The following is a 144,179-nucleotide window of genomic DNA, read 5'->3' as shown; positions in this document are numbered from 1 at the left end:
TCTTCCAATCCATGAACATGGTATATTTCTCCATCTATTAGTGTCCTCTTTGATTTCTTTCATCAGTGTTTTATAGTTTTCTATATATAGGTCTTTAGTTTCTTTAGGTAGATATATTCCTAAGTATTTTATTCTTTTCGTTGCAATGGTGAATGGAATTGTTTCCTTAATTTCTTTTTCTACTTTCTCATTATTCGTGTATAGGAATGCAAGGGATTTCTGTGTGTTGATTTTATATCCTGCAACTTTACTATATTCATTGATTAGCTCTAGTAATTTTCTGGTGGAGTCTTTAGGGTTTTCCATGTAGAGGATCATGTCATCTGCAAACAGTGAGAGTTTTACTTCTTCTTTTCCAATTTGGATTCCTTTTATTTCTTTTTCTGCTCTGATTGCTGTGGCCAAAACTTCCAGAACTATGTTGAATAGTAGCGGTGAAAGTGGACACCCTTGTCTTGTTCCTGACTTTAGGGGAAATGCTTTCAATTTTTCACCATTGAGGATAATGTTTGCTGTGGGTTTGTCATAGATAGCTTTTATTATGTTGAGGTATGTTCCTTCTATTCCTGCTTTCTGGAGAGTTTTTATCATAAATGGATGTTGAATTTTGTCAAAGGCCTTCTCTGCATCTATTGAGATAATCATATGGTTTTTATTTTTCAATTTGTTAATGTGGTGAATTACATTGATTGATTTGCGGATATTGAAGAATCCTTGCATCCCTGGGATAAAGCCCACTTGGTCATGGTGTATGATCTTTTTAATGTGTTGTTGGATTCTGATTGCTAGAATTTTGTTGAGGATTTTTGCATCTATGTTCATCAGAGATATTGGCCTGTAGTTTTCTTTTTTTGTGACATCTTTGTCAGGTTTTGGTATTAGGGTGATGGTGGCCTCATAGAATGAGTTTGGAAGTTTACCTTCCTCTGCAATTTTCTGGAAGAGTTTGAGGAGGATAGGTGTTAGCTCTTCTCGAAATTTTTGGTAGAATTCAGCTGTGAAGCCATCTGGACCTGGGCTTTTGTTTGCTGGAAGATTTCTGATTACAGTATCAATTTCCGTGCTTGTGATGGGTCTGTTAAGATTTTCTATTTCTTCCTGGTTCAGTTTTGGAAAATTGTACTTTTCTAAGAATTTGTCCATTTCTTCCACGTTGTCCATTTTATTGGCATACAACTGCTGATAGTAGTCTCTTATGATCCTTTGTATTTCTGTGTTGTCTGTTGTGATCTCTCCATTTTCATTTCTAATTTTATTGATTTGATTTTTCTCTCTTTGCTTCTTGCTGAGTCTGGCTAATGGTTTGTCTATTTTATTTATCCTTTCAAAGAACCAGCTTTTGGCTTTGTTGATTTTTGCTATGGTCTCTTTTGTTTCTTTTGCATTTATTTCTGCCCTAATTTTTAAGATTTCTTTCCTTCTACTAACTCTGGGGTTCTCCAACTCTTCCTTTTCTAGTTGCTTTAGTTGTAGAGTTAGGTTATTTATTTGACTTTTTTCTTGTTTCTTGAGGTATGCCTGTATTGCTATGAACTTTCCTCTTAGCACTGCTTTTATAGTGTCCCACAGGTTTTGGGTTGTTGTGTTTTCATTTTCATTAGTTTCTATGCATATTTTGATTTCTTTTTTGATTTCTTCTGTGATTTGTTGGTTATTCAGAAGTGTGTTGTTCAACCTCCATATGTTGGAATTTTTAATAGTTTTTCTCCTGTAATTGAGATCTAATCTTAATGCATTATGGTCAGAAAAGATGCTTGGAATGATTTCGATTTTCTTGAATTTGTCAAGTTTAGATTTATGGCCCAGGATGTGATCTATCCTGGAGAAGGTTCCATGAGCACTTGAAAAAAAGGTGAAATTCATTGTTTTGGGGTGAAATGTCCTATAGATATCAATTAGGTCTAACTGATCTAATGTATCATTTAAAGTTTGCGTTTCTTTGTTAATTTTCTGTTTAGTTGATCTGTCCATAGGTGTGAGTGGGGTATTAAAGTCTCCCACTATTATTGTGTTATTGTTGATTTCCCCTTTCATACTTGTTAGCATTTGTCTTACATATTGTGGTGCTCCTATATTGGGTGCATATACATTTATAATTGTTATATCTTCTTCTTGGATTGTTCCTTTGATCATTATGTAGTGGCCTTCTTTGTCTCTTTTCACAGCCTTTGTTTTAAAGTCTATTTTATCGGATATGAGTATTGCCACTCCTGCTTTCTTTTGGTCTCTATTCACGTGGTATATCTTTTTCCAGCCCTTCACTTTCAGTCTGTATGTGCCCCTTGTTTTGAGGTGGGTCTCTTGTAAGCAGCATATAGAGGGGTCTTGTTTTTGTATCCATTCGGCCAGTCTTTGTCTTTTGGTTGGGGCGTTCAACCCATTTACGTTTAAGGTAATTATTGATAAGTATGATCCCGTTGCCATTTACTTTATTGTTTTGGGTTCGGGTTTATACACCCTTTTCGTGTTTCCTGTCTAGAGGATATCCTTTAGAATTTGTTGGAGAGCTGGTTTGGTGGTGCTGAATTCTCTCAGCTTTTGCTTGTCTGTAAAGCTTTTGATTTCTCCTTCGTATTTGAATGAGATCCTTGCTGGGTACAGTAATCTGGGCTGTAGGTTATTGTCTTTCATCACTTTAAGTATGTCTTGCCATTCCCTCCTGGCCTGAAGAGTTTCTATTGACAGATCAGCTGTTATCCTTATGGGAATCCCCTTGTGTGTTATTTGTTGTTTTTCCCTTGCTGCTTTTAATATTTGTTCTTTGTGTTTGATCTTTGTTAATTTGATTAATATGTGTCTTGGGGTGTTTCGCCTTGGGTTTATCCTATTTGGAACTCTCTGTGTTTCTTGGACTTGGGTGATTATTTCCTTCCCCATTTTAGGGAAGTTTTCAACTATTATCTCCTCAAGGATTTTCTCATGGTCTTTCTTTCTGTCTTCTTCTTCTGGGACTCCTATAATTCGAATGTTGGAGCGTTTCATATTGTCCTGGAGGTCTCTGAGATTGTCCTCGTTTCTTTTAATTCATTTTTCTTGTTTCCTCTCTGATTCATTTATTTCTACCATTCTATCTTCTATTTCACTAATCCTATCTTCTGCCTCCGTTATTCTACTATTTGTTGCCTCCAGAGAGTTTCTGATCTCATTTATTGTGTTATTCATTATATTTTGACTCTTTTTTATTTCTTCTAGGTCCTTGTTAAACCTTTCTTGCATCTTCTCAATCCTTGTCTCTAGGCTATTTATCTGTGTTTCCATTTTGATTTCAAGATTTTGGATCATTTTCACTATCAATATTCGGAATTCCTTCTCCGGTAGATTCCCTACTTCTTCCTCTTTTGTTTGGTTTGGTGGGCAACTTTCCTGTTCCTTTACCTGCTGAGTATTCCTCTGTCTCTTCATCTTGGTTATATTGCTGCGTTTGGGGTGGCCTTTTTATATTCTGATAATTTGTGGAGTTCTCTTTATTATGGAGCTTCCTCACTTAGAGTGGGGTTCTATCAGTGGCTTGTCAAGGTTTCCTGGTTAGGGAGGCTTGTGTTGGAGTTTTGGTGGGTGGAGCTGGGTTTCTTCTCTCTGGAGTGCAGTGGAGTGACCCGTAATGGGTTATGAGACATCAAAGGTTTTGGGATAATTTTGAGCTGCCTGTATATTGAGGCTCAGGGGAGTGTTCCTGTGTTGCTGGAGAATTTGGGTGGTATGTCTTGTTTTGGAACTTGTTGGCCCTTGGGTGGAGCTTGGTTTCGGTGTAGGTATGAAGGCATTTGATGAGCTCCTATTGCTTAATGTTCCCTGAATTCAAGAGTTCTCTAATGTTTTCAGGCTTTGGGTTTAAGCTTCCTGCTTCTGGTTTTCAGTTTTATTTTTACAGTAGCCTCTAGACTTCTCCATCTATACAGCACCGATGGTAAAACATCTAGGTTAAAGATGAAAAGTTTCTCCACATTGAAGGACACTCAGAGAGGTTCACTGAGTTACAAGGAGAAGAGAAGATGGAGGGGGTAGTTAGAGGTAACTGGAATGAGATGCGGTGAGATCAAGAGAGGAGAGAGCAAGCTAGCCAGTAGTCACTTCCTTATGTGCGCTCTATAGTCTGGACCGCTCAGAGGTATTTACAGAGTTATACGGGGAAGAGGAAAGGGAGGAAGTAGACAGAGGTGACCATGAGGATAAGAGAGAGGAATGAGTAGGAGAGAGACAAATCCTGCCAGTAACCAGTTCCTTAGGTGTTCTCTACCGTCTGGAACACACAGAGATTCACAGAGTTGGATTGAGAAGAGATGGGGGAGAAAAGAGACAGAGGCCACCTGGTGGAGAAAAAGGAGAGTCCAGAGGAGGAGAGAGTGGTCAAGCCAGTAATCTCGCTCTCAGGTAAACTTGGGTAGTGAAGTTTGGGTTTTTAAATGTACAAAATTGACAACAAAAACCTAAGAGCAAAGATTAAAAATCTGGAGTAGAGGTTGGATTTTCAAAGATACAATATTAAAGAAAAGCAGAAGGAAAAAGGAAGAAAGGAAAAAAAAGAATTATTAAAAAACAAACAAACAAAACAAACAAACAAAAAAACAACAAAACACCAACAACCATCCAAAGAGTATATATGGTGTTTGCCTTAAAAAAAAAAAAAAAGTCTTTTTTTTTTTTTAATAGTAATACTAGGTTATAGAAATAAAAATTAGAGGAGAAATAGAAGACTTAACAATTAAAAAAAAGCTCGGGAAAAAAAAAGGAAAAAAAAAGCAAAAAGCAAAAAAAAAGAATGATTTTTAAAATATTAAAAAATTAAAAATATATCTGGCTCTTCTCTGATGTTATGGGCCGTGTGGGCTCACTTCCAAGGTGGTTCCCTCTGTTTAACTTCTTCTGTTTGCTGGTTTTTAGGCTCACTAGTTCAGTCGCGCTGTGGGGAGGGGGGATGCTGCAAACAAATAGCACTGTCGTGTGTACACAGTATCTCTGCCCCGCTTGACCTGTCCTTTCTCGCGGCGCACAAACCGCTCCGGCTCTACGATGCTCAGCCGGGAACCGTCTGGGGCCGGCCCTAGGCTGCGTGCACTTCCCCGGTCCAAGCCGCTCAGGTTCGGCCCTCAGGCAGCCCTCAGAGGCACAAATGCGGCTGGGACTGCGCTTTGTGCCCTTCCCAGGTCCGAGTAGCTCAGGAGTTTGGCGAGCGCGATCGCCGCGGCTTGTCACCTTTTCCGCCGCTGCCGCTCAGCTCTCTGGGTGGACCGCTGGCGCACCCCGTGAGGCAGACTGTGACTGTCCAGCACCCCCAGAAGTCTTAGCAAAGGAGCCTGCTTGCAGTTAGGTAAGTAAAGTCTCTCCGGGTCTGCAATTGCCCCTTTCCAGTCCTTACGGCTCTGGCTGCCTGTCCCCGGCGGGGAATGGTCTGCAGCCGGCTTTTTCCGCTCCGTCCTTTGTTCTGTGCTCAGTCCTGGCGGTGTCTTATGTTCGAGCTTTTCGCGTGGTAGCTATCCCACAGTCTGGTTTGCTAGCCCAGGTTAGATCGTTCTGGTTGCTGGTGGGGCGTTCCTGCCCGATTCTTGCAAAGCTCTGCAGCCCGCGCCTCCCGCGCGTCCCTGCCCTGCCCCCACTTCCCAATGGCGGATGCAGGCATCTGTGCTGCTTTTCCGCTGGGGGAGTTACTGGTGGGCTTGTAATCTGTTGGTTTTAATTATTTATCTATTTTTCCTTCCTATTATGTTGCCCTCTGTGTTTCCAAGGCTCGCCACAGACTCGGCAGGGAGAGTGTTTCCTGGTGTTTGGAAACCTCTCTTCTTAAAATTCCCTTCCCGGGACGGGCTTCCCTTCTCGGGACGGAGCTCCCTCCCCACCTCCTTTGTCTCCTTTTTCGTCTTTTATATTTTTTCCTACCTGTTTTTGAAGACAATGGTCTGCTTTTCTGGTTGCCTGATGTCCTCTGCCAGCCTACAGAAGTTGTTTTGTGGAGTTTGCTCGGCGTTGAAATGTTCTTTTGAGGAATTTGTGAGGGAGAACGTGATCTTCCCGTCCTATTCCTCCGCCATCTTTTCCCCTTTTCGTGATTTATTTTAAAATGTGATTGCTCTGGTTCTCATCAGAAATGCTTTAGGAGTGAAATTCTATGTAGAGAATTGTCATGTCATCATTACCACATACCTGCCCGACAATAGGAGGGGAGAGCCATTTAGATGAAGGTAGAAACATGCCTGAATCATCCATCACACTCTCCTGTACCTCCTGCTCCACCCCCTCACCCCCCATCCTACTCTGCCACACCCCACCCTAAATTCCCTTCTCTGCCTGTACCCTCCATTTCAAGCCTTAGCCGAGACCTTGTGTTCTCCTGGGAGCTGTCCTTGACCTAGCTCAGTGGCCTGTCACTGGACTTTCCATGATCTGGAACCCCCATGGCCCCCTGAGCTCCGTAAAGATACCCTCACGTCTCTCATTCTCTGCCCCCTAGACCTTCAGCCTGGTTCTTAGAAGATGTCCAAAAACTTATTGAATGGATAAAAGTCACATATCCCCCATAAACATACTGTAACATACCCATATTTTTAGGAAGTACCTTGCTCTTACCTCAAAAGCAGGCACATAAGCAAACAAAAACCATCCCAGAAATGAACTCAAGAAGGAATGGGCTTAACCGTGATGTGGCCAGTATAAAGATGCTGCTTCATGTTCACATCGGTAGATAACTTCAACACTGACACACAAATTAGAAAGAACAAGAAAGACACGTCCGCAAATGAGGCTGCGACATGTGCTCAGGGAACCTAAACGGGCTTTCTGGCAACAAGGACTCAGTTCCTGGCCACAGATGGACTTCAGCACACATGCTGGTGCCTGCGTGCTGAGGGAGGCTCTGGTTCACTGCGAGGGGCACGCAGGATCTCCATTATCAGGCCAGCACTCCACTCCTCACCACAGCCCTCTGGGGTGAGAGGCTTTGCTGTATGTGGTAACTAATAAGCCCCAGCAGCGACACTCGACAGCAGATCATGCTCCTTGTCCACACCGCATGCTGTGGGCTGGGTGCTCTTCTGCGTGGCTCTCCCCCAAACACTCCTGGGGATCTGAGCTCCTTGGTGCAACTCTGCCAACCCCAACCTTCCCTCCCTGCCTCGGAGGTCATACGCCTGCACTTGCCTTTGAGGGCAGGAACTTGCTGGTTGCTTCTTCCTCAGCTCATAGGCCTCTGGTGGTATCTGCAGTTTGGCCTGCTGAGTCTTCTCTGGGCAGCATCCAAGGCAGTCTCCCTGGATTTCTCCCTCACATGGCTCACGTCTGCTCCCTGGCACACACACATATCCTGCATTCTGAAAAATGTGAGTGATGCAGACAAAATGAAACACTTAGCAGGTGTTGCAGCGAATGCTGGAAAATAGCATTCAACAGAAGTATGTAATTATTACAATGCTATTATTCTTATATTACTGTTATCATTGATAAAATGATATGGTTAATTAGTTGCTTTATAGGAGCATCGGTCATAATCCAGTTAAAAGTTCGGTGGTATGGGCTAAGTGAGCATATGTTCTAGGGTGCTGGGTGATGAATTTAAGGTGGTGGAAGTAGTTCATCCTTCTCTCCTCGCTACTCAGAGTGACTGGAGAGCCCGCCAGTTGTTTCAGTATGGCCAGCCAGTTGCCGGTATGTCTCAGAGTATGCAGGCTTCTCATAGCATTCAAACTAGGTACTCGACACCTATGAGAAAGTTTTGTATTTTCCAGGCAAATGTCAGAAGAAAAAACCCTGTTCCATCTGGCTGGACACATTCATCTATTTTAACAGAAGATCCAGTCCATAGAAACTGCCCCTTAAGAGAACATCAAGGCAAAGAGTCTGTAAGAATCTTTATATCTGGGTTTCTGTATTGTACTCACACTGTTGAGGACATAAGTCATCCTATCCTTGGTATCAAAAGTGAGAAAAACTTGTCATCTCATCTAACTTTATTCCAACTATGTCTTCCTTTCAAGGGGAAAATCATAACACTGTCAATGGGAGGATAGCATTCATGTCTATAAAGAAAGTCACCAAAGAGGAGACAATATTCCTTGTGTGGCATAACCAAGAAATAACAAGAAACACCAAGAAAACCACCAATTAATACTTCACCTTTTTTAGGCCTATTCTGGGAGAATTTGGTTTCCAACATGTTAGACTGCGTACAGGCTGCAATCTCTCCCTGCTCAAATTTGTAGAAATTAGAAAAGTAACATAAAAATATATTAGTAAATATTTAGCAATATTTGAAAACAAGAACTCTCATTTGACAGAAAAAAAAAAAAACTGAAGAAATTAGAAAAAAAGGAAAGCAAATTGAAAACTATAATGCATGATTTTCCGAACTTTGGTCCCCAAACCAGCAACATCAGCAAACATTAACTTTTTTGAAATGCATTCCTGAGGCAACCCAGAAATGATAAACTAGTAACACAGCTTGGGAACCATGGGAATTAATAAATTTGAATTTAACAGATAGAAAATACCTTTTCTTTTCAATGGCTTGGAATACTTACAGATATTGACCATGAACTTGGCAATAAAGCAATTGCTGAAGAATTAGATTTCATTTAGATTTAGAATTTACTAGAGCCACAGTTTTATTTTACTGGCACAGCTAGCAAGAAGGAAAATGAGACACACAGGTTGAAAAGCCTGCACAATTTAGGTGGTGATGAACACACCTTAACACAATTCATAGTGTAAGTGAAGTTCCATTTTCTACAACTATAGTCTATGAATTACAATCAACAATACCATACTTCAGATATTTTGAAAAGAACACTGCATTCAGTAGATAAATGAAAAATTTGTACTTGGCATTGAATGAAATCTCAAGAACTTTGTATTGAATAACTCAGGAAGAATCTGCTCTTTGCTCAAAACCTCATAATTTCTTGATTTTTCATAACAAAAACATCAGACAATGCATAAATATAAATGTAAATAAGACATTTCTCCACCTGTTTGACTCTGTTTCCGGTGTTCCTGAGATCACTAGAAAATAAGTATTCAACATGCACGGCTCTCTCGTTTTCTAATCAAAGAGAATAACAACTAGCCTGGTAAAGTAAAGTGAGAATTCAAACTACTCTATAGATACAATCATTTCCCACCAAAGCTTAGCAGTCTTTCATATAATCTCTTTTGTTTTAAATCAAAACTAACTAATTTTTTTTGGTTTATATTTTTCTTTCTTCTGAAGTCTCCACACATTCAGGAGGAAAAAAAAAATAACCGAGTCTATATGGCTTGTCACTGACTCAAATGCAGTAACATTCAAAAACCATACTTTAAAAATCCATGATGCGGAAAATACACAAGCTCAAAAAAACAAAAAATCTCCTAGCATAAAGGAAATCAAAACAAAAGTTAACATAAAAATGTCTATTGGCAGAGAAATGTACAAATAAATTGTGGCATAGCCATGGTTAAAAATGAATGAATAAAAGCTGCATATATGAATTTTAAAACTAATATTGACCAAATAAAGCAAATGACAGAATGATTTATATAAAGTTTGAAAACACTATTACATGTTTCAGGATACATGCATATGTAATAAGCATATAACAACATGAAATTAAGTGATACGTATACCCCAAAACAATTAGAACTACTAAATAAATTCAACAAGATTGTAGGATACAAGATTAGACATCTGTTGCATTTCTATACAATAACAATGAAATATCAGAAAGTAAAAAAAAGAAACCTTTAAAAATTACATTAAAATATTAAAATACTTAGGAATGAACTTAACCAAAGAAGCTAGAGACCTATACTGTGAAAACTACAGAACACTGATGAAGGAAACTGAAGATGATTTGAAGAAATGAAAAGATATCCAGCAATCTTCAAATTTAATGCAATCCCTATCAAAATACCCATGACATTTTTCACAGAACAAGGACAAACAATTTTAAAATGTATATAGAACCACAAAAGACCCAGAATTACCAAAGCAATCTTAAGACAAAAAGAACAAAGCTGGGGGAATAACCCCGCAGACTTCAGACTCTGCTGCTGCTGCTGTTGCTGCTGCTGCTGCTGCTGCGTCGCGTCAGTCGTGTCCGACTCTGTGCGACCCCATAGACAGCAGCCCACCAGGCTCTGTTGTTCCTGGGATTCTCCAGGCAAGAACACTGGAGTGGGTTGCCATTTCCTTCTCCAATGCATGGAAGTGTAAAGCTATAGTAATCAAAATATACACTCATACTACTATATAGAGGTCTTCCCTGGTGGCTTAGCTGGTAAAGAATCTGCCTGCGATGTGGGAAACCCAGGTTCAATCCCTGGGTAAGATCCTCTGGAGAGGGGAATGACTGTCCACTCCATTATTCTTGCCTGGAGAATTTCATGGACAGAGTAGCCTGGGGTGCTTCAGTGCATGGGGTCACAAAGAGTCAGATATGCAAAGAGTCTGACTGAGGGACTAACATTCTCACTATGTATAAAATAGATAACCAACAAGAACTTACTGTATAGCACAAGAAACTTACACTCAATGTTTTATAAAACCTATAAAGGAAAAGAATCTGAGAAAATAGATATATATGTATGTATAATGAATCACTTTGCTGTACATATGAAACACAAAATCAAATATACTTCAATAAAAATTTTTTTAATGAAAAAAATTTAAGTTGCACAGACTTCTATGATGATACAAAAAAATAATTTAAACAAAATAGCACAGTATTAGCACAAAAATAGACACACAGATCAACAGAACAGAGAGCCCCAAAATAAACCCACATACATACAGTTAATTAGTCTACAACAAAGGAGGCTGGACTATACGGTAGAGAAAAGACACTTTCTTCAACAAGTGGTTCTGGGAAAACTGGACAGGTACATGTAAGACAATGAGATCAGAGGACTCCCTCACACCATATTAAAAAAAGAAACTCAAATGCTTCGAAGACCTAAACCTAAGACCTGAAAACATAAAACTCCTAGAAGAGAACATAGGTGGAACACTCTGACATAAATTAGAGCAATATTTTCTTGGATCACTCCCCTAAGGCAAAAGAAATAAGCAAAAATAAATAGTGCCTCACTAAACTTTTACAAACCTAAAAGTACCTAAAAAAAAAACCTTCAAAGTACCTAATTAAAATTTTACAAAATTAATTACAAACATTTGTCCAGCAAAGGAAAGCATCAACAAAATGAACACAACCTAATGAATGGGAGAAAATATTTGCAAATGATGCAACTAACAAGGGGTTAATATCCAAAATACATAAACAGCTAGTACAATTCAACATTTAAAAAGGCAAATAACTCAATTAAAAAGTTGGCAGAAGGCCTGAATAGACATTCTCCAAAGAAGATACAGGTGACTAATAGGTGTACAGAAAGGTACTTGGCATCACTAACCATTAGAGAAATGCAAATCAAAACCACAGGATACCACCTCACACCTGTCAGAATGGCCAGCATCAAAAAAATATGCCAGCAACAAAAGTTGGAGAAGATGTGGAGAAAAAGGAACCCTCTAATACTGTTGGTAGAAAGGAAAATTAGTACAGCCACTGTGGAAAACAGTATGGAGGTTCCTTAAAAAACTAAAAACAGAACTATCATATGATCAAACAATCCCATTCCTGAGTATATATCCAGAAAAAAAGTGGAAACACTTATTCAAAAAAATACATACACACCAATGTTCATAGCATTATTTACAATAGCCAAAACAAGGAAACAACCCAAGTGTCCATCAACAGACAACTGGGTTAAAAAGATCTGGGTGTGGGAATATTACTCAGCCATAAAAAAGGAATTAAATACTCCCATTTGCAGCAACATGGATGGACCTAAAGAATATGCTTAATGAAGTAAATCAGACAGAGAAAGACAAACAGTATACATCATCTATATAAAAAGCAGCGACATTACTTTGCCAACAAAGGTCCGTCTAGTCAGGGCTATGGTTTTTCCAGTGGTCATGTATGGATGTGAGAGTTGGACTATAAAGAAAGGTGAGCGCTGAAGAACTGATGCTTTTGAACTGTGGTGTTGGAGAAGACTCTTGAGAGTCCCTTGGACTGCAAAGAGATCCAACCAGTCCATCCTAAAGAAAATCAACCCTGAATATTCATTGGAAGGACTGATGCTGAAGCTGAAACTCCAAAACTTTGGCCACATGATGGGAAATACTGACTCATTGGAAAGGACCCTGATGCTGGGAAAGATTGAAGGCAGCAGGAGAAGGGGACGACCGAGGATGAGATCACTGGATGGCATCACCGACTCAATGGACTTGAGTTTGAGTAAACTCCGGGAGTTGGTGATGGGCAGAGAAGCCTGACATGCTGCAGTCCATGGGGTCACAGAGTCAGCCATGACTGAACTGACATGTAGAATCCAAAAAATAATACAAATGAATGCATACACAAAACAGAATCAGACGCAAAGATATAGAAAACAAACCTGTGGTTGCCAAAGGGAGTCAGGAAGAGGGGAGGGTCAAATTAGGGGTATGAGATTAACAGATACAGTCTACTATATATAAAATAGATAAGCAACAAGGATTTACTGTATGGCACCAGGAATGCCCATTATGTTATAGTAACCTATAACGGAAGATGATCTGCAAAAATACTCGTTCACTATGCTGCACACCTAACACTAACACATAGTGTAAATTAACTATACTTCAAAAAAGTTAGATGATAAACCTTACCTTGAGTGCAGTGGCTACCTCAGGAGAGGGACAGAAATGGGATCAGGGAGAGGTATACAAAATGCCTTGACTGTATCAACTGTTGTGCTCTTATTAAAAAAATAATGATAAAATGTTAATATTTTATATTGAGTGGGGTACACAAGTTTTTTCAATTATTTTCCATGACTTTCTGTATATTTGAAATATTCATGATTGTAAGAACTGAGAGACGACAAAATTCCCACATAGCAAAATCTGTGGGATACAAAGAAATCCAAAAGAAAACTTACAGCCTCTAAAAGGAATTTTTAAAAAATGAATTAAAATTTAAAGACAGTAAGTTGACAAAATGCAACAAAAATAAATGCAAACAAAGTAAGAAGACTGATAAATGATAAAACCAGATGATTTAAATATAAAACAAAATACAAGAAAGTGCTGATAGAACTGCCCAGTGTAATTTTAAAAACCATTGAAAAAGAATAGTATTCTAGACCAGTAGCCATCAAGTTTTTTGTCTCAGTACTCCTTTACACTTTTAAAAACATTTTTGTTATTTCTATTAATATTCAATGTAGTAAAATTTAAACCAAGTAAACTCAGTTCAGTTCAGTCACTCAGTCGTGTCTGACTCTTTGAAATCTCATGAACTGCAGCACACCAGGCCTCCCTGTCCATCACCAACTCCCAGAGTGGGTGATGCCACTTCCTTGAGTGGGTAATGCCATCCAGCCATCTCATCCTGTCGTCCCCTTCTCCTCCTGCCCTCAATCTTTCCCAGCATCAGGGTCTTTTCAAGTAAGTCAGCTCTTCACATCAGGTGGTCAAAGTATTGGAGTTTCAGCTTCAACGTCAGTCCTTCCAATGAACACCCAGGACTGATCTCCTTTAGGATGGACTGGCTGGATCTCCTTGCAGTCCAAGGGCCTCTCAAGAGTCTTCTCCAACACCACAGTTCAAAAGCATCAATTCTTCAGCACTCAGCTTTCTTTATGGTCCAACTCTCACATCCATACATGACTACTGGAAAAACCATAGCCTTGACTAGATGGATGTCTCTGCTTTTTAATACACTGCCTAGGTTGGTCATAACTTTCCTTCCAAGGAGTAAGCATCTTTTAATTTCATGGCTGCAATCACCATCTGCAGTGATTTTGGAGCCCCAAAAAAATAAAGTCAGCCACTGTTTCCACTGTTTCCCCATCTATTTACCATGAAGTGATGGGACCAGATGCCATGATCTTAGTTTTCTGAATGTTGAGTTTTAAGCCAGTTTTTTCACTCTCCTCTTTCACCTTCATCAAGAGGCTCTTTAGTTCCTCTTCACTTTCTGCCATAAGGGTGGTGTCATCTGCATATCTGAGGTTATTGATATTTCTCCCAGCAATCTTGATTCCAGCTTGTGCTTCTTCCAGCCCAGCGTTTCTCATGATGTACTCTGCATAGAAGTTAAATAAGCAGGGTGACAATATACAGCCTTGACGTACTCCTTTTCCTATTTGCAACCAGTCTGTTGTTCCATGTCCAGTTCTAACTGTTGCTTCCTGACCTGCATACAGGTTTCTCAAGAGGCAGGTCAGGTAGTCTGGTATTCCCATCTCTTTCAAAATTTTTCAGTTTTGATTCACAGAGTCAAAGGCTTTGGCATAGTCAATAAAGCAGAAATAGATGTTTTTCTGAAAATCTCTTGCTTTTTCCATGATCCAGCGGATGTTGGCAATTTGATCTCTGGTTCCTCTGCTTTTTCTAAAACCAGCTTGAACATCTGGAAGTTCATGGTTCACATATTGCTGAAGCCTGGCTTGGAGAATTTTGAACATTACTTTTCTTGCGTGTGAGATGAGTGCAATTGTGTGGTAGTTTGAGCATTTCTTTGGCATTGCCTTTCTTTGGGATTGGAATGAAAACTGACTTTTTCCAGTCCAGTGGCCACTGCTGAGTTTTCAAGTAAATAACAAACGTTTATTTTAAAATAACAAGGAACATGTTCTCAAGAAATGTAACTTCATTCCCTAAAACAAATAAATCAAAAAGATGTACTGAGAGGACCAGCATTGCTTTACATGAAGACACCTGTTTCTATTAATACATTGAATCTGTTGTGACAAGTCATTTCGTTTGAAGTATATGAAGAAAATATGGCCTCACGCAGAAATGTCATTGGAAAACTGGAAAGTAGCCATTACAGATGTGGCAATTTCTTAAAGATTAATTGTAATACAGAGTCTGAAAGTCTATCAATGAAGTTTTTGCACTCTGTTACATTAAAATCCATTCCTTTGTCTTGTTTTTTCAATGAATCCTTACCCAAGCCTGATTTTGTAACATTGTATGTTGGTCATTTGTAAATTTCTGGTTCACCTAGTTATGCAGACCTTCCAAATGTTGACACATTTCATTATATATACACCAAAAAAACACATTAATACCACTGCTGATCTCATCAGAAAAGGCATTCTTCAGTGAATCCAATATTGTCTTTATGGGAGCGAATAGTGGTGAAAATACAGGAACTACTAACACAGTTTGGAGTCAGTTTTGATCCTTGCTGAAGCACCAGTAGTTTTACCTACTTGTTTTAACACCATCAGAGAAAAAGGCAAATAACATCTTGGTATTATCAAAGTAGTTTTGACCTTTCAGAGTTCTGGAAAGTGCCTCAGGGAAGCCCAGGGCCCTGCAAATCACACGTTTGAGAATCACTGTGGTTGAAAATCCCTTGGAAAGTACAATGAAGAGAAAAATGAGAAGGTATATAATAACATCAGGAAAAAGTAGGGTTAAAAAACTATACAATATTTTTTCAATTATAAATTTAAATTATGCACATAATTACACACACACACATATATGTGAATATATTTATCAGTCTGCCAATAAAAGAAGTAGGCCAGAAAGTTTAAGTTGGAGGATGGAATCCTTGTTTCTCCAGTCAGTAGCTGAGAGACCTTGTTTAATTGTCCAAACCACCACCGCTACCGCCAGCACCCGTTATTATGCTCCGAGCCTGTATCTCTGAACCGACCGAGATAGCAAGTCCACCACAGTAATGCAAAAACAAGAAGGGAGTTTATCTCTAGTGCGCTAGGGCTCAAGTCTCATCCCACACAAGGGAATCCGACAAGAGCCCCAAACAAAGGAGTATGGTGGCTTATATACAGGCAGTTCTTTGTCTCAGTTACAGGAATAGCTGGCATTACATGATTGGCCAGGCAGGATGAGCGCATATCCTGTCTCTTTTTGGGAAACATGACTCAGGTCCTAGAGACCATCGTTTGGTCCCTAACATTCCCCCCTGTCCTTAGATCATATAGAGGAATCTTCCTCTTGGTCCTCAGACACAGTTTGATATTGTTGTCGAAGCACAAACAGCTGTACTGTATTTATGTGTTCCTTTACAAAGGCTATAAGTCTATTGATAATACATGGGCCAAAGGTAAGCATCAGAAGTATTAGCAGGGGTCCCAGCAAGGTGGAGATTAGGGTGGTCAACCAAGGGGATTGTTGAAACCAAGACTCAAACCATCCTTGTTGAGCCTCACGTTCTCGTTTACGTTGGGCTAGTCCCTCTCTTACTTTGGCCACAGATTTTTTTAACTATTTTTGTGTGATCAGCATAAAAACAACACTCTTTTTTAGGGCAGCACAGAGTCTTCTCTGTATCTCCCCACAGATCTTTTAGTTATGCCTGGGCGCACCTGGACATGCCCAGAATGCATGATTTGAGAGCTTGCCCCTCTTCCAGGGTACATTTACCACCAGCTTAAAGTCAAAGTATAAGTCTGGCCACCAAGTATTTGGTGGATGTATTGCGGTGGTGGAGTTAAGCATCTCACGTGTTAGTCTATTTTGCAGCTTCCAGGTGATTTTGACGGGTTGATGCGCGTTCACGCTGGCAGCTCCGGAGCAGAGTAACTGGGTCATCCACAAGACGGCCCAGCCGAGCTGTCCTGGTCCTGTTGGTGCCTTTGAAGCTTTAGCCTCAGGGGGTTGGATGGGTGCAGAGATGCTTTCCATTTTTTTTAGCGTCTTTCTGCTCTGCTGAAGCAGCTGGGCGTACGTGGTTGCAATGCACCCAAGGCCCGATACTGTCGACCTTTAGGGCAGTTGGGGTGGTAAGAAGAACAACATAAGGACCCTTTTATTTGGGTTCTAGTGCCTTGGTTTGGTGCCTTTTGACCCATACCCAATCTCCTGGGCCAATGTCATGTGAGGGAATAGTTCCCTTATTTTGACCCACATGTATTTCCTGGAGCAGTTTTTAGACACGAGAGTGCACCTTGCTTAAGGCCATCAAGGCCTCTTGGAATTGTCCCAACGTGGGAGGCGGTAGTTTCTTTTCTTTAAATATTGGACATACAGGGGGAGGTCTCCCATACAGAATTTTAAATGGGGTCAGATTAAGTTGATAAGGAGTATTACGCGCACAGAAGAGGGCGAAGAGAAGGAGGGTCACTCAGTCTCCGCCAGTCTCTATAGCCAATTTAGTTAAAGTTTTTTTAGTCTGATTTATTTTTTTTACTTGCCCTGAGCTCTGTGGACTGTATTTACAATGTAACTTTCACTTAGTCCCCAGGGCTAGGGCAAGGCTCTGAACTATTTGACTCACAAAAGCAGGTCCATTATCAGAGCCGATGGTCACTGGCAGGCCAAACCTGGGAACTATTTTTTTATTTTTTATTTTTTTTTTTGCCACTATCATCGTGGTTTTTCTCTTTGTAGGAAAAGCTTCCACCCACCCTGAGAAGGTATCCACCAACACTAACAAGTACCGGTAACCATATTTGCCTGGCCTTACCTCGGTGAAATCTATTTCCCAGTGTTGCCCTGGTCCTTTTCCCCGATACCTCAGTGCGGCATGTTGTCCTTTTTCTGGCCTCATCTGTTGACACACCTTATAAGCATGCACTATGTTCTTTACAGTTGTCTGGTGCCGGGGAAATCGCAGGCGCACAGTTTGAAAGAGCATCAGAGTCTTTTTTTTTTTTTTCAGATGAGTAGACAAGTGTAAGTGCTCACATAGTTGCTGTCCCAACTGAGCAGGGAGTATCAAGTAGCCGTCTGAGTCTCGGTACCATCCATCTTTATCTTTTTGAAGGTTGGTGTGTTTTTGGATCCAAGCAAAGTCTGTGGATGAATACTCAGGGGTTGGGGGCAGAGTTCCCATACCTGGAGGTGGAAGTCCGATCGCCAACACAGGGGTGATGAAATCTTCATCAGCTACTTTTTGAGCTGCCAGGTCTGCAGCACGATTCCCTCGTGCCGTGGGGCTGTCACCCTTCTGATGTCCAGGTATGTGTACTATTGACACAGCCTGAGGCATCTGTACAGCCTCTAAAAGTCTACGGATTTCAGGCAAGTTTTTAATTTCTTTTCCTTCAGCTGTCAAAAACCCCCGTTCCCGATATATTGGGCCCTGGATGTGTACCGTGCCAAAAGCATAGCGACTGTCAGTGAAAATATTTTTTTTTCTTTGGCTCTCTCTAATGCTTGAATCAGGGCAATTAACTCTGCCTTTTGTGCTGAGGTATCCAGGGGAAGGGCCTCTGCCCATATCATCTGTCCAGAGTCATCTACTACTGCGGCTCCCGCCCGTCTCTGTCCATAAGTCAGTTTATTAGCATCGTGGACTAAGAGCGTGGTGGCCGCGATGATACGGAGGCAAGGTGGCCATCCGGCTGCCACTGGGTCCAGTCTCTTGGAAAGGTAAGCTACAGGTCGCTTCCATGGTCCCCATCTCTGTGTTAGTACCCCTTTTTCTATCCTCCGCTTTTCATCTACAAATAATTGGAAAGGCTTAGTTGGATCAGGGAGGGCAAGGGCAGGAGCTTCTAGCAAGGCTTGCCTGAGCTCTTGGAAGGCCTCTTTCATTGACTCAGTCCATTTTCAGTCCTTGTTTTCTTTGGTCCCTTTATATAGGGGCCTGGCCTTTTCTGCAAACCCCAAGATTCATAACTGGCAATATCCCACAGTTTCCAGAAATTTTTTCACTTGTCTAGGGTTAGCCAGCTCAGGGATCTGGAGGATGGTTTTTGTTTTTTTTTATAGCCTGTGTTAGCCACCTCTGGCCCTGTTTTATCTTATAACCGAGGTATGTAACCTCTTGCTTGGCAATCTGGGCCTTTTTGGCACTTGCCCTGTAACCTAAAGTCCCCAAGGTTTGGAGAAGGTCACCTGTTGCCTCTTGGCACTCTTTTTCTGTAGCCACTGCCAGCATAAGGTCATCAACATATTGTAATAAAACAACGGTAGGGTGTTCAACCCAATACTCACAGAGGTCTTCATCCAGGGCCTCGTTAAAAAACGTGGGCAAGTTTTTGAAACCCTGTGGTAAGCGAGTCCATGTCAGCTGCACAGGGGTCTGACCACCGTCTTCTTGCCATTCGAAGGCAAAGATCTCTTGGCTTGCGGGGGCAAGAGGCAAACTGAAAAAGGCATCTTTTAAATCTAAAACAGTGTACCAAATGTAGTTTGGAGGCAAGTTGCTTAGCAGTGTATAAGGGTTAGGAACCATAGGATGAATATCATTTACCTGTTTGTTGACTTTTCGTAGATCTTGAACCTCAGTCTAAAATCAGTTCCCCCAGGCTTTTTCACAGGCAACAGGGGAGTGTTCCATGGGGACCGGCACCTTCTCAAGACCCTAGCGTCTATGAGGCGTTGTATGTGAGGAGTAATTTTTTTTGCTGAGCCTCTTGACTCATAGGATATTTTCACACTCTCACTGGTGAGGCACTGGCTTTTAGTTCCACAATAATAGGGGGCCTCTGTTTGGCCAGTCCCATTTCTGCTGTTTCAGCCCAGGCCTGAGGGTATCTCCGAACCCATGGCTGTACTTCTGGACTTATTGTTGCTGGGGCCTTTGGCAAGTACAGTCTGTATTTATCTTTTAATGCCAGAGACAAGACCTGAAGAGGATGCCCACTTCCATCTAAAACTGACACTTGCCCGTGGTCGAAATGAACTTGGGCATTTACTTTAGACAGTAAATCTCTTCCCAGCAAGGGCACTGGACACTCAGGTATCACCAGAAAGGAATGGGTCACTTGGTGGGCCCCCAAGTGCACGTGCCGTTTTGTAGTCCATCTATATCACTTAGTCCCGGTTGCTCCCTGCACCCAGCTACTTTTTTTAGACTTGGGTCCATCTTTTTGGTTTAAGACTGAATATTGGGCTCCCATGTCCACCATGAAGCTAACCGGTTTCCCCTCCACATTTATAGTTACCCAGGACTTGGCGAGGGGCTTCGAGCCCTGACCCCCCTAGTCGCTATCCTCACCCGTGTAGAGGATATGACTGTCTGGAGAGGGAGGCTCGTTCTTGGGGTTCTTGGGCCCCTTTTTTAGATTTTTCTTGGGGCATTTATCTTTCCAATGTCCAAACTCTTTACAAAACGCACACTGGTTTTTTTCAAGCTTACACCTTGTCATTTTTTCTTCAGTTTTTGAGTCCAATTTTTTTCCTTTCTGGAACCTGTTTTTGTTTTCAACCCCAGCAAAAAATATCTGGGCCAGCTCTTTTTTATTTTTACGGTTTTCTTCAGCTCTAAATTCTCTTTCTTCTCTTCTAATGCGGTCCTCTCTCTCTTCTGGGGTCTCTCTATGATTAAAAACTCTCTCGGCTGCCCTCACTAGGTCTTGCAAGGATTGTTTACTTAACCTCTCTATCTTTTGTAACCTTTTTTCTAATATCGGGGGCTGCTTGATTTATAAATGCTAACATAACTGCCGCTCGTGACTCATCTGCCTGTGGGTCCATAGGGGTATACTGTCTAAAAGCTTCCATTATCCTTTTAAGGAAGGCTGCTGGGCTCTCATTTGGCTCTTGTCTCACTGAGTTAATTTTGGCCAATTTAGTTGGCTTTTTGGCGGCCACTCTAAGGCCAGCCATGAGAGTCTGACGGTACCCTTGGAGACGCTCCTTACCTTTAGCGTGTTCGAAGTCCCAGTTGGGTCGCACCAAGGGGAACCCCTCCTCAATGAGGTTAGGCTGTATTGTGGGCCTCCCATCCACCCCTGGCACAATTTTTCTGGGCTTCTGACAGGATCCATTTGTGCTCCTCTGTAGTAAAAAGTACCTGTAACAGTTGCTGACAATCATCTCAAGTGGGATTGTGAGTAAACAGGATAGACTCTAAAAGATCAATAAGACCCTGCGGTTTTTCAGAGGAGGGAGTCTGGGTTTTCCAATTGTACAAATCACTAGTGGAGAAGGGCCAATACTGATATGTCCATTTTCTACCCTCTCTGGCTGGCCCCGCCTGGACCGGAAATGCATGAATAGTGGAGGAGGGAACCTCCGGGTCTTCTTCTGCTACGCCGGCCATTTTTTTTTTTTTTTTGCCTTTCTCCGAGTTCCCTAGGCGGGGCCCCTTTTTCTGGGAGGAGCTGAAGGCTTGGTTCTCTTTTTGGCTTCTCCCAATGAAACCTGTGGAACCTGTGGAAGCAAGGGCGGGGAAGAGGGAAGGGAAGTGAGGGGCTGAAAAACAAAAGGTTTTAGCCAGGCCAGGGGGTTTTCCACCAGGTCCTGTCAGACCAAAATGTATGGAGTTTGGTCTGGCTGGGTGTCCTGAAGGGTAGGGGGTGAGCACCTTCTCTCTGACCGCTTGAATAGTAGGCAGGCTGAAGGTGCCTTCTTGTGGCCAGCTGACATCAAAAGCAGGCCACTCGGCAGAACAAAAAGTTACTAACTTGCTTTTTTTTCACCAGCAATGATAGATTCTGTGCTCTAGACTTGAAATCAGAGAAGTGGTTAATCATAAGAGATAAAGGAGTAGAAGTTGTTTGTCCCATGATCACAGAAAAGTACACTGGGAGCCAACAGAGCACACAAAGAGCAACGCAGACACCACAAATAGACAAACAGATAACAAACGCAAGGTGGCCACCGACAATGCACTCAATCTTACCTGCAGGATGTTCACAGAGCCAGCCGCCTCCCCAGCACAAAACTGGGCCCCGGCCTTACGCTGGACTTAATCCAGTAACCAGAGCCAGCTGCCTCCCCAGCACGAAACCAGGCCCTGGCCTTACGCTGACTTTTAATCCAGTAACCAGAGCCAGCTGCCTCCCCAGCACGAAACCAGGCCCTGGCCTTACGCTGACTTGCCTCTGCACTTTACAGCCAGATGCCTCCCCAGTACGATACCGGGCCTCGGACTTAATCTGGGCTTCTGCAATGTTAGCACCAGTGCTCAGAGCTCTTATCTCCTAACGAGGTTATTCCCTTCTACCAGGAGAGTTGTCCTCCCCGGCGGGACGGAGATCCCGGACAAGCCCCCAGATGTTATGCTCCGAGCCCGTATCTCCAAACCGACCGAGAGAGCAAGTCCACCACAGTAATGCAAAAACAAGAAGGGAGTTTATCTCTAGCACGCTAGGGCTCAAGTCTCATCCCACAAAAGGGAATCCGACAAGAGCCCCGAACAAAGGAGTATGGCGGCTTATATACAGGCAGTTCTTTGTCTCAGTTACAGGAATAGCTGGCATTACATGATTGGCCAGGCAGGATGAGCGCATATCCTGTCTCTTTTTGGGAAACATGACTCAGGTCCTAGAGACCGTTGTTTGGTCCCTAACACCGTGTCTCAGCTTCCTTCTTTATAAAATGGGGATGATGATAAAAGCACCCCTTCAATAAAATCTGGTGAGGATTAAATGAATGAATGCAAGTAAAGTGCTTTAAAAATGTCTGGCATGTGCTAAGTTGTATAAGTGATTATGTATCAGCTGTCATAATTGAATGAATATGAAATTTCCCAATTTCCAAGAAAAACGTAAATGACAGAAACTGAGTCAAGAAGAAACAGAAAAATCTATCAACCAGTTGGTAAAAGGGCTTGGATTTGGCCTCAGCCTCATTTTCCCAAGCAAAATCTTCGAGCAGCACTTCCCTCTTCTCTCAAGCACATCCCGAGCAGATCCCCACAACTCTCTTGTAACTGCAGTCAATTCAAGTACAGGTGAGTGTCACTGGCCTTACTGGCAGCAACAAGGAATCTGTTCTTTAACTCCTGTTTGCTCTCCTTTCTCTGGGGACCCAGATGATGAATGCCGTCAAGGGACACACATCTCTTTCCTCACCTGAGGGTGCAAATGCAGCCCTCCTCCGATGGTCACTGCTCCTCCTGTACCTGCAGTCTACAGCGGATGCCCCAAGTGGCAGGGGCCCATGTGTAGTTCGCCCCGGGGACGCACGATGTGAGAAAAACTTGGTCCTGGCTCAAACCCTCCATGGGCAAATACAGCTGCTGCCTCCTTGCAGCTGGGGTGGACACAAGCCTGGACGATTTACACAATGTGATTGACCTCCCGGGAATATACTAGCTTTGCTACACCAAACTGAAGGGTATAGCCTGCTTCTCAGGTATCCCGTCACTCCCTTCCACAACTCTCCATTCTTTTTAAGGATCAAGATGCCTGCTGTCAACTACACTGTCATTCCCCCCTCCCAGCAGTCATTGCCCTTCTGACAAATTTTCTCAGGGCTCTCTGCCTCAACTGGCTGCAACAGTGACAGAAGGAGCCACTAGAGTCTGAGGACATGGATGCCCTGCTTCGATGCTCTTGCCCTTTCCCAGCGATTGGCGTACAGCACACCGGGGAAGGATGAACAGCTGGGAATGGGTAAGACAAGAAGGTTTGTTTAGCCTTCCATCATTCAGGACAACTAAGGAACTGAGGATATTTAACCTAGAGGGAAATGGACTTCAGAGAACATGGAGCTGTCTTGGCATATCTGAAGAATTCAAAGGGTGTGTGATAAGATTTTCCTATGTGATTCTGGAGTACGGAAGTAGGACAAACTGATGTCAGTAACAGGAACCAAACTTTCAACACAATACTTTAATAACCACCAGCAATCACAACTGCACCTAACTGCAAACTGCTTGCCGCCTCAGAGGCAAAAAGACGAATATGGGATGTTGAGGGAGGGGACAGAAATTAATAAGAGATTACACCAAGTCCTCAAAATCTCTTGCAATTTTTTTTTCCCCAAATCAACATACGTAACACATTGCGCAGTTCTGAGAAAATAAGCTCTGAAAGGACAAAAATATCAAGAAGTTATAACATGGAATGCTGGATTTGTTTTTTCAGATGGCAGAGATATGAATACTTTACACCATGCTATGCCAAGCTAAATCGCTTCCAACTCTTTTGCTACCCTATAAACTATAGCCCGCCAGGCTTCTCTGTCCATGGGATTTCCCAGGAAATAATACTGGAGTGGGTTGCCATGCCCTCCTCCAGGGGATCTTCCCAACCCAGGGATGGAACACACATCTCCTGCAGCTCCCACATTGTGGGCAGATTCTTTACCACTGAGTCACCGGGGAAGCAAAGGCAATCGCAAAAGGAAAAAACATAATGATGAGACAGTATCTGGCTGGCTTTCAGCCCAATTTCCCATTAGTTTGCTGAAAGCAGCCCAGAAAGGCCTGGGGTAGCCCAAAGGCCATGAGCAGTCTTTTCAGTTTACCTCCACATACGTTAAAAATACTATCTGGCGCATGTGCTATGTGGTGAAGGCAGCACTTTAGATCATCCTCAAGGTATAAATATGAATTTGGGCACTTCCCTAGTGATCCCCAGGACTTGGTGCTTTCACTGCATGGTCTGATCCCTGATCAGGGAACTAAAATCACATAAGCTGTGCAGCATGGCCAAATAAACAATAAAAATTAATTTCACCCATTCATTCATTGAAATATTTGAGCACAGTTAAAACAGGCACTTCCCCAGGGCTTGGGATAAAGCAAAGAACAAGAGAGATTATTCTGGCACTCCTGGAGCTTACTTTTTGATAGAGAGGGGTATAGGGAATGACCCAGTATATACTGGAAGACCACTAATGTTATAGACCAAAACAGGCAGTGGGATATGGTAGGGGGGCATACTAGATGGTGAAGATCTGATGAAAAATGTGACATTTAAGCAGATTTCATGATGGTGAAGGAACAAGCAAAGACTGATATCCAAGAGAAGAGAGCTTCACCAGAAAGAAAACAAAATGGAAAGGCTCCATGCTAGAAGCACAGCTGAACCAGCAAGGAGGTCACCATATGGTCAGCAGCTTCTTTTTTTTTTTTTAGCAGCTTCTTTAATACTCAATGGCATAAGTCATTTGCCAGTGCTTAGTTAGCATCTAAACGCTCAGTGTTTTCACCTAATTATTATTTTTTTTTACTTTATTTTGCTTTACAATACTGTATTGGTTTTGCCATACATTGACATGAATCAGCCACGGGTGTACATGAGTTCACCTAATTATTAAAAAGGAAAACAAAAGATAAAACATAGTATCAACTAGTCCAAAACAAAAACGGTAACATGTGTAGTCTGCGTAACAGTACCTGATAAGAAGGAAACTAAAAAGTTAATTATTACTTAAAATAACAATAGTAATAAAAATAGAGTAGAGCTCTTCTACCTAAAGTGAGGGTGGATAACTTGAAAGCTTATACACTTGCCACCATCCTTTCTATAAGCCACAGAACTTCAGGACACAGTTTACATGGCATAAAACCACAGAGAAGACCCAGAGCTCCAGCTGAGAAGGCACACACGCAACAAACCTACCTTGCCTGAAGTTGCGATTAATGACTGTGCTCTAAATTATGTTGCTCTGAAGTGCTAATGAAATGTGTTAAAGCTCAATGAAAATCAGAACACATTTGAATAATAAGCATCCCTTTATTTGCTGACGCCATTACAAAAACCGATTACATTAGCAACAAAAAGTGTTTTCTTGAGTTGAAGTCAGAGGCAGTTACTCCCCAAAATGTTAAGTAAAACAGTGTACAACATCAGTATTAAAATGTTAAATTTTACATTGTCTTTACCACTTTTGATCTTCTGAACAATTTTATTGAGCAAAATAAGGTAAAAGATTACATGTTTATTTTATCTTCAGGAATGTAAAGGTCTAATTATTCAAACAGTTTTTATTATAAAACTAAACTCTGAAGGTGTCTACAGAGTTGGCTTTTTTCTCTCTTTAAATCAGTAGTCTAACAAGGATTAGAAAAGACAAAACTCTGTTCAGTGTTTCTGACAAAGTAGAAAGGGTGAAAACATAAATAAGGCTTTAATTTGGCAAAATATAATACAATGCCTTCTGTTATCCTTGAATGAACAGCTTCCCAATTACTTCACTCTGCAAAAGATCAGAAAGAAACAAATTCATTTTAAAACAAAGAAACAAAAGATAATCAGAAGACATCTGTCAAACACCAAAGGTATATATTCCATTTGATCTAGCATGGCCCTTTCAACTAAAATCAGAACAATCAATACTAATGGTAATCAAAAATAAGAGAAAAATCTCAGGATTCAGAAGAAGTTTTCAGATGGATCTTAAAATCAGTTCAGTTCAGTCGCTCAGTCGTGTCCGACTCTTTGTGACCCCATGAATCGCAGCACGCCAGGCCTCCCTGTCCATCACCAAATCCCGGAGTTCACTCAGAGTGATGCCATCCAGCCATCTCATCCTCGGTCGTCCCCTTCTTCTGCCCCCAATCCCTCCCAGCATCAGAGTCTTTTCCAATGAGTCAACTCTTCGCATGAGGTGGCCAAAGTACGGGAGTTTCAGCTTTAGCATCATTCCTTCCAAAGAAATCCCTATGTGAGCCAAAACCTCAGACCAAACTGAGAATAACGTAGGGATTTTGAACTCTATTTAGAAAACACTGAAGTACACGACATTGGGAATCCATTTGTATTACTGCTCCACTCAAGAGACTATAAAGCTAATAAGATGAATTAACAGCACTGAAAAGAGACTGAAATTTAGAACTCTCCACCCACGAATAAATAATTTAAGTTTTAGAGATTTTTCTAAGGCCTTTTGAAGCTTTCCAAGTCAGATAAAATGACCAAAGAAATTAAACTTCAAAGGCATTAAAAAAACTAAAAGGTGCAACATGAGAAGTTTGACTGGATCCTGGTTTGGAAAAAAGTAACTAAAAAGATCATGAAAAACACTGGGCTGGAAGAAGCACAAGCTGGAATCAAGATGACGGGAGAAATATCAATAACCTCAGATATGCAGATGACACCACCCTTATTCCAGAAAGTGAAGAAGAACTAAAAAGCTTCTTGATGAAAGTGAAAGTGGAGAGTGAAAAAGTTGGCTTAAAGCTCAACATTCAGAAAACGAACATCATGGCATCTGGTCCCATCACTTCATGGGAAATAGATGGGGAAACAGTGGAAACAGTGTCAGACTTTATTTTGGGGGGATCCAAAATCACTGCAGATGGCGATTGCAGCCATGAAATTAAAAGACACTTACTCCTTGGAAGAAAAGTTATGACCAACCTAGATGGCATATTCAAAAGCAGAGACATTACTTTGCCGACTAAGGTCCATCTAGTCAAGGCTATGGTTTTTCCTGTGGTCATGTATGGATGTGAGAGTTGGACTGTGAAGAAGGCTGAGTGCTGAAGAATTGATGCTTTTGAACTGTGGTGTTGGAGAAGACTCTTGAGAGGCCCTTGGACTGCAAGGAGATCCAACTAGTCCATTCTGAAGGAGATCAGCCCTGGGATTTCTTAGGAAGGAATGATGCTAAAGCTGAAACTCCAGTACTTTGGCCACCTCATGCGAAGAGTTGACTCATTGGAAAAGACTCTGGTGCTGGGAGGGATTGGGGGCAGGAGGAGAAGCAGACGAGAGAGGATGAGATGGCTGGATGGCATCACGGACTCGATGGACGTGAGTCTGAGTGAACTCCGGGAGTTGGTAATGGACAGGGAGGCCTGGCGTGCTGCGATTGATGGGGTTGCAAAGAGTCAGACACGACTGAGCGACTGAACTGAACTAAAAAGATATTTCAGGTATAAGTAGAGACACCTGAATATGCGCTTAAAAAAGGGGTGATAAAGAATTGCTGTTTTTGTGATTTTGGATGGACAGTGATACTGCAGATTTATAAGAGAATATCTTTGTTCTTGACATGCATACTTAAGTGCTTAGGGATAAAAGATCATGTTATCTGAAAGTTACTTTCTAATGGTTTAACAGCAACAAAATATGTATACAAAAATAAAAAGATGAAGCAGTTGAAGGGTGACTGAGTGTTATATATTCTTTCAACTTTTCACTATGCATGAAATTTTTCAAAAAGTTGAGGTGAAAAGAAGCAATCAGAAAGTTAAAAGTAATCACTGGCTATCACATACTATAATTGAAGCAAGATTAACAGCCGATCAGAAAGTCTACGTAGGCCACTGGTATACATTAAACTAAGAAATGCTGTGTAAACACATTACAGAAAATGAAGATCCACATGACAATCACGTGTAAAGTACAGAAATGGAAGCTAAGTCTTTATCTGAAACATTAACTCTCATACTTCAATATACCAAAAAAGAACTTTTTTCTTTCAGAAACAAAAGACAATTTTATCATTTATAAATCTATTTGTTAAAGGGAGTAAGGAGGGCACATATATAACAAACACATAAACAAAATTTCACCTTTTTCCTGGATACCTTAAAAGTCTCTCCGATTCACTAGTGACAAACTAAGTTTCAACCTCAGGAAAAAGCCAGGACTGAAGGAAGAAACTAAAAGAGGCTGGCAAGAGAGGGTTAGATAGAATGAGGAGAAAAGAAAGCAATGACAACAAGGATCAGAATACACAGTGCTTGAAGTAGGGAAGAGAAAAGTACTGATTAAGAGCACAGGGCCTCGGCTCAGACCACCTTGATTTAAATCCTAGCTCAACTAGTTCTAGCTATGTAACTTTGGGCAATTTACAGAACCTGTTTGGCTCTCTTGTAAAATGGGAATTATAATATAATAAGGGATTATTATTAACAATCCCTACCTGGGTGTTCTTTGGAAGGAATGATACTAAAGCTGAAACTACAGTATTTTGGCCACCTCATGCAAAGAGTTGACTCATTGGAAAAGACTCTGATGCTGGGAGGGATTAGGGGCAGGAGGAGAAGGGGACGACGGAGGATGAGATGGTTAGATGGCATCACCGACTCGATGGATGTGAGTCTGAGTGAACTCCGGGAGTTGGTGATGGACAGGGAGGCCTGGCGTGCTGCGGTTCACAGGGTCGCAAAGAGTTGGACACAACTGAGCGACTGAATTGAACTGAACTGAACCTATCTACTGCACTGGGTTGCTGTGAATATTTAAATGAATGACCACACGTTAGAAGCATGTTCATTCTCAGAGGAACACTTACAAAGTGTTAGCTCTTAAAACCATCATCCTTCTTCCACAATTCCACAAACAGGTTCCAGGTAAGGGATCCTGGGTGTTTTGGTCTCAATATTTGTCTCCCTCTCCCTCAAAATTCCTATGCTAAGAATCTAACCCCCATGGTAATGGTATTTGGAAATGGGGCCTTTAGGAGACTCCACTCATGAATGGGACTGATACCCTTATAGAATTCGCCTTCTACTTCAGGGGACACAGGTTCAATCCCTGGTCTGGGAACTAAGATCCCACATGCTGCAGAGCAGCTAAGCCCATGTCCGCAATTAGACAGAAGTCAGAGGTCTGCAACTGAGACCCAACACAGTAATTAAATAAATATACATATCTTTTTAAAAGGCATGGGGGAATGGTAGCCTTCTTTTTGGAGAGGTGGTGGGGCGGGGAGAGAAGAGTAGGAGATGAGTAGGCAGATCTCCAAGAGAAAAGAAAGGTTAATGTTTTCCAAATTAAGGATACAAGATAAATATACCTACCCCTACAATTCACAGAAATGCTAAGTTCTGTGTATTAGGATTTAGAAAACTAAATTACTATATATTATTTCTCTCATTTTTGCCTTTTAAAAACAGCTTTTCCCATACAGAAAATGTACAGCACTACCTTAAACAATTCATATGTACTTGAAATACATACTAAGAAGAAGTAAGATTCCTGGTGGGAATGTAAATTGGTTCAGCTGATACGGAAAACAGTACGGAGGTTCTTCAAAAAACTAAAGAGTCAACATGTTATTGCTGTTGTTTAGTTGCTAAGTTATGTCCGACTCTGCAACGCAACAGACTATAGCCCACCAGGCTCCTCTGTCCATTTCCCAGGCAAGAACTTCATGGCAAATAGATGGGGAAACAGTGGGAACAGTGGCTGACTTTATTTCTTTGGGCTCCAAAATCACTGCAGATGATGACTGCAGCCATGAAATTAAAAGACGTTTACTCCTTGGAAGGAAAGTTATGACCAACCTAGATAGCATATGACAATGCAGAGACATTACTTTGCCAACAAAGGTCCGTCTAGTCAAGGCTATGGTTTTTCCAGTAGTCATTATGGATGTGAGAGTTGGACCATAAAGAAAGCTGAGCGCGGAAGAATTTATGCTTTTTCTCCAACTGTGGTGTTGGAGAAGACTCTTAAGAGCACCTTGGACTGCAAGAAGATCCAACCAGTCCATCCTAAAGGAGATCAGTCCTGGGTTTCACTGGAAGGACTGATGTTGAAGCTGAAACTCCAATACTTTGGCCACCTGATGCAAAGAGTTGACTCACTGGAAAAGACCCTGATGCTGGGAAAGATTGGGGGCAGGAGGAGAAGGGGACGACAGAGGATGAGATGGTTGGATGGCATCACCAACTCAGTGGACATGGGTTTGGGTAGACTCTGGGAGTTGGTGATGGACAGGGAGGCCTGGCATGCTATGGTTCATGGGGTCTTAAAGAGTTGGACACGACTGAGTGACTGAACTGAATTTAATGGAAAAGATATTAAAATGTGTGTGTGTGTGTGCGCGCGCGCACGTGCTGTATACCATAAATTAAAACAAGATTGTAAATTAACTGTACCGCAATGTTTAAAAAAGTAATAAACTATACCTAAATAAAATAGGGGGGAAAAAAGAGAAGATTCTTGACATCAGACATTAACCTATAAATTCTGATGATTAAGAAATTTGTATTTCTAATTTAATCATCCGGTAGTATTGATAGTTTTAAAAGAGTTAACAAGAGGGAGTATACATTGAGCAAAAATGATGGCTGAAGTTAAAAAACTAGGGCTAACACAAACATTTAAAAGGCATAAAGAAGAGCTGTGGGAACCAAGGGATCCCTACAGAGGGGTAATCATTGTCAATGCTGGATAGAACCTATGCAAGGAGAGTTCTCAAGTGCTAGTGGACCTCTAAATTCATATAATCCATCTAACCTGCATGATACACTACTGATCACTCAACCACCCTTTCACTTGCCAAAAGTGGACTTATGTTCACCAGCTGACAAAAGAATGCTGAGTTATCACTTAGATAAGCTTCCTGCTAAACAACAGTTCAGTTTCAGTTGTGTTGCCAGGGTATATGTATTTCTTTTAACAAATTCCACACTGTAATTTTATAAACCAGAAAGAAAAAAATCAGAAAAATAAAAGTGTTATTATTGATGATCAGTGTAAGGATCAAATTTTGTATGATTAAGACCAAAATGGAAACAGGCAGGCAAGCCAAAATGGTTCAGACCACATGTCTGAGAAAAAAACAAAGAAGATAATAACTAGAGAATACTTTTGAGATGCTAGTGAGATATTATTGACAAGGCTTAAAGGAAAAGGGTAACAGGACAGCTTATAATTTTGCAGGTTCTCAGAAATGAAACCCTTCTATGGACTGACCTCACCATATTTAGAATTCATAACTATTTGCAGTATCTTGTATGCAAAAGAAAATCCTGTATCAGCTCCAGCAATTAGGCAATGACATAGAATGACAGGTCATTTCATCCAGTTCCTGGAACAGCAGAAAAAGAAGCCTTTCTCCAGAGCAGAGAGTAGCAAGTAAAGAAGTAGATACTGTGAGGATAGTTACTTCTTTTAAACATTTTTAAGCAGTGAAATTTAAAAAAAAAAAACCTAGGATGGTATCCTGAGGCATAAAGTTAAAATAAGATATTTGAGCATGTTTTCAAGACTAAACAGAAGCAGTACGTGGAGAAGAAAACAGGACTGAAGATGTGGGAAGGAAAGCTGCCCTGGGACATAGGAAGCAAGGTTATTTTCTCAGTTAGGGGAGGGTGGTAAAGCGGTAGAAGTTTAACTCTACGCAACTGAGAAGTCAGCTTACCAAGGATAAAAGACTGAGATATAATTCTTGTTGTTGACAAGTTAGAAGAATGAATTGAGTTTACGTGCAAAGTCTCCTTAGCGGTAACTGACCTGAAATAGCAGTTTAAAGAAGAGTATGTACTAAGGCAGGCAAGAGGACAATCAATCTACAAGTGAGATAGAATGCCCCTGGAATCAAGACGGAGGTCCCTCCCAACTTTTTCAGGGCACCCAACCTATCCTGGGGCTTCCCTGGGGGCTCAGTTGGTAAAGAATCCGCCTGCAATGCAGAAGACCTGGGTTTGATCCCTGGGTTGGGAAGATTCCCTGGAGAAAGGAACAGTTACAAAATGGTATTCTGGCTTGCAGAATTCCATGGATTATATAGTTCATGGGATCACAAAGATTTGGACATGACTGAGCGACTTTCACTAACCTATCCTGAGGACTTTGCATAAGCTAAGAGTTTGAGTGCTGAAAGGGAGAATTCAGTGTAAGTTGCCCCGTGGCATTGCACAGGCCACTCCACTGATCTCCAGGACAGCATGCTTATTATAGAACAAACAGCTTCAAAAGAAGAATACCTAAAGTATTCAGTGCATACCAGAACATCTTAATTACCAAAGGCATTGTGACTTAAGTCATTCTTAAAACAGGTAAAACCCAGGAACCAACAATGAATTCATCAACACGCATTCTCAGGTCATATGGGCAAAAAATTTCATAACATAGTCTGGCTAATGATGGTTTATTTATCTTCAGCTAAGACTCTCACTTCAAGAATTAAAAAATGTATTTCTTTGATTACCGATAAGCAACCTTAAATAAAACCCAGCTTCCAATGTAAATTGTGATGACAATTTTTCAGTTCAGCATCTTATGTGAAAGGTCAAAGAAGAAAAGTATTTCTATATGAAAATATTAATTCAAAAGGGTATATACACGGCTCTGTTCATTGCAGCATTATTCACAATAGCCAAGATTATAGAAACAACCTAAGTGTCCACTAATGAATGAATGGATAGAGAAGGTAAACACACACACACACACACACACACACACACACACACACACACACAATGAATTACTACTCAGCCATAAAAAAAGAAGGAAATACTGCCATTTGAAACAACATGGTTAGAACTTGGAAGTATTATGCTAAATAAACTAAGTTAGAGAAAGACAAATAACATGATTTCACTAGTATATAGAATCTAAAGAAAACAAACAAAAAAAAAAACAGACAAAATAAGACACAACAAAAACTCACAAAACAGAACAGCTTAGTGGCTACCAGAAGGGAAGCGAGTTGGAGGGTGGGCAAAAGTGAAAAATGAGGTCAACTGTACGGTGACAGATGGTAACTAGTCTTGTGGTGGTTATGACCTTGCAATGTATACAAGTATAATGCTATAATCATGAAACATATATACTTAAAAAAAAAGGTATGCATTTTTTTTAAAAAGGTATGTATTTTCTTCTCTAAACTACAAGATCAAAGTATGCACAAGATGGAAACAAAACTCCAAGAAAGCTAAAGTTGTCATTTGGAGGTTTTGAGAGAGATACAAAGCGAAAATCTCCACTATGGTAACAAGAGTTTCTATATTTATGGTAAATACACACTGTATTATACATTCACACACACTATGTCAATTATCCACGGACAGACAGCAATTCTTCGGTTATTCTTACCTAATACCTGATAGTGTTCTTTCTCCTTTGTGAGCTGTTGGTTTACTGCCTGAAGCAACTGTTGTAACTGTGTTACAGTCTGATTTAGACTTACAGACATTGTCTCCTTCTCAGAAGACTCCTAAGAAAAAGATTAAAGAGATGAAAAACCCTAAGCATAAGGAAAAGGCATTTGCAACCAAAAACAGAAAATTTTTTTTTGTTGTTTTACACACAGATATAAAAAAATCTGAAAGATGACATGAAAATTGACAATAAAAACCACATAGAGCAATAGTATTTGCTACCTAGCAGTGCAGGTTAGTCTGCACCTAAGAAAGCTTAATGTTATATAAATGTTGTCACTAGGCTACAACGGGAAAAATAAAGAATCTATGAATATCAGACAAAAACCTTTTTCTGCTTTCATAAAAAAAATGTACAAAGAGCCAAAGGAGAATACACTCACAACAGAAAAATAACAAACATATATTGAGCTCTTACAAAATTTGAGGCACTGTTAGGTTACCCACTATTCTGAGTGTTTTATATAGTAACTCATTTATTCCCTTCAACAATCCTACAAAATACGTACTATTATCATTACCTTTTATGGAGCAACTAAAGCCCAGAGAGGCTAAAGAGTTCCCCCTAAGTCAACAGAATCAGGATTCAAGTGCAAGACGCAGAGTCTACCGTCTTCAGTAGTATACCGTAATACCTCCCAACTCAAACCTAAACATTAACGTAATATCTCACCAAGCTTTACAGTGAAAACAAACATTAATAAAAACAGACTTTCAGATCAGATACCCCAAAGAAAAGATGACCTTGAGTTAAGAATGCAGCAAAATTGATGGAAGCACATTACAAAGGCATTTTTTCAGTCAGAGATGGATCTTGTACATTTTTCATTCTTCACATAATTTATAAAGTAACTAGCCCAGAGATCTGGAGCTAAAGAAAATGCATACCGTTTCTTGGGAAACATCACTATTCTCAATAACAGTAGTGTCTCCAGCAGCTTTTACTATTTTTGACTGGATAAGATCTAGTGACTGTTGAGCCTGTAAGGAAAGCAATATAGAGCCTATCAATACTACAAGTGATAGATAACTATATATATATATGAAAAAATGAGTGATTTCCTTAGATATTTTGTATAAAACTAAAGCTCTTCTCACAATACAACATAAAAGTCAACCTGTTCAAGTTTTTTCTCCAAAATCAAATAGCTGTCTCCCCTACCAGATTATAAAAACACATGCTCACAAACAATGAAGAAGATGTATAAAGAAATTAAAAGCAGAAATAACCTCAGTGGTATCTAGGTTAGATCAAGATCATATTAGTGATATTAGTCTAGATCAGAGGCTGGCCAAATCTAGCCAAACTCTGTCTTTGTACAGTTTACAAGCTAAGAATGGTTTTTACATTTTTAGAGTCATGTTAGACAAAGAGCATGTGAAAGAAACTATAGGTGGGCAGTAAATCCTAAAACTTTTGAGTTTATTGATTCCTGGTGTGAATCCCTCATCAGCACGTATACGTCCTAATGGAAGATTGGTACAAAATGTTCTGTAAGTGGGCTTTTAACATACACATTACTTCATGAAAAATTTTGTTATCTTTTTACATGTCAATAAATATTTACATGCATTTCCAATCACGAGTTACACAATATTTCTATTATATAGATATGGGGCAGTTCACTATCAACTATTGTTGCCATTTTATGCCAAACAACATGGCATATCCATATCTTTGAGCACCTGTTTAATATCTTTAAAGCACCTTCTGAGAAAATAAATTGTTAGGCTAAAGCTGCATGTTTTATTAGTTTGTCCAATGTCGAACACTAAAATCAAGTATCAAAGTAAATTAGATTGCTCAGTCTTGACAATGTATTATATACATCTAAGTCAGAGCTCAAAAATTTTTTAAGTTCACATTTTCTCTACTGGCCACAACATCAAAGAAACATGAACCAACTCTAGAGTCCTAGACTTTTGCATAATAATTATAAGCTATAATCATATAGAACCAACAGAAATTTTCCCTTCAATCTTTCAGAAAGTGACATATTTGTTTTGCTGACTATATCTCCTATAAACACAATCATAGCTCGAAAGCAGCTCTGATAAAAGCATATACAAATTACACTATTAAAAATCTCAACAGCATTACAAATAACTTGTCAAACTAATGCAAAGAATAAAAAACGTAATCCTAAAGATCACCCATCTACATGAGATTAAGAGAAACATACTTTTACAAAGAAATAAAGGAATAAATTTCTGAAACAGCAGAGGTCTACACTTCTTTTAGATACATGAGGTGAGATGAGATGAGGTGAAAGTCGCTCAGTCATGTCCGACTCCTTGCGACCCCATGGACTGTAGTCTGCTAGGCTCCTCTGCCCATAGAATTCTCCAGGCAAGAATACTGGAGTAGGTAGCCATTCCCTTCTCCAGGGGATCTTCCCAACCCAGGATTCAAACACAGGTCTCCCGCATTACAAGCGGATTCTTTACCATTTGAACCACCAGGGAAGCATGAAGATCCAAAGAAATATACTTTGTAAATGACTATATAAGCAAATCCCAATAAAAAACATATAAATGTAACCAAATTTTTTAAGAGTAATATCAATTGAATTCAAAATGTAATCTGTATACAAAGTAATTAATTATATAAATATGATGAAAAGAAGTGAATTAAGAAAAATGGAAAAACAAGCCAAAAAGTCTAGTTCCAAATATGTAACTATGTAGCAAACAGCTTAAATTTAAGAACAAATTAATGGGATGATGCAAAAGAATAAATCAAAGTTAGCAGTATGTCAGCTTAAGACTCACAGTACAACACATTATAATGATACGGCATCTCCAGGACAAGCAGGGTCTCACCTTATGCAAGTCACCAGCTACTTTCTGCCTTTCACTTTGTTCAGTTCTAAGTTTTGCATGTGTTTCATTTAACTGTTTCTTTAACTGTAAAAATAAAGGAACACCACAATTAATTTAATTCACATCCTTCTTTGATTATGCTGAGATCCCTAGGACTGAAGAACGAATGAGAAAGAATGGGATCACTAACAGTTATTATGCACAGTGGATTAGCCAATATGCTGCACCAGATGTATAGAAAAGCTGTAAGCAGTGGAGATTCCAATCTGTAAAGCTAAACTTAAGAAAAGCTACAGAAACAAACTAGAGTTTAGAAAACTGCAAATATAAAAGCAAAACCATAAAATTACAGTAGAGTATTACTATTTTAAGTACTGTTATTCAGTCACTTAAGTCGTGTCCAAGTCTTTGGGACCCCATGGACTGCAGCACACCAGGCTCTCCTGTCCTTCACTATCCCCTTCACTAGCTCTGGGAGAAAGTGAATCAAGCTGTTTGAGCAACAGCTTGCTCAAACTCATGTCCATTGAGTGAATGATGCCATCCAACCATTTCATTCTCTGTCGGCCCCTTATCCTTCTGCCCTCCATCTTTCCCAGCACCAGGGTCTTTTCCAATAAGTCGGCTCTTCACATCAAATGGCCAAAGTACTGGAGCTTCGGCTTCAACATCACTCCTTCCAATGAATATTCAGGACTGATTTCCTTTAGAATTGACTGGTTTGCTCTCCCTGCAGTCCAAGGGACTCTCAAGAGTCTTCTCCAACACCACAATTCAAAAGCATCAATTCTTAGCGCGCTCAGCCTTCTTTATGGTCCAATTCTCACATCTATATATGACTACTGGAAAAACCATAGCTCTGACTATCTGGACCTTTGTTAGAAAAGTGATGTCTTTGGTTTTTAATACACTGTCTAGGTTTGTCACAGCTATTTTAAGTATTATTCACTATTCATAAAGCATTTTCATTCACATTTATTTCAAATTAAAAGGCAATAAAGTTTACTAATCGTTTAAAGGTTTTCTTAACCTATATAGTTAAGAATTATGTAATAGTTTTAAAAACACTGAACAGAAAATGAAACCTTCAAAAATACAGTAAAATGAAATCTTCAAAAATTTAAATGTTGTTCATCCTTTAAGATGTCACTAGAGAGATGAGTGCAAGACCACAATGACTTAACTATACCAACAAGAAACATCTTAACATATACATCTCAACCAACTTGTTGAAAGTTATAAAGCTGTATTAAACTCCAGCATCAATACATACTGCCTCTTCTCTCAGTAACTATTCTGAATAATTATGAATGAAGGAAATGGACTGACAAAAAATAACTTTTTAAATTAAACTCATCAAATTAATTGATTATGCCTCTTACCCATAAGCAAAGCATTCCAAACAGTTCTGGAAACCCCATAGGGGAAAATATAAGACACTGGCATTTCAAACATGTAGAAAGAATCAGTGCATGCACGACATGCCATTTGCAAATTGATTTTGCAAACTCTATTCAAAATGCTTCAGTTTCACTCCTTTATTTAACTCTGATTTCATACATCAGAGAGGTTATGCCTTTGGCCCAGGATCATACAATATATAAGCAAAAACAAAATTACTTTAATATATCTTAAAATGTGGAAGTTACCCTGAGCAAAAAACAAACAGAAAGATTAAAATGAAGACTGCAAACTCAAGGCAAAAAAAAAATTCTAATACCGTTCAAAATGACCTTTTGACAGAAGGGTCAAAATATACAAAGAAAGCACCAGGCTAAATGGAGACTCAACATAATCCTTGGGTTTGAAGCTACTATTGGAGTCAGCCACCAAGCACCAAAGTTAAACATAAAATCTCCAACAACTGTAGTTAGAAATGGATTTTTTAAAACCACATTATAGGATAAAGCTGTAGCATACCACAGTACCAATCTGCTCAATATATAGCAAGTGTACCTAAAATTAATCTTACATTGCAGTGGAAATGATTCAATTCAGGTAAAATGAAGGTAAATTTTATTTTAAAACTAGAAAGGGGTGTGTGTATGGACAGGGGGTCACGGTGGGGACTTGATGTGTACATTTCACTGACAGCCCTACTCTGAAAATTGATTCCCATGGATCACTGCTGTAACACCGCTTAACATGAATGAGTTAAGAAGTTTTCTTTGGTATACAGCAATACTAAAAAGAAAATTCCAAATTTGGCAGCACCAACTTATAGTAAGGAGATAATCAGCTTATTGCGATTGTACTAGAGTTCATTCAGGTACTTTTTAAAAATCTAGTAACATTTTTAATTTTTAAAAGTCACAGACATAATGACTATTGTTTGAAACATACAATAAGATAGTCATGTTTATGTAACAAATAAGCCTGTCAATCAGTGTAAATTTCCAGAAAATTTAAGAATGGGAGTATAGTATACTCTATGTCTTTATACAACATTTAGCTAACTCTGAGACTGTAGTTTTAAAATTATTATGCTCTGAATGATATGATGATGGTAAAGAATTCCATAAGCTTTGCCTTATATATAATGTATAGTAATGCCAGTTAAAATAAGAAGCTATATAATGAATAGAAATGCCAGTTAAAATAAGAAGCTAGATTTGGATCACTGCCCTTGAAAGAAGAGTATGTATCTTCCACCTTCAATAATCTCCTTCCACGTTAGAATATAAGAGGCCCAGTTAACTATGGTAACTCTGAGAAACTTTACAACGCAGCCAGTCTTTACACTGTTTGTTTAACATCTTTATTCACTGAAAATAATGCTGTTGAAGAAATTTGGTTTTATAAAACACAGAAAACTTTTTTGAAAAAGAGTTGCAAGCCATACATGCCATTGTTAGGAGCTAAGAAAAGAAGGATCATCTTAGGAATCAAGAAAAGACAGACCATCTTGAATCATCAGAATATGAAGATTATCTTAAACTTTAAAAATGCCAAGCTAAGGGTGTTAGCAAGGAGAAAGGTTTGGATGGCTTCTCCACATGTCAACAGAAGTGTTTTCAGAGCCTACTTGATACACAGTGGAGAACAAGCTTCTTACCAAATTTAGCTCTTCATTCTGTCTTACTGCTTCAGAATATGAATCATCAAGTTTTTTCTGCAATTCAGTCAACAGATCTTTCAGCTGCAATGAAGTTTAGAGTTTAAGATTGATCTCCTTATGATATCCCATGTTTGTTTGCTACTTGGAAGCTCTGCCACAAACAACTTACACTGAGATAGTTTATCATTCTGTTATAAATTTAACTTCACCTGAGAAGCAAGGTTGAAAAAATTCTATTGTAAGTACCTCTCTGACTTCTGTAACATAGGTAGATCGTTCCATTTCTGCTTTCTCTAGTTCCATTTCCAAATGCTCTCGTTCTCTTCTCAGCTAGCAATGCAACAAAGAAGGAAAAGTTAAGAAACGTATTTAAGATACTTCCCTACAATGAAAAGTTACAACACTTACTGAATCCAAAACTATACCATCTCAATAAAGGTACAACAACCACATCATTAGATAAAACACAGCCTGTAACAGAACCCTTAATGCTAAAAATGAAGCCATAGGTTACAAATCAATCAATGAGATAACATACATTTTCAGTATCTTTATTTTCTCTTCTTAACTGATCTAGCTCTTGCTCCAAAGATGTGAATGACAACTGCATCTGAAATGTGAAATAATTATAGGACCAAGTCAAACCACCAATGAATGATACAAAGGCTTTTCTATCTTGTAGAATTTTAATCAATTAGATACTTCAGAGGTGTTTTTTGTTTTTTTGGAGGAGAAAGAGTGACTTTATTTCTTTGCCGGGCAAAGGGAGAAAACAGTAGGCTACTCCCTCAAAAACCATGTCCCCATAGGTTGTTTTTTTTTTTTTTAATGTATCTCATTTAAAGCCATAACTTAATTTTAAAAGCCCTTAAAAATGAGAGTGTCACATATAACTTGATTTAAACTGTGATCAAAACCTACCTCATTTGTATGACATTATATGAGGTCCAGCTAAAGTGCTTAATTTTTTAACAATTAACTGATAATCAGCTTCATCAATCCCCAAATGTATTATTACAGAATACCATCAACAATCCTAGATTCTGCACAGGCTGGCCCAGGAAAACAAGTGAGCAAGAGATGGCACTCTTTACCACACCCAAGTACTACTATCCATTTTATATGAGCATTCAAGATACTAGATTTGGGCATCTTTGAAGATTCTGAAACCACTTCCCTGATGGATATAGATGGAAAACTATAAATAGAAGAAAAACTAAGACTACATTAACAACATTCAGGTCCCATGAACAGAAAAAGGACTTACTTTTTCTTAAATACTATATCATGAGTCACAAATTAGTGTTTTAAAACATTGTGAACACCAAATTATTTGCCTTATGTTATTGCACTGTGGTTCTTCAACACCACTTTACATTCTGTATCATTGCGGTGAAGGTGGGGGTGGGGGAGGAGCTCTTTAACACAGTGTTTTTAAAACTCTTTAAAACACTGTATCATTGCCGGGGGATGCTCTTTGAAATTCTGTGTTGGCCCCAGAGAGTTTCACCCTCAGTAAGCTATGGGTGAGGCCTAAAAACATTTCTAACAAGTTCCCATGTGATACTGATGCTGCTGATCCAGAACCTCCACATTTGCCAGTCTGTTTGGATTTTGTTTTTTTTTCAACAGTTCATACAACTCTTACTTATTTTTTTCCCTAAGCTTTCTTTAAATACCTGTTTAATAGTCTTCTGTGATTCATCAACCTTAACTTTCCATTTATTCTCTTCTTGCTCCACACTTCTCTGTAGCTTCTGTAAAATTCCTTCCTATGAACACAGTATAGTTGTTCTGAAAAACTCAAGTTCTACTACAAAAATAAACTACTTAAGCCACTAAGTAATAAATTAATAATTATTTTAAGATGTAGATTAAAAATCATTTCCTACTGTTTCTGCAAGGACGGATTTGTATTTTTCACACTCTAGTTGTAATAATGTGTGCATTTCATCAGCTTCTTTCAACTTGTGCTCCAAATCCTGCAAAGAATGATATAAATAAAAATTCTCTAGTTTTACCAGAAAGTTTTGTGCCTCAAATTTGTTTCTGTACTTATTGATTTATTAAGATAAATGGCTTCTGTTTTATCATTAATCACTACATTTCAACCTTCTCAAGTAGCAGCAAAATTTAATGACACTGTTAAGTCATTTGATTTTCCTAATAAAACTCCCAGTCTGGGACTTCTCTGGCAGTCCAGTGGTTAAGACTCCATGCTTCCAATGCAGGGGACACAGGTTCGAACCCTGGCCAGGGAACTAAGATCTCACATGCCAGGAAAGAAAGTTTCGTCACTCAGTTGTGTCCGACTCTTTGTGACCCTAAGGACTGCAGCCTGCCAGGCTCCTCTGTCCATGGGATTCTCCAGGCAAGAATACTGGAGTGGGTTCCCATTCCCTTCTCCAGTGGATCTTCCCAACCTAGTGACTGAACCCAGATCTCCTACATTGCAGGCAGATTCTTCACTTTTCTGAGCCACCAGAGAAGCCAGGAGGAGTGGACAAAAGATAAAACTTCTAGAATACCTTTAATACGAAATATAATCATACAATTTTATATAAATAGGTTTGTGACTGTTTAGTGAGACAGTAAAATCAAAGCAGATCCTCATATGAAATAAAGTCACAATGCCACAGGGTTATATTCATGGCACTTGTGATACAAAAAAAAATGAATCTCCCAAATTTTAGCAGTCAAGCATAAAAATGCATCTAGGCTCTGAACACTCCTGAATAGTGTATTTGAGGATATGTTAGTAAACCAGTCAGGTTCTACCTATTAACTGATCTTTACTTCCTGAACACAAACTAAAAAGAAAATCAGAGATAAATATTCAGTTTTATAAATGACTAAGATAATAGAGCTAAAGAAATGACAAACACCAGCTTTGTACACATATCAAATTTGAGGAAGACAATAGCATTTGCACCAAAATGCACACAAAATGAAATCACCTTATAGTTTCTGAAAAGATCACTATTCTACTCATAATGTAGTTATTATCTTTCCCAAACTTAAAAGACAAATTCTGATTTATTCTTTTTTTCTACATTTATTTAAAATATACATACTTTACTTCTTGAACTAACCTTAACCTCCTCTGAACCTGAAGCTCCAGCCACACATTCTTTTGCCTTCTTTTCAAATCCATGCAACCATTCACTATAACTCTGTGGAGAAAAAAATCAAATAACTAATTTTAAAAAATACCTAAATGAAGTAAGTAAAAGAAAGGTAAATAACCAAATTGGAAGATTATAAAAAGAAACCTACATAGACAAACACCATCCCTGTGGAAATCTCAAAAAAGATTATAGTTGTTAAGTAAGTTGTACATGACCTGGTCTTGAAAATAAACACCAAAAATATGCCTGTGTACTATATTACCATCAAAATCAAATCTAAATTTATTTACCCTGTCCAAGGATATTTGCAAATAAATTCAGGCCATACAGGTAAGATTTGGGCTCAAACTAGCCTCTACCACTAACCAGTGCTGGGACTAATAGATTTAATCTTTAAGACAGAGAAAGCCTAGATTAAGCAATTTTTCAAACTTTTTTTTTTTAGAAGATAGTTTCACAGAGATACACTAGTTAGAAGATTTCAGATTCTATGAAGGTGTTCCAGGCATTATGAAAATACTTGAAAATAAATATTATGAAACATTTTAAACATCATGAGAAATAAGAATATACAAACATTTATGTGTTTAAAATCAACAAAAATTATATTTGTACTGTAAGGTTAGCTGAGGCAAACACAGGTATTCTTATAGTTTTAGTCATTATTCCAAATTTTAAAATTAATTATTCTATATTTTTTATGCTTCTTGTCTAAACTTTAAACTCTGATAAAGAGTGTTTGGTAGATACGTTAAAGCAAATTTCCTCTTAGGTCTTTTAGGTCTTTGAAAGTAAAAGTGAAAGTCACTCAGTCATGTCTGACTCTTTGCCACCCCATGCGCTATACAGTCAATGGAATTCTCCAGGCCAGAATACTGGAGTGGGTAGCCTTTCCCTTCTCCAGGGGATCTTCCCAACCCAGGGATCGAACCCAGGTCTCCCGTATTGCAAGCAGATTCTTTACCAGCTGAGCCACAAGGGAAGCCTTAATACTGGAGTGGGTAGCCTATCCCTTCTCCAGCGGATCTTCCCCACCCAGGAACCAAACTGGGGTCTCCTGCATTGCAGGCAGATTCTTCACCAACTGAGCTATCAGGGAAGCCCACTGATAGCTCTTTGGTTTAGTTTAATTCAAGATTTAAAAAAACACACACACATGAAATTTCTATTAATTGCTCTAATTAAAAGCTTTACTTATGTGGCTGAATCAGGATTCTCTATATTTCATCAAATAAAAATAAAAAACAAAGAAAATTGGATGCTGAGACCACCCTGTAGTGCAATATCCCATAGTACATATTAGGCATAAAAGCCTCTTCATTTAAAAAAAAATTACATTTCCCTGTGGCTCAGTAGTAACAAATCCTCCTGTAATACAAGAGATGCAGGAGACGTGAGTTCAAATCCTGGGCTGGAGGAGGAACTGGCAAACCACTCCAGGATTCTTGCCTGAAAAATTCCATAAACAGAGGAGCCTGATGGGCTACAGTCTATGGGGTCGCAAAGAGTCAGACATGACTGAGCACAATCATAAATTTGATTGATGATGTAAAATCCTACTTAGCTTCAAATACTAAGATTCCATATAAATTAAATTCAGTTGAAAAATTGTTTAGACACTAAAAGTATATAAACTTCCCTTCAATCTTGGTCATATAGTTTAGATCTCTTCTATGTTGATTTTCTTAGCAAAAAAGCAATAGAAAACAGTTTATAAAAATTACTTCATGTATAAAAGCCCTTTTATATCTACTGACTATATTAATTCAATATTAAATTTAATTATTGCTTTATCTTAAGGTAAATAGTCTATTATCCATCATATCTCTAAAAACTTATACACTAGACTCTAAGTAGCACACAGAAACTTAATATATTTCTTAAATATAGACATGGAAAAGTATTCAACTTTTAACAAGTGGATGAACAGACACCAAATATAATCATCCATGTCTTATAGTGATTCATAAATATTTATAGTGTAAAAAAGGTTTGGTGGTTTTAAGTGGGTAATGTAGCTATTAAGAAATAATTTGTTACATTAAAAAGAATTTTTTAATTCTGGTGATCTTATACATTCTTTAAAGAAGAGAAATATAAAGCATGAACTCTTCTGGCTCATAAAATACTATCAAACAAATCTCCCAATTTCATTATTTCATTAATGAGATATAGAATAGGAATACAGAAATAAAAATGACTTATGGCTACAAAGTAAAAAAAAAATATGAAATATAGGAAGAACAACTCCTCCTAAACAGTCTCAATGTTTATAATGTATCTACTAGATTCTCTTTTTTCTGGCTAGCTCTTTTTATACTGGATAAATTTCTTCTGATAACTTTGAAAATTTAAAAAAAAAAAAAAAACAGCACTGGAACTGACAATTTATCCATATTGCCAGAACAAGGTATTTCATCAATTCAACCAATTATCTATTAAGTGAGCAAACCTGAATATATCCTCAACAGTTACAATGAAAACAGAAGCATTTTTGCTTCTTCTGCAAGTTAGACATAGAATATACATAGATAAAACCTAAGAGAGCAAGCAGCTAAACTCAGACTGCACAGAGAACAGGTCATTAAGTTTACTTACATCACACCTGGCACCCAAAACCCTCTCCTTGGAGAAATATCCTGATTCAAAATTTGGGGCAGGAAATGCATATGATAAATCCAGGAACATCTTATCACACCACTAAGCAAAGAAGCTACCAAAGATTAGCAGTGCTGTGTCAAAAAGATTTGGTAGACTAAATAGGCTCCAAAGGGCCAAAGAAGCACAGGCAAACACTGTTGTTGATTAGCTGCTAAGTCATGTCCATGATCAACTTTTTTCGACCCCATGGTCAATAGACTCCTCTGTCAACAGAATTTTCCAGGCAAGAATACTAGAGTGAGTTGCCACTTCCTTCTCCAGAGAATCTTCCCAACCCAAGGATCGAACCCACATCTCCTGCACTGGCAGGCAGATACCTGATCACTGAGCCTTATGGCCCTCCTAATGGAAGTGCACATCACTGCTCATGAAATAGTCTTACCTCCACCCTGTCACACCCCTGAAGTGCTGAGTCTGAATCTAATCAGGCCTCCAATTGTTACCCATTTGCGAGATACACAAGGACAGAGGAACATACTGACATTATAGGGATGCAGTCAGCTAAATCCAGACTGGGAAAATGAACTTGAAACCACTACATCATAAAAAAAAAAAAAAGTGGGAGAGAAGGTATGCTGACAAAAGGGGACCTGTGGAATAAAAAGGATCTAAGAGACATCTTAGATGTCTTAAAGTCACATGTTGACTTTATTTGAATCCTGACTAAAACAAACTACAATACATTGTTATTATTTCATTAAAATAGACTGTATCACAACTGAAGAAATCCAAGTATTGTAGATATAGGATATAAGAAATTTTTTAAAAATATAATAATAGTATTTTTTGAAGGAATCCTTATTATTTAGAAATATTCACTGATGAAATGCTCTGATGTTTGACTTCCTCCAAAATAAAACTGTATCAATGCATGTCATATAGGTAATTGTTAAGGTGAGATACGAGGTACATCAGGCTCATTATGCTATTCTCTCTACTTTTGACTGTATGTATAATTTTCCATTAAAAGAAAAAAAGACCTATATTATCATTTTAGAAAACTACATGAACACTCACTGGCTTTCTTTCTCTGCCGTAAAATATTCATTATATTCTCTGAATCAAGCAAACTTTTATCTCCCATTTAAAACGCATACAATCTCAAATAAAACAAGTTATTCCGAATCATCTTCAAGACTCTTGCTTAAAAAGTTAACAGATGACCAAAATCTTAAGTTTTGAAATAAAAAGAGCCTAGTTCTTAGTATTAAATACTTTTAAAAATAAAGTGCTCCTAAAATTAAGAAGGAATCACCTAAAATTAAGTTCTATTTTTAATAAAGCCATTAAGAATATTACTGATTTATTAACCACTACTAAGTCTTCCCTGGTGGCTCAGACAGTGAAGAATCTGCCTACAATGCAGGAGACCAGTGTTTGACCCCTGAGTTGGGAAGATCCCCTGGAGACAGAAATGTCTACCCACTCCAATATCCTTGTCTGGAGAATTCCATGGACAGAAGAGCCTGGTGGGCTGCACTCCATAGGGTTGCAGAGAGTAGGACACAACTGAGTGACTAACACTTTCACTTTCAACCACTATTGACTTATGAAGAAATATTTCTTTCCCATTTATGATGTTTATAACCCAAATAATGTCATATATAAACTTTATAGATTATAATAAAGTAGCAATTGAAACAATATAAATTATCTGGAACCAAATTAACTGATTTTAACTACTCAAGACACCCTAGGTTAAAAACGAGAAAGACTGATAAGCACACCATTAAAACCAAGTGAAGACTGCAAATGCTACTTATTCACAACTTCCTTAAATAATGATAAAGATGCCATGTTTTAAAAAATAAAAGTCTTACCAAATTAGAAGGGACAGACACCTTTGGAAATAATTTTTTGAGAACTTCTTTAGCTTCTAACTCAACAGCTTCCACGTGTTGTTGTCTTTCCTAAAGCAGAGGAAGCCCAAATCAAACTCAGAAGATTACAGAATTGAAAAATAAAAAAGCTACAGTCTTTTAAGCTTAAAGGAAGAAAAGGCAAATGTATTTTTTAAATTCTTATTACTGACAAATGTTCAAATTTCCCATTCTGAAATATCAAAATGCTTACATAAGAAAAAAATCTGCAAAATCTCAAAAGCATCCTAAGTAACAAGTAATGTCTTATATTAATCAAGCTAAGGCAATATCTGACAATATGAACATTTTCCTTGCCATCAAGTGATACCCCTCCAGGAACAATTCAAAAACCAAACCAAAACAAAAAACACTTCCTACAGCTAAAACAAGCTACATGCAAAATATATGCATCTGGGTGACATAACTGAGGCTGGCAAGTCTCTTTCCAAAAAATACATCACTGATGGATACCATGGGATTAAAATGGCAACTTTGATACTTCCAGTTTCAAGGTCATGTGAAGCTATTTATGCTAAACAAAAGGGGAAAAAAGAACCACCAAAATTTGACCAGTGTACATATGAGAAAAGGAATAAAGAGAAAGGGGAAAAATTAATGGTATACTACTTCACCAATGCCATACATCAAGAAAACTAATTCTGACACATATTCATGGACTCTGTCAGCTATAAATTTAAAGATAAGTATTACAAATGCATGTCTAGATTTGGTGATTTCAAATCCAAGTCTAATGGGTATCAATGATTAATTCAAAGCTGCAGTTTGTCAAAATTAGGATAATGATTTGATCACACAAAAAATATATATATAATATTCAAATTATCTCTACAAGATTTAAGAAAGACATCTATAAAAATACACATCTAAACAAAGCCAAGAAAATCATCTCAAAACACTGGTGAAGTTCAACAGGTGACAAGAAGGCAAGCAAGCGAGCAAGATCTCAGGCCTACCTTCCCCCATTATTTAAGCTGACCTTTCAAATCTATTACAGATTTTAGATCTATTACAGATTTAAGATACACACACTTCAATTTAAGAAAATCTAACAGTATAAAAAATCTAAAGTTATATAATAAGAAGCTAGAGATCAATCATATTCTGTACATACAAAATGCTGTTACTTCACTCAGAATAGTGGCAGGATTTTAAATAGAATATTTAATAGAGTATTTTCAATAATTCAATGAGTTTTAATGGAATATTTTCAATAACTCAATAAAGTCCACAATTTTTCAGAAATATACCCATCTAACTGCATAAAATAAGGTATATTCATTTAAGGAAAATGATTAACAGCTAACTCAGAAACAATCAAGAGCTCATTTCTATCATCTGACCCTAGAAGTGGTGGGCTTCCCTGATTGCTCAGCGGATAAAGAATCCGTCTGTAAAGCAAGAAACACAGGAGACAGGGGTTTGATCCCTGGGTCTGGAAGATGCTCTGGAGAAGGAAATATTTTTGCCTGAAAAATCCCATGGCCAGAGGAGTGGTGGGCTACAGTCCATGGGGTCACAAAGAGTTGGACATGACTGAGCAACAAAGCACAGAAGCAGTAGAGCAACCTCTAAAGGAAATCAGTTAAGAAGAGAGACTGTGGGACAGAAAACTTTTTGAAAATTCCCCAAGGGAAAAATAATCTAACTAAAGGAAATAGGTGTCTAATTTGTAACTAACAAGAACAAAGGTGTACTAACAAGTTAGGTAAAAAGTTTTCATTTGACATAGTAGTTTGGTTGTGAATAGCAATTTCCATTCCACCTTAAAATCTGGAAAAGATAGAACTGAAAATTGCATCATTATCATTACTTCCTTACTATTACAATTTCCTTACTATTTTTATCTAATCTAAGTGTAATAGTGTGTGAAATGTCTTTCCTGTGAACCTGTCATTTACAGTGGCTCCTCAAGAACATTTACTCCTTATAGTACAACTTGTAGTCTATAGGTTCATCAGTATCACTTTACACCTATGCTATCTCAGGACTATCTAAATACACACATTAAAACAGAGAAAGAGTATAAAATCTATGCTCTATAGATCACTAGCCATGCAAGAGGCCATCATGCATTTGGTGATGAGGTTTGAAACATGGATAAATTCTTATATTCATCACCAAATACATGGTAAAACAAATTCTAGTTTTCTTTTGGAATCATAACATGCAAGAATGCCTATGACAAGTGGTATATAACTTCTTGTAGGAATAGCATGATATTAAGAGTTTAGCACTTTGTAGATAACCAGCCTCATTAACAAAATAAAAGCTAAAAGGGAGCTCTTATCAGTGAAAACCAAAGTTATAGAAACAATCAGAAACTATACAGAGCCCCTACTGCTGAGAGAGCTGACTGTGGCCCCCGACAGTGAAACAATAATGTCCAAGCTGGCCTGGATTTCTCTATTCTCTGGCTTGGATTTCTCTGGTCCCAATATTTGCTAGCTGTCTCAAATCAAGGTTTTAGCGAAAATTACGGCCTGATGAGTAAGTATATAACTAAACACAAATCCATTACACTAAAGGAAATATAACTACAAACATATATTTGATTAAAATTTTTATTAAAATTCTACTCTGCTTTTTAAAAAGTCCTTCAAATGTCATAAAGAACTACATTTAAAATTCAGCGTAGTACCTTAGCACACAAAATATGTGCTAAGACACTTCTAGAATACTTCTAGATACTTCTAGAATGCTGAATTGAATAACATAATGAACTTTAACCCATAACAAAAATTCAATAATTCTGTTCCAAGTTTATTCTTGGTAGGAATTTTCAAAATTCTTGAAACTGCCCCATTTATTTCTTTCAATCTTTAAATTCAACTTCTCAATTATAATTGATTAGAAATCTTTAAATCCATGGAACAAACTGAACTCAGGGAGAATTCTTAATCATTTGTAAGACAGAGGGGGATATATGTTTCAGGAGTACTTTATATACTCCGGTTAAGAGAATTATCCCTTATACTAATACTGTATACTAAACATATATGCATCATTACTGTCCAGCCACTTAAAAACCTAGTTTAATTTCATCTCTTCTAAGGGACCATGCCCAACAACACACCCAAAATTGATGCCTTCCCTGTACTTCCTGTGCTTCCCTGTACTTCCCTGACTTTCATCGTTTTCCACCTTGTTTGAGTCATCTTGGTATGCCTCAGAGAATCTAGGAGAGTCCACTAGGTGTGTGTTTGTTAATTAGATTAGATCTTTTTGGCTCAGAGTTTTCACCAAGTTCTCTTAACCAACCCAAGAGGTACACTCTGTCTGACAAGTGCTTACATTGGTAGCATAGGCCTCCTGAGACTCTTAAGCTTAAAGCAGTAATCACCAAAGCTCAAAATATCAGGTAATCACAACAAAACCGCATGCCCAAAATTAAAGCTTCAAGGAGTAGGCAAAAAAAGCAAAGATGAGAGAGGTGGTAGTATGGATGGTAAGGAGATTTTATATTTAAATTGCAGTAAAATTAAATGCTTTAGTCGGATTTTAAGACAAGCTGCAGATTTTCTCTGTTCAGTGGATCGTGTCTAGGAGTTAGCATTACAACCTTGGAAGTCTTGTTCACTTTGTCCTGCAGCAATTTTTCAGTTGATGCCAATGCTTCCATTGCTTCCCAGTTTTTCTCCCGAAGGTCCTAATCATTTTTAGAAAGAATGATTTCAGTTTATCCATTATTGAAATATTTTTGCTTTTTGCTTCATCAGTATTTTGCACTGCATTTAAATGCTGGTTATTGCAAAATTATTTCAATGGGAAAATATGTATATTAGCAAAAAAACAAAAAGCAATGTTTAGAAGTTTGAATGAGAAAATAAAGATGCCCACTTCCCATGTTTTAGTATACACACCAAATATGCCAGCTTTAAAGTAATTACTATGCACACAAGACGAAGAAGAAAGCATTCAAAAGTAAGCACAGAAACCAAGATTACAAATATAATTTCAGGTACATCGAATATCAAAGGATTAAGGACAGAACAAATACACAAGTATTACAAAAGGCTTTAAATATGATTTTTAAACAGGACCCAGTATCATTCATGGGACTTTCCACTGCAGCATAACAATTTTTCCTCTAAATATGTTTTATTGATTTAACACATTTCGTAGGAATGACATAGGAATTCACTGTATTTCTCTATGTTTCTTGGCATGGTCAAATGTGCATACCAAAAAACAACCTGACAGGAACTGCACAAGCTTCTTGATCAAGGCAAACAGGAAGGCTAGAAAGCTATAAAACCCATTCTTTTGTAAGAGAAAGAAGCTGAGCTCTGAAAGATCTATTTTAAAAGCATTTCATTAGCAAATAGTAATAAGGACAATCTGCTATATTTCCATATTTCTTCAGATTCAGAAATCTAAAAAGATTAAAAACAAAAACTAAAAAGCCAATAACCACTATGTATTGAATGCTTACTTGTGTGTCCAACACTGTACCTGGCACTTCACATAAATTTTCATTAATCCTCATAACAACCCGAAGAGGTACGTATTCCCATTTTATAGATGGCAAAACCATAGCTCAGGTAAGTTAATAAACATAACCACGTGTACAAGGCAAATGAGGCAGAAATAGAACGGACTGACGTCACAATCTGCTGGCCTCCAGGGTCCTGGCTCTTTTCACATGCTGCAATGCCTCCAGCACTGCTACTGCTGCTGCATTCAACTGGCATTACTATGCCTTCCTTATCTTACAATTCCAATCATAAAACAAAGCTAAGATGTCAACAGTAATACTGGCAAATTCATCTCAGGTTTTTTGGCCAAGCAATGCTATTAGTAACGTTACAAACACACAAAGGGCAATTCACGTACCTAATTTTGACAAACTCAGGGGAGCAGAAACATGTCAACTTGTTAAATTAACAAATTAATGCAAACTTTGAAAAATCAAATTTCATTAGAAAATACTGGCTTAGATTTCAATAACATTTCTAACTTTGCTTAAGTCTTAACAATGAAACTTGTGTGTGCAAAAATTCTTCATCTAGCAAAAATGCTTAGAAAAATTCTGCTTAAAGGTGGTGTCTTCTGATCAGAGAGACTTAAAGAAACTTATCTAAATTTACTATTTGTCAATATTTCTCAGGGCACTATCCCATCCATTCTAACCTAAATGTATTCAGGTTGTGAGGCCTCAAACATGCTTAAATCACCAAAATTTGAAAACACCTCTCAGTTTAAAAAAGGAAGTGCCAGAGACTTCAAAAGACACATAAATATTGAAAATGGTAAGTTTGAATTCTGGCATTATTTTTATAGTTTACAAAAAGGCTAGCCCAGTCAAAAAAAGAAAAGCCTTTAAGATAATGAGCTGAAAGAATAATTTTCCAGTAAAAGTTCAACAGAAAGTAAACTATAGGGTTTTTTTTAAGCTGAAGCTATAATAATTCTAACTTGAATATTTAAATATTCAGATGTGTACAAAATGGACTTTTCACTTACTCATTTTAAAAAAAAATCTACTCTCTAATAAAGTGATTTCCCCAATAATGTTCTCAAAAAACCTACACACAAAACAATACTTTCCTACAAAGATGAAGAAATTTAAAGTAAAAGTAGATTAAAATAATTCTAATCCATGGATTTCAGTGAAATAATAATAATAAGCTTTATTCTGATAAAGACTTGCTTACATTATTTTTCTTCCTCTGGTGTTCAACAGCATCCTTCAAAGAATCTAACTCATTTTCGAGATCAGTTATTTCCTTGTCTTTTTCTGAAATTCTAAACCAGAAAATGGATTTATATAACAGTATTTTAGGTAAACAGTGAACATAGTATTAGTTACTACAAACTAAAAACAGCAAGTAGGTGATGCTTTGAAAAATGCAGTAACCCAGGCAAACTCTTTAAGCTAACTACAGCTACCACAGAAAATCCATTTTCAGGATGAATTCTTATTTTCAGAAATAAATAAAACTTTACAGTATGATATGTTGACATTTATGCTAAAAAGAAATCATCCCCTAAGAAACAGTTCATGAATACATGAACTGCTATAGTTGTAGACTTCTATTTTTAACTAGGGCAGTGAAGTAGCTATTTTCACAAGAGTAAAAAGTGATGTAGGTGCACTCCCTTAAATTTTTTTTTTCAGAAGGTAATGAAGTCAATTATGACTTTCAGTGGCTCACAATAAAAGTATGACATTAACGTAAGGTAGGTGTTCTCTTTTCACTTTCATAACAGTCTTAAGATTCATGTTATTTTGGTTCTGTCAAATGACTTAGTTACTTCTCAGAAATGCAGAAAGAAATGGCAAAGATTTACACTTTGATTCTGTTATAGCTGAGAAGTAGCTAGGGTAGAAAATTTAATTACAAATACCTCTTCCCTAAGAATAAGGCTCTATATAAGGGGTTCGCAAACTAGAGTTCTGGGCAAGACCCACAGTCTAGTTTTGTATGGACCTCAAGCCAAGACCTGATTTTATGTTTTTAAAGAATTGTGGGGAATAAAGGAAAAAAAGAGTATGAAACTATGTGGCCCACAAAGCCTAAAATATTCACTATCAGGCCATTTATTAAAAAGAAGTTTGCTTGTCGACACTTGTTCTACATAGACAAACTCAAGACCCAATTTAACAGTACATAATTCTAAACTAGTAACTTTGTAAACCACCAACTTTGTAAACAAGTCAAGATGGAAGAACGTATAGATATATCACTGAATATACTTAATGTGGCTGACATTTAACATGTTGAAGCATACCAACTTATCTGAAATGACCTTAAATAAAATCTTTTAGAGAAAAATACAGACCCACAATAAAAATGTTTCAGCTTAAAAAAAAACAAAAAAACTCCTTAAAAGAGAGCAACCATAAAGATTACAAGATTTGTTTTTTTAATGCAGAAGCTAAACCAAAATTTGCATGGTTCAATTCTATAATGATACCAGTAGAATAAGTGAGATAATTTAAGGTGAATTAGCAAAGGTTTCAAAGTATACCTATATGTGATTAGATATTTTCTGAAAATTGCCTGAAAAACCAGTATCACACTCAACAAAACGTTCAAAGAAATCCAAATATTTAATACCATAAAAGGTACATCAGCTTAGCCAAAGACACAGCTAAGGTCTTTGATCTACTATCCAAGAAATCCAAATAAAACTATAGGGGAGTATCTGCAATTACATTAAATTGCTTATCTGAGAACTCTGTAGTAACAAAAATTTACCACTTTTCAAATTGTGAATAAAAATTATTACTTACACTTTTAACAGTTCTTCATGAGGGGGAAAAGAAGATGCCTATTAAAAGAGTTCAATGTTACTTTAAAACAAAGCTTTCCAGAAGACTGCAAATAATTAAAACTCTTCTCAGACATAAATTAAGACAACACCAAAGGTAAAACTATGGAATAATTATATGCCAACAAAAAGTAATTTTAATAAAAACATGTACACATTTATAAAACGTCCTGAATGTTAAATCAAATCTTCATTGTCACTATATTCTTAAAACTTTTCACTTAAACATATATTAGTTTCCTATCAGGTGCAAAGCACTAGTTAATATCTTAAATTTTCCTAATGCACAATTCATATTTGACCATGTTAAGTTTCCAAAAGTAAAAACAATAAAACCATTAATGAAGGAAAGGTTAGGTAACTTGCATATAAAAAATTTTACATAATATTTATATATTATGTACATAGTCCTTCATATACAGTATTTATTCTTGATGACAATCTCCCAAACTAAACTACTATAAACTTCTTGTTGACAAGGATGCTAATTCTTTTGTCCTTCAAAACATACATAAGATAAATATACAGTATTTATCCTTGATGACAATCTCCCAAACTAAACTACTATAAACTTCTTGTTGACAAGGATGCTAATTCTTTTGTCCTTCAAAACATACATAAGATAAATTAATTTAAAGACTATTTTGGTAACATTAATTTAAAAAAATACACATCATATTTTTACCAAGCAGAATTATACTTTGAAAAAGTATTTTGAATAGTGGTAAATTATTACTTATAATATTACATATTTCTTAGTTTCTCTCCCATTGTAGATGTTCTGAGAAAAGGGAAAGAAGTAAGGCATACACAGTTTTAAACTGACCTCTAAAGGATTTTATCTGACTTCCTAAGGAAAGGATTCTAAAGAATCTGAAAACACAGACACAGATATGAAACAGAGCTGGACTATATATATATATATTGTGGATACTTTATAAACTATAGATTACCATATCTTGGCTATGACATAGCAAATTGCTTTATATTTTAGGAAATTTGATAAACAGTTATAAATAAATAAAACAATGAAAAGGCAAAAGTCATGAGTCATAAAATTTTTACCACATAAATAAAAGGCAAGGCATCTAACAGAACCTACCTGTTGGTAGTTTTGTTGCTTAAGCTCTTCAATTTGGGACTTACACAATTTGTTTTCATCTTGTACTTCCTATTTAAACAAAAATTAAACAGGAATACAGAAATTTCATTTTCAATATAAACTTTAAAACATATCACACAAGCCAGGCAAAATTTAAAATAATAAAGATTTTCCAACAGTATAATAAGCCCTATATTAAAACACTTTCCCCAGGTGGCAAGAGTGGTAAAGAACCTGCTTGCCAATGCAGGAGACAGATGAGAAGCAGGCTTGATCCCTGGGTGGGGAAGATCCCTTAGGCCCAAGGACATGGCAAGCCACTCCAGAATTCTTGCCTGAAGAATCCCATGGACAGAGGGGCCTGGCAGGCTATAGTCCATAAAGTCACAAAGAGTCAGATGCTACTGAGGCAATTTAGCACACACACATGCATAAAATTGGAACAATTAAATTATTCTGTACTCTCTAGGGAGTATGTCTCAATGGAAGAAATTCAGAAACAAACCCAAACACCTGTAGGAATTTACTACAGGGTGATACCTCAAATCAGTAGGGCAAATTCTACTGAAATTTTATACTGGATATATCTTTGTGTGGGGGATCTCCATTCTGAAGATCAGCCGTGGGATTTCTTTGGAAGGAATGATGCTAAAGCTGAAACTCCAGTACTTTGGCCACCTCATGCGAAGAGTTGACTCATTGGAAAAGACTGATGCTGGGAGGGACTGGGGGCAGGAGGAGAAGGGGACAACAGAGGATGAGATGGCTGGATGGCATCACTGATTCAACGGACATGAGTCTGAGTGAACTCCAGGAGTTGGTGATGGACAGGGAGGCCTGGCGTGCTGTGGTTCATGGGGTCGCAAAGTCAGACACGACTGAGCGACGGAACGGAACTGGACTGTCCTACAGACTGTAGGGTGTTTAGCAGCATCCACAGCCTCCAGCCGCTAGGTGCAGCAGCACCACTCGACCAGCTGTGACAGCCAAAAATGCCTCCAAATACTGGGGCAAGGGCGGAGGGGGACCAATGCAGTAAAGCAATAACAGATTACTTAAAAATGTAGCTTGTCTTTTGTTTTTTAAGGTTGAAATGCTAATTTCATAACTTAAATTACATGTGAATAAAACATCTAAGCAAAAATAAATAAATTATAAACAGTATTAGAAAAAACCATGTGAAAACATTCTTATGATCACAGAAGGGAAGATAAATTCAAGACTTCAAACTCAGAAAATTACTTATATCTGAGTACGTAAAAGTTTTAAACTTCTAAGGTGGTGGGGGGAGGGGACAAAGGAAGTCAAAAGAAAAACTTATATTGCCCCACATATGACAGAAGGCTAATTTCTCTTATTATGTAAAAAGGATCTTACTAAATTAGTTTTTTAAAAAGTCAACCAAGAGGAGGAAATTAGGAAACTCATTTACAAATACTCATATACAAAGAAGAGTGTTTAACTTCTCTCACTCTTGTTTAGTCACTAAGTCACTGGTAGCGTCCATGTCCAACTCTTTTGTAACCCTATGGACTGTAGCCTACCAGGCTCCTCTGTCCATGGGATTTCCCAATCTCCCAGGCAAGAATATTTGAGTGGGTAGGCATTTCCTTCTCCAGGGATTGAACCTACATCTCCTGCACTGGCAGGAGGATTCTTTACCAATGAGCCCACCTGGGGAGCTCTACTTTTCTCACTAGCAAATGTAAATTAAAATAATCTAACCATCTTTCAAGCAGAATATCAAATCTTTTATCTTCATCAGTATTGACGAGGTTGAAAAGGAATGGCTCTCTGTTGCAGAATGTAATTTAGTCGCTGTAGTTCAGTTGTTTAATTGAGTGTAATTTAGTTGTTTAGTTGTAATTCAGTCTATCACAGAGTGTAAATTAGTAAAAACACTTGAAAGGGCAATTTAGCATCATCTGACAAAATTTTAAATGAATCTACTTGGGTACAAAAGGGAACCTGTCAGAACCAACCGTTGGAGCAGAAAATGTGAAAACAAGTATGTGAGACAACGTTGTTGCTATTCAGTCGCTCAGTTGTGTCAGATTCTTTGCGACCCATGGACTGCAGCACACCAGGCTTCCCTGTCCTTCACAATCTCCCAGAGTTTGTTCAAACTCATGTCCATTGAATTAGTGATGCCATTCAACCATCTCATCCTCTGTCATCCCCTTCTCCTCCTGCCTTCAATCTTTCCCAGCATCGGGGTCTTTTCCAATGTGTTGGCTCTTCACATCAGGTGGCCAAAGTATTGGAGGTTCAGCATCAGTCCTTCAAATGAATATTCAGGACTGATTTCCTTTAGGATTAACTGGTTTGAAGGGACTCTCAAGAGTCTTCTCCAGCACCACAGTTCAAAAGCATCACTTCTTTGGCACTCAGCCTTCTTTCTGGTCCAACTCTCACATACATGCATGAGACACTGCAGACATCTAAAATATTCTATCACTTCAAAACAAAGTTCTATAAGGACTTTCAATACTAACTACGTGAAGATGACGTGATACTACTTTCTATTTTAACTATCACTTTCAAGAAGGGAAAAAACCCTCTGCATAAAACTTTCACCCAAAAGTTCACTTGCGGGAATTTTAAATACAGATCAAGTACTGTATAAGACCCAGCCTGCCAATGCAGGAGACATAAGAGATGTGGGTTCAATCCCTGGGTCAGGAAGGCCACCTGGAGAAGGGAATGGCAATTCACTCTAGTATTCTTGCCTAGGAAATCCCAAGGACCCAGGAGCCTGGTGGGCTACAGTCCCTAGGGTAGCAAAGAGTCAGAGACAACTGAAACAGCTTAGCATGGCACTGTAAGTACAGAAGGGGTGTGTGTTAAGGATACTCACCACAGAATTGTTTTAACAGGAAACACAACTCTAAATAATCTAGGTGTTCATAAACTAAGACTGGTGGAATAAATAATAATACAATCATACAAAAAATATAACAACATCATTAAACATTAAGATAAAAATGTGCTTATGTGGGAATACCTCAGAAAGATTACTGAGTGAGCAGAGGAGCAAAATACAAAAGTGTGTATGATTAAAAATACAGTGTATTTAAACACACACACACACTGTAAGCATGGGCACTTACTCAAAAGATACATAAACAAGTGACAGTAGTTATCTGAGGAATGAGACCCAGGGTCTGGGTGGGAAGGAATGTCATTTTGTATTCTATCTTCTTCTTTAGTAGTTAAAATTGTTTTCAAACATGCAAAGACAGTAACTCATATGATCATTCTAAGTAAATACATGTACCTGTAACAGCTTTGTTTTGCTAGAAAGATCACTCTCCCTCTCTTTTAGCATAGTTTCTAATCTCTTCATTTCATTTTCCTTTTCTTTCAACCTAGAATTTTTACAAAAATGTTTTATTTAGTTAGGTGAATTGGAGGAGCATGGAAGAATTTTAGGACAATGAACTTTTCCTTTTATGATTCTACAATGATAGACACATCATACATTTGTCAAAAACCTACAGAATGTACCACACAAACTGAACCCTAATGGATACTATGGACAGTTAATAACAATATACTGACTTCACCCATGAATTGTAACAAATTACCACACTAATATAAGATGTAAATAAGAAGAGACATGAGAGGGGAGGGTATACAGAAATTCTCTGTATTGCTCTCTCAATTTTCTCTGTAAACCTAAAAGTGCTCCCCCAAATATTGCATTAATTTTTTAATGTGAGGAAGAAATAAATCTAAAATCATACTTTAATGATCTATATACCACTAAGAGGGCTTCCCTTGTAGCTCAGTCGGTAAAGAATCTCCCTGCAATGCAGAAGATCTGGGTTTGATTCCTGGGTTGGGAAGATCCCCCGGAGAAGGAAATGGCAACTCACTCCAGTATTCTTGCCTGGAGAATCCCCGTGGACAGAGGAGCCTGGCAGGCTACAGTCCTTGGGGTCTCAAGAGTCAGACACGACTTAGCGACTAAACCACCAAGACCATACCACTAACAACACGCCTGAAACATGTCTCTCAGCTTTCTATTTGCAAATGACACAAAAGCACCTTGACAGTTACACAAGCCCACAAGATAAACAGTTGTATAAATGAGCAATATTAGTGCCACAAAGAGACATCCCCTTTCTCTTCAAGAAGATAATGAGGTAATAAATATCTTCAATATTTTACCTCTTTAAAGATAACAGCTTCAAAGAGCCACTTCTTAAACAACAATAAAGACTGAAAAGATCATATCTAAGCAAAAATCTCTTAAAAGTAATTAATAGAAGGCCAAAAAGATTAAGTCCAGATATACTTTTTACCACTTAGACCAATTTAAGAGAACAGACTTCATAGGATAAAAATTTTCTAGGATGAACAGATTAACACTTCCTTTGCTCACTGCACGTATGCTGCTGCTGCTAAATCACTTTAGTCGTCTCCAAAGCTTTGTGCCCCTATGGACTGTAGCCTGCCAGGCTCCTCTGTCCATAGGATTCTCCAGGCAAGAATACTGGGGCGGGTTCCTGTTTCCTCCTCCAGGGGATCTCCCTGACCCAGAGATCGAACCCACATCTCTTCCTGTCTCCTGCCTTGGCAGGTGGGTTTCTTTACCACTAGCGTCACCTGGGAAGCCCATGCTTATTAGATTAAATATTTTTACTACTCGGCTCATTAGACTGAATATTTTTACTATTTGGCACAATATGACTGATGTGACAAAAGATACTACTTTCCCCAAAGTGCAAGTTACTTTTATAGAAAGATTCCAGGTTCACTATCAAAATTATGGCTAAGATTATCTTCTGGTTAATTCAGAGATGTTGATCTCTCACGTAATAAAAATGATTTTAATTTTAAATAAATTTAACCTCTCTTTACAATAATTACATACTTCATTCAAAAAGAGGGTGAGACAGAGAACTTAAAACCAGTCTATATTAATAGAAAATGCATTTGAAGAGTTTGGAAAGGATAGTCTCCAGGAATCTGAAAGCATTTGAAAGGTCTCTGTTTTATTATACCAAATAGAGATTTATTTACCCTTGGATTATAATTCCTACTTAACAAGAAAGTTAAAGACTTAGAAGAAACTCATCATAATATTCAAGGACATTCAAGAAAATATTGAAAATTTCCTCTTTAAAATGCTAGCTAAAAGTATACTTACACAATCTGAAGTTCTTCAAATTGTGATGCAGAACACGCCTAAGAAACAGATTTCACATTTTTAATTCTAACGTCAAAAAGATCAGGTTCTACAACATATTATAGAATCAGTCACCAATAAAATAAAAACACAACTATCTGTGGTAGATTTAAGACTGAGCCATTCATAAAACAAAGAATGAATTTTCTTTAATTTTTAATATCCATTTGTTAAAGAATTACAGATTAATACACCACGTAAACAACAAACACTTAAAAAGGAGAATGAGAGTTCGTCTGAAAAAGTAAGGAGAGGAAATGCCTTTAGACTCAGGTTCACAAATGAGGCAGTGGTAGATTTGACAGGAATAAAAGTTAATTTTATTTTATCAACAACAATAAAACTATGATACCACAGTAATTTTTATGGCAAAAAAAAAAATCTCAGGAGAATATATTAACTTCTTTATTTTCTAGTACAGTAAAATAGAGATTCCTCATTTTTTATAAAATATGCTGGCAATCTGTTTATATTATACCTCTTGAAACTTATGCTGTGCAAATTCCTGAACATGAGTTTTTAAAGATTCGTTTTCTTCTTGAAGGTCCTGAAAAAGAATAAGTCTGAATAAAATTGATACTGAAATATGAAAAAGGATGTTACCTTTTATCTTTTTAACTTCTCACCTGTAGCCGTCTCCCTCTATTGTGTAGGTCTCTCTCCTTCTCTTCTAAAACCGTCTTCATGTGACTCATCTGTTCCTCCTTTCCTTTTAATCTAGCAGTAAGTTAATAAGAACTATCAATGAAAATGTTACGTGACCAAAGACAAAACACAGTAAAAGTATTGGAGATTGGAAAAGTATATTTCAGATTGTACTCATAACCCAAATTGATTAAATAAGCTAAAAAAGTAAATATCGTATGTATAAAGGCATATAAGATTTTGGAGACATCAAGCTGAGAAGCAGCTCTATTCCCACCCATTAACACACTGTTTAAGTCAATACCAGCAAATTTAGCTTATTATGACTAGAGTCTGGGTATGAAATATATAACCAGTTTCACAGTGGCTATTAAAATGAGCAAAGAGCAACATATCAGTTTAAGGTCAAGTTTAGATTATAAACCAGAAAAATAAGACTTCCACTGTATCCCCATTCCCATCAGTAAACCTGTAGGTTAAAGTCTAATGAAAAATTTAAGACCTTGAGGCCTTCAAGATATAATTTGATGTTCTTTAAAATATTACTTGAAATCAAATAAAAAGGAGTTAGGATTTTCATTATAATTTTATATTTAACTTGTGGGAAAGAAATATTAAAGGGAAGTGAGGAAGACGATACTTACAAGTTCTGAAGTTCCTGAACTTGAGAAGTGATAGATAACTGAAATGCAAAGCAGCAGAAAAAAAGTAACTCATTTTCTTTCAGTTTACTTTACTACACTTATGATAAACCTTAAACTGTGTACATTTCTAATCACAAAGATCCTAGTTGAATTATTCATGTCAAAATGAGATGACTTGATTTCACCCTCTCCTGACCCCAATGACAGTAAGAGTGAGAAATTTTACAAGGGTGTGTAGGGGGAGAAGAGACAAGGGATACAGTTATGAATGATAAGTCTAAGGCAAGTGACACTTCTAAAACTGTGAAAATTAGAATATTAACTGTCCACATACCTCCCACAATGTCAGAGCACTTCTCTCCCAGTCGTCAAGGCCAACTCCTCAACAGTACTTTATGTAAGTGTGTGCTTAGTCTCAGTCATGTCCATCTCTTTGCGACCCCATGCACTGTAGCCCGCCAGGCCCCTGTCCATGGGGATTCTCCAGATAATAATACTGGAGTATTCCTTATACTCTCCTTTAATCTCCTCTTCTTATCATACACAATAAACAGGATCTCTTATTCCCCACTGTCTTCTCACAGTCCCTTCAGATATTGGCTTAGGTATCAGCTCCTCAGGAGGGGACTTTCTGAATTCTCAATCTCTGTTAGGAGTTTAATCATTTCCTCATACCTTATTTCATTCAACACATTATCTCCAACAAATAATACTTTAATAAGTAGGAGGAACTGAATAAACATTTCTAAATTAATCTGTTGGATAAATGCATGAATTATCTCTTCCATGCAATCTCAGTATTTCTTTCAATGAAACCTTATCAGATTAAATTCACCAAAACCACACACTTATTTCCAGTAACCACATCTACCTCTGAAATACCGCCATGAAATCTGTACTTTATTCTATAGGCAAAGGTTGAGTAATACATATAGTAAAAATATTTTGGAACATGCATTTTTAAAAAAAAAGTTTACCGAAGTGTTTTGTTTTGTTAAGTTGGCAAACTAAAATAAACATTACTACAGAAAACTTCCCAGAAAAAGAACTTTGACAATTAAAAGGTATATTGATTCAAATATTAAGAACTTTTCCTCAAATCAGGCAAAAATAATAAGCACAAAACTCAACATACTTACAACACACTACTAAAAAGTTTTTTTCTGAGTAACAAGAAAAAAACCAAATAGTTCATAAATACGTATATCTGTCATGCTATGGCTCTGGGATTTTTACCTGTTGAGCCTTTTCAAGCTGGATATTTCCTATTTCTTCTTTTAGAGCCTCTATTTCCTGTTTCAAATCCTTGACAATGACAAAACAGACAAGATTGGACAATGGAAACACAGAAATTGACATAAAATGCAATGTACAGACAAACACATGAAATTAAATGGTATTCACTAAAGTTGATAAACAAAAAAACAAAACATAGGTTTTATCTCTCTCAATACCTGAATAGTTTTCTCCTTATTAGCAACTTTGAGCAGTTCAGCTTCCAAAAGCTCTTCCACAGACTTGATCTTTCCGTCTTTTTCATGGATCCTTAAATAAGGAAATACAGGATTAAACGTAGACAGAAATCATCAAGACCCACCACAAAGATATAAAAACAGCACCAAAGCATGAACAAGTTCACCAAATCAATTCTCCCCATTTTAAGTAAAAGAAGAACTTGCAGCCAGGGAAAAACGCGTAAGAGTTCTTCCTAAACAAGAATTAAGCAGTAACTACTAGACGGCTGAAGCCTATACACACAAGGAGAAGCTGGTGACATGCTTCAAAAGAGCACAGGGAATGTAAGATTTGTATTCCAAAGAATACTGGGGAGAACTGAGTTCCTCTCAACAATATAGGCTTCTAGAGAGCTCTGAAAGCTATAGCAGAACTTATATACAATTATAGCATTAAACCTTACAGATACTTCAAGAAAACAACACATATAAAGAACTGCCCTTTATTCAATAGAACTTGTTTGTTAATAGTTCTTACTGCATAAAAAAATTAACAATTTGATACTCTAAGTTAATAAATGGGAGTCCATCATGGAAACCGATTTTTAACAATCACAAATTGCACTGGGAAAGTACAGCTAAGTTGCCTTATTCCAACAATGAAAAAATCCTAGCCATCTCAACTGCACAATAAAGTAAGACTTATGACCACGAAGAAAATGGAGCAAAAGAAAAAGACCAGCTTAATAATGTCATTACTTACACTTTCTTAAGTTCTTCAACTAGAGATGCAAAGGAAACCTAGAAATAGGAGGGTATCCTACTTAGTAATATGCTCAAAATATAAATGGGCCATAAATAGAAAAGTATGTTATTTTTTTAAATTAAAATTTCTACTATACCAAAATCTGGGAAAAATAAACCTGGGAATTAATTCTTTCCAGATTTTTCTGAACGTCAGAATTATGAAAAGCACTTTGAAAGTAAGGCGCTTTAAAGCTACTTATGGTAAGTATAGGTCAAAAGAAAAATCAGTGTATAAATATTAAAATTATTAACTCAATGATCCTAACCATATAAGGAGAAGATAGATAACCTCTTTTACTATTATTTAGAATTTTTACTTTACATATGGTATATTCAAAACCATCTATCATTACAGTAACAAGCAAGGACATGCTATCTGGAGTACTCTATCCAGTGTTTGCCATAAAGTCAGCGTTTACTAAACTGCAGCTCCTATTACTCACAATCAAGTCGCCAATCAATCACAGATTAAAACTGCAGATGACAAATACCATGGGGAAGGGAGGGACAAACAAGACTCGCTACTATGTTTGGTAACAGGCATGCCCACTGTTTACAAGAGAACAGTTATAAGATCTGTTTAACATATTACCTGATCATTTTGCTTGGCCTTTAAATCTTGAACTTCTTTTGTCAAAGATGAATTTTCTGTTCTCATTACCTTTTTCAAAGACACATAAGTACAACATACTTTAATTTTCTGAAAAAAACAACTACCTTCAAAATACAGTAGCTTCTCATTTTTCTCTAGCTGCTTCTTTTCCTTTCTGAAGGCCCAGAAATCTCAGTTGCTCTACATGTCTACAATTCTGTAACTTCCAGAGCCAGCCAAATAGAGTTTAAATTTGATTATCCTCTCAAGTATTTCTACTTATGTTTCCACAACCTGAAAACCACAAAGTATACCACTTGTCAAGTCACTTCTCGCCTTAAAATCAAATACACTGTTTACCCTATTTCTTCCAGCAATCCTATTCAAATTAAGTTACTTAAGGCTAACGATGGGGCATCCCAAGTGGTGCTAGAGGTAAAGAACCCACCTGCCAACGCAGGAGACATAAGAGATGTGGGTTTGATCCCTGGGTCAGGAAGATCCCCTGGAGGAGGACATGGCAACCCACTCCAGTATTCTTGCCTGGAGAATCCCAAGGACAGAAGAGCCTGGTGGGCTACAGTCCCTGGGATCGCACAGAGTCAGACATGACTGAAGCAACCTAGCACACACTCAGGCAAGGCTAATGATAACCGTAAAATGGAACTTCATTCTCTCCTTTCTCTGGTCTCTAACACTATTTCATGAACGTATCAACTCCACTAGTTACTATTATGACCAGTTACTGTTTGGTTACAATTCAGGCATGGGTGGAGGTGGGAAAGCACTAGAAACCATAATAACAGAATCTACTTCATTAAGGCAGTAAATGCTACAGTCAACCACACATCTTTCTATTTATAATAAAATCTTAAGTTTAATGAAAAAAGAACATCACATAAATTCATTAAATGTGGGTAACTGAAAAGCTATGGGAAAAATATTACACGTTACAGCGAAAACTCTTCATGTCACTGAATGATCACAGGCAAAACAAATATACAATATGCTTTACTTTCAGCTCTTCCTCTTTCGTGGCCACCTGAATAAGTCCAGTTTCGAGTAATTCTTCTACAGTCTTCAACTTCTCATCTTTCTCCTTAATGCTGAAATAATAAATTTAAAACACATGTATGAACTATATTTCAAGGAAAATGACATGATTTCTAAATAAATATTTGACATGGATTAACTCTTAGGCCCATCGTTCTTTATAAACTTTCAATTCTAGAAAGGTTTCTGATGATCTTCAATCCTGGTCCAAGGGTTCTTCCTCTTTGCCAATAAATAAAATGTATTCAAGTAATGCATGCTTACATGCTAGCCTAAACAAGTAAATCATGGCCATACATGACTCTCATAAACCTAATTTAATGCCAAAGCAATCAAGAGTACATCACTCTCTTCCCTTTATGAAGTACAAAGAAAATTTTAAGAATTTACATTAATATAGTTAATCATTCTGTTATCTCAGACTTGGTAGAAATGAATCATTAAAATATTAAAAATAATTTTAATCTCTTACCATCTTTCCATTTGTTCCAAAACATCTTTACTAGGCTGAAACAAAATCACCAAAAAAAAAAAAAGATACTTTTACCAAGTTTGCATGAAATAAAACTACTTTAGAAATAGAATTCTATGAAAATTGTTTAGTATTAAATAGATCCAAAATTTAGGAAGATGATCCATATTTAAAGACTGCTAATAGTTAAAGAATTTTTTCATTCAGAAAACACAAGAGACGAGGCTACACAAAAGACAAAGATGAAGTATAAAATGGGCTGGAAATGCCCAAACTTACCCCTCTGAGTAAGTTTTTATTTACCATAAAAGAAAATCTTAAGGATAAGAAGAGAATTTGCCTCTCCTTTACATTAATTCTTCAAATCTAAAATTCCAAGGCTCTAAGGCCTTGTAGGCCAAGAAAGAGGCTTTGCTCTTTTTCATTTTTGTTTTTCACCTAAGGTATAAGGCAAGTGTACAAAACCTGTGTTCAAGTCAATGAATTTTTAACATGCAGATTTCACATAACCACCACCTAAGTCATTATACAGAATGTTTTAAAATTGACTGTCAAGCGCAGAAGAAACACAAGCACACAGTCTCCTTGTTATGTTAAAACATGACATGTGAGCTGGTCCCCATCTTTGACCCATCTTCTAGTATTCCCCCAATACACACAAATTCCTCAATGTTATAATCTACTATATGTCCAGAAGTGGAGCACCCCCTTGGAAGTCCTAGGCCTTCAGGCAGCTAAGTAACTTGACAAAACAGGTTCAGGGTCTTTTTCCCTTCAACATTCTCTTCTACCCATTCTGTTCCCTACCTGCTTTCTCCTAATTCTACTAGTTTTGTAATTTTTTCCCATTTTACTAAAACCATTACAACCATTTTTCACAACTACTATTAATTTTTCCATTACCAAATCCTAGTCCTAAGATTCCATTTATTAAATATTTCTAAAATTAACTATATTTTCTTCAATACCTTAGGTTAAGTTTCCAGCTTTACACATCTCAAATATCATAATACCCTGCCTCTAGTTCACAAGGATTATATTGTGAGGGGTACAGGAGAACTTCTCAATGGGAAAAAAAACTTTCCTACCACTAGAAAGGAAAGAGATGTCAAAAATATATTAAATCATGATTGTAAACTGAAAACTAAATCATGCAATAAGTTTATAAACCTTTCATCAAGATGACTTTTGTCCATCTTTATTTTTCATGAATCCTATCTCACATAAAAACAATATAAAATTTGCGACCATGCATGATGACAGATGTTAACTAGACTTATTGTGATCATTTAACAGTAATACAAATTGAAAATTATTATGTTATACACCTGAAATTAATGTCAACTGTAACTCAATTTTAAAAAGGTACTATTAAGTCTTGGTTATATGTAGCTTAATCAGTTAGTTGTACTCCACCTTTAGTTCTGCATACTTCACTACCACACAAATTTAAACACCCCATGGACACCATTATGATTCATCTAACATACCAGACAAAATGCTTATTCATTCTTTCAACATCCTTCAGCAGCACAGCCACATAATAGATCAAGCTCATGGTCCTTACACAGCTTTCATGATTAGGCCCTAGCAAGCTCGTCTCTTCTTACACCTCCACAATACGCCCTGAATATGCCAATTTTCCACACACTGCCATGACTTTTAATACTGTATTCCCTTAGCCCTGATTTCCACTTAGCTGCTCAGCAAATTCTTGGCTTTTTTCAAAATCAGGTTTAATTGTCCCCTCTCTGTGGTGCCTCTTCATCCTTATTCTCCTTCAGATAGAATTCTCTCTTCATCTAAACGTATCCACATTTTAAGAATTTTTGGAAAAAAAAGAATTTTATTCATCACAATTTACTGTGTATACAGCTATCTCCACCCATATTCTCAAACGCAGGAATCAAGTCTTATTCATCTCTATAGCCTTAGCATTATAGCACAGTACCTAGCATACTCTCGGTAAAAATTTAGTGGACTGGATATACTTTAACAAGGTTACAGTTTAAGTACTCTTCATCAATTGCTCAATGAATATTCAATTGTATTAAACTGACCCAATTTAGTATCAATCCAGTATTTTAACTTTATATATTATTAATCTAATCCAACCCAATTTTCTCCTCCTTGGATGATCTTCAAAACTACATCTAATACAGTAATGAAATTTTCTTCAATAAAATACAAGGCTGCAGGGCAAAAGGGAAAAAAATATTCTACCATCTTTACTTAATAATCTTGTTGTGTGTGTGTGTGTGTGTGTGTGTGTGTGTGTTAGTTGCTCATCCATGTCTGAGTCTTTGTGACACCACGGACTGTGGCCCACCAAGCTCCACTGAATCTGACAAAAGTATTAGAATAAAAATAAAAAGTAATGCTGCTCCTTTGTTCCAACCATCCCATCCTCTGTCGTCCCATTCTCCACCTGCCTTCAATCTTTCCCAGCATCAGCGTCTTTTCCATGATGCTCATGATGCTCAAAAAAAAAAAAAAAAAAAAGACAGCTCAGGACATTCCCCACCCAAAAAAAGTTTTGTTTTATTCTGAATAAATGAGATCTTAGTGACTGATTTATTTGTGTGATCTATCCACAAGATTGGGGGACTTCCCTGGTGGCTCAGATGGTAAAGCGTCTGTCTACAATGCGGGAGACCCAGGTTCGATCCCTGGGTCGGGAAGATCCCCTGGAGAAGGAAATGGCAATCCACTCCAGTACTATTGCCTGGAAAATCCCATGGACAGAGTAGCATGGTAGGCTACAGTCCATAAGTCTTTTCTTCTTTAGTATATACGCAGGCTACCTTACCTGGTATTTGTTATCTTTCTGCTTCCTACACCTAAAGAAACAACAACTTGGTACCATTGTTGGTTTCTGCTTCAATAAGCTCAACCTTTTCCTCCAGGATAAAATCTGTGGGGCAAAGGGACTGAAATTTTTTTTTATAACTAAACTGCTCATCTCTCAACTGTCACTTGGAATTCTGACTGCTGGGTAGGAAGGGGTTAAAGAAGGGTGGAAATGAAAGAAATTAAAATTACGCTAATCTTCCATCTCTTCTTTCACTAGCACTGACAATAAAAATGACCAGAGGAAAAAACCAAACAGCTGGCTCTTTGGTCTGCCAAGATAAGACAGAAGTCATAATAACAACCAAAAATACATCACAGTCATATGCTTTTTTATTGTTCAGCCGCTCAGTCGTGTCCAACTCTTGGCGACCCCATGGACTGTAGCACACTAGGCTTCACCATCTCCCAGAGCTTGCTCAAACTCATGTCCATCAATCGCTGTTGCCATCCAACCATCTCATCCTCCGCCATCCCACTCTCCTCCTGCCTTCAATCTTTCCCAGCATCAGGGTCTTTTCCAATGAATCAGTTCTTCCCATCAGATGGTCAAAATATTGCATTTCAGCTTCAGCATCAGTCCTTCCAATGAATCTTCAGGACTGATTTCCTTTAGGACTGACTGGTTGGATCTCCTTGCAGTCCAACAGACTCTCAAGAGTCTTCTCCAACACCACAGTTCAAAAGCATCGATTCTTCGGCGCCCAGCTTTATGGTCTCACATTCATATATGACTACTGGAAAAACTGTAGCTTTGACTATATGAACATGAACCTTTGTCAGCAAAGTAATGTCTCTGCTTTTTAATACTCTGTCTAGGTTTGTCATTGCTTTTCTTCCAAGGAGAAAGCATCTTTTAATTTCATGGCTGCAGTCACCATCTGCAATGGTTTTGGCGCCCAAGAAAATCAAATCTCTCACTGTTTCCATTGTTTCCCCATCTATTTGCCATGAAGTGATGGAACCAGATGCCATGATCTTACTTTTTTGAATGCTGAGTTTTAAGCCAGCTTTTTCAATCTTCCTTTTCGCCTTCATCAAGCAGCTCTTTAGTTCTTCTTCGCTTTCTGCCATAAGGGTGGTATCATCTGCAAATCTGAGGTTATTGGTATTTCTCCCAGTAATCTTGATTCCAGCTTGTGCTTCATCCAGCTCAGCATTTTGCATGGTTTACACTCTGCAAATACGTTAAATGAGCAGGGTGACAATGTACATCCTTGATGTACTCCTTTCCCAGTTTTGAACCAGTCCATTGTTCCATATCTGGTTCTAACTGTTGCTTCTTGACCTGAACACAGGTTTCACAGGAAGCAGGTAAGGTGGTCTGGTATTCCTATCTCTTGAAGAATTTTCCACAGTTTGTTGTGATCCACACAGTCAAAGGCTCTGGCATAGTCAATGAAGCAAAATTAGATATTCTTATGGAACTCGCTTGTTTTTTCTATGATCCAACAGATCCCAGCAATTTGATTTCTGGTTCTTCTGCCTTTTCTAAATCCAGCTTGAACATCTGGAAGTTCTCGGTTCATGTACTGTTAAAGCCTAGCATGGAGGATTTTGAGCATTACATATGCTTTCTAGACTTTTTTTTTTTAATTAAAAAGTTTTCAGAACAAGAGAAAAAATTCTAAAAATTAGTCAAAGAGCAAATCTTAAAAAATAAGTTTTCCCTCTTATCAAACAGTTCTTTTAGATAAATTTTAAAATGTGGCTATGGAATTCTCTTCTTTGGACTGTTTTTCATAAAACTCATCTTTACTTAAAAAAAAAAAAAACCATCTTACGCTCAGTGTTATGTTAACAGAATATCTAAAAATACACAGAAGCTTTATAGAAGGAAGCCTGACCCAATAAGAAGATTAGATAAACAAGATCCTATTGTATAGCACAGGGAACTATATTCAATATTGTGTAATAAACTACAATGAAAAAATGTAAAGAATATATATATGTATAACTGAATCACTTTTATTTACACCAGAAACTAAAACAAGTGTAAATCAGCTATACTTCAATAAAAAGTATTTTAATAAAATACAATTCAAACCCCCCAAAAAAGAAAGAAATTGGGATCTTAAAAAATATTAACTCCACACATATGATAGGGAATTTTATGTAAGATGTTAGAATGGCAGTTCTTAGGGTATCATGTTATCTTAAGGGAAAAAAAATTAAGGCTAATGGTTTTACTCTTATCTACTGATGAAGAGTATCATTTTAAACACAGAATAAAACTGAAAAGAAAAGATCCAGGTACTCTGTTGAAACCTAAGTAAGAAGCACCAGCACCTTTAATACTGGAATTCCAAGGCAGATGGAAGCGGAGAAGGCAGTGGCACCCCACTCCAGTACTCCTGCCTGGAAAATCCCATGGTCGGAGGAGTCTGGTGGGCTGCAGTCCTTGGGGTCGCTAAGAGTCAGACACGACTGAGTGACTTCAGTTTCACTTTTCACTTTCATGCATTAGAGAAGGAAATGGCAACCCACTCCAGTGTTCTTGCCTGGAGAATTCAGGGATGGGGGAGGCTGGTGGGCTGCCGTCTATGGGGTCGCACAGAGTTGGACACGACTGAAGCGACTTAGCAGCAGCAGCAGAGCAGATGGAAGAGTTTCTAAGTATTTATTTTACCTCCCATGAAATTAATTTTAGAAAGTTTAAGACTTTACATATTAAAATAGATGTTTCAGAATCTCTGACAACCAACTGAAAAAAAGAATTACATTCTGCTTTTCTGGATAAGAATTAAGACAACCAAAAAATATCTATCATATTTTATCTAATCCAAGTCACCAATGCTGTATCTCACAACTGGGAGAATCTTTACATAACACTAAAAATTAAAGATGCCTTCAATTAAACTATAACCAGAGATTAAGATACATCCACCCTTCAGGGGATAAACAGAGAAGGAAGAAAAAATCTTAAACTGATGAAATATTACATTTGTTAAAAGCCATACCACAACAAAAAGAAATAGGAGTAAGATTTAAGAGTAAAAATGAAATACCAATTGAGCATTACATTGGCATGAAGTTACCTCCCTGCACTAAACATTATTCATTCAGCATTTTCTCTTCTATTACCTTTAGTTGGAAAGGATAAAGCATAAAGTAATAAAGCATATGCAAAGCACTTAACATCATATTTAATAGGGAAGGAAAATAAGAAATAATGGATTAATTCTCAACAAGCAAGTGGATGTTAACAAAATACTTCTAAGATACTTCCACAGCATTTGGCACAGCCACTTACACCAATTCAATACTTGCATAGATGTGAATTTTAAAATAAAAAGAAAGCAGGCATCTGCTAAAGGAAGTGCTATTATTACATTTCAGCTTCTAATAAAATGTGTCCAAATTTAACAGTAATAGAGAAACATGCAAGGCTTCTATTTTAATGTGTCATATAATATGACGTGTTTCTAGAATACTTTTAAAAACCAGAATTTGAAGAATTATATTTAGAAGAGTATAAACGCAACTCTTAGGAACAGCCACAGAAGAGACATCACCTGGGGCGCGAGTTTATGGAGCCATGCTTATTCAGGCTGCTATAGTTTCGATGGCTTGCTAGAAATACAAAAAGAAGTACCATGGCAGAAGCAGGTAGAGATGAGATGGGAAAAATAAATATTCTAAAGGAAAGGAATTAAGGCTTAAGATGTCTGCTATACACAAAGCACTAGGCTACTCAACTATATATAAACTCCCCCATTTAATTCTAACAAGCGTAGAATGTAAATAAAATCTCAATGTAAAAGACTTGGAATGAGAGGCCTTAGAAAAATTAAACAATTTGATCATCACTGCTTTGAAGTGCTGGTACTGGTTTCAAGGTCATCCCAGGTGGCTCAGCAGTCAAGAATCCTCCTGCCAATGCAGGAGTCAAATTTGATCCTGAGCCAGGAAGATGCCCTGCAGAAGGAAATGGCAGCCCACTCCAGTATTCTTGCCGGGGAAATCCCATGAACAGAGGAGCCTGACAGGCTACAAAGAATCGGTCTCGACTTCGCAACTAGACAACAACAAAGTAGGCTTCAAACACATTCTCTCTTTAAGAATCCACACTGTTTGAGAGGAAAGAACTGAAGCTCCCAAAGTCCAAGGATTATTATCCTGAGAGCGAAATGTATCAAACTGATTTAAAGAAATTATTTTTATGCATCCTATTAAACTTTTTTTTTTTGGTGTGGGGGTGGTGCTTATGAACAGGTTCACATTAGCTTCTTCTAAGGAAGAAAATGTAAGTTTTCCTCAATTTAGATACCTGACTAGCACAAAATGACTAGAAATGCAATTAAAAGACATATCTACATTTAAACGAAATTCCTAAAAATGAATGAGTTGATTACTATTTAAAAAGAAACATATCTTGTTATACATTGGATATTTCTAACTTATAATTCATGAAAAGCCATACCTGTTCAGAAACAAGAGTCTGTAGCTTCTGAACTTCTAATTGTAATGCTTTGTTTTGGTCACTTAGAATCTAAAAGAAAGAATCTCAATTTACTGCTTTATTAGGAAAAATTAACAAAGCAACCATTTCAGTAAGTTTTTAAAAAATCAAAGCCGTATAATTACCATAAGCACTTATAAAGTAAGAGGTGAATCATATACTGACCTAAGAATGCAAATCTCATGGCAGCTTCATTTTTCGGTTTCAATGAATATATTTCCAGGGTATAAGAATACAGTAATGGTATAAAGTACATGTATGATGATACCTAAAAAGTAGTTTCTACTAAGCCCCCCTAATTCAGTCATGTGGTTTATCCCAAATGTTTTAACACTAGGCTTAGAACCCTTTCATATGTATTAAGTTTAACAATTTGTCCCAATGAATTCTGGGAAACCCTGCTTTCATAAGAGAGTACTTACAGGATTACTTAAGTAAGCAAAAAAAAAAAAAAAACCCACAAATTAAAAAAAAAAAAAGCAAATCTTACTGCATGCAGAGATGTACCCATGCAATCAGAATACTTTAGGATAATACTCAGGATATTTGGCCATGAACAGAAACTAGCACTACGTCAGCAACAGAGGCAAATAAGAACATCTCAACCTATCAGCTAAAAAAGTGCAGAAAAAAAGGCTGGGGCAAAACAAATATCAAAAGTCTATTATAAGAACAGATAAGTCAAAATAACAGATTAAGTCCCCAAGTAAACTATAGAAATACTATAGTTCAGAGCGATCACATATAAAAAGTAGTTATTTCTACACTCACTTCAACTAAAAATTATATAAGGTTGTTCAAAGAAAGCTGAGTTGACAAGTTTAATTACACACCTTAAATTCTTCCATTTTGTTTGAAATTTCACACTGTAGCTGCTCTTCAAGCAATCGTATTTTATCATCCTTAACATGAATACTGTGAGAAAAAAAAGATACTTCATACATTCAGAAAGCTTATATAAATTATGTGCACAACTATCAGTTATTAGCAGTAACATTTTCTTCAATTACACTTCAACATAAGTGTATAAATGGCCTAAAGTACAGCAATACTTTAATCACCTTTTCTGCATCTTCTCCAGTTCATGTGCAGCAGCAGCCTACATTGGGAATGAGATGAGAATTCTATTATTTCTCAGGAAGCACTCAAACCTATTCTTTTACTTAATTTTACTTATTAAAGTTATATTTCATATAGAGTAAATATTAATAGTAAAATGAATAACATACATTACTGTAATAATTTTTGCTGTCTATATTTTATTCTGAGTATTTTTTTTGCTGAGTATTTTTCATTCTCACTGATCAACTTTTATCCTAGAAAAAGCTACATCCTTTTCTGATTAAATGGTAGAAGGCTAAAACAAATCAGCACATGAGTGTTATAATCAAGTCCTCCAATAATTCCCTGACAGATCAGTGGGTAAAGAATCTGCCTGCAATGCAGGAGACCCCAGTCCAATTCCTGGGTTGGGAAGATCCCCTGGAGAAGGGAAAGGATGCCCACTCCAGTTTTCTTGGGCTTCCCTTGTGTGGCTCAGCTGGTAAAGAATCCACCTGCAATGCGGGAGACCTGAGTTCGATCCCTGGGTTGGGAAGATCCCCTGGAGAAGGGAAAGGATACCCACTCCAGTATTCTGGCCTGGAGAATTCCATGGACTGTATAGGCCATGGGCTCTCAAAGAGTTGGACATGACTGAGTGACTTTCACTTCACTCACCAGTAACTCAAAAGTTATCAATTTCTTTGGACCAAATATTAATTTCAACATGAATATAGAAACATTCAGGTGAGTTGTGAGGGTCATGGTCAAACAGAAGAGGCTTTTAACAACACATCACGCAGCCAAACACAGGTAACCATTATACTTATCATCTACATGGACAAAACTAGGGCTTGTGATACCAATGAAAATAAGTATAAACAAACTAATTCTAAGGTAAATGCTTAAAAGCAATAAAGATCTACCTGTTCATTTGCCAGGGCCTGTAATTTTTGCACTTCAGCTTTTAATAAGAAATTCATATTCTGTATGTCCTAGAACAAAAGGAAAAATAATATTAGAATTATTTAATATAAAATTAGATTTGAAGTTGTGTCTCTTTTCTACCTAAGCAAAGGTCTCAAAGCATAAATCTCAAATTACCACTTCTCATCAGAAAGAAAATCATCAATTCCTGTTATTTAACATATTTCCCAAATTATTGTGAATAGTATCATGTAAGAAAAGGCCTTTGAACTTCTCCTCTTAGAGGGCTGAAGAGGATTTTGTAGTTTAAAAAAGAGACAATTTCCAAATGAATTCTCGAGTATTTTCCAGGCTTCATAGACATTTGTACTGATGACAGGATCAGGATAATTCAATGCCTATGAAGTACTGTAGCAATTTTTAAGAAGTACTATACCTTAAGTTCCTCCTCTTTACTTGCTAAATGATCATGCTCATTTGCTAAAGAATCTTCAGTTTGTTTTATCTGCTTATCCTTTTCTGCAATCCTTTAAAAGGAAATAGATTTGTACATTCAATAAACATTTAGAAGTCAAGTCACAAATTAAAGGATTAGAAGCCTCAAGTACAATCAACCTTACTTAAGTAAATTTTCATATAACTGTACCTTCAATCTCTATAGACCCTTTCAGTTAGTAGTTAACAGTCACATGCATTACTACAACTTCATAAAATACATACCCCTATTTTAAAACTTGAAGTCAAAGAAGTTAATAATTTAAGCTCACAAGCCTGGTAATGTCAAAAACATTTTTCAGGTTTTCTGAACTTATGTGATCCATTGCATTGTTATGCAATACATAAGAAAAAAAGAATTTTATTTTCAGCGTATCACCATATAGTTAGATTGTTGTTGTTCAATAGCTCAGTCATGTCCAACTCTTTGCGACCCCATGGACTGCAGCACGCCAGGCTTCCCTGTCCTTCACTATCTCCCGGAGTTTGCTCAAACTTAGGTCCACTGAGTCAATGATGTCATCTAACCACTTCATAGTTAGATACAGAGTAGCTGTAACTACTTATTAGATACAAAAACTAACTTCCACTAATCTCAAATCACAGTGATATCTTCCACATAACTGCTAAGCCCAAAGGAAAGAGTTTTTCCAACTCTTTTTATGACAAAGACATAAAAACACAGAATACACAATGCATAGGGGTAGAAGAGCTAAAGTTGTTCCAAATCTAGTTGAGAGTAATTTTTGAACAAGTTAGAACATAAAATCAATCATAAGTATAGAATCTAACAGATGTAAGTTAGTGATGGCTAAGCAATTTTAAGAGAAATATAGAAAGGCAGGCTTACACTTTATGTAATTCTTCTGCTAGAGCTGAAGCGGAGGTCTAAGAAAGAAAAACAGTGTCAACATAAAAGCCTTTAAGAGAAAGTTCAAAAGTTGTACAATAATCATCACAATAGGGCTTTAAAAATTAAAAGAAATAAATGTATATAAAGTTAAGGAAGTAGTTGGCTCATGATGAATGTTCACTAAATAACAGCTATTATTCTGAAAGTAAATTTGATCAACAGCTTCCAGTATTAGGGAATTAGCATCATAAGACATTTCTAATGAAATAAGTTGGCAGGCCTGAAAACTATTTAACTGACAAGCAACACATGCACAGGAAAAAAAAAAAAAGCAGCAAAGGCTATTTTTCATTTATGAGCTTCTCCTTAATAAAAATTTCTAGTGATGAAATGATACCACTCATGATTAAGTTTAACAAGTCATTTGATAAAGCCCATGTTCATCTCTACTTTTCAAAGTATTTAATTTCTGATAAATCTTCTAGAACTACCTCTCAGCTATAACTTAAGATCTCAATCCAATTTGAGTTAATAATTTACATACACACAAACATTCATATACACACAAACACCTGTGTAATTCTTTCTCAATTAATTTTACACAACAGTTCCTACAAAGAAAACAATTAGGAAAAAAACAAAACAAAAAACCTGTTCGCAGTTTTGGGATTTTCAACTTGCCTGAACCTTAAAATAAGGTTAAAAATTTTTAAGGTTAAAAACCTTAAAAATAAGCTTTTAATGTTAGAACTTCTTTTCGCACAGAAAAGTGCCTTCTGTTCTATTACTTTTCCTACAAACAATTTTTAGAATTTTAAGTTGAAAAACTGAAATTGAAATTCACAGTATGTATATTATGGAAACAAGCTAACAAGTTAAGTATTTAAAAATTTCTTCTCTTCTTAATGTTATACTATTTATATTCTAAAGGCTATGTATCTATATCTACCTACCTACCTATCATGTTATACGACAATGATGCCAAAGAACAATAGGTTTAGTGAATATTTAATGAATACTTTTAATATATAAACTGTTTTTCTTGACACCGTTTGGCCAATTCCTCCTTTTTTGTGACAGGATGGTGGACATTTTTTTCCCTCCTAAGGTTAAAAACTCTCTAACCCATCTTCCCGTTAGTCAGATTTGTATCTCTTTCATATTGTTCTCTCACAGCACTAAATGTAATTATCAGAGCACTTACCGCCAGCTGATTCACTGACTAGTCACCCAACTACTAATCCAGTGCATGGCACTGAACAGGCACTCAAATTATTTACACAGCTAGGAAGCTATTAGTAATGACAAGCAATAACAAAGCACCATTACCTGGGCTGCTATCTGGGAATGGAATTGTTGAATTTGAGCTTTCAACGCCTCATTCTGCTCCAAAATATCCTTTCAAAAACCAAACAGGAGAGGGAAGAAGTGTGCTATTAAAAATGCCAATGTATATGAACAAAATGAGTTACAGGTACATCTGTTTATCTTTTAAAGGTACTCTTAAGATTCCAAAAGGCACCATTTTAAATACCAATGATGAGGCATTCTATTTCAGAGCTAATTTATAAAGCAGAAAATAAGAATACATTATACTGTTCCTAATCTAATACAAAAAGCATAAGACTGTGGGTAAAGGCATTTCTGAGCACATATTCAGACCATATCGTGACAACTGCTCAAAGATTAAGTTCAAATTTTTCATCCCCACTCCAAAGTTAAGATAAAGAAGGCTATCCTCTCTCTCCTACACAAGACACATCCAACCACTGCCAATCTTTCTTATTTTTTAAAGAGGGAAAATTAGATACCTGAACTTGCATTTGTAGAGACTCTTCTTTGTTCACCCTTTTTTGCTCCGATTCCATTAACTGCATTAGTCTTTGCTCCAACTGTTGTTTTGATACCAAGGTATCTGTAAGCTTACTATGCAGACTCTGTACTTCATTTTCTTTGGCCACAAATTTACTCTGTAGATCTAACAAAACATTGCATTTTACAAAGGTCTCTTCCTTTGCCTGGTTACTGCTACTCATCTTTAGAGCAGGCTTATCTCCCCTGGACTATTTCCCTTTTGAATCTCTCTGTGCTTTCCCATCTGTATATGGCTCCCCTGAATAGCCTATGCTTACCTTTTTCACAGCACCTGCCATACTGTACTAATTCACCTCTTCTCCCAAAGAGTGAGCTTTTTGAGATCAGAGATTGCCTTTTCTCCATATCCAGAGCTGTGCCCAAGGCTTGACACAAAATACGTAATTAATAAATCTGTTAACTGAACAGTACATGAATGTTTAAAACTGCTATATCATTTCTTGAAAATAGTCTTAATTTCCCCAAAGATGTTTTAGTAAGTTATTCAGTGAATTTCTTGTCAATTCCTCATACTCTCATACCTGGAGAACAAAGAAAGATGCTGAAAGCTGACAAACATCCTGGTGTAAGATGAAGTAATTAAGACTTTTCTGCCTACTTCCATTCTTAGCAATAATCCCAAAACAAGAAAATGGGAAACAAAAACAGTCTTTGATGCAATTAGAAAATAAATATAACTCCAAATCACAAGAAATTAAGGTAAAATAAATGGAGAGATGATCATTGACTTGGCAAAGATGAGGAAGGGTCAAGTAAAAGCTCAAGAAAACAGACACTCATGAGAGTTGCCTCCTCATTCTATAAGACAAATAACTCTAAAACAGGGGAGGAAAAAACAAACAAATAAAAACATACCACACTACCAACCAAGGAAAGAGAGGCAAACAGAGAGGAAAAAATGTATATATGAGTGTGTTACATAGTTTTAAGAAAAGATAATGTCATTTCTTTAACAAGACACTAATAATAGAATGGAACACAACTCAAGAAAGAACTCCTGAAAATTAAACATGTAATGGTAACATCCAGGATTAGAATCAGGAGAGCATATTTTTTACCAAATTAGGAGAAGTTAAAACACCAAATTAATACCTTCAAAATTCTCTGGGGAAAACTATTTCCAACCTAGAACTCCACATCCAAACTAGCCATTAAGCATTAAAGTAGAAAGACTAAAAACATTTTCAGATACTCAAAGCCTCAAGGAATGTACCTTGAGGTATATTCTTATAGAGCAACTAAAAGATACACTATTAAATGAGGGCGGAAAGCAAAAAAAATGGCAGTGACATAGGATCCAGAAAACAGAGTAAACAGACTAAAGGAAGTCTCAGAAGACAGCTCAGGGTCAACCTAGAAAGCAACAAGTACTAGAGCAGAAAGAAAGAGGACTCCAAAGGCATAGCCTCGGGAAAAACTGATAGTTTCACCAGCATCTAACATGTTGAGAGGCTGGGGGAAGCAGAGATGTTAAGGAGTTTAACCTTAGGTAAAATCTGAAATAATAAAACAAAGATCAAGCAAACTAAAAATATAAAGGACCACTTCCCTAGTGGTCCAGGGGTTAAGAATCCACCTTGCAATGCAAGGGATGCAAGTTCAATCCCTGGTGGGGGGACTAAGATCCTACATAGCATACCACAGAGCAGCACAACTGCTGAAGCCTGCACACCACAACTAGTGTGTGTACTGCAACAGAAAGATCCCACATGATGCAAGGAAGGTCCCACGTGATGCAAGGAAGGTCCCGCGTGTGCAACTAAGACCCTAGGCAGCAAAGTAAACAAATCATCATATATACACCATATGTATATATGTGTGTGTGTGTATATATATATATATATATATATATATATATAGCAATAGTTAACTTCAGGAAATTAAAAATGTTGCTCAAGAATTGTACTTTTATTTATCTTGACTCAACACTTAGTTACAGTCGTACTACTGTTAAAATCTAATGCTTTGTTGATGAAATATAACATACTAATTAAAAATAAGCTAACATACTTAACATAACAACAAACTTCATATATATATTTTTTAAAAGCCTTCAAATATCTTAGATATATCTAAATATTGAACCAAAGGGAAATGCCTAGGGGTAAAAAATATCAGAGGAAACCAAAGGTCTAATACAGAGCCGAAACTCTGTAGGATCTACTCTTGTCTTTGGAACTGTACTGTACTACAGGCTCACCACCACTTTCATGGGAGGAAGGGGGACAGAAATAAAACACACTATTACAAGCTCCATTATCTCCTAAATGAATTCATCAAGTTAAGAATAAATAGTGAAAGCTAGCATTACGTAGATAGCTTTCAATCAACTACTTGGAATGGTAATGCTCTCACCATTTTTCTCTTCACAATACAGGAATGAGTCCTTCTTAGAAAAAAGAAATTAAATAAAGAACTGATCATGGAATGAGAGAGAATAACCACAGGAATGGAACACACATAGATTCCTGCTACCCTGTTCATGGACTATAATTTTACCTGCAACTTAATGCCTCAGACAAAACCAGTAGAGACTTATTTTTAAAACCCTAAGAAATGTTAAAGAAATAAAAGTATTCAAAGTGTAAAAGCTATTTTTATTGAGCTATAACCAAAATGCCAATTTATACTTTCTTCACATACGGAGAGGGGAGGAAATTTTACCCAGAATTACACAGTAACTTTATATGAATATTTCTTCCCCTTACCTTGCTGAGCTGCTTCATGCTCTGCTGTCCTCTTCCTGATATAGCTCTGGACTTCTTCCCACCTCCTCTCAGCTTCTTGAAGTTGAACCTGGGGAAAGGATAAGTCAGCACAAACACAGGATTTCAGTTTACAGAATAAAAGCATCCTCTGTTTTTACTGTTGTGCCATAAAACTGCTTCTTCCAACAACTAGTCACTAGTCTCCCACATTTTAATAACATAGGCAGATGTGCTCAGCCTGATAACATGCACAAATATTATCAGTCACAGCCATTCTACCTGCCAATATACAGGATTTACAGGTTAGAGATTTCAGAAACTCCTTATTTGTGCTGGTGGATCAATATAGCTGCTGGTATGTATATATCTGACCCACTTAGCTATGATGACTTTCCAATAGTCTTCCTTCAGGTGATAGGCTTTTCAAAAGACAGGATGATATCTTTAAAGCTAAATTTTAGTAGGTTCCTAAAATTCTTATTTTGAGGTATGGCACAACACTTCAATTATGAATATAATATTTAATGTCATTAATCTACTTATCCATATCCATAGAGCACAAACATCATATTTAAGAATGCCATCAGCAAACATATTAGCAAGACAAATATTTAATAAAAGATAGGACAACAATATCACTCTCCCACAGGGACCCATGAAAACTTCAAGAAAACAAAAATTATGCTACTTTCTACATTCAATTATCCTCAGAGCTCTTTTAACCTCTACTGCTCTGGAGAAGAATCTTGAGAGTCCCTTGGACTGCAAGGAGATCCAACCAGTCCATTCTAAAGGAGATCAGTCCTGGGTGTTCTTTGGAAGGAATGATCTAAAGCTGAAATACTTTGGACACCTCATGTGAAGAGTTAACTCATTGGAAAAGACTCTGATGCTGGGAGGGATTGGGGACAGGAGGAGAAGGGGACGACAGAGGATGAGATGGCTGAATGGCATCACCAACTCGATGGACATGAGTCTGAGTGAACTCCGGGAGTTGGTGATGGACAGGGAGGCCTGGCGTGCCGTGATTCATGTGGTAGCAAAGAGTTGGACACGACTGAGCGAATGAACTGAACTGAACTCTGGAACTGGTATTAAGGTATATCATCTATATTGATGACTTAGGTAGGAATCTATCCAATACATTTAACTTACAGAAACTGAACTGTTCAACAAATCCTCTCCCCTGTACAAGGAGGAACAGACAACTCTACTCATCACTCTCTCAATATGCACAGGCTAAAATGTGCAAGAAAAATAAGTCCACTCCTCTCTCTCAGTCAGCCTAAGCAACCCCATGCATGTCTTCTCAGCATAAGCGTCTAATGGCATCCAGTGCCACTCCGGTGTCTAAAGAAACTGGGTGATTTTTTTTTTCTACTATGGCTCAAGTGAAAGCAACTGGAGTATTACTTGGCCTCGTGCTCAAGCAACAGAAAATCATCTATTCCAATGCTGAAATAAAAATAGGCTCTACTAACCTTACTTAAGAGATCCAAGTTATTGATAAGTGATGCTGAAGGTGATTTTAACTACCTATCAAAAATTTGATTTTTGTCTTACACATGCAGACCCTCACCTCCACACATAAGGTGAAATTCTACTGTTTATGCCTGTCAATCAGCTAATATCAATTTTCATATCTCCAAGTAGTCTTTAACTTCAAACTCAAGCCTGTATTCAGTTCTTTCATTAGTGTACATGTTTCTATACAGGCCCATTAAGCCTCAAACCACATTTCTCAAAAGCTATATACATTTTCAGGTCACTGGATTGAAAAGCCACATTATTTATGAAATGATAAATAAAGGCAATGTTTCACCTTCAACTGAGTAACTGCTTGCTCAGCATTCTTCTTTTGGACTTCCTCTTGCTGTAGCTTTCCTGTTTTCTCAGTCAGCTCATTTACCAACCTAGCATAATCCTGGCGCAGTTTGTTTAGTTCAGCAGACTGCCTGAAAACAGTTAACTGGATTATGAACCTTCCATTATTACAAACACATGTAAATGAGTAAAGAAAATATGTCAGTTTTGCTGAGTTAGTGATTCCACTTATAGGTAAATGACAACGAATGCTCTAAGTGTCTACTAATAAAGAATTTGGTTGAATATAATCTCTGAATCATGACATTATTGATGACAATAATACAAACACTAAAATTACCATAAAGTAATCAAGAAAAATGGGTAACCACACACCATGAGCATGAATCAACAGTATCACTCTCAAATCAGTGTTCTGAATCAACCAATCAGAATAGTTATACTATGTAAGCATGCTACTAGCCTTCTCTAGGACTGTTTCAAAGTATGGCACTGTGCATGCTTGCATGCTCAAGTATGGCTCAGACCAACTAAATCACTATCACAAGGAATGTGTCTTAACATGCAGATTCCAGGACTCTACCTCAGAGCCACTAAATCATAAACTTATAAGGATAAGACTCAAGAATATGATTTGTAGCTAACATGCCAGATATCCTTCAGAATAATGAAGTTTGAGAACTACTGTTAAAGGAAATAGAAGGTTTAAAACTTGCTAATTCAGTCTCTTAAATTTGTAAGCTATTCCACTGGTGGCACTAGTATTTATCATACAGTTTAACTGAAGAGGTTCTTCAAAAGCAAGAGGATAGGTTTTGAAAATTTATTCATTTTAAAAACAAGTGTAAAAAGCAAAAGTCTATCAAACACATTTTGGTGACTGAAGAAAACACTCTACCATTCAATGAAAATACTGTCATTTTATTAAAAGTAAAGCATTTGGGAACATACTTGCTTTCTAGTTGGTTTGTAGTGTTGCTGACAGCATCTCTCAGTATGCCATTTTCCTGCTTCAAGTGAGCTATCTCTGCCTCCATCTGCTCACGAACTTGCTGGAACTAAAATTATTTTACACACATAAGATTTAGAAAACAACAACTGCCAGAGCTAACCTCAAAGAAAATTTATCATGATGAAAAGTAAAAAAGCATCAATAAAGTCTGGATATCCTTCTCAAATAAATAAAAGCAAATTTAAAGGATACCTTTTGATAGTGACAAACACAAAGTAAATATAAGTTGTCACAACATTCAAGAAAGCAAGTAAAGGCTGGCTGCTATCATATGCAAAATAAATACCTAAGATGCTGTTTTAGAACTGAAAGATATTTTTAGAAATTGTTCCTACACAAGAATCATATAGAACTGAAACTGTATTGATCCTAGAATATGTCAATTAAGTTAGCAATATTTTAATAAAAGGTTTTAGTAATCAAAAGTTTAAAGACTGAAAATATGTTTGAAACATTTACATTAAGTTACAAATTGAGCCATATCCAAATAGATGGCAAATTCACTATACAAAAATCTACCTGCTAAAATATCTGGCTTCTAGTTTTTTATTTCAGAATTATAGAATCAAAAGACAAAAAACACTGAAACTTACATTCCCACATCCTCACTTTAGTATGTGAAAAACTCTTAATAATTTTTAGCAAACCTATTCAATTAAGAGGAAGAAAAAGTGTGTGTTGCTAATTCTCAGAAAACTTATCACATATAAACTATATCTTGACCTCTGTAAGCAATCAAGTTCAAAAAAAGAAATAATCACTTCAAAACCCTTAACCTTAAGTAAAAGATATTGCTACAGCTATCCGACTACTTTTCAAATGAATGTAAGTAAGAATTAAGAGGTAAAAAGATCACATGAGGTCAGGAAAAATCAGTTCTTCAATAATCTGGTTAATGGAAAAGAATATTTCAAAAGGCTGGGGCTGGGAAGATGGAGAATTGAGCCAAATTAAAACATCAAAGTAGTGGATGGGTTAAGAACCTGAGAAGAGATTCATTCACTTTTTTTTCATTATTAGTGGCATTTCCACAGAAAATACTACTGGAATTCTGATAACAGTAAAGAACTGTTCATTTTCCAGCAGACTACTAATGTTATCAAAGCAGTATTTTACAAATAAAAATCTTGTGCTAATTATATATTAGATTGGAAAAGAGACCTCTTAAGAATGCTATAACTGGGGCTCTGTAACAGCCTAGAGGCGAGAGAATGGATGGGAGGTGGGAGGGAAATTCAAGAGGGAGGGGACATATGTACATCTATGGGCAATTCATGTTGATGTATGACAGAAATCAAACCAATATTGTAAAGCAATCAATCAACTTAAAAAAGAAAAAAAATAAATTACCTTCTCTAAAAATAAAAAAGAATGTTGTAATAATGCTAGTAAGAAATAATAAACTAAGGTCATATCTAAAAACTGAATGCAAGAAAAACTAGAAATAAAGTATCTTTAAGATTTTAAAACAAGTTGTAGATTGAGCAAAGCAGAGAGAATTCAAAGGATTCAAGGATAATAATAATGCTTCAAAACATTAGAAAATAAAAACAACCTGACCAAAATCAACAGTTTGATTCTACACCCATGTTAATTTTGAGGTGACAATAAGCACTTAGAAACTGAAGCATCACCTGGCAATGGAAACAATTTAAAAAAAAAATCATTGATCCACAAGGTTCATTTAAGGGGAGTATTATAAGCCCACTTGACAAGCAAGCCAAACCATATTCTTCAACAGTCTTTTTATCAATAATAAAGATGATATTTCAATGGAAGGGAGGGTGAGGAAACAAGAGAAGAAGAAAGAAAACAACGAAAACTCACTGGTCCAGACCTAACAGAAATCATGAAAATGGATTAACACTGTAAAAATAGACAGTAAGCACTGAACCCTCTTAAGTGTTGAAAGAAAACAGGCAAAAATAAGAACACGAAACTGAAGGTCACTTAAGCTAAAACCATTATCATTTTCCCCCTCTTCTCCACTGCATCACCAAGCCCTATCTACTACCTCTTTTTTATCAAATAAATGCCCTCATTATCAATGTCTTGACTTAAAGTTTTTGTTCTCCTACTTGGATTCTGGCAAAAGTCCTCCAACTATCTCTTGTTCCACTCTTCACATTGCTATCACTCTCCATACTATGTCAGAGTAGTAATTTAAAATACTATAAACACACTGCTGGGTTGCTTAAACTCCTTCACTGGCCCACCAGTCTTCAGGTATGTTGCTCAGTTGCTAAGTCTGTACAGCTCTTAGCGAACCCATGGACTGCAGCACACCAGGCTCCCCTGTTCTTCACTATCTCCTGGAGTTTGCTCAAATTCGTATCTGTTGACATGTCTTCAGGTATACAAGACCTTTATTTATTTCTCTAGATCTCTTCATTCCAGCCCCGAATGCCAAATACCACAACTATTACTGTATTTCTCATAAGCTGTTATCTCTAGACAACCTATATCAAAAATACCTAGAGTACACTCACTAAAAAGCTCAATACTGGGCCTCCAAAGAGACCTACTGAACCACCAATCTCTCAGGATGGGAAGGAATTTCACTGGGTTGACAAGCCTTATACCCAGTGCCCATTCCTTCACTCTTTCCTGACAATGCCTAATTGTTTCCAAAGAATCAACAAAGTCTGTTTATCATCGCTGACAAGTCTTCCCTAACACTCCTTCTGTTCCCCACCTCTCATCTCCATTGTTTCAAAGCACCAGATGCTTACCTCTACTGTAACAGAGTATTTACTTGACAGCTTCCAGCCTCCCCACCTAAAAAAGCGGCTTACTTAAGGAGAGGGAGTCAGTTTAATTAACCATTTATATCAAAGCCAGCCCAGGGCACTTAAGTTTGCTAATAAAATGAATACAACTATTTAATTTTGAATTCAAAGAATGTGGGATAAAACATTACATTCTAACTTTACTTTCACTTTACTTTTCAAAGAACAAAAATATACCTTCATCTGCATCTGTTGAGTCTCTTGATAACTGACATGCATTTTGTTTTGAAACACATTATGTTCCTTTTCTAATGTTCCAATTCGATCTTTCATCCTTGCTATAACCACACTGCTTCTTTCTTTTTCTGTCATCATTTCCTAGAAGAGTAAATCAGAAAAAAAAAAAAAATTAGTTACTTAAAAAAATAAGGTTTTACTAAGAAAACATATTTAACATCAGCAAAAAAGATGTCAGCAGAACAATCATGAATTCTGAAATAAGTACTTGCTTAAAAACCAAGGTTAAAGGTTTAAAAAAAAATTGTCTTCTACATCTTACCTGCTCTTACACCAATTCCCCTCATAAACACTTAGCTGCTCTGTTTGCTCGTATTTCAAATGTACTTTTGGTCTAACAGTTAAAGAGCTGAATGTGGGATTAAATCCTACATCTAACTTGATTATTAAAAAAAAAAAAATTTTTAAAGCAAACCAGTTAATTCTTCATTATTTCCAGGTACCAGCTCTCTTCTGGAGTACAGAAAAGGGCCCCAGGGGAAAAAAAATCATCAAGAAGAGAAAAGTCTCTTTCCTATAGGAAGAGATAAGGATATGTTTATAGCAGAATAGGGAAAGTACAGCTCAGAAAGTTTTATTATCTCCCCAAGTCAAACATTAAAAGAGCGATTTCCTTCTGTGTTGCAAGTATTATGAACCCCTACAAGAAATATTACTAAAATGCAAGGAAGCCAAGCAACTTTAATGTTACCTGCAGGTATGATCAGTCCATTTCCTCTGTTCTAAGAAACTGCTTGATAAACTTTAAGATTTTTATTTAACTAAGAGCTGCCCATTAGCATGAGTTTATTTACATGTGCAAACTGTTTCACTGATGTACATAATACATTTAAGAAAAGTACACACAACACATCTTAAGTATATAGCTCAATGAGTTACACAAAAGTAAACATTCTTTTTCTAATTTTAAAAATAATCAGAAAATTATAGTTTCTAACCTTATAGAAACACTTATTTTAGCAGTCATAACTGATTAATCTTAATCTGACTGTTTTCCATTGACTTTTATTCACCTCAAATTCACAGAAAAGATTCTATATGCAAATGAGGCCATTCTCATAATGTAATCAAGTAGCTACATAAATGACAGTGAAATAAACTTCATTTACTCTACTGTATGTAACACCTAAAAGGAGAAAAAGCACTTCAGGAAAAATGAGACTACATTTACTACAGAATTTCAATTACGTTCTCAGTCTACATGATCTTTTAAAATGTAACTGACACAGAATATCATTAGTTTTGAGTATATAATGATTCATTACTTGTATTTATTTCTAAATCATCACCACAATAAGTCTAGTTAACATGATCACCACACGTAGTTACAATTTTTTCTTGTGATAACTCTTCTAGCAACTTTGAAATATACAAATTCAGTATTAATAACTATAGTCACCATGCTGTATATTACCTCCCTTAGACTTACATATTTTATAAATGGAAGTCTGTACTTTACATTTTTTAAAAAGATTTTTTTTAAACCTGTCAAGAGTAAAAAGGGTTTAAAGAACTTCACTGGTTAAAAACTACCTATGTAAGAGTTTCACATTTATCTAATAAATTGGATTTAAACAAGATCACACTGAGTTTTGTGCTTCTATAGAATAATTCTAGGTCAGAACCAACTGAAACATGTTCCCAGTGTCCAAATACTTCCATTATTCTGAAATTAGTATACCTAAAAATACTGCTATTTTAAATTCACAATTTGACTATAGGATATAATACCATGAAATAGTGGTATTTCCATCACTTAAATTCTAAAAGAAAATTACTTTCACTGGGTGTAAATTTATTACACAAATAAATGAGGAATTATAAATAATTTCTAAAATCCTTCACTGCCTCTGATTCAGAAAGTATAACCCTTAAATACAATCATGTCTTCACCTGGGTTAACTGCTTACACCGATCCTTCATAGTGGCAGCATCTTCCTTCAGAGCAGTAACTAACTTGTCTTTTTCTTGAAGCTGATGAACAAGTGCAGTCAACTCTCCTTTATTGTACTACAATTGAGAAATCAATACATAATTGTTAATAATTAACAACAGCTAATGAATTTTATGAAAATGAATTATCTGATATGAAGTGTTCTTAGGCCAAGGCAGAGTTTGCTACATAAAATAGAATGACTGCCAAACACTGTCAGTGAAATATCATTCAGAAAAATTGCTATATCATTACATGTTCTGATGTACACAATAGGACACATATCAATCAAGAAACAGATTTTACAAAGAATTATAGACTTCCATTTTTAAACACAAAGTTAAGACAGTACTCTCTCCCTCCTAAAGGATCAAAAAAAGGAACATGAAACCTAATGCAAACTGAACTAAAATAAAACAGTCAACTGTAATGTCAAAGCATAATATCAGAAAGACTGCCCAAAGTAGCGGAAATCAAAGCAGATGCTCAGCAACCCTGCCGGAATATACCCAAGACTACAGAGGTGCCATGGGTTACACAGCTCTCTGAAGTTAACAAGCACACACTGAAAGGTAAAACCAACAAACCCCCATTTGGTATCAGGCGCAAGAACAAAGATAGAAGGTAGGAATTTTCTTGCTAGGAGGTCTCAAGAAGCAGAATTAGAAATATGGAAGATATTAGACAGATAAACCTAATTCAAAGAGGGCAGCTAAACAGTGAGGCAGTTACAAGAGATTCTCTACAGTGAGATACTCTGTAGTGAATGAAGTTTTTTATCTGAGAAGGAAAGGCTCATAGCTCAAGGAGAACTGTGGGGCTTGGTCCCTCATTATCAACCTCTAGCCACAGAGATGATGCAAGAGAAACACCTCTCATTGGAAAAGGGGTATTAATGAAAAAGAAATAAAACAGGGTCTATGTAAGATATGAGAAAAAAGCAAGAAAAGCAGTAAGAAAAACCAAATGCCAAGTGCAGAAAAATAACTCTAAAAAGATGGTCAAGAACAGACAAAGACTGTGATTAAAAAATATCACCATGACTTTTTAAAGTCTAACATACCAACAATTTTTGAAAATAAGAGGAAGGCACAGACCTCATAAGAAATAAGTCAGAAGAAAAATAAGACCACAGAATGAGATGAAATATGAGTTGGCAAAACCCAAAGTAGAAATAAAAGTAACACCATGTGAGATATATAATCCAATTAGAAGCAGCAAACAGAAAAAGACGTGTTGCTGAAAACAACACGTAGAAGACACAGAGTTCACAGTGTAGAGAAGTAAATAAAAATATGAAATAAATCAACAGCTTTATCTTTTTTTATGACCAAAATATGAAAAAGACAACAGGTAAGAAGATCCAGTCATGTAAAGAACATCAGTCGTAAAGAAGATCAGTCCCTCAGTCGTGTCCGATTCTTTGCGACCCCATGGACTGCAGCATGACAGGCTTCCCTGTCTATCACCAACTCCTGGAGTAGCTCAAATTCAGGTCCGTAGAGTCGGTGATGCCATCCAACCATCTCATCCTCTGTCACCCCCTTCTCCTCCTGCCTTCAATCTTTCCCAGCATCAGGGTCTTTTCCAATGAGTCAGTTCTTCCCAACAGGTGGCCAAAGTATCGGAGCTTCAGCTTCAACATCAGTCCTTCCAATAAATATTCAGGACTCATTTAATTTAGGACTGACTGGTTTGATCTCCAGGCAGTCCAAGGGACTCTCAAGAGTCTTCTCCAACACCACCATTCAAAAGCATCAATTCTTCAGTGCTCAGCTTTCTTTATGGTCCAACTCTCACATCCATACATGACTACTGGAAAAACCATAGCTTTGACTAGACAGACCTTTTTTGGCAAAGAAATGTCTCTGCTTTTTAATATGCGGTCTAGATTGGTCATAGTTTTTCTTCCAAGGAGAAAGCGTTTTTTAATTTCATGACTGCAGTCATCATCTCAGTAATTTTGGAGCCCAAGAAAATAAAGTCTGTCACTGTTTCCATTGTTTCCCCATCTATTTGCCATGAAGTGATGTGACTGGATGCCATGATCTTCTTTTTTTGAATGTTGGATTTTAAGTCAGCTTTTTCATTCTCCTCTTTCACCTTATCAAGAGGCTCTTCAGTTCCTCTTTGCTTTCTGCCATAAGGGTGGTGTCATCTGCGTACCTGAATTTATTGGTATTTCTCCCACCAATCTTGATTCCAGCTTGTGCTTCATCCAGTCTGGCATTTTGCATGAGGTACTCTGCACATAAGTTAAATAAGCAGGGTGACAATATACATCCTTGATGTACTCCTTTCCCAATTTTGAACCAGTCTGTTGTTCCATGTCCAGTTCTAACTGTTGCTTCTTGACCTGCATACAGATTTCTCAAGAGGCAGGTCAGGTGGTCTGGGATTCCCATCTCTTTCAAAATTTTACACAGTTTGTTGTGATCCACACACTCAAAGGCTTCAGTGTAGTCAATAAAGAAGATGTTTTTCTGGAACTCTCTTGTTTTTTCTATGATTCAATGGATGTTGGGAAATTTGATCTCTGGTTCCTTTGCCTTTTCTATATCCAGCTTAAACATCTGGAAGTTCTTGGTTCACATATTATTGAAGCCTCGCTTAGAGAATTTTGAGCATTACTTTGCTAGCATGTGAGGTGAGTGCAATTGTGCAGCAGTTTGAGCATTCTTTGGCATTGCCTTTCTTTGGGATTGGAATGAAAACTGACCTTTTCCAGTCCTGTGGCCACTGCTGAGTTTTCCAAATTTGCTGGCATGTTGACTGCAGAATTTTCACAGCATCATCTTTTAGGATTTGAAATAGCTCAGCTGGAATTCCATCACCTCCACTAAGGTCCATCTGACTTCGGACTCCAGGATGTCTGGCTATAGGTGAGTGATCACACCATCGTGATTATCTGGGTCATCAAGATCTTTTTTGTATAGTTCTTCTATGTATTCTTGCCACGTTTTCTTAGTATCTTCGCTTCTCTTAGGTCCATACCATTTCTGTCCTTTATTGTGCCCATCTTTGCATGAAATGTTCCCTTGGTATCTCTAATTTTCTTGAAGAGATCTCTAGTTGTTCCCATTCTATTGTTTTCCTCTATTTCTTTGCACTGATCACTGAGGAAGGCTTTCTTATCTCTCCTTGCTATTTTTTGGAACTCTGCATTCAAATGAGTGTATCTTTCCTTTTCTCCTTTGCCTTTAGCTTCTCTTCTTTTCTCAGCTATTTGTAAGGTCTCCTCACACAACCATTTAAAAATAAAGACAACAGGCAAAGAAGACCCAACTGATGCTTAATTATACCCATTATTTCAATTCGTTTAAGGGACACTGAATCTCCGGATTGAAAAGGCATGCTTTGTCCAAGGGAATATTTATACAAGAGTCAATGCAAAGCCACATTAAATAAAGAAGTTTATGACAAGAGAACTGATATCAAGCTGTGAACCCACCATTAAGCTGAAGAACTAAGACTGAAACAATCATAAAAGGTACAGTCACAAAACAAACATTAAATATATAAGTATCTTATAAACAAATGCTATAATTTTAAAAAGTGGATAGGAAAAGAGAAAGTAGGAAAAATTTTAAATAGACTTCCTCTTATTATACAACATGGGGCCAAACAGTTAATAAGTTTGCATTGGAAGAAATCACATAATGAAGGCAAGTATATTTAAAGGCCACCATGAGGAAACTAATAATCAACTATAACTTATCAAATACATTTTAAATATTTTCTTACTATTTATCACACGGAATTAACATTTTTGAGCAATTACTTTATGCTAGAACTTTAAGTATCTATTGTGTACTATTTCATTTAATTCTCAAAATCTTATCGCCATTCTCATTTTAAAAACAAGGAAAGTGAGGCACTGAGGTTAAGTAACCTATCTAAAGCCACAAAGCTCAAAGTAGTAACACATAGATGTGAATCTTAGGAAATGTGACCCTATAGCCCAGGATCTTAACCTATACTCTAAACATAACACAGAAGTGTCTTACAACTTAAACACAAAGTTTTTAAACACAATACACCTTTGTGTTTAAGTTATAAGACACTTCTGTGTTATGTTTAGAGTATAGGTATGTACATACATACCCAGAACATCCCGTCTACGGCTCTGTAAAACCCCTCTCGCTTCTACTCTGTTTTCCTCTTCCCATCTATGCTTATTCAAAGGGGATAGTGTCACCATCCTTAGTCATCCACCACTTATTTACAGTCTAGTAGTGCAATGAAAGTGCTTTCACTAAGGATATCAAATCCATTTTTTCAATCCTTATTCTCCCTGATCGCTCTAACGCATGTCACTGGTGATTTTTACCACCACTGCTGAACCCTCTACCCTTCCTAAGCATCTGTGGTTCCACTGTTTCCTGGTGTTTTCTCTCTCAGTGTCCTTTGTGGTGGCTTTCCTTGACCTTTAAATATTGATGCTTCTCAAGGTTCATTCCTGAGCTTTCTTACCTCTCCACACATCCTCTCTGGACTAACACACATCCCCTATATGTACTGATGACAGCTGATTACTTTCCGAAACTACTCCCAATGCAAACTATTTTCAACTCCATAGAAATACGTATTCAACTGTGAAATGATTATAACCACTTAAAAGTTCCAAAGTATGCCTAAAACAACTTCCTAAAAAATTTTCAAAACCCTCTGCTCTCTCTTCTTCTGCAATGTATTCGTGAATAACCATTCTCACCATGATTTACCCAGTTACTCCAGAACAAAAACAAACATTCATTCTAGACTCTTCTTTAACCACCATATCTAATCAGTCAGCAAGTCCTCTAACTCCCCTATCCCTATCCCACGCCTATGCTTGTATTCCTGCATTTATCTTCTCCCTTTCTCTGAGGTGGTCTTTATTAGATGTGAATATTCACCTATATCCAGGATCTTGAAACCCACTAAGAGGTCTGACCAAGACTCAATTTTTATGACATGAAAAGAGAGTAATTAAACTCACCTCGTCTTTTCCTGATACAGGGGATCTACAAGGGCACTGAGTCCCTGAAGATAAGAATAGAACCACTCCCCGAGAAAGCCAGAAGATTTAATTGAAAGCCAAAGCTTCCAAGAAAAAGGAAAAAATGTAAAGTTTCAAAATGTTCACTCTATTTCAAAACATTATCTTTAACAATTCCCAACTCCTTCTCAGCTATCAAGGGGAGTCTGACTAATCTCTAGAGTTCAAAGCTCTCCCAAGCAATAAAATGACTATTCTGGCACCCATAAACCACCAACCACAGCCTTAGCCAAAAGAGAAAAACCTGAACCAATTAATTTTAAAAAGGAGTAATTTCAAACAGTTAGTAACTAACTTCAGCTGGAGGTTCTTCCCTTTGAGGAGATTTTCTTAAACCTCTAAGAACTCTTTAAAGATATATTAAGATATACACTTGCAACAAAGTTCCTTGCAAGAGAATTATCCGACTTTGGATACAAAGTCATACAGTTATCACACTTATTCTGAGGATCCTTGCACACATCCTTTACTCTGAACCATTGCTGGCACCACATGGAGACTAATAAGCATGCTACATCGTAAAATGCCACAGATTTGTAAAACACTGTCAACAGATACTTGGAAATATGGATAGACATAATGTCATCACAAATGCTATGACGAAGAAATTTAGATGATTAGGAGAAAGTCTATGAGGGAGAATAATTTAGACTAGGAATTCAAATTAGCCTTAAATGAGGAAATGATATTTAAATGGAAAACTGAAGGAAGAATTAAACAAAGGGAGAAGCTTGGGGGTAAGGGCTTAGGGGTTTTATGACCATCCAGACAGAAGAGAACATTTGGTGTGCTTTAATGAGAGGATGAGGAAAATATCACGAGACAAGGCTACAGAGATAGACAGACATAGGCCTTTGAAGGAATCTAGACTGTGTTTTAAGTGCAAAGAGAAAGGCATCCAAAATGTTTTTAAAACAGTAAACAATATAACCTGATTTACCCCTTAGAGGTTACCTTGGAACTGTGTAGAAAAAATAGATTAGAAGGCTACAAGGGAATACGGAAACATCAACTAGGAGAATACTGACGGTTATCAAAAGATGGTTTCGACTAGGGTGGTCTAAGAAAAAATGGAAGCCACTAAAGGTTTTAAAGCAGAAAAGTGTTAGGAGAATGTGCGCTTAAAAAACAAGTTTGAGTTGCTCAGTTGACTCTTTCCGATCCCATGGACTATAGCCCACCAGGTTCCTCATTCATGGGATTTTTCAGGCAAGAATACTGGAGTGGGTTGCCATTTCCTTCTCCAGGGGATCTTCTCAACCTGGGGATCAAACCCAGGTCTCTCACACTGCAGGCAGACTTCACCGTCTGGGCCACCAAGGAAGCCCTTAAGAATGGTTAAGTCCACTGTCTAATATTGAACACCAGATACCAGGTCATCTTACCTCACGCAAGTAACACTTAAACTTGTCACCTTCTGCAATATGCCATAGTACACATGATATAATAGTGAATATAATAAAATGAGAAATTAAATAGCAGCTTCATGGATTTTTTTCAAGTTTTAGTCAGTCATAGCAATGATTTTACCATTCAAAGCATTTACTTTAAAAAAATAATAGCTCACACATACACAAGAAAAAGATTCCCAGATGCTTTGAATGGTGCTATCTTCAATCACAAAAACATTTCATATGTTATCCAGAAATTACCCAACCTTGCTTTCAGTGTTTACATTCACAACAAAGCAAGGTACAACTTAGCCATGTGTCAAATGACTTTAAAGTTATCTAAATCATCTTATTTATTATAAGCAATTCATTTTTATCAAACCTCAGATGACTCGGATACCTGTCTGAACTAAATAGGTAATCTGATTAGTATGGATACATGAAATAACTTCTGAAGGCACTCCAGAGCTTTTAAATGTGACTAAGTGTTACTGGGATATAAGATGGGAGTAGATTATAATTTATTGCTCTAGCAGAAGTCTTTCTGGATGAACTTCTAATCACTGCTCTCAAATAGGCTCATAATCAAAACTATGCTTACCTTCTTTAAAGCATCCTGTATCACACCAGACTTTTCCTTTAGCAAGTCCACAACACAAAGGGCCTCTTCTTCAGAAAACATCATAGTCTTCAAGGACAGAAGAAAATCTTTAAATTTTACTTCAGCATTTTCTTAAAAGAGGGGGAAAAAAGAAATTAACATTTAAAAGATATGTGATAAGACAGCAAATGAAAAGCACCAAGAATTCTTGACCCAGAAAGTCAATAACCAAGAGAAAATAGACTTACATTTCAGGTCAAACAGCAATAAATGCTCCAGTTAAGAGAGGGGGAAAAGTGCTTATCATCTTTAATATTGAATAATTAACTAAAAAGTTGCTCAAACTGCAGAATATCTATGGTTTTTAACTGAAGTATACAGTTAATTTACAATGTTATGCTAATTTCTGCCATACAGCAAAGTGATTCAGTTATATATACAGATTCTTTTCCAGATTCTCTTCCATTATGATTTATCACGGGACACTGAATATAGTTTCCTGAGCTAAACAGTAGGACCTTGTTTACCACATATATTATGTGTATGAGCTTCCCAGGTGCAGTGGTAAAGAATCCACCTGCCAGTGCAGGAGACAAAAGGGACTCAGGTTTGATCCCTGAGGCAAGAAGATCCCCTGGAGGAGGAAATGGCAACCTGTTCCAGGATTCTTGCCTGGAAAATTTCACAGAGGAGCCTGGCAGGCTACAGTCTATGGGCTTGCAGAGTCAGATGTGATTGAGCGCACACGCACCCACACACACACTCAGAGACATACATAATACATAGAGGTTTGCATCCAAACTGCAGAGTATTAAAGTGCCACAGGAAAAAAAAAAGCATTCAAGTGTCTAGTTTGCTAGTATCTATACTAAATATGTTCACAAATATTCTTATTTAACTGTAATACTCACAACATATGAGCCAAATTTTACAGACAAAAAAATAAGAGACAATTAACAAAATGCTTATTTTACAAAAATCAACTATATAAAAGCAATCCTGACATTTTAAAAATCCATGCACCAAATACCTCACTTCAGTTCCCCTAGAGCTCTTGTATTAGACAACACCTGTGTTTCCATAAAAGCAACAGCCACCTGTTAGACCCAAAGGAGCCCAGAGTTTCTAATATTTCAGTTATATCATAAGTTTAAAAAAACAGTTGTGGGCATGTATGGGAACAAGGGGTATATGGGAACTCTGTACTTTTCACTCAATTTTCTATGAACTTAAACTGCTCTTGAAAAAAAAAAAAAAAACAATTAAAAAAAAAAATAATAATAGGGAGTTCCCTGGCAGTCCAGCTGTTAAGACTCAGGACTTTCTCTGCCGTGGGTCTAGGTTCAGTCCCTGGTCAGGAAACTAAGATCCCACAAGCCACATGGGCCAAAATAATAATAGTTTTCTGTGAATTAACACAGAAAACTCTGAGACAATAAAAGAAGAGAAAAGATTATCAGACAGCAAACAGCTACGAGACTTTAGGCAAGTCAAGGTTCAATGTCCAGCTCTATAAAACTGAGAGGACTGGATTAGAAAACTACCAATAAATCCTTTACCACAAAGACTCTATTAGCCTTCTGGAATTCATTGATTCTATGAGAAAATGCACTCATTCCATAAGAACTCAAAAATATGTTTTTTCAATACAACAGGCTGTTGCATTTTGTATACATTACCTTTGTCAGTTTCAATCTTCAGTTTTTTAGCCCCTGCTTTCTGGATTACTTCTACTTGGTCAGGTTTAATCAGATCAATAACCTCTCTCTTATCCACCATAGGATTTGAATCAGCATTATCCATCAGAGGAATATAAGTTGTTGCATGAATAAGGGGTTCATCTACCAAAACTGCAATTTAAGTTACAAATCATAATTACACAAGGTTTTTTATAATGGAGTAAGAAAATAACATGTAAGCACAATTAAGTTTCATGATGAATGCAGTTATTACCAGCTCAATTTGGCTTCAAATTCCTATTTATCCTTTTTAACAAGTCAAAACACTCTTCAAATTAAGAAATATCCATTCAATATTATTTTACAGCATATCACTTAGGTTATCTACAGTGTATCACACATCTCTTCTAACAATATCTGAAAATTTCTTCTTATACATTCTTACATGTTTTGGTTCGATCTCATGTTTCTTCTGATTTGATTAAGAATCCATTCACATTTAACTAGTGCTCAAGGAAAATTATTAATTTCTATGTATGTTGGTACTTTATTGACCTCATTCCAACCGACAATTCTTAACTGATTTTTTTACTTGCTAGATACAAAAACAACAGCCATTGTTCCTTGCAGATATCTTCTCATTTCTAATAGTTACGTCTCTAATTTACACGGTACATCTTACTACATTAGTTAGAACTTCCAAAACAACATTAAAAGTGAAGGTAGGAAGCTTTCTTAGTTTCTAGCTTTAATGTGAAGAACTGTAAGAGTTTAAGTAGTATTCTGGTATTTGTTGGTTAGAGACACAAACTTCCACACCCATATGGAAAGAAATCTCTCTATATACCTACTTAAAAAAAAAAAAAAAACTTGGAGACACATACAGTTCTTTTATTTAAAATCTGTAATAAATATTTGATATTATCAAATACTGGGGTGACTTTTTCTATACCTGATTGCTTGATATACCATAATTTTAATGCAAATAACAGAATTTCACCTTTTCCCTTTCCAATTTTCTAGCACAGGTTGCTATCACAGCCCAATATTATAAAAATTACTATTTAATCTATATAAATTTCATAGCTAAGACATTTTGTGGATAACTGAGAATAAAAACTGCTCCATCACTTTTAACTGGATGCTTCTCATATATACATGCACATTACATTTAATGATTAGGAATGCAGGGTAATGATAAATCTAGATAGTGTTCTCAAGTATGATCTTTACATGATATTGAAAGTACATATATTTAAGGAAACCTTTTCTTCTATAGAGCTTGTATGTTATTTACATTATTTTCAAAGCTCACTTAAGAATGAGAATATTTATAAATACTTTGTCTTTTTTAAATTTCAGATTAAGGTTTTCACCACAAACTTATACCCTGCCCATCTGTTTAGTACTAAAGGTGTTAATATACACATTAAGCTGAGAATTAAGGAGCACGTGAGGTCTCTAGGGTCCCTGTCCTAGTAGACTTCCCTAGAATTAGTAGCTATAAAATACATATCTACATGTTTCACCATTTTCAGTCTTTTGCTTCTTTGATGAAACTTTCTTCTTTCCCGATCCAGTTTCTTGTTTAGTCTCTTGATGCAGAGGTAATGATTCTTGCTTTTTTGAAGGTGCCGTAAGAGATTCCACCTTTTTATCCTGATCATCTTTATAAAAAATAAATGAAAAATCATAGTAGCAAACAATGAACACATCAGAAAAAAATTTATTAATGATTACTTCCCAGAATGCTTTACCACCAAAATTTTAAACTCTGATACACAATTCTCTCATTTATCATTCTAGCTTTCTTGCTCTGCTACACCTGCTCTTTAACTTCATCAGGATTCCTAGTACTCCTTTTATATCCCATTTCTCAGCCACTCCTAACCCTACTCAGCTTATAGGCATTGTCAAATCTCTTATCTTAAAAAATAAAACCCTTCCCACCACTGTAATCCCTAGCCTCCCACACCCATTTCCTTCTTATATTGACAAAAGAACAGTCTGTACTTTCTTTTCTACCAATCATTTCTCAACTAATTGCAAACTGATTTTTATCTCTTCCATTATATTCATAAGAAACTTTACTCAGGTCCCTAGTGTCCCAAATGCATGATTCTATCAATAATATCCCTTAATCCTTATTTAACTTCTATTCAGCATTTCAAACTATTGGTCTCTACCTCCTTAAATTTCTCTCCTCTCCATTAGGCTAAGTGAAACAAGCCAGTCACAAAAGGACCATCATTGTACGATTTCCCTTATATGTAGTACCTAGAGCAGTCAAATTCATAGACACAGAATGTAGAATGTTGCTTGCCAAGAACTAGGGGGAAGGAAGAGTGGGAAATTAGTGCTTAATGGGTACAGAATTTTAGTTGGGAAAGATGAAAAGTTCTTGAGATGGCTGGTGGTGATGACTGTTCAAGACTGTGAGTGTACTTAATGCCACAGAACTATACACTTAAAAATGGTTAAAATGGTAAAATTTTTTATATACTTATTTTACCACAATGAAATAAATAAAATTTAAAATTCAGCTTCCATAACAATTCTTTTCTTACACTTGGAATATTCCTTTGCAGTCTTCTTTGTAAGCTGTTCCTACTGAATACCTTATATCTAATATTTTTCAGGGCTGTGTTCTCATTTTAAATACCTCCCTTGAATAATCTTCTCTACAACCATGACATCAACTACTACCTTCATGCTTAAGGCTTCTGAATCTGTATTCTAGCCTTATGCCTCTGTACCTAAATTTCCTACCGCATCCTGACTTGCTCCCTACTTGAACAGCCCCCAAACAGGCACCAGAAACGCAAACTGAAAGCCTTCTCCTCTCCATCCACATCCACTCTCTCCTCAGTACTGCCTCTTAGTGCTATCAACATCTACCAATAAAAGGTTGGTTAATCTTTCCTATAAAGGTCTGAACAGACAGTAAAGGTTTTGTGGGCCATTTAGACTTTATCACAACTATTCACCTGCTGTTGCATTGTGAGAGCCAGCCACAAACAGACGTTAACACAGGAGTGTTGTTGCATTTAAAAAAACTTGATTTAAGACAGAGAGGTTTCAATTCCATATCATTTCCACATTGAACACAATATTACTCTTCTTTTATTTTTAACCTATTAGAAACATAAAAACCATTCTTGGCTCATGAGCTATAAAAAACGAGAAACAGGCCAGATCTGGCTCCCAGGTTGCAGTTTGCCAACCCTGACCTAACTTAGAACTTGGAAATCATCTTTAATCCTGCTTCCTCCTTTTTATCTGCCATATCCTATCCAATAAGCTTAGCCATGTCACTTCTCCTTTGCAGATCTCTCTAATCCCCTTTCTACTTCCTCTGTCACTACCACAGTTCAGTCCTTCAGCTTAACTTTAGAAAACAACACTCTCTTAACAAGTCTGCCTACATCAAACACTGCCCTATGAAACTTCCTTTCCCAAGGTCTGCCAAAAATACCTTTCTAAAATGTAAATCTGTCAATGGAAACTAACCGGTTTGAAAATCCTCAACAATGGCCAAATTATAACATCCCACCTATTTAGCTGTGTACACAAAAATCATCATAATCTACCCACTCCATTACCTTTTCAATTGTGTTTCCTACCATCCCCTACCTCCCACTGCAGGCCACAACAGCACACTGCATTCTCGCACTTTTATTCCTTTTTGCATGATCTTCTGCCAGTGAGGAATAAAATCCCACTATTTCCCTGATGAACTGACTCATTTTGCAAACCCAGTTCAGGCACTGCCTCCTCTCCAAAGCTTTTGGCCCACGGGTCCTGTATGTACCAGTTGTTTTGGCTTCTGTACTACCTCTATACTTTGTATTTTTCTTATGTAAGTCATATTCCATTATTGGCTCACATGTCCTCCTCTCCCCTTTACTCTTATTTCTCTAGTACCATGCTTGACATAGCTGGCAAGTAAATATTTAAAATCCAATATAATGATAACTTCACACTCCACAAGTTAAGATACAAAAGCAACTTAATGGTAAACACAAGACCTTTCACACAGAGCAAACAATTCACAGCTTCACCTATCAGCACACCATTTCTCATGTCCTTCCCTTTGCATCTGTTAACCCTTCTCCTAAGAACACCCTATTCACCAAGAAAAACTAGCTAATATTTATTCAACACTTCAGATTAATTTTAGGTATTACATGCTCTAAGTGACCCACTTCAGTACTCCTATACTGACTGAGACATATCCAGCCCATTATACTACACTTTTTATATCATAATAACGTGTTTCGGCTTGTGTATACAGTCTGCATGTGACTACCTGGGAAATGCACTCCACCTCTGTAGTCCTAGCACCTATATAGTGACTAACACAAAACAGATGTCTGATAAATGTTTGCAAAGTAAATCAATCAAGGATGAAAATGATACCTGATTTCTCTTTTCATCTTTAATTCTTATCACACTGATTAGAAAGTATTGGTTGAAATAAATGTAAAAGCTTCTAACTACTGATATTTATAGGTCTTTAGTGGTTTTAGTAAAACACATTTTATATATTTCCACTTAAGGCCTTTTCCATATGTGTAATGTGAAATTTAGCTTTCAATGCTGTTTTATGATCAATACTAACTCTTTCTAGCAACATTTAATGAAAACAAATAGTGAAAAGGATAATGATCTCGATTTCAAACTCAATATTTAGCATGCGTGCACACTTAAAGTATCTAACTTCAAACTCTCTTAAAGTTATTAAAACAAATATAATCCTGCAATAAAGTTTAATAGATTACAATACCGCTTCCATTTTTAGGCTTCTTTTGCCCTGGTTTCTTCTTTGAGGCAGCTGCTTCTGAGGGGGGAGTCGGCTGTTTAGTAACTGGGACAGGTTCTACTTTTTTGCATGGAATCTTTGATACATCACTTTCTTTGGTGACCTGCTCTTCTAGTACAGGCTTGTGTTTCTTTTCCTTCTTCTTTCTTTCTCTAACACTACTTGGACTTTCAACCACATTCAATGGAACAGGTACAACTTGCTCATCTTCTACAGCCAAGGCATCAGATAATTTAAAGTCCCGGGGTACACTCTCAGAATCGGATTCATGGAGGTTTCCATTTTGGATTTCTTTCTTTTTATTCTTTTTCTTTTCTGCCTTCTTTTTATCGGTTTTGGTAGGAATAAGCTTTTGTTCTCTTTTCTGTTTTGCAAGAACTTCATCATATAATGTTTCTTTCATGAAAAGCCAGAAGAAGAGGAAAATTACTGTAATAACCACTGAAGGAATAAGAACAATAAAATATGTTGACTCATAAAACTCCATGGTGCTTTTGTTAATGTGATCCTATAAAGCCTAAATGGGGGGAAAAAAGAAAAAACAAAAACCTGGGTCAGTCTTATAAAAATTAAACACACAAAACCTCTGTTCTTTCAACAGATATTCAGAATTAACCTGATCTACAAATCTAAACAGGTTAGTTTTTTAAATCATATACTTGATTACTTTACAGTTCAAATATACTATATACTATGAAAAAATTTTTTTTGCTAACTAGGAATGTAAGACATCCTTCTATCTTTCAAGCATGTGAAAAGATTCTAACAGAAAAAAAGGAGCCATTCATTTTTCTCCAAAATATCCACTTTTGATACTATCAGTATTTAGTTTTTCTCTTACTGTACAATGTTCATGAATATACTATATATGGAATAAAGAGGCATTAACTATTAACACTAGATAGTCACTGAAAGTACACACTCTTAATAGCAAAGAAAATAAAGGGAGTTCACTCCTTCACTCAGCTGTGAGCACCTTTATTCCAGCTAACCGTTGCCTCATGATATGGTGGGATCCATCAAGCATATGAAAATAAAGTAAAAATCAAAATGTTACGATATGTCATTTGGCACTAAAATAAATTACAAATAAGTTGCTTCTCTTGATTTTTTTCCAACGTACCTCTTACTGCAAAAAAGTTATACTTCAAAAACAAAATTGGTAATCCCATTCTATTGCAATAATTTAAGCAAAATTTAAATGATATTAATATAACCCTGGACTACTAAGAGAAAGATTTATCAAGATGAAGGGGAAAGTGAATCACAGGCTAACAAAATACTAAAAAGAAACTTATATAGAATTGTTCTTCTCTAATAATTAATGAACTATCCAAAATTTTTTATTTATTAGACAGATTTTATTATGCCTAAGTGTCACTGGTCAACCAAAAATTATTTTTAAAAGATGTTTTACATTTGGATTTTGTTTAATATTACCATCCACAGGCTACAAAGCCCATTCAATTTTGGCTGAGGGTTAGGTTAGGGGAGAAAAAGGACTAAATAATGAGTTAGAACTCTATGGATTTTTGCTCTGAGGAAAGAAAAGAGACTAAGACACTGAGCAGTAGCCAAAATGCTGGGAAAATGTCAAATCAAAGTCAGAAGGTCTTTGATGAATAGCAAGCTCCAGTCCACGCAGCATAGGTCTTTCTTAGGAGACAAAATCTATGACGAAGCAGATAAAGAAGCAAACCTTCAGAGAAGAGAGGCCATGAGACCACAGAAACTCTGAAACACAGATTCCTGATGATTTTTCTAGCTCCCTTTTCTAGGTCTCATATGAGGCTGGAAGAATCATGATTTCAGTCTTTAGATTTTCAGGAGATTCCCTTCATACAATTCATTTGAGCTCTCTTTCTGGAACATCTAAGAGGAGTTCAACCAAAACACCAAGGCAAATTTAAAGTCAAGAAAATGTTTGCGTTGCTTTAATCCAATATTCCTGATGCTTTATCCCAAGACATATACAAAGAAAAACATATGTAAAGATGTTCAGGGCAACATCACATATAATAAGAAAAGCTGAGACTAAATACATAACATCAGAATGGGTTGAATTAACAAGTATCAACTCAATAAAATATTGCTGTTAAAACTGTAAATACTGAGACTACTAAATTCAATTAAATACTGAATAATCAAAATCATAATTTTACTTGCATGATCAAAATATCTCATGTATAATAATGGGTCATTAAGATGAATACGTAAAGAACTGTGCAATAATCATGGGTGCAGTCTCACTTGCCTTAATACTTTACAATTTGTTAGTTTAAGAGGAACTCAAAGTTTTCAACCCCTTGTTTAAAAATGGCAAAATGAATAAGAACTATAGCAGTGATTAATATACCACAGTTCAGTTCAGTCGCCTAGTCATGTCTGACTCTTTGCCACCCGAGGGACTGCAGCACACCAGGCCTCCCTGTCCATCACCAATTCCCAGAGTTTACTCAAACTCATGTTCGTTGAGTCAGTGATGCCATCCAACCATCTCATCCTCTGTCATCCCCCTTCTCCTCGTGCCTTCAATCTTTTCCAATATCAGGGTCTTTTCAAATTAGTCAGTTCTTCACATCAGGTGGCCAAATATTACAGTTTCAGCTTCAACATCAGTCCTTCCAATGAACACTCAGGTCTGATCTCCTTTAGAATGGACTGGTTGGATCTCCTTGCAGTCTAAGGGACTCTTAAGAGCCTTCTCCAACACCATAGCTCAAAAGCATCAATTCTTTGGTGCTCACCTTTCTTTATGGTCCAACTCTGACATCCCTATATGACCACTAGAAAAACCATAGCCTTGACTAGATGGACCTTTGTTGGCAAGGTAATGTCTCTGCTTTTGAATATGCTGTCTAGGTTGGTGATAACTTTCCTTCCAAGGAGTAAGCGTCTTTTAACTTCATGGATGCAGTCACCATCTGCAGAAATTTTGGAGCCCCAAAAAACAAAGTCTCTCACTGTTTCCACTGTTTCCCCATCTATTTCCCATGAAGTGATGGGACCAGATGCCATGATCTTAGATTTCTGAATGTTGCACTTTACGCCAACTTTTTCACTCTCCTCTTTCACTTTCATCAAGAGGCTCTTTAGTTCCTCTTCACTTTCTGCCATAAGGGTGGTGTCATCTGCATATCTGAGGTTATTGATATTTCTCCCAGCAATCCTGATTCCACTTTGTGCTTCATCCAACGTGGCATTTCTCATGATGTACTCTGCATTGAAGTTAAATAAGTAGGGTGACAATATAAAGCCTTGACACACTCCTTTTCCTATTTGGAACCAGTCTGTTGCTCCATGTCCAGTTCTAACTGTTGCTTCCTGACCTGCATATAGGTTTCTCAAGCAGCAGGTTAGGTGGTCTGGTATTCCCATCTCTTTCAGAATTTTCCACAGTTTATTGTGATCCACACAGTCAAAGGCTTTGGCATAGTCAATAAAGCAGAAATAGATGTTTTTCTGGAACTCTCTTGCTTTTTCCATGATCCAGTGGATGTTGGCAATTTGATCTCTGGTTCCTCTGCCTTTTCTAAAACCAGCTTGAACCTCTGGAAGTTCACAGTTCATGTATTGCTGAAGCCTGGCTTGGAGAATTTTGAGCATTACTTTGATAGCATGTGAAATGAGTGCAATTGTTTGCAGTTTCAGCATTCTTTGGCATTACCATTCTTTGGGATTGGAATGAAAACTGACCTTTTCCAGTCCTGTGACCACCGCTGAGTTTTCCAAATTTGCTGGCATATTGAGTGCAGCACTTTCACAGCATCATCTTTCAGGATTTGAAATAGCTCAACTGAAATTCCATCTCCTCCACTAGCTTTGTTTGTAGTGATGCTTTCTAAGGCCCACTTGACTTCACATGCCAGGATGTCTGGCTCTAGGTGAGGGATCACACCATCGTGATTATCTGGGTCATCAAGATCTTTTTTGTACAGTTCTTCTGTGTATTCTTGTCACCTCTTCTTAATATCGTCTGCTTCTGTTAGGTCCATACCATTTCTGTCCTTTATCGAGCCCATCTTTGCATGAAATGTTCCCTTGGTATCTCTAATTTTCTTGAAGAGATCTCTAGTTGTTCCCATCGTATTGTTTTCCCCTATTTCTCTGCACTGATCACTGAGGAAGGCTTTCTTACCTCTCCTTGCTATTCTTTGGAACTCTGCACTCAAATGGGTGTATCTTTCCTTTTCTCCTTTGCTTTTCGCTTCTTTTCTTTTCACAGCTGTTTGTAAGGCCTCCTCAGACAGCCATTTTGCTTTTTGGCATTTCCTTTTCTTGGGAATGGTCTTAATCCCTGTCTCTTGTCCAATGTCACAAACCTCTGTCCATAGTTCTTCAGAAACTCTATCAGATCTAGTCCCTTAAATCTATTTCTCACTTCCACTGTATAATCATAAGGGATTTGATTTAGGTCATACCTGCATGGTCTAGCGGTTTTCCCTACTTTCTTCAATTTCAATCTGAAGTTGGCAATAAGGAGTTCAGGATCTGAGTTACAGTCAGATCCCATTCTTGTTTTTGCTGACTGTATAGAGCTTCTCCATCTTTGGCTGCAAAGAATATAATCAATCTGATTTTGGTATTGACCATGTGGTGATGTCCATGTGTAGAATCTTCTCTTGTGTTGTTAGAAGAGGGTGTTTGCTATGACCAGTGCGTTCTCTTGGCAAAACTCTATTAGCCTTTTCCCTGCTTCATTCTGTACTCCAGTTTTACATTATACCCATAGATAGAGGAGTAATACAAAGCAGGGGGAAAGGTGGCAAGAAGGAACTGGGAATGAAATTCAGAGAAATACAGGGAAAAGATGAAAGACAGAAAGATTTTTAAAGGAAGTAGTGGAGTGGGGGTGGCCAACTTAAAAGTGAAAGAAACGGGAAGGAGAAGTTGAGACAGAATTAATTTAACTCAAGATGACAGGAATCAGGTATCAAAGTCCATACTATCTAAGTCCATAGTAGCAATTCAACGTACATTTGTTGAGTTATTAATAGAAAAACATGGAGACAAGCAGAGGCTCAGATTATAAGATGACAGCAAAAGTCACCAATGCTAATTTCTTCCATATTATCACATTCCCTTTGACTTTTGGTCCCAATTCTGACTTGGTTTCAGGGGTCTCTTCTTACACAAAGCTAAAGTCCAAACTACTTATATGATCCTGGAAATGCCAAGACAAAATATTTAAGCGGTCCCAAGCTGGTGGTACCCATAGTGCATGTGACAAAAATGAATGCACATCTTCTTTGCTGGATTGCTCCCTCAACCCAGGAAGCTCAAGCTTCCCAAATACTGTCATTCAGATAAGAGCCCATAACACAAAATGACAGAACACAAGATAAGCCACCATGAGCAAGAGGCAACAGAAATAAACTAAGGGATCACATCCCTAAAGATTTAAGATACCTGAATTACTAGATATAGATTACAACCTACACACATAAAGTAACTAAGAGGAAACTGGGGAATGAGTGAAAAATAGAAACTATCAAAAGTAACTAGGTAGATATGAATCAATTAGGACTTCTACAAACAATTTACAATCAAAATTTAAAATCCAGGGGCGGTCCTAAGATGGCGGAGGAATAGGACGGGGAGACCACTTTCTCCCCCACAAATTCATAAAATCCAATGGATAGGTTAACACAGGTGCAAGGAAACCCATTAAAATGACTATTTCAATAGGCTAAATAGATCTAATAGAGTGAATTAAGTCAATGGAGATTAGAGGATGGTGAAAGTTAGGAAGGAATCTAAGACAACACCAATGCTTCCAGCTTGGAAGAAATCTGTAAACTATGAAATCACATGTCAAGTTCAAGAATATAGGAGTAAGTTTTTGTCTGGGAGTTCTAGATATGATTTTGAGAAATATAAACTATAACCAGATACAGAAGGTTAGCAGTCAACCAAGTAGACAAAACTAGCAGTAAAAAGCCACGGCAGACTCTAAATCGGGAAACCAAAAGGAGTGACTTTCTACGAAGTCCAATTGCCCCTCCTTCCTACTATCAAACCCAAAAAGTTTTGCCTTGTTCCTTTTATCAAATCTTCGCTTATCCCTCAAAACACAGCTCAAATCATTACAATGAAAGTATCTTTTCAACTACCATCTTCCACAACAGTCTATTAATTTACTTTGTATAGTTATTTTATCATCAGTTATGTGTAACACTGTTACATAGTTTATATACAGTTTGTATACAGTACATGAGACAGGAACATATCTGACACATTTGAGGAAGAACAATAAAGACAAGTATAATGTACAAGAGGAAATGTAGTAGAAGATGAGGTTGAAGAGATCATTTGAAGGGGGCAGAGGACAATGAACACAATCATGTAGTTTCTTGGAAGGACCGAGGCTTAGAGAAAAAAAATCACCAAGGGAATGAGTATAAACAGAGCCCAGGTCTCAAGACGGAGCCCCTGGCCAATTGAGAATAAAATAAAAAGAAAATTAGGAAAATGTCACCCTGGTTGCTAAATGAATAAAATATATCAAGAAGGAGATATTAATCAACTTTGTTAAATGGTGTTAGCAAATAAAGTACAACGAAAACTAGAAACTGTGCTGGATTTTAGCCACAGAGACATTTAGTGGTAACTTTGACCAAAACAATAGAGTGGTGATCATCAAAGCCTGACTGAAAGGAATTGAAAAGTGAGAACTCCAGCAGATGAGGCGACTCTCTGGAGATTTCCTGTGAAGTAATAAAGAAAAATGCAATGGAAGCGGGAGGGGAATATGAGGTTGGGAGTTTGGTTTGTACAGGCAGAAGAATTACAGCATGTTAATACAGTGATAAAGACAATCCAGTAGAAGGGGAAAGCCTGATGAGGCAGGAGAGAGGGGGTGAGGGGCAACGTTCCCAAACGGCAAGAGGGAAAGAATTTGGTGTGCAAGTAAAGAGACTGGCCTTAGATGGAGCACAGACATCTAGGGAATATACAGGCACAGGCAAAGAGGCAGACACAGTGTATAAGTTTGCGTAAATTATCCTCCTGATGCTACTATTTTCTTAATGAAATGGAAAAGTTATTAGTTCAGAATAAGGGTTAAAAAGGGGGCACTGTTGGTCCTATAAAACACATTTTAATTATTATATGGCTAATATTTTATTTATAAGTTTTGCTCACTTTATTCTCCACTTAAATTTAAAACCTGGAATGGAGAACACAAGATGTTTATCAGTATTGGACAAATAGATTCACTGACTTTAAATGAACCTATGATCTAGCTGATTAAGTACCTATAGAGCATCTACAAAACAGAGCAAAGGACTTCCCTGGTGGTCCAGCAGTTAAGAATCCGCCTGCCAACGCAGGGAACGAACACAAGTTCAATCCCTGGCCCAGGAAGACTCCACATGCTATGGGGAAGCTAAGGCACCACCACCTCTGAAACCCACACGCCCTGGAACCCATGCTCCACAACAAGAGAAGCCCCCAGAGGAGAGTCCAGCCCTGCACAGCTAGAGCAAGCCAACACGCAGCAACAGAGACCCAACAGAGCCAAACAAACAGACACCACAACTTTAAAACTAAAACAGGGCATAAAACCGAACCTGAGTGTCAATGAGATCTACTCTTCCAGCTCAAGCACCATGCCTACAGACAGCTCTCCTCCTCCTAAAATCCTAGAGCATTTATTCTTTATGTACACGTTCACAGAATTCTATGCGACAGGGCATAATAGCCTAGCAATTATAGAAACATGATATATCACAGTGCAACAAAGATAAATGAAGAGAGAATACTCAAAATCTGAAACAGATCCAAACTGATTTTTTTAATTTAGTTTATTGTAAATTATTTCAAATCAGTAGAGGAAAGGCTTGATCATTCAGATCAAATAAGGACATCCAGAAAACTTGAAAAACTGTATAAAGTACTTCAAGAAAACACATGAAAATAAGTGAATTCATCTTATATACTGCATAGCTGAAAAAGTTTAAAAGTTTACAAGTGTATTAAATCTACAATAAAAATTTTTTTAAACTTGATTCTACAAACCAATAAAAAAACATATGAATCAATTCCTAAAAAGGCCATCAAAATACAAAAACTTATCTAAATTTCTATTCTTTAGTTAGTCACTACAACAAAAGTATAATCGCCCCAGAGTCCATAATACAAATATAAAATTATTTTTTACAACAAGAGGAAAAGATTCAAAGCAACCAAAAGATAAGATACTCTAACAAACCAAACACTGAATTGCCTAACATGGGAACTCCATTTACAACTTCCTAAAATTAACTTTACAGACTACACTGGAATCTTAAAGCTGAGGTGCAATTTCTCCTTGTATACTGCAATACATACTTATTTCTATGACTCACACCTTATTAACACATCCCTTAAATTATTTCAGCAATACCCCATCTAGAGTACTGCTACCCTCATCTGAAACAAATCCAACCAAAGCCAGAGATGAGTAATGAAATTAACTTCTCCATTAGGTATCATGTCACAACACATGAAACTTCTATTTCATTTGTTCTCTTTTAACCAGACTCATTGTCTTCCCTTTAATACAAGACTAGATAAATCATTTTGAACAGCTTCTCCAAAAAACCGGATCCACATAGCTGGTAGCTTCTCAGAGTTATGCCAATCCTTCAGATTTTTGCTTATCCATCAAGCCCCAGCTAGTCCATTTTCTCAGGAAAAGACACTGTTCATTTTAAAACATATCCACAGGAAATAACCTGGTTAAGTTTACTCTGTAAAGAAAGCTAACTTAAGTTAGACAAATTAAAAGCTTTACTACCAGAAACGTAATAATACATTTAAATAATTAGTATTTCAAATCAATACATAAAATCAGTTTCTAAAGATGAATATAAATCAAAATTGTTCAAAAAATTAACATTAGAACATGAAATTCATACCACTGATGTATCTGCAACACAGTTACACCATATACAGAAGACTTCCCCTAAAATCTAGTCTTAAAATCTACTTCTTCACAAGATCTCTAGGTTGGAAGAGGCCATCTAATTCAACTACATCCATCTGAATGGTCAGCGATTTTATGCTTATTAGGAATAAACACCTCCCATAAGTTCCTTCTATAAAGACTTCAGAATATTCTTCCTAGTTTTGATCCACAGTCTTCCTCCCATAACTTCTCCTTGTGGCCCTCTAACCACCCTAAACCTCATCAATTGTGTCCAATTCCACTACCACAAGGCAGTCCTAATAACTGATGCATGGTATTGATCAAATTTATCAACAAACAGAAAACACACTTCAAACCCTATCATCCTTTGGGAAAGTTTGCTAGGGTGTTAAAGTGACAGCATTCATCACTCACTAACGTCTGACTCTGTGATGCCATGGATTGTAACGTGCCAGGCTCCTCTTGTCCTGGAATCCTCCAGGCAAAAAATCCTGTAGTGGGTAGCCATTCCCCTTTCCAGGGGATCTTACCGACCTAGGGATTGAAACACGGTCTTCTGCACTGCAGACAGATTCTTTACCGTCTGAGCACCAGGAAAGTTAAAAAGTGTTAAGCTAAAGTGCATCACCTTAGGTCACTCATCAATGAGGGTACTAAAATGATAAAATAATCTATTTATTCTTGCCTATTCCCAAAAAAGACATAATACTTAATATCATTTCACAAACTAAACATGAAATGTAAATGACAAGACAAGAATGTCAAATGCTATTCAAAAAACTCCAAGGGAACTATTGGAAAACTTCACTAGGAAATAAGAATGTTTACCTCTTGCCCAAAAACTGCCAAATAAATATAAAAATACGTAAGAAAATTTTAGTATAAAATCAGAGAGCCATTTCAAGTCAGTAAGTAAATCTATGATTTAATAAATAGTATCAGCAAAAATGGAAGCCACTGTGGGGAAAAATTAAAGCCCCTAACTAAATTATACACGGATCAAAGTTTTATAGGTTAAAAAGTTAAACAATGAAAAACTAGAAGACAAATGTATTTCTTTTCATGTAAAATAATTTTGTTTGTAAAAGGGTTTTTTCCTCCCCCTATGTCTCATGTAATACTTAAAGCCATCAAGGAAAAAAACAGGAAAAACCAACCCAGAAAACACTGTAAAGATTTTATGAAAAAATAAGGGACTAAACTCAAAAAAGACAAAGGTCTGGTAGCCTTAACTTACAAACATCACCAAAAATGTGAGAGAAAGATGAACACAAGACAGAAAGGCTAAAGGACACCTTTACAAGATTCCTAGAGGGGAAAAAGATATCCAACAAATATATGTATATATATATATATATACACACACTTTAATGCAACCTCACTCATATTAAAGAAACGCAAATTTAAACAATGTCACCTTTTCCCACTTAAATTGGCAGGGAAGGAACATGTGGGAATGAGGGTAACCAAACAGGAACGAGGAGATTTTGGAGATGACACACATGTACACCATCCTGACTGTGGTGATGGTTTCATCAGCGAACACGTGTCAAAATCTATCATACTGTGCACTTAAATACATGCAGTTCATTGTTCGTCAATTATACCTCAATAAAACTGTATTTAAAAAATTTGGTATGAACTAGGAAGTATGAAAACCAGTATTCTCAGGTACTGTTAACTTGATTATAACTAATGCAATCTCCTAGACAGATATAAGAATAATGCATACTCTTCAATAGAGAAAACTCCTCTGGTAGTTTATTGTAATCACACAAATACAAAGACACACTAAAAAGAGTGTTCACTGTCAGTAAAGCAACTTTAAAATAAGAAAGAACCGTATGTCCAACATTAGGGAAACGATTAAATAACCATACAGCAGAGCTTCACACGTACAGTGGCAAGACATTCAAAAACATTGTCAATAAACCAAATATACATAAAAAGCGAGTTGCACAAGGCTCAGGTGGTAAAGAATCTGCCTGCAATGCAGGAGACCCAGGTTTTGATCCCTGGGTGGGGAAGATCCCCTGGAGAAGGAAATGGCAACCCACTCCAGTATTCTTGCCCGGAGAATTCCACAGACAGAGGAGCCTGGTAGGCACAGTCCATGGGGTCACAAAAAGTAGGACAGAACTGAGCGACTAACACTATCACTACTACATGTGGAGAAAATTCCCTTTAAGTAACACAGTCATGCTTATACACACTTAGAGAGCTCCTGAAAGGACACAACAGAAACCATTAACTCTATGGTGACTTCTGGGTACCTGTCTGGTAACTTTTCATCTTAAATCTTTCAGAATGTTTACATTTTTTCCACCGTGCGTTTATTATTTTCATAATATAATTTAAGCTTAAACTGAATTCACTGTATTTTAAAATTATAAATTAAACCATGATTTTAAGGACTAATTTAAGGACTCCATTTCATAAATTGGAAGTGAAAACTCTTTCAATTAAATGTTACAGTTGCTTTGTTTTGAAATAGACACGTTTTTCAGAAATTAAGGGAAATCCTGGGAGACAGGGAATATGATACAGGAACTGAAAGTATTAATGGCCACTTAAGACTATCACAGGAAACATGAGGCTGTAAGTTGGGGAAGTAGAAATGAGACAGGTACATAAAACTGGGACTTTTTAAGAGATCCAAGTCAGCAAATGGCAACCCTCTCCAGTATTTTTGCCTGGAAAATCCCAGGGCGAGAGGAGCCTGGTGGGCTAGATAGTCCAGAGTCCCAAAGAGTCAGACACAAGTGAGTGACTGTTTACATTATACACTCAAGTCAGCAAAGGGTCAACTAAAGGAAAAGAAAGGGCCACACTGACGCAAGGAGAAGAGAGAGCTTGCCTCCTTCGCCTCCCACCCAACAGCTCCACAGAAAGCTTCCATTAAGACTTTGTAAGAGAGGGGCTTCCCTGGTGGTTCAGTGGTCAGGAAGCCACCTTCTCAGGCAGGGTACACAGGCTCAATCTCTGATGGGGAACTAAGATCCCACATGTCACGGGGCAACTAAATCCTCACAACGTAACTAGTGAGCCCTCAGGCCACAGCTGGAGAGCCCACGAACTCTGGAGCCCTCATGCCACAACTAGACCCCTGCACTCTACAGCCCACGTGCCCCAAGTAGAGCGAGGCCCGAAAGCTGCAACCAAGAGCCCACATAAGGAAGCAGAGACCCACGTGTCACAAGACGACTCAACACAGCCAAAAACAAACATGGTTTTTTTTAATCAAATTTAAAAAAAAAAAAAAAAGATTTTATAGGAGAACAGCAAAATGGTGGAGTAGAAAGACCCTAAACTCACCTACCCTCATGAGCACGCCAAATTCACAACTACCTGTAGAACAACCATCAATGAAAAAAACTGGAAACTACCCACAAAGATTTTCTATAACTAAAGACGTAAGAGCTTCTTCCCTGGTGGCTCAGACAGTAAAGAATCTGCTGCCAATGCAGGAGATCCGCGTTTGATCCCTGGGTCAGGAAGATCCCCTGTAAAAAGGAATGGCTACCTGCTCCAGTATTCTTTCCTGGAAAATTCCATGGACAGAGGAGCCTGGCGGGCTCCAGTCCAAAGGCATAGGGAAGGGACCACAACGAGACCGGTAGGAGGAGCAGAGTTGTGATACAATCAAATCCCATAATATTCTGCGTGGGCAACCCACAAACTGGAAAATAACCGTATTGCAAAGGGTCTCCCAGAGGAGTTAAGAGTTCTGAGCCCCATGTCAAGGTTCTGGCAATAGGCAGATGAGCCATTCAGAGCCCTTGGCTTTGAAGGCCAATAGAGCTTAACTGCAGGAGCCCCCTGGGACTGGAGGAAAATAAAGACTTCGTTCTTAAAGGCTGCACACAAAATCTCATGTGCACCAGGATCCAGGGCAAAAGCAGAGTTGATAGGAGCTAGGCTCAGACCCATCTGTCAGTCTTAGAGAGTCTATGAGAGAGGCAGGGGGCAGCTTCAGGGGGAGGTAAGGGGAGAGTATCTAAGAAAACGAATCAGACTTAAAATCTATGGTAACAGTGCTATAGCTCTATAGAAGCCCTGAGCCTGGAGAGGAAAAGGGGCAAAAATCCAGCCTCACAGCAAATTTAAAATTAAAACTAATCCCTTAATATCAAATATCAAGCCAGTATTCATATCTCCCCAACTGCTGTGTAAATATTTTTTCAGTTATTCTGTACTGAATGATATGTTTATTTCTTGTCTCCTTTCATTTGTCATCCCTATATCTCTTTTATTATTCAGTTTCTTGTAATCCGTAGAATTTGGGGTTGGAAAAATCAGACGGTTTTCTTGTAGAGATTCTCATTATGAATTTTGTCAATGGAATCCCCACAGTGTTAACAAGTTTTTGCTTTGTTTTTGTCTTTTCTATTTCCTATAAATTGGTGGTTAAATGTAAAGGCTAGATCAGATTTAGGATTATGACCTCAGTGCAAGACTAAGGTACAGACAGCATGGCGCATTTCCAAAAGTTTACTTTTTATTTGGCTGCACCAGGTCTTAGTTGTGGCATTGGGGACTTCATTCTTTTTGTTAGGCATGTGGGATCTTTCGTTACAGCAGGAGAACTCTTAGTTGCAGCACGTGGGATCTAGCTCCCTGACCAGGGATAGAACCTGGGTCCCTTGCATTGGGAGCTCAGAATCTCAGCCATTGGAGCACCAGGGAAGTCCCTCAATGTCTCCATGATATTACCAACTAGTGGAGATCTTTGCCTAGACATTATTTATTAGGAGATGCAAAATGGTGATATTCTAAGTCTATCCCTCTTTCTTTTTTACATAGAATACATCTACAGAAAAAAACTTCTCTTATGACCTATTTGGCTACCCTGAGATACAATTCATATAAGAAAAGTACGATAAATGCTTATTTTTCTTTACTTACCAAAATTGTTAAAATAATGTGTTAGCCCAACAGCAACTTTTTTTAATTTTCAGCATTACGAACTTAAAGATTAAACATACAATATTTGACTAGCTTCAATTCATTAGTTATTGTCTTTACTGTCCCCTTTTTTAATTTTAGTTTTTATAGTGAAGTATAACTGAATTACAGTATTGTGTTAATTACTGCTGTACAGCAAAGTGACTCAATATACATACACATTCTTTTTCATATTCTTGATTCCATATGGGTTATCACAAGATACTGAATATAGTTTCCTGCACTATACAGTAGGACCTTGTTGTTCATCCATTCCCTATATATCAGTTCATATCTTCTAATCCCAAACTCCCAATCAAACCCTCTCCTAGCCCCTCCCGTGTGTCTGTGTGTGTCTGTCTGCGTGCGTGTGTGTGTGTGTGTGTGTGTGACTCTTTGTGACCCCATGGACTGTAGCCCTCCAGGCTCCTCTGTCCATGGGATTCCCCAGGCAAGAATACTGGACTGGGCTGCCATTCCCTTCTCCAGAGGATCTTTCCAATCCAGGGATTAAACCTGGGTCTCCCACACTGCAGGCAGATTCTTTACCCTCTGAGCCACCAGGGAAGTCCCTCCTCCTTGGCAACCACCAATCTATTCTCTACGTCCCTGATTCTGTTTCTGTTTCACAGATAGGTTCGTTTGTGTCATATTTCAGATTCCACACGCAAGCTACTTCACTTAGTGACAGCCTCTAGTTGCATCCATGTTGCTGCAAATGGCATTAATGCACCCTTTTTTATGGCTGAGCCGTTCTCTACTGCATGTATGCACCACATCTTCTTTACCCATTCTTCTGTTGGTGGACATTTAGATAGTTTCCATGTCCAAGCTATTGTGAATACTGCTGCTGTGAGCATACAGGTGCATCTATCTTTTTGAATTATAAGTTTGCCTGGATATATGCCCAGAAGTGGGACTGCTGGGTCATACGGTAATCCTATTTTCAGTTTTCTGAGGAAACTCCATATTGTTTTCCACAGTGCCTGCAGTAACTTACATTCCCACCAACAGTCTAAGAGGATTTCCTTTCCTCTAGAAATTTTTTAATAATTATATAAAATATATACATGGTTCCAAAGTCAAGTATAAAGCAAAAGAGAAATCCAGAGCATAAACTGTACCCCTGTGTTCTTCTTAGGCCTCCCTCATGGCTCAGATGGTAAAGAATCTGCCTGCAATGCAGGAGACTTGGGTTCGATCCCTGAGTCAGGAACATCCCCTGGAGAAGGAAATTGCAACCCACTCTAGTATTCTTGCCTGGAGAATCCCACGGACAGAGAAGTCTAACGGCCTGCAGTCCATGGGGTCACAAAGAGTAGGACACAACTGAGCTGCTTGCTCTGACCCATAGATTGCTCTTCTACACTATATTCCTCTCCATCATAGGAAACTGTCATTTTTTAGATTTCATTCAATACTCCCCTAAACATGAGATCTCTACACACACACACACACACACACACACACACTTACCTCCCTCTTTCTCAGTATATGATTTCATCTTGGAAACACTTCTATCCACCTTGCTTTCCCTTTTTAACTGTTTCAGAACAAACCTAGTTCGCAACTAGATGAAGAGTGAGACAGGTAAAAACAGTTAAAAAAATAATAATTTTGAGGTGGGGGATGGAAATCGTCACTAATGGAAAAAAGGTTTAAAAAAAAAAAAACTCCACTCAAAATGTACTCAATAAATAAATAAACCAAAACACAGGAAGAAATTTAATAATGTGGGGAGGAAAAACATGAATTCACACCAGATGGTATTAGTCTGACAAAGATTTTTAAATTTGATCATGTTGAAGCTGTCAGAGTGATAAAGGAATCTTTTTACAAAATAGCAAAAAGGTTATAAAACAAAAACTGAGACAAATGAAACAGGCAGGTGTATATGAAAAAGCAACTCCAAATCTAAGAAATGAAAATTGTAAATACTGCCATGTAGGCTCAATAGACAGAATAAACTCTAGACCAGACAGAAGCAGAAGAAAAACATAAATTGCTGCCCTAGTATTAGGCACAGAAAAATAAAGAGGAAAAAAACTGAAAGAATAATTGAAATACACAGCGGATAAACTAACAGACTCCAACACAGGTCAACCAAAAGAGAAGAAACTTGAAAATAATAGGAGTTATTAATACATTTAAAGAGCTGAGAATGTTCCAAAACTGAAGAAAGATCTGGTTCCTCAGACTGTATGTATACTCCGAAATAGGTCTACACTCACAGGGCACTACAATAAAACCATAAAACGTCAAGCACAGACAGCTCCAATTTTAGGAAAATAACTAACCAGACTACTTCACAACAAATGTCCTTAATAACTGCAGAAAACCACAGGCAAACAATGGCACCACTGAAATGTTTACAAATCTTTAACTTCATACGGGGGTTGGGGGAGAGTGAAGACTTCAAAGTTTACTAGACAACCATCAATACCTTAATGTTCTTACATAATATTTACCTATGACTCTAAAAGCAAGGTGCGGACAGCACATAATACTAATAACTCAAATATTTATTTCAAAAGTATCTACTTAATTGACATATTTTACTACTTAAAAAAAACTGAAATGAAAAGCAGTAGAATTTTGGAGAAAATACAGCAGCAGCACAAAAGGGAAAAAAGAATCAACTCAAGAACGAATTATGAAATGTAACATTAAATTTCCTAAGACAACATGTAAGAATATCTTTATATCCTTGAGGTAGAAAAGGATTTCTTAAACAAGACATAAACTATAAAACACAAATCCTGAGAAATTCTACTAAATTAACAGGTTTAACTTCCATTAACAAAGAAACCATAAGAGAATGAAAAACACAAACCACAACGTGGGAAAAGACATTTGCGATATGTGATAAGCAAAAAATTAGTATTCTGAACATAAAAGAACTCCTATCAAACAGAAAAACAAGGACTTCCCTAAGTTCAGTTCAGTTCAGTCACTCAGTCGTGTCCGACTCTTTGCGACCTCATGGACCGCAGCACACCAGGCCTCCCTGTCCATCACCAACTCCTGGAGTTTACCCAAACTCATGTCCATGGAGTCGGTGATACCATCCAACCATCTCATCCTCTGTTGTCCCCTTCTCCTCCTGCCCTCAATCTTTCACAGCATCAGGGTATTTTCAAATGAGTCAACTCTTCGCATCACGTGGCCAAAGTGTTGGAGTTTCAGCTTCAACATCAGTCCTTCCAATGAACACCCAGGACTGACCTCATTTAGGATGGACTGGTTGGATCTCCTTGCAGTCCAAGGGACTCTTAAGAGTCTTCTCCAACACCACAGTTCAAAAGCATCAATTCTTTGGTGCTCAGCTTTCTTTATAGTCCAACTCTCACATCCATACATGACTACTGGAAAAATCATAGCCTTGACAGACAGACCTTTGTCGGCAAAGTAATGTCTCTGCTTTTGACAGAGCAAACATTTTTGCTGTTTAGGTTGGTCATAACTTTTCTTCCAAGGAGTAAGCGTCTTTTAAGTTCATGGCTCCAATCACCATCTGCAGTGATTCTGGAGCCCCCAAAAATAAAGTCTAACACTGTCTCCACTGTTTCCCCATCTATTTCCCTGAAGTGACGGGACCAGATGCCATGATCTTAGATTTCTGAATGTTGAGCTTTAAGCCAACTTTTTCACTATTCTCTCACTTTCATCAAGAGGCTCTTTAATTCTTCACTTTCTGCCATAAGGGTGGTGTCATCTGCATATCTGAGGTTATTGATATTTCTCCCGCCAATCTTGATTCCAGCTTGTGCTTCTTCCAGCCCAGCGTTTCTCATAATGTACTCTGCATAGAAGTTAAATAAGCAGGGTGACAATATACAGCCTTGACGTACTCCTTTTCCTATTTGGAACCAGTCTGTTGTTCCATGTCCAGTTTTAACTGTTGCTTCCTGACCTGCATACAGATTTCTCAAGAGGCAGGTCAGGTGGTCTGGTATGCCCATCTCTTTCAGAATTTTCCACAGTTTATTATGATCCACACAGTCAAAGGCTTTGGCATAGTCAATAAAGCAGAAGTAGATGTTTTTCTGGAACTCTCTTGCTTTTTTGATGATCCAGAGGATGTTGGCAATCTGATCTCTGGTTCCTCTGCCTTTTCTAAAGCCGAACATGTGGAAGTTCACGGTTCGCATATTGCTGAATCCTCACTTGGAGAATTTTGAGCATTACTATGGTAGCAGATACTGCTGTTGCTGCTGCTGCTAAGTAGCTTCAGTCGCGTCCGACTCTGTGAGACCCCAGAGACGGCAGCCCACCAGGCTCCCCCGTCCCTGGGATTCTCCAGGCAAGAATACTGGAGTGGGTTGCCATTTCCTTCTCCAATTCATCAAAGTGAAGTCGCTCAGTCGTGTCCGACTCCTAGTGACCCCATGGACTGCAGCCTTTCAGGCTCCTCCGTCCATGGGATTTTCCAGGCCAGAGTACTGGAGTGGGTTGCCACTGCCTTCTCCGGTAGCAGGTGAGATGAGTGCAATTCTGCGGTACTTTGAGCATTCTTTGGCATTGCCTTTCTTTGGAATTGGAATGAAAACTGACCTTTTCCAGTCCTGTAACCACTGCTGAGTTTTCCAAATTTGCTGGCATATTGCATGCAGCACTTTCACAGCATCATCTTTTAGGATTTGAAATAGCTCAACTGAAATTCCATCACCTTCACTAGCTTGGTTCGCAGTGATGCTTCCTAAGGCCCACTTGACTTCACATTCCAGGACGTCTGGCTCTAGGTGAAGGATCACACCATCGTGATTATTGGGTCAGGAAGATCTTTTTTGTACAGTTCTTCTGTGTATTCTTGTCACCTTTTCTTAATATCGTCTGCTTCTGTTAGGTCCATACCATTTCTGTCCTTTATTGTGCCCATCTGCATGGAATGTTCCCTTGGTATCTCTGATTTTCTTGAAGAGATCTCTAGTTGTTCCCATTCTATTGTTTTCCCCTATTTCTCTTCAGTGATCACTGAGGAAGGCTTTCTTACCTCTCCTTGCTATCCTTTGGAACTCTGCATTCAAATGGGTGTATCTTTCCGTTTCTCCTTTGCTTTTCACTTCTCTTCTTTTTACAGCTATTTGTAAGGCCTCCTCAGACAGCCATTTTGCTTTTTGACATTTATTTTTCTTGGGGATGGTCTTGATCTCTGTCTCCTGTACAATGTCTCAAACCTCCGCCCACAGTTTATCAGGCACTCTGTCAGATCTAGTCCCTTAAATCTATTTCTCACTTCCACTGTATAATCGTAAGGGATTTGATTTAGGTCATCCTGAATGGTCTAGTGGTTTTCCCTACTTTCTTCAATTTCAGTATGAATTTGGCATTAAGGAGTTCATGATCTGAACCACAGTCAGCTCCTGGTCTTGTTTTTGATGACTGTATAGACCTAGTGGGCAGGACTCTGCCTGCCAATGCAGGGGACAAAGGTTCAGTCCCTGGACTGAGCAGATCCACATGCCACAGAGCAGCTAAGCCTGCGCACCTCAGCTGCCGCGCCCTCACTCTGGAGCTGTGAGCCGCAATGAGAGAGACCACCGCAAGGAGCAGCCAACACTCCTCAACCAAGAGTCAGCCCTGCTCCCCACACATGCACAGCAACGGAGACCCAGCACAACCAAAAACAAGTTACTTTTTAAAAAATAAAGAAAAAAAAAACCCAACAGTCATTTCTGAGAAAAGGAAACAAAAATGGCCAGCAAATTTTGCAAAATACATCTCCACTCTATAAGCAAAAATGCAAAACCCACAAGATATCAATTCATGCCCAACTGGCTGTCTAACTTTATTATTTACCATTATTATGTATGGTAGACCCTTAAACAACATGGGAGTGAAATGTAAGGGTCTGATTCACAGATTTTCTTCAATAGTAACTCCCTCAGTACTACACAACAGATGCCCAACCACAGTTTGAGAGGAACAGGGGCTATGGAGGGCCAATTATAAATTATAGGATGAATTCTGACTGCACAGAGGGTCAGCATCCCTAACCCCCCAAGATGTCAAGGGTCAACTATATAGGAAAGAATGTGGAGAATAAACTGGTACTACAATTATACTGGAAAACAACTCAGCACTACCTAAAGCTGAAAATGAACCTCTCCTACAATTTAGCAGTTCCACTTCAAGCAAGATATAAGGTCCAAAACAATTCATTCAAACTGCTACTCTCAACACATTAGTAGGTAACAAAAATCAACTTAGTAGGTCTTGATTAGCAATCATACTTTTAATGAAACAAACTAGCAACACATAGGCTTTTTCCCCCAAGAAACTTAGTTATATATGTATATATCTGATAATGTATTGAGTCTCATAATGTGCAAGTTATTTCTTATTTTAAGTAAAGAACAAAAAAATTTTTTTAAAACACCACTAGAGACAGTATAGATGCAAGTGCACCAACAGAGCCACACAAGGTATTCGTAACAGCACTGTTTATAATAGCAAAAGAAGACTGGAAACTACCCAAATGCCCATCAACAGATAATCAATCAAAAAATGTACACACAGTGAAATTCCATGCAGAAGTGAAAGTGAATGAATCAAAGTTATATACAACATGGAAGAAAAATATTAGGACAATAAAGTTGAAGGGAAAAAGGAAGTTGCAAATAAACTCATACAGAAGGATCCCATTTATAGTGTTTAGAAAGAAAAAAAAAATACAAAAAAGGATTATACACCACAGTAACTGAAACTATACCCAGAAATGAAAACACCAAATTATATGAGAAGCTTGAGAAATTCACTTCACAGAAATCATGTTCAGCCACCTGAGACATCCAGGTTACAAAAATTATGTAAAATAATTATAGAACACATTTCAAGTAAACATGATTTCCCAATAAAGTAAACAAGTACAATCCAGAAGCACATAAATTCAACTTGTGCGTGGACTTTTAAAATTTAAGGAAACAAGTGTTCAACAACACAGCATTCAGAACATTGGGGAGCTTTCAATGTAGCTTGTTCAAATTTATTTCAAAGATAAATAGATCTAGATATATGCAATCACTAAATAATTTATATACATATTTCACTTAGAAAACTTACATTACTGATCAATAAGATTAACTGGTACTAAGCAGAGAAGTATTTTTGCTGAAATTTAAATTTTAAATTTTATTAAATTTTATTTTCCATCCCACTCCCAAGAGTCAACTTGAAACCCTTATTCTTGAAGTCTCACTTTACATGGCATTCCATGTAAATCAACTAGTCGTGCTAATGGAGGAGGACGATGGCACCAATGACAAGGAAAGCAGAAGGCTCAGTGAGCCCAATCATTTGCAAACACCAGACAACTGATTCACTCATTTTCAATGCATGAAGCAGGCCACCAAGAGCAAGTGCTCTAGGACAGCCTAGAGGGATAGGGTGGGGAGGGAGGCTGAATAGGGAGTTCAGGATGGGGGGAACACATGTTTACCTATGGCCGATTCATGGATGTATGGCAAAAAAAACCGTCACAGTATTGTATTTATCCTCCAATTAAAATAAATTAATTTTTTAAATTAAATCTAGCAAGCAGTACCTAAGTACCAAGAATACAGTTTGCAGTGGTGAACAAGACAAAGTGTCTGCCTCATAATGCTTATATTCTTACAGGTGAAACAGATATCAAACAAATAAATAAGCATAAATTATCAGTTCAGTTCAGTTGCTCAGTCGTGTCCAACTCTTTGCGACCCCATGAACCGCAGCACACCGGGCCTTCCTGTCCATCACCAACTCCCAGAGCCTACTCAAACTCATGTCCATCAAGTCGGTGATGGCATCCAACCATCTCATCCTATATCGTCCCCTTCTCCTGTCTTCAATCTTTCCCAGCATCAGGGTCAAATGAGTCAGTTCTTCACATCAGGTGGCCAAAGTATTGGAGTTTCAGCTTCAGCATCAGTCTTTCCAATGAATATTCACAACTGATTCCCTTTAGGGTTGACTGGTTTGATCTCCTTGCAGTCCAAGGGACTCTCAAGAGTCTTCTCCAACACCACAGTTCAAAAGCATCAATTCTTGGGCACTCAGCTTTCATTATAGTCCAACTCTCACATCCACACATGACTACTGGAAAAACCATAGCTTTGACTAGATGGACTTTTGTTGGCAAAGTAATGTCTCTGCTCTTTAATATGCTGTCTAGGTTGGTTACAGCTTTATGATGTTAGGTAATAACTGATAATGCAATGAAGAAAAATACAAAGCTCAGATGAAGAGGACATGCATTTTGGTGATCAGGGTTGGCCTTTCCGAAATAACCACTGAGCAATGCCTACAAGATCACATGGAAGTAGCGTATAATGCACATACATAGGAATTAAGACTGAAAATTTTCTTATAAATTAAAAAGATCATAGTCTACCTACTGCTTTCTATATAAAATATTTTATAGCATTTGGTTTGAAGTAGCTTTTACTATTTTCTCCCCTTGGAAAACTTTAGGACCTCAAATTTAAGTCACTAACTTTCAGAGTTAATCCTCTAGCTCCAGGGGAAAGAAATCTTTATAACCTTAATCCAACTTTATAATACCTACCAACAGACAACAGCACATGAACAGCACTTCTTTTTTTTCAAGAAAACATTCTTATAAAACAGCTCAATGGATGAGAATGGGCTCTAGAGTCAGAATATCTAGTTCAAATTCAGGTTCCTCCTTTTCTTTGCTCTGTGTCTTTGGACAAATTATTTAACCTGCCTCCATTGTTTCCATCAAATACCATCTCTCTCATAAGGCTGTGGAGAGGATTCAATATGATATTATACATAAAGTATTTACAAAGTCTTAAACAGCAAATAAGCACTCTAGTGTTAGCTATCACTTATGTAGCAACTACTAAGATAAAATAAGCAAGGCAAATGAGTCTCAGGCAGGTAAATCTACATATACAGTAAGTGGTTTTAAGAAGCAAAGCCAAATTCAAACCCAAGTTCTTCAGACTCCCTAGCACCCACACTTTATCCACTTATACCACATATTACACAATTAAAGAACTGTGCAATAAGAAACTTGCATAGAAGATTAGAATTAATAAGGTCTAAGACCTACAGGTCTCCTAGTTACTACTGACTTTCACACCAGACTGTTTCCTTGGCAACTTAAGTGACTCATGTATAAGAATAAATAATAATCATCACACATTTTCCAGTGAGAATGTAGCACATCATCAAGGCTCTTGATAGACAATGTAATTACTAAAAATCATACAAGTTCTCATAACTAACTGCAGATGTCACTGGGAATCAAAATAAAGAAATGTGGATAAATGACATTTTCTACTAGTAAATGGTAGACAGCTAGTGTCCTGTGAGAACTACTCAATATAGAAGCTATCTTAAAGGACCTCTCACTGAATTAAATGACATTTGTCCCCTTGGTTAAAAATACAGGGGCTGGTGTCTACAGAAAGCTAAATGCTCTAGCTAACAACCTACTCACTTATATATTTTATTTCTGTAAGTCAATTAAATGACTAACAAAGATCAAGCTTTCATTTCCACAAAACTAAGTTAAATCCTCTGGAAGGCCATAATAAGGATTGGAAAAACCCAGAATGGTTTTGAAGTTTGAAAGTTTCATTTTACTTTTTAAAGAAACAATACTAGAAATCATAGACAATGCTCTCAGGGTATGATGCATAGAAAAAAGATCAGGAGACCTCTACTCAAAGACAAGAGATTGATCCTAATAAAACGAGAGGCAAATAAAAGTACCTGCTTAAAGTTAAAACCAAGTGCGCAGATACCTTGAGTTCTTGCTTTAACCAACCTTTTAAATGACCTAACCAATGATCCTAATCACATGGGACAGGAAAGGTCTCCACAACAACTCCAACATCCCTTCCTCCATCAAGGTGTTCCCAAAGGTTCCCAGACATTTTTCTTGTGCTCTCTGTCTGCTCACAGGAAAGGAGCAAACTGAAAACCACATGTGTCCAAAAATGAGATATGCATCACAGTAAAAAAAAAAAAAAAAAAAACCTGCAGGAGATAAAAATTTTAATTCACTTGTAATAAACAAAACTTTTAAAAAATCTTTATTGAGATTATGTTATGTGCCAAGCACTGCCCTAAATCGCTGGTGTTGTTCATTGGTAAGTTGTGTCTGACTCTTTTGCAACCCCATAGACTGTAGCTCGCCAGGCTCCTCTGTTCATGGGATTTCCCAGGCAAAAACAGTGGAGTGGGCTACGATTTCCTTCGCCAGGGGATGTTCCCGAACCAGGGATTGAACCCATTTCTCCTGCACTGGCAGGCGGATTCTTTACCACCGAGCAATTCTTGGAATCCATCAATAAACAAAACAGACAAAAAGCCCTGTCATAGAGGTTACATTATAGTATGTCTGGGAGCAGAGAAAAGAGACAATAAGCAAAATCAACAAGCAAATTTTATAGCTTGTTGGAAAGTGACAATTGCTATGGAAAACAGAACAGGGATCACAAGCAGGGAAGTACAGCTTTAAGTAGGAAAGCAGACTTCTGAAAAACAATTCAAGAGCAGATATGAAGGAGACAAGTGAATGGGTCACAGAGATACCTCACAGAAAAAGTGATTCAAGGAGGGGGAACAACCAGCATAAAGTCCCTAAAACCCTGGGACAGGAGCCAAATATGCAGGAGGCAGAGTAGTCGCTATCTTGGAAGAGGTAAGGGGAGATGGGGAGAGTAGGATGATTCTGTAAGACCTTGTAGATCATAAGGACTTCAGATTTTCCGATGAATATGGGAAGTCACTGCAGAATTTTTGAAGAAAGAGGGATGATCTTGTTGCTCTGCTGAAAAAGACTGCAGAGAGCCAGGCCAGAAGCAGAGAAACCCATTAGGAGCTTAACTGCAGAAATCGAGACAAGAGAGAAGACTGGTTTAGACTAGCCTAGTGAGCAATAGAGGTGGTAAGAAGTGACTTGATTCTGGATATATTTTCAAGATAAGACTGAGCCAAGAATACCAAGTATGAGTAAGTCAGGGATGATTCCATTTTCTTTTCACTTGAATGTTGGACAGAGCTGCCATCTAGTAAGACAGATTACACTGCACCTTAGGCAGGTTTAAAGAGGAACATGGAATTTTAGTTTGCGTTTACTACTTCACATCCAAAAGGAAATTCAAAACAGGTTTTACAGAACACAGTGGGTAAGTCTGGGCTGGAGATATAAAAATGGAAGCCATCAGCATATAGGTATTTAAAGCCATGACGTTGGATGAGATCACCAGAGGAATATAGAAAGTCAAGTGAACCAAGAGTTGAGCACTTCAAGAGTGAGGACGAATCATAAAGACTAAATAAGGAGAGTAATTAGTAAGAAGAGAAACCCTAAAAGCAATACCCTGGAAGAAGGGGAGTATAAACAATTCATTTTGTGGTAAGTCCCATGTAGTATACAAATCACTTTGCTGAAACTTGACGTGAGGTTAAAGTTCTTAACTGTAGTAAAGTGATAGGTAATATACTAAAATCATAACTTTTTGAAAAGGAAGTGAAGTCTTCTTACACATTTCTTAGAAATAATAGATTTCCTAATAGAGTCATTACTGAAATTATTCTTAGTGCTGAAAGTATGGGCTTTCCAGGTGGCTCAGTGGTAAAGAATCTGCCTGCCAAGCAGGAGACTCGGGTTCGATCTCTGGGTCAGGAAGATCTCCTGGAGAAGGAAAAGGCAACCCACTCCACTATTCTTGCCTGGAGAATCCCATGGACAGAGGAACCTGGCAAGCTACAGTCCATGAGGTTACAAAAGAGTTGGGACAAGATTTGATACAACTTATTGACTAAATAACAAAAACTAAAAGTATACTATTTTACCTATTTTATCTTTTTAAGATAAAACCAATTAAAACCCTATACCACTTTAATAATTTTAAAAGCCTAAATGGCTGATGCTACAATGTATCTCAAAGACTGAGGGGTAGGGGGGTGGGGGGGAGGACATTTAAAACACCAATTCAACAGCCTGGCATGCAAAACAGTTATAAACTGCCATTACTTTTCTCTTTCAAGAGCTCAGATACAGAAGGTTAAGTTAAATCAAACTCCTTAGTCATGATACTAACAATTTTCCCCCTTTCTGCTTAATTTTCTGTTTATAGGGGAAAAAAAGCTTCTATTCTTATCTAAACCAATGTTTTACCTGTGCTTTGTAAATAAACTACATTTTTCAGATCAGAACACACAAAGTCATGTTCACAAATACTGAAAGCGGAAACAATGAAACTCAACCTTATTTATGCATGTTGTTCAGTCGCTAAGTCACGTCCCACTCTTTGCGACCACATGGACTGCAGCATGCCCGGCTTCCCTGTCCTTCACTAACCTCAGGTCCTTCATAAATGTCATACTGATTGCCATTTAATATCTAATTATTAGAATGTTCTCCCTACTAAAAGCAGATTAAAGTCTATAAACTCTAAGGAGGCTTGGAGTGACAGACTCAAGAAAACATCTGCATCAAGCAAAAGAGACTATGATATTAAAGGATACAGAAAAAAACTAAAGTGGAAACAAAATGGTAAATTAATGGCTCTTCATAATGTTGACCCTGATCCCATAAGAGTTATACAATACTCAATATTCTTTATAATTTAAAAGTGCTTAATATATTTAAGAAAAAATTTCATCAGGCTTTGTTATATTTTAAGTTTCAGTATGAATCTCAGAAAGGTAAACAGAATGCCTCACTCTTTAAGTGCATCTGATAGAAAGTTACACTGCTAAAGGCTGCAAATTTAAAAGAGGCATTTCTAATTCAATGTTGGAGGCAAGGGGAAAGGGATGAATTAATGAATTTTCCTTAGAATCTACCAACAATAAACCCAGTTATTTCTTGTTATATCCTTAAAGAAGAGGAGGTGGGGGGTCAGAGATGGGGGGTGCCTTAATAACACATTAAATATTAAAGTATTTATAGCAAGGCATGTCTACTCAAAACAGATCAACTCAAGAGTACTCTGGTGTTATTCTTGGGACAATCATACCAGTCTCAGCAGCAACTAGTTCAGCCAAGCTGGAGACAGTGATACCATTCGCCAGCTAGGTGAGGTAGTGAAAAGAACCTAATTAACCAAGAATTCAAACTTTAAGAGAAGTCCTACACAATTTAGGGTGTTTAGTTCTTTCACCTCAAGATGTTTATCTTTAGCAGAAAATGGTTGTCTAAATTTCTCAAAGGTTTCCACAAAGCATCTCAAAAAACCCCACAACTCTGAACAGTTAACTTCCAACTGCAGCTTTTTAAGCAGTGCTTATTGAGATACCCGCTAAGGAATCCTCTCCTGGAATAGGCCCAACCATGAACTTAAGATTTCTCCTTCCTCCCAAAAGGAACAGCTAGTATTAAATAACCTATTCCTTCATCTAATCAGGGTGCAGCTTAGCTGAGGTTAGGATGCCGCTCCCCGGTACACACACGCTCCTTCACCACCGACGCGCGGGGCAGCACTGCCCACGTCTGATTACCGTACGACTTCTCTAGGCTGCAGGTTAGGTTTTCTGCCGAGGTCCCCGAAGCCAAAAATCTCCTTGCTGGATAACCAAAGAGGGCAGGGAGAATCCGTAAGGAAGACACACCCCTCGGGGAGAGGAAGAATAACTTCCCCCTTCTCCCGGGCGGTCCCCAGATTTTTCCAAACTCTCCCCTCACGCTGCTTTCCCATCCTCAACCGCCCCACTCCGGGGCCCGGGGACAAGCCCTGGTCGGCGGGAGGGGGCCTGAGCACGGACGAGGGCTGCTTCCCCAAGCACCCCGAGAGCGGCGAGGGCTGAAATTCCAGCATGGCGTAAGCGTGGCCCAGGGCCGCCGCCGGGGACGCGCTCCCTCCGTCCACCGGCCGAGGAGGCGGTAATCCGCCTTCCCTCCCGGGGGCCCTCACGCCTGGCTAAAAATACGCTCCTCGGTCACCCCAGGGCCCTCGCCCGCCGACCTCGCCCTCGGGAGACGTCCTCGGAGGAGGCGCCGCGGCGGAACCGAGGTCGGGCCGGGGCGGCCCGGTGAGGCCGAGAGGCCCCTCGGAGCCCGCCCGCCGCGGCAGCCGGGCCCAAGCTGGAGCCCGGCGGCGGCGACGACCCGGCGCGCGAGGCCTACGGCGGGGCGGCGGCGGGTGGTGCCGGGTCCCCGCGGCCGCGCCCCCCGCCCGGCGCGGCCCTCCCGTCGGCCCGGCGCCCCGCGGCCGGCGCAGCCCTCCCCCCTCCGCGGCCCCAGCGGTCGGAGCCCGGGCCCGGCGCGGCCTGCTCTGCCTTACCCTGTGCGGCCGGGAAAGGAGACCGGGAACACGCGGCGGCGCCGGCACTACAGCCCGGGCCGCCCGCGCCGAGTCGCCGCCGCCGCAGTTGCTCAGGTGCCGTCGCGCCGCCCGGCAGGAAACGGGCGGCTTCGGGGCGGGGCGGCCCCGGCACGTCCCGGCGTCTGGGCCCCGGCGGTGCCCGGAGACCGGCCCCTTAAAGGGACCGGCGTCGCCGCCTCGGCCCCCGCGCGCTCTCCCGCGCACTCGGGTAAGTCCCAGCGTCCGGCCGGCTCGGGATTCCAGGGCTTTTCTCCCGAGATAACGTCCCGCAGCCAGGTGGAGGGTGGGCGCGCGAGGCACAGCGGAATTCTCTTCTTGCAGGAACCCCCACCCCCCCGCGTCCTTCCTCCAAAGCTGGTTTCGTCTTGCATGGCCCTCCTACCGAAGCACCACCTGGCCCCCCAGACTGGAATTTTTTTTTTTTTAACCTTAAGCAAATGGTACGCGATTTCACCCAGCCCGTCCCAGATTCCTCCTTGGAAATCACTGGAAAACAAAATCTTCCATCCCTCTGTCTCCAGAGTTCCTCTCTGAATTCGTCGGGCAACCCTGGCGTCAAAGAGAGAGAAAATTTTTAACCGACCTAAATAAATTGTGTGCAAATACTGTGAAGCTGTTGTGTCTGCCAGCCGGTGACCATTCATTAAGCCCGGGTAAATAACTGGAAGCTGTAACGGAAAGGAGAGGCTGGCCAGAATTCCTGCCTATTAGTTTGCTCTTTGCTAAAAGAATGACAGCGATCTTTCTGGTCCACTGGCGAATGAGATGTGTTTATTATTTACTGCTTATCAATTTCTCGCAGAATGCCAGGCATTGTACAGAACATACACAAAACACTACAAACTCTCCTCAAATGTTATGAGCGCTCAAAATAATTCAAAAGCTTTTAGAGGGTGGATAGGGATGCAAAAAATTAAGACTCATCACTAACACCTCCCCCTCCATACTGACAAAGGGGAACGAGCAATTTTTAAGTAATGAACATCAGAACAGTTCCTATACCAACAGGGTTTCCTTTGTATTGACTGGCTAAAAAGGTACTGTACCTCTATTTTTTTTTCAGGGGTTTCTAAAGACCCTCCAAAGTACAAACGAAAACTGAACAGTATGTGGTAGCCTGAGCTGTTGAGAATTCTGCCAGTCTTCAGCCACTGTGTTCTCCAATGATGCATTCTGTCTTATTTTAACTCCGGAAGCGCCTCCTCTTTTTTCTTTCTCAGTAGGGTTACTCAGCACCTCGGCGGTTCCAATGTCCTCAAAGCAGTCTGTCTCTAAGCCGCGGGCTGTCTCCTGAGCCTGTGATAAAGGATCCGGCTTCACTGAAGAGAAAAGCCATTAGTCTCTTACTACAAAGGTGGGGAAAATCTATCATTTCTGTAAAAAGAGTTTAAGGACTCTTGATTACCCTACCAATAACCATCTAATTTCCTCTGGTTGGTGCTAAAGCAGGTTTTAGGTTAGAATTTTTAAATTCTATAATTTTTATGATTTCTGTTAAAGCCCAGTGTCATTTTAGAGACAGTAATTTTTAGGCACACTTGTACATAAGACAAGAAACGAGCTTAGAGACATGTTTACAGCAAATATGCCACTTCTTATACTTAGGAATCACTTATTTTTGTGTTCTGTAGTTTGAAACAAAGAAGTGTAAATGTATCAGCTATTCCAACTTCTCTGAGTTTTTGAACTTTGGCTTTTTAAAAGGAAGTGACTGGGTGCTTCATTCCTTATTATAAGCTTCATATTTATCCACATCAAATCAAAAAGATTTATTAGAAATGTTATGCATGATAAACCCTATTAGGAATTAAGACCTACCCTCTAAGTTTTGAAATATAATATAATTAACTATAATTAAACAGATATAATTAACCTTGGTTGCTGCTTACTACCCTCAGTGTTACTGAAACAGCAACTAACGCTAAAAAGGATTAACACTCCCAGTATCTGAGCTATCTCTAGCTGTGACAACTTAGAAAATAAATTTTATTGAAAATGATAAAGTGTAACACTTAACTAAAGAGTATTCTCCCCACCTCTGTTTAACGAAGTACAATTTATCGGAGAGTACCTTCCAATTTTTAACATGTAATAATTCTTTTTTCTAATTTTGGAAAAACTTTAAAGACACACAGTACATATCTCTCTAGCAGACAGAGAGAAAGCAGGCTATTTCTGTTTTGTCTAGGGAAGACTTCCCAGAAGTGGTGAGTTATATAGAGATTTGAGTAGTACATGAGTAACAGATTACATCTCCAGCTTCACCAGTGAAGGGATGGCAGAGATGAAACTAAACAGAAGCATTTCACAGAATTAAAAGTAAAAACAAGATTCCAGCTCCACCTTTTCCGTCCAAATAATGGAGTGGGGCCATGCGTGCAGACAGCTACAGCTGCAGATCTAGAAATAACCAAGTATTCTAACAAAGTATCTGGCACTTAACTGCTTATCAGAGATCTGCATTGTTCATGTTCACATAAAATCTCTTCAAACATATGGCATTCAAATTCTTTCATAAAAGACTAAAGGTGACCGTGAATCATTTGCCACTCTTTGCATAGAGAGGTGGGATCAGTGTCCCTCCTTTTGATTCTGAGGGGGCTCTGTGACCGACCTGACCAACAGGGAATGCCAGAAGTAACACTGTGTCAATTTCTGGGCCCAGACTGTAAGAGACAGGCAATTTCACTTGCTGTCTCTTAGAACCATTGATCTTAAAGCCCTAAGCTGCCATGTGAGAAGTCCAGCTACCTCTTTGGAGAGACCGTGTGGCAAGGCCTTGAGACTACAGGGGGAGGAAGAAAGGACCAGCTGGGCACAGCCTTCCAACTGCCTCCACCAAGGTGCCAAACATATGAAAGTAGACTTCTAGAAACCCCAGACCATCCATGCTACAAGCTGAATACCACAAAGTGATCCCAATCAGTACTTCATGGAGCAGAAAAACTACCCAGCCAAGCCCTACTTGAATTTCTGACTGTGTTTAATTTTTTATGACTTTTGGATAGTATGTTATACAATAATAGATATGCAACACATCTTACTTCCACTCCTGCTGCTGCGGAGTCGCTGCAGTCGTGTCCGACTCTGTGCGACCCCATAGACGGCAGCCCACCAGACTGCACTGTCCCTGGGATTCTCCAGGCAACAAACTGGAGTGGGTTGCCATTTCCACTCCTAAACAGCTGCAAGAAATCTTAGAGTCTTATTTAAGCAGAAGGGAGTTTCCACTGTGCCTGTACAATCCTGAGACACAACTGGGGCCTTTGCAGGAAAACTTGGGCAGGATTGATTAGGCAGGTAAAGCTACTTTTGTAACATGCGTGTATGCTCAGCCAGTCAGTGGTATCCAGACTCTTTGCCACCCTGTGGACTATAGCTCACCATGCTCCTCTGCCCATGGGATTCTCTAGCCAAGAATACTGGAGCGGGTTGCCATTTTCTTCTCCAGTGGATCTTCCCGACCCAGGGATCGAGCGCGTGTCTCCTTCATCTCCTGCATTGGCAAGCAGATTCTTTACCGCTGAGCCGCTAGCTCAGTTGGTTAGTATTAGTTGTTCAGTGAGCCCTAAATTTTAAAATGTGGTTAACATGAAGGCAATTTAGTCACACAAAGGAGAAAAAAAGTTGCTCTCTTTCACCACTGCTGTTTGTACAAGCTTCACCCCAAGCAGCTAAGTTGCAGGGAGGAACCTCAGCCTGAGGAATCAGGCAAGAGAACATGGATATTTCAGCATAACCATCACCACTCCTGCCCAAATAATTCTTAAGAGCATGACCTGGTGAGGGCAGATAAGTAGCAACAAATCAAACCAGGTCAGCAATATTTGCAACATGCACAGCATCATGTTAGGTGTTTGAATATAAATCATGCATTCAAACAGAGAAGGCGATGGCACCCCACTCCAGTACTCTTGCCTGGAAAATCCCATGGACGGAGGAGCCTGGTGGGCTGCAGTCCATGGGTCGCTAAGAGGCGGGCACGACTGAGTGACTTCACTTTTGCTTTTCACTTTCATGCATTGGAGAAGGAAATGGCAACCCACTCCAGTACTCTTCCCTGGAAAATCCCATGGACGGAGGACCCTGGTGGGCTGCAGTCCATGGGTCGCTAAGAGTCGGACACGACTGAAGCGACTTAGCAGCAGCAGCAGCAGCATGCATTCAAAAATATGTGTCCCACAGAATAGTGCCTGCTTTTGAAACCACACTTCTATTTGCTTGTTCATATTCAGCTCCTCTTGATAACTCTAAGATCCCAGTCAGTCCATGCCCAGTGTTTCTCCTCCCTATGACAACCCTGTAATTAACCTTTCCCAGGCTTTGTTCCATTTATTTCTGACCACATCTCCAATTTACCAATTTCCTTTGATCCAGGTCAAAAATTTTTTAAAGCTACCTTTTGTTACTTCCATACATTGTTTTAGAAATGTTATATTTGTGAGAGTGAGTAAACAGACTGCAAGCTCCATTATGAATCATTAGTCTGTGAAGGCTGTAGAATAATTCTTCTGAATGCCAACTCTCATGACACAGACTTCTGGATGTAAGCCCTCTGGGCCTCCTTGGGGACCTTAGTCCATCAGCAGTGCCCTTTCTGTCTGCATCTTCAACCTTTCCCTCTCCATCAGTCATGAATATATTCAGGAATCTCTCCACTTAAATGAGGGGGAAAATAGTTCTTTCAAACTCCAGATCACCCCATCTACCCATTTCCTTCAAAACCAGGTTTTTGATTGATTGGTAGATTGGTAAGCAACTCGCTTGGCTGTATTCTCGCTGCCCATTCACTCACTGCTTATACTCCGGGAACCTACTTCTGCTTCTGCACCAACTAGATCCTGACACACCTCTCACTGAAGTCACCAAAGATCTCCTGCTGCTAACTCCTCTCTGTCACACATCACAGCTGATTACTTCCTGTAAGACTTCTCTTTCCTTAATCTCGGTGACCTCACCACACGGCTCTTCTAGCCCCTGTTTTCCTTCTCTCCAGCCTGAAGCTCCTCAGGTTTTGTGTTTTTTCTTCTCTGTCTGCATTAGGGTTAGGGTTGGTTACTTAATCATCTGCTTCTAAAAATTTTGCTTCTGATCTCTGCAGCTTTATAAGGTCTTAATTCCCAAGGGAGGAAGGCTTCTACCAGGAGACACAGCATAGTTCTATTTGGGCTGAATGCAGAGGCTTCCAATTAGCTGTTTTGTGTTTTCTTAATTCTATCAGTTTGCCTGAGATTTTCCCACATTTGTTATTCGAAGTCTCATATCCCAGGAAACCCACCAGTTCCAGGAATTCTGAGACAGCTAAGTTCCAGCTTAGAGCCAAGTAAGTTCGCTGAGACATTGAAATAATTCAACACATTTGCTGTAGCGTGGATCTTGTTTATGTCAGGCCCAACCCATCTCTACTCTCCCCACATATATCCTTGATGACACCCGGGCTTATTCTGTATCCCAGAGGGAACTGTCTGACAATGGCTTGCCCATTCATTCACTAGCTTCTCTTCACAAACATCCTGTTTACATGTCTTTGGGGACAGTGCTTTCTTGGCAAGTTGAAGGGAAAACTCTGACTGTCATGCTAATGTGTGCTCTTTACTCATATTGTCCCATATTTTCTAGGACATGAATGTGGTACTCTGATCTTTATCTTTTTTTGTGAATTCTCATTAATCTAATTTTTCCAGCAGTATGAAAAATTTATGTTAGATCTGCAAGGGATGATAGACATCATCTAATCCAATGCAAATATTTCATATTCATTTGCAATGCTCTGTTATTTAAGCCTTTTTACTTTTGTTTTAGTTTACGATATGTCATGTTCACCAAGCATTCATTTCCTTAACTGACCAAAAAGTATACTTACCCTTTTAATCCAGTAATTTATTTTTTGCTTGTATGATTGTGAGCTCTGACTTTTCTAGAAAAAGCTCAGTATTCTTTAGTATCTCATCAGAAGTCACTCTCAATGAGGGTTTGTTGGTGAGGTACTCTAATCTTCTAAGTATTGAACATCACTGTCATTTTCTATTGTGTCTGGGTAATGACATCAGTGATTGTTAAAAGATCTGTTCACAGATGGACTGAGCTTACAGCGCCAATCACAGAGTAGAACTCAAGATTAAGATTTATTTCATTTCAAGTCAGAAACAACTGAGATAAAACAATACCCACCCACAAAACCTCTATTGGTACTATCCTCAACCATATAATGGGGTAAATAGATTCCTAGTCTTGTGTTATGCTCTTATGAATCAGTTCTTCTGACTTTCAAGGCCAACAATAAAGAAGAGCAGAATTTTCAAAAAACAATGAACTGTGAATTTAAATACTAATCAAGAAATATTCATCATGCTTAGAAATTCAGAGTCTACCTCCTATGAAATTACTAGGAGAGAAAGGAGATGTCTACTGTCAGCCAAAGGCCAATGAAAGAGATTTTTTGTTTACCACTTTTTTCCTTCTTTGACTTCAAATTTTATTTTTCCATAACTGTATTTTCTTCTACTGAGTGTATCAGGACTGTTATGAGAGATCTGAATTCCCATTGGTTCAGGAGATTGAAAAGAAACTAAATTACAGGAACATAAAGGTCAACAGTAACAAACTGCTTTCAGCTTCTAGCCTAGCAATAGAGGATATAATGTCAAGATTAGTGAACAGCTCAGATCCAAGCACAGATACTTCACTGAAAAGTTCAATGAATACTTTTGTCAAAAGTTATTTAGTATTGAGAAAAGGGAAATAGCATATCTCTGAAAAAGAAAAAAATGTTTTGATTGAAAGAAGTACAAATCAACAACTAAAGTATTACACAAAGCATCAGGTTTGAGTGATTCCTAAACTTCCTTCCAGTTTCTTTTCATAAAGTTTGTAGTCAATCTTGTCCCATCAGTTGTAGGAATCTATTGTTGATGGCAAACAATTTTCAAATGACTTCAGAGCAGAAAGTAAATCTAGGCTAGAACTACAAGATTCTTTAGCAAGAAGTCAGAGAGGTTTAAGGTGGAGCAGATTAGATCCTTAAATCTAAGGATTTTTAAGAGCCTACCTTGCAGATGTTCTCTGTTTAAACAGTGGGGCTTCTAAAAATCTAAAGCCATTGTCCTACCACAGCTTCACAGAGAGCCCGACGTAGATAATAGCTTATTTGAAAGAGATTTATGGGCCTGCTTTTTTTTTCCCCTTGATATTTGTTTATTTATTCATTTGGGTGCACCCAGTCTTAGTTGCAGCAGGCACATGGGATCTTTAGTTGCAGCGTGTGGGATCTAGTTCCCCCACCAGGGTCCCAACCCAGGCCCCCTGCATTGGCAGCATGGAATCTTAGCTGCTGGACCACCAGGGAAGTCCCCTGACTTTTATATAATGAAATAGATTATAAATGGACACTTGGGAAGTCCACAGAGTTTTTAAAGTAATTCTATCAACATGATCTAAAAAAGAAAGAGACCTACAGTACCTGCCATGCCTTTACTAGCATTTCCCAAAGTGTAGTCCACATATTATGTATGATCCACATCAGACCACGTGTTCTGAATTTTGGGGGAGGATGGGTGGAGGGAGGTCTATTCAGGACTTAATATTTTCATAGGTAATACTTATGAATGTTAAAGTCTGCTCTAAGCCTACTTACTCATTCCTAATTATATTACTCCTGTGGCACTACCTTCCAGTCTCTCATGTTGGAATACTACCACCTTCCATTCCTCACATATTATCTATAGTTGAAATTTTACACATTCTGGAAATTTTGCCATTTCAGCAATATGGATGGACTTGGAGGGCATCATGCTAAGTGAAATAAGTCAGACAGGAAAAGACACATACTGTATGATATCACTTATATCTGAAATCTAAAAAATATAACAAACTAGTGAATAAAGCAAAAAAGAATCAGACTCACAGATAGAACAAACTAGTTACCAGTGGGGAGAGGGGAGGAGAAAGAGACAGTATAGGGGAAGGAGGGAAAAAAAGGGTTATTACAAACTATAGAAATCACTTGTATGACGCTTTTGAAGCTTGTAAAGCACTGTAGAATTTAAAGAATCTTTCATTCAATAAAGAATATATTAAATAAACATTTTTATACATTTTTTTTCAGTAAATTAGTGGTGGATCAATTGGTCAAGGAAAGTGTGATGCCTCCCTCATCATATACACACAAAAAAACTTTTATTTCAAACAGATTATACCCCTAAATATGAAAATTAAAATAATGTTTTTAAAAGAAAACATAGAATATCTTCATAATTTTGAGGTAGACATTTGTTACATAAGAGAAAAAGTATAAACATAAAACAAAAGATTAAAAATTTCACTTCTTTAACATGAAGAACTTCTTTTCATCAAAAACATCATTAAGAGAGTGACATGCAAAGTAGAGCTGGGAGAAGATATAGCCAACAAAATACTTATTTCCAGATTATGTAAAGAGCTCCTACAACTCTAAAAGGAAAAGGCAGACATCTTATTTTTTTAACAGAAAAAATACCTGAATAGGCACTTTACAAATGAGGTTATCCAAATGACCAATAATCATATAGAAATATGTCCAATATAACTAATTATCAGAAAATTGAAAATTAAAGCTACATTGATTGGCAAATAAGAATTAAAGATGTTTGGTGTTATTAAGTCACTAAGGAATTGCAAACTTAAAACATAATTAGATCCCTCGACACACTTACTTGATAAAGATCCTAATGCTGGGAAAGACTGAAGACAAGAGGAAAAGGGAGCAGCAGAGGATGAGACGGTTAGATAGCGTCACCGCCTCAATGGTGAGTTTGGGCAAACTCTGGGAGATGGTGGAGGACAGAGGAGCCTGGCGTGCGACAGTTCATGGGGTCGCAAAGGGTCAGACATGACTTAGCAACTGAACAACAATAGCAACAGCACACCTAGCAAGATTGCACCGAGTGCTGACAAGGATGCTGAGCAACTGAAACTCTCATACATTGCTGGTGAAAACGCAAAATGACACGCTACTTTGGAGAAGAGTTTCTTATAAAATTAGATATTCACTTACTTTATGCATCAGTTTGCTGCTGCTGCTACTGCTAAGTCACTTCAGTCGTGTCCGACTCTTAGCGACCCCATGGACTGCAGCCTACCAGGCTCCTCTGTCCATAGAATTTTCCAGGCAAGAGTACTAAAGTGGGGTGCCATTGCCTTCTCCGTTAGTTTGCTAGGTTTTCCATAATAAAATATCACAGACTGATAGGCTTAAACAACAGACATTAATTTTCTCACAATCTGGAAGCTAGAAGTCCAAGATCAAAATGTCAGCAGGTTTGGTTTTCCTAAGGATTCTTTCCTCAGCTTGCAGATGGGCACCTTCTTACTATAATCTCACATGGTCTTTTCTCTGCACTTGGGCCCTGACCTCTTCTAAAAGGACGCCAGTCAACTGAATTTGGGCCCATTCTAATGACCCCATTTTAACTTAACTACATCCTCTTGGACTTTAATAATAAACATATTATCTGATTTTTAAAAATTAAAATGGAAAAGGAATAATAATTACCACTACACTTCTGAAACGCCTAAAGACCAGCAATCCTAAATGTCAGCAAGGATGTGGAGCAACTGAGAGAGCCGCCTTCACTCAGTGGTGGGATTATCAGTCAGTTCAGTTCAGTCGCTCAGTCATGTCCGACTTTTTGCAACCCCATGGACTGCATGCAGCACGCCAGGCTTCCCTGTCCATCACAACTGCCAGAGCTGGACTTGATAGGAGTATAAATTAGTACAAACACTGGGAAATTTATAGTACTTAAAACTAAATACGTTTATACTCTACAATCAGAAATTCCACTCTAATAAATATATCCAACAGGAATGAGTGCCTATATACACCAAAAGACATGTACAAGAAGCTTCATGGGAAGAGCTAGAAGCAAATTCTATGTCCATCAACAGTAAAATGAACTAAAAAATAATGTGTCCCCTGGTGGTCTAGTGGTTAGGATTTGGTGCTTTCACTGCCGTGGCCTGGGTTCAATTCCTAGTCAGAGAACTGAGATTCTGGAAGCCATGTGGGTCAAAATTTAAAAATTAAAGTAAAAAATAAACTTTTACAATTACCAAAAATTAAACAAACCAATCAAATAATCTTCATTATGGTGTATCCACATAATGAAATACTATAAAGCAACAAAAAAACCAAACTACTGTTACGTGCAACCATGTAAATCAATCTCATAGACACGACATTGATTAAAAGAAGCCGGACACACTATACCATTCCATTTACATAAAGTTTAAGAACAGGTGAAACTAATTTATAGTGAGACTGATTAGAATAGTGATTATCTTGTGGAGTGGGGCAGTGATGACTAGAAGGGGACATCAAGAAACCTTCCAATAAGCTAAGAATATTCTGTATGTTTTTTCCCAGCTTTCTGAGGTAGAACATTCTGTCTTGATCCAAGTGATAGTTACACTGGTATAAACATATGTAAACTTTCATTGAGCTGTGTTGCTAGATTAGTGTTTTGCTGTACCTAAAGTACACTTCAATTTGGAAGAGAAATAAAAAATAAAAACCAAACAAAACTGTATCCGTATTTCTACGGGGGGAAGTACATGGGACTACAGATGATGAAACTGACCTCATGTTGATAATTGTTGAAGCTCAGAGATCCATATATTGAGGCTCATTTTATCTCTCCATTTTTTTTTCCTCTGAAGAGAAAGCTTTTATCCATTACAGGCCCATTTCAAAGCCACTTATAGGAAGCCATAAGATTTTCTTTCTTCCTTCAAGCTTCTAAAGCATTTTGCTCAGTTCGTAGAAACTCTCATTACCAGCCTCCTCTTAACTTCTTCTCCAAACTCAGTGGCTCTCTCCATTCTCTCTGTACTATTCACTGTTTTGTAACACCTGTGCCTATAGGCTACACACTAGCACACCCAAGAACATCTATGCTGGTGAATGAGTATGCTTACCAAGGGTCAGTTATGTTCTCAAGTCAAATTTCTGTCACTGCATTTACATGATTTAATCAAATACTGAGTGCAAAAAGAACTGTTTATTAAAACTGTGTCTATTACTTTGGAAAAAGTTGGTAAAGACAAACAGAAATTTTAATGTCAAAGTAAGTGTGTGTGTGTGTAACTGTGAATTTTATTAAAAAACCACTAAATTGTACAGTTTATAGGGGTGATTTTATAGTGGGTGAATTATTTTAATAAAGCTGTTATAAAAAATTAGGAGTGCCTGAGATGAATACAAAGGATTACAAGGCCCTTGAAAAAAATCTAAAAGACCTTTGCAATTACATTACTAATATCTTTAATTTCTCATTTATCTTTTAAGAAAAAGGTATAAGGGAAATCACATGCAAGTCTTTTGAGTGTGATTTATGCAAGAAAAGCAATGTAGAACTTTAATCACTAAACTTATGCTCAAAGAAATGTTGACCCTACATCAAACTATTGGAGAATAAATGGTCATTGATACAGTTTGGGGCTAAAATAAAATGTTTAAAAATTAATGTATTTCTTGTTCCTTTCTTGTTGATTCCATGTGTGTTGTATATAATTAATATATATATTTTATTGTAATGTAATTCACAAACCATACAATTCATCCATTTGAAGCATTCAAGCCAATAATTTTAAGTATATTCAGTTATAAAACCATCACCACAGTCAATTTTAGAATATTTTTAATATCTCAAAAAGAAATCCTGTAGACATTAGTAATAAATCTCCATTTCCACCGAAGCCCTTTGGCTCTTGAAAACTGCTAACCTACTTTGTGTCTTCATTGATTTACCTATTCTGTACATTTTATGTAAATAGAATCATACAAAATGTGAATTGTGACTGGCTTCTTTCACTCAGCGTAATTTTTTCAAGACTCATCCATGTTATACCATTATTAGTACTTCATCCCTTTTTTGACTGAATAATGTTCCATTTTGTGAATATATCATTTAATTTATTCATTTATCAACTGATGAACATTTGAATTGTTTCTGGCTAAATAACACTGCTATGAACATTTGTGTGCAAATTGTGTTTTCATTTCTCTTTTGTATATAGCTAGAAGCAGCATTGCTAGCTCTTACGGTAATTCTGTTTAATCTTTCGAGGAACTGTCAAAATGTTTTCTGCAATAGCTGCACTAATTCCTACCAATTATAGATGAGGGTTCCAGTTTCTCCATATCCTCACCAACATTTAAAATCATATGTCTTTTTTTATTATAACTATCTTAGTGAATATGAAGTGGTATCTCATTGTATTTCTGATTTGCCTTTCCTGATAATTAATGATGTTGAGCATCTTTTCATGTACCTGTTGGCCATTTGTACATCTTCTTTGGAGAAATGTCTGTTTGAGTCCTTTGTGCATTTTTAATATGCATTGTTTGGGTTTTTTGCTATTGAGTTGTATGAATAGAAGAATTAATATTATTAAATTGTTTATACTACCCAAAGAAGTCTAGAGTCAATGCTGTCCTCATCAAAATCTCAATGGCGTTTTTTACAGAAATAGAAAAAAAATCTTAAAGTTCATATGGAACCACAAAGTCTCCAAATAGTCAAAGCAATCTTGGAAAAGAACAAAGATGAAAATATATTTTAAAACTACAGTAATTAGAAGTGTGGTACTGATATAAAGACAGATATGTAGACCAATGGAAGAGAATAGAAAGCCCAGAAAAAAATCCATGCACATATGTTGAATTGATCTTTGACAAGAGTACCAAGAAATATACAATGAGGGAAAGATACTCTTCAATAAATGGTGCTAGAAAAACAGGGTATCCATATGCAAAAAATGAAATTGGACCCTACTTTACAGCATACACCAAAAATCAGTTCCAAATGGATTAAAGACTTATATGGCATTTCCCTGGTAATCCAGTGGTTAAGAATCCGCCCACCAATGCAGGGGACATGGGTTTGATCCCTAGTCTGGGACAATTCCATAAGTTGGGGGCAGCTAAGACCACGTGCCACAACTATGGAAGCCCACATGCCCTAAAGCCCATCCTCAGCAACAAGAGAGGCTACCACGATGAGAAGCCCACGCTGCAACTAGAGAGTAGCCCCCACTCACCCCAACTGGAGAAAGCCCATGCTCAGCAAAGAGCAGCACAGCCATAATTAAATAAGTATTTTTTTTTTAAGTTACAGAACCATGAAGTCTTTCCCCCATGCAAATCATGCAAGTGCATCCAGAATAACACGGAGCCCACAGAGCATGGACCCAACAGT

The 144,179-nt window shown here is 37.7% G+C and overlaps 1 protein-coding gene across 4 annotated transcripts; it reads right to left on the bottom strand.

Annotated features, from left to right (window-relative positions):
• Nucleotides 1–25,339: 25,339 nt before the first annotated feature.
• Nucleotides 25,340–131,586, bottom strand: KTN1 (kinectin 1). 4 transcript variants are annotated; one of them, XM_069596681.1, is made up of 44 exons: nt 130,903–131,586; nt 102,766–103,318; nt 99,509–99,646; nt 97,980–98,150; nt 96,301–96,431; nt 89,228–89,344; nt 87,275–87,415; nt 84,248–84,354; nt 83,295–83,427; nt 81,473–81,560; nt 78,701–78,867; nt 78,219–78,287; nt 76,887–76,924; nt 75,978–76,068; nt 75,541–75,609; nt 74,635–74,672; nt 74,407–74,488; nt 73,535–73,603; nt 66,262–66,296; nt 65,752–65,842; nt 64,737–64,805; nt 64,101–64,138; nt 63,338–63,428; nt 63,120–63,188; nt 61,884–61,921; nt 61,221–61,311; nt 61,073–61,141; nt 60,556–60,593; nt 58,678–58,768; nt 55,401–55,469; nt 54,261–54,298; nt 52,678–52,768; nt 50,583–50,669; nt 46,961–47,050; nt 42,444–42,524; nt 41,244–41,333; nt 41,031–41,123; nt 39,890–39,961; nt 39,598–39,681; nt 39,349–39,432; nt 36,294–36,377; nt 34,359–34,451; nt 33,406–33,526; nt 25,340–25,822 (listed from the first exon to the last, which is right to left on the bottom strand). In XM_069596681.1, the coding sequence occupies exons 2-44, from the start codon at nt 103,286–103,288 to the stop codon at nt 25,818–25,820; spliced, it is 4,074 nt and encodes a 1,357-aa protein (XP_069452782.1). In that variant the 5' UTR covers nt 103,289–103,318; nt 130,903–131,586; the 3' UTR covers nt 25,340–25,817. The 4 variants fall into 4 exon arrangements, with proteins under 4 accessions (XP_069452782.1, XP_069452783.1, XP_069452784.1 ...); XM_069596682.1 differs by lacking the exon at nt 39,349–39,432; XM_069596683.1 differs by lacking the exon at nt 50,583–50,669.
• Nucleotides 131,587–144,179: the final 12,593 nt, after the last annotated feature.

The sequence above is a fragment of the Ovis canadensis genome, chromosome 7, assembly GCF_042477335.2.
Source record: "Ovis canadensis isolate MfBH-ARS-UI-01 breed Bighorn chromosome 7, ARS-UI_OviCan_v2, whole genome shotgun sequence".
NCBI classification, from domain to species: Eukaryota; Metazoa; Chordata; class Mammalia; order Artiodactyla; family Bovidae; genus Ovis; species Ovis canadensis.
This window is presented reverse-complemented; position numbering and strand designations above follow the sequence as displayed.

Excerpts from the sequence above, each read along its gene's own strand:
- KTN1 (XM_069596681.1), bottom strand. The coding sequence starts at position 103,288 with ATGGAGTTTTATGAGTCAACATATTTTATTGTTCTTATTCCTTCAGTG. Across the intron at positions 73,604-74,406 it reads ACAAAATGGAAGAATTTAAG|ATTCTAAGTGACCAAAACAA; the intron begins GTGTGTAATTAA and ends TCTTTCTTTTAG. Across the intron at positions 66,297-73,534 it reads AGACTCTTGTTTCTGAACAG|CCTAGTAAAGATGTTTTGGA; the intron begins GTATGGCTTTTC and ends ATTTTGTTTCAG.